This window comes from Martes martes (genome assembly GCF_963455335.1).
Source record: "Martes martes genome assembly, chromosome: 5".
Lineage (NCBI taxonomy): Eukaryota > Metazoa > Chordata > Mammalia > Carnivora > Mustelidae > Martes > Martes martes.
Genome location: NC_137892.1, coordinates 29,591,139 through 29,735,317, shown reverse-complemented (window position 1 = coordinate 29,735,317; position 144,179 = coordinate 29,591,139). Strand labels below are relative to the sequence as shown.

At 45.7% G+C, this 144,179-nt stretch overlaps 1 protein-coding gene across 1 annotated transcript; it reads right to left on the bottom strand.

Moving 5' to 3' along the window:
• Positions 1-31,769: 31,769 nt before the first annotated feature.
• On the bottom strand, positions 31,770-132,233 carry PRDM6 (PR/SET domain 6; the record flags this gene model as incomplete). Its single annotated transcript, XM_080804968.1, has 7 exons — positions 31,770-31,896; positions 38,587-38,763; positions 47,194-47,536; positions 58,796-58,920; positions 62,516-62,643; positions 122,412-122,719; positions 131,633-132,233. 7 exons carry the CDS (start codon positions 132,231-132,233, stop codon positions 31,782-31,784), a joined length of 1,797 nt encoding a protein of 598 aa, XP_080661094.1. The 3' UTR covers positions 31,770-31,781.
• Positions 132,234-144,179: the final 11,946 nt, after the last annotated feature.

The window sequence follows — 144,179 nt, the reverse complement described above, 5'->3', positions numbered from 1 at the left end:
GGGACCTCCCAGACCTCACTCCGTCTGTCTTGCCTTCTGGCTGGTTCTGATTCATCTCCTTTTGCTAAATAAAACCGTAAGCCCGAGTAAAGCACTTTCCTGGGTTCTGTGGGTCATTCCAGCAAATGATCAAACCCAAGAGGGTAGGGAAAACTCTCAAATTTGTAGCCAGTTGGTCAAAAGTACAGGTGGCCTGGGGACCTCGAGTTTGTGGCTAGTGTCTAAAGGGAGAGAGGTTTTGCAAGGGACGGTGTCCTCACACCCCGAAAAGTCTAACTCTGGGTAGTTGGGTCAGGACTCATTGCAGGGGTGGAGGAGATATCCACAGGAGAAGATCTGTGACAGAAAGACACAATTCCTTAATCCAGAGACCTGAGTTCATTATAAAAGAATCAGGACCCAAATAAGAGCTCCATGCTTACATATGCCAGACTCAGGACGGTGTCCTAAACTGCCCTGGGGTTTATTTAACAAGTGCAAAATCATGATGGTATTTGTTGAAAGAACTCAAGATTAATCTCATAACTAATTCTATGACTTTCACCAGTTTTCATGCAAGCCAAGTTTTGTAAAAAATCAAGGAGCGCCTGGGTGGCTCTGTCAGTTAAGCGTCTGCCTTCGGCTCAGGTCATGATCCCAGGGTCCCGTTCCAGCCCCGTGTTGAGCTCCCTGCTCAGCCCGGGAGTCTGCGTCTCCCTCTCTCCCTCTGCTGCTCCCCCTACCTGTGCTCGCTTTGTCAAATAAATAAATCAAATCTTTAAAAAAATTAAAATAAAAGTGCCTTCTATGTCTCAGTTAAGAAGACAGTGGAAGTAAATGCTTCAATTACTAAGAGTAGTTGTTTCTGAGTAGAAGACTCAGAATTTTCCAAGATGACTATCACTTTTTGCTTGCTGGTTTGTTGACATTATGTTCTCCTTTAATAACCAATCCAATAAGGTGAGTTGGTGGGAGGGCAGAGGAGAGAGGCAAGTGTCTGGGAGAAGGGTGTTTTCCAAAGGGTAGGAGAGGCGCTGGGGCTCTTTTTCACACCACACGTGCGTAACTCGCACAGTAACAATCTTCTCCTTGGTGTCATTCTGGCCCTGTGATCTTGAGCAAGTCACTTTACATCAGTTTCACCATATGTGAAATCCAGGCTTAAACAAGATGACTGCTAATATTTCTCTCCACTCTAGAATTCTAAGTGCACATCTGAAGACTGAAGTTCATGTGCCCGTATCTCAAAACATCCACAGATGTTGGAGGTGAGGGAGAGGAGTCCCTGAATGGGTGAGCCCCCTCGCTAGGGGAATATTTGCATAAGCTGATTTAGCAAGTGAAAAATGGGCTGTGACAGATTAATGCTAGGAGGCTTGCTCTGCTCAGTATCTGGCCCACACAGCCCGGTCTGATCAGATCTTCAAAGTCATATGGTCCCTATTTGGTTTTTACAATAAATAACTCAGACTTATGAGTTAGACACCAATTAATGAAATCATCTACCCCAGAGGAGAGCAATCCTCCTGGGCAATCATTTTGGAAGCACAGACCATCCACTAGGGTTGCCAAGTCTGGGGCTTTTGTTCTTGCTGGTGGTAGAAATGGTAGGAGTCCTCTGGATTCCAGAAGATGTTTGCTCTAAAATATACCAGTGGTTGTCGTGGAGGTCAGGGAGGGATTGGCTCCCACGGACCTGACTGATGACAAAAGGCAAGTCAACCTCCTGGTCAGAGGTTGAACTCAGGACTGAGGCATATTCGGGGTCAGTAAGTGAAGGACAGAAGACTTCCAATAAAACTACAATTACTTAATTTGTTGTTTACATGCATCCTGACAGGAAGGACTCCAGGTAGAATAGTTTGGAAAGTCCTTACGGCGGTATCTTGAGGCGTCATGTTTCTGGTTGACAAAGAAACCTACTGACATGTTCATATTCATTGAGAACCAAACCCACCATGGGTCCTCAATAAAATCAAGCAATCAATCAATTCTCCAGCCATAGAGAAGCTTCCTGTTCCAAACATACAGTCATGGAACGGAGCTTGACCCAAGACCTCTCTTTCTTTTCCAAATGATGTGGCTCCGAACTCCAGGAAAAGTTCGGGGTGGGATTTTTTTTTTCTCCTTCACTGCATGGCAACTGATGGCACAATGCTTGGCAGCCTTGAAAACAGTGATTTCTAGATCAAGACACCAACGCCACGAAGTTTTGCCATCCGTTGGTCAAACTTTCACAACTTAATGGAAAGAGAATCTTAAATTATCACCAAGCAGCTGATTGGAAGTGGCTGTACCTGTTTTTTTTTTTTTTTCAGCAATGCTCTGAGTAAAAAATGATGCTATTTTGAAAATGGATATCCATTGTATAGAACTCTTTAGCACGGAGAGCGCTTGCTGAAGATGGCCCTAAACTGTATTTATCCGTATCAATTTTGCATCCATCAGTATGCCTCAAAAATGACATCTTACATTTTTTATTTAGTGATACACAGATCATAAATTTCATCTCTAAGTGTTGGGATATCTCCTCCCCAACATTAAAAATCCACTCTGAGGGTTGACAAGCCACCAACAGTGTTTAAACGCTGCCGTTGCGAAAGTGATTAGCGCCGAAGATTAATAACCATTTGGAGTTACCCCACTTCTCAACTTCCGAGACAGAGGTTTCACCAAATGTGAAATTCACTTCTGAGGGTTCCACTTAGTACACTGCGCTTTGAAATGATGCATGCTTTAATGATTCCTTGGGCACACGCTCCTTGTAAGACTGTTTTGGCTGTAACTTTATCGACCTTTTGATGGCCCATTTGTCTTTGGCTTTTGGAGAAGGGAACCAACGTTATGTGACCATATATGTTTTCTATTTAATAGCCATGTATCAACTCTCTATACACTTCTTAGTGCGGCAGGATCATGATTTGATATATGAAGTAACGTTAAGTTTTTCCTTTGTGTGTGTGTGTATGTGTGCGTTTAGCGCTGTGACCCTGTGAGCATCTCCCGTTAGGACCATTAGCCATATGGTCTCCACTGGAGAGCAATTTCAGAGGGGATGGGGGAACAAAGGGGCAAAAGAAGAGTTTTTAAATTCAAAAGCCGTTTATCCTTGAGTAGGACAGAAGAAGCGATGGGAATCAAACTGAACTAACCTCTCACCCCCAGCCAAAACAGTGATCCTTGGAGCTGGTGAAAGAGAGTGAGAGAGAGAGAGAGAGAGAGAGCGAGCTGAGAAATTCATGAGCGACCATAAGATTGGGGGGGGGGGTGGATACTTTGCCCAGGCTGGGGGATGGGCAACTGAGTGTAGAGAACTGGGCCTGCTTCCCATCGAGAATACTGGGAGGTGGCCACGCCCCACAGAATTCCTTTTGTCTCTGTGCCTCTGGAAAGCAAGCTAGATGCGGGTACAGCAGTCGGTGGGAAGGAGAGAGGGAAGAGAAATAAGCTTTCAGGAGGTTTTGAGGCCAGCGCAAATGAGCCCGTGCAGAAGGACGATGGCCAGGGACCTAGGGAGGCATCACTCATTGGCAGCTTGCAGAGGGGAAACCCAGCCAAGATTCAAGGAAGGTGGCGCATCTTAGCAGAAGCCAGACGATGTAGATACAACTCTTAAACAACTGACTCTCCCCTTAAAATTCCTGATCAAATGTCAGAATTGACTACACTGGTGTTTTGGCTGTCCAATAAAGAGGGAAATGAAATCCAGGGAACGGAGCCATCATTCTTGCAAGTTTGGAGCCTGAGAAAGACACCTTCTCCATGAGTGCAGGTGAAACATATTTCTCCTCATTGTCTGCACACACAAAAAAGAGAGGTCGACTTCCCAAGGTCATAAATGAGAAGTTTGCTTGGTGAGTGGGAAGTCACCTGAGGGCTGCGGTAGCTGTGGAAACGGGGGGTGGGGAGCCATCTGGTCTTTCCGAGACTCTGTTTTCTCATCTGTAAAGTGGGGACAGCAACACTATCAATGATGACTTGCGTGTGGGGAAAGTCAAATAAGAAAAAGCACATGAAAGTGTCTTTCAGACTGTAAAACACTGTATAAATGTACCCTATCTTAACTTTCTTTCTGAGCAATAGAAACATGGAGAAGTCCCTTCCAAAGGCAACAAGAGCACCCCGCAGCACGTGTGCAGGGCGTTCAAAGAGTCTGCCCTTAAGATCCAAGACGCGAAAGCTCACTTGAGATTTCAAACAATCCGGCTCAGTTGGCACACTGGGAGAGTGACTGATAGTCTCTTTCTCAGTACTGTGAGTTTGACCACATCTCCGTCCAGAGCGTGTGGACGTGACCTCTCCCTACTTGCCTTCACCCAAAGTGCTGGACGGAAGCCCTAGAAAGCGGTATCAGCCTGTTTGTATTTGGTCCAAACACGGGCTCACTTTTCTTCCATGAGGCTGATTTCTGACTCTGTCTACCAAATGAGTTCTCCCTATCAGAAGAACGCCTGCAACACCTGATAGCTCATCTTACGCTTCCTCTCAAGGAAAGCAAATCAGATGCCAGGAAGCTATGAGGGGGCGCCTGGGTGGCTCAGTGTGTTAGAACCTCTGCCTTCAGCCCAGGTCATGATCTCAGGGTCCTGGGATCGAGCCCCGTATCAGGCTCTCTGCTCAGCGGGGAGCCTGCTCCCCCCCTTGCCCGCCTGCTTCTCTGCCTCCTTGTGATCTCTGTCTGTCAAATAAATAAAATCTTAAAAAAAAAAAAAAAAGAAGCTACGAGATACTGCAGGACTGTGTGATGGATAAAACAAAGTCTGGGAATGGCAGTGTGAGTACAGAGGAATTATTCAGTCCTGGTCCCGACACCCGTGGGGGTCCCCCCCACAACATGCCTGTGACACCATGTTGCTGAACTTACAGTAGCTCGATGCATATGCCCAGACGGAGTCTGTCTGCTCGTGGAATTAGAAACACCATAACAGTATTTCTTGCATGTGCCATTTTTACCATAGAGTCTTGTGTTTTACTATATAATGGAATTTAATCCATACATATTACTGTCCTTCATACGCACATTACAAGGGGTTGTCAAGGATGACTATGCTACATACATTTCTTGCCTCCAGTGCTGACTTTGGAGTCAGATCTGCACATAAAGTGGAATTTCCTTACATAGTTTAATAGTCAGCTCTCAGGGAACTGAACAAAATCTTAACTCGGAAAGAATTACGGAGTTCTCCATGGCAGGGTCATCTGACCCATATTTACCTACCTTTGGCGAGATAAGTGGATTCCAGTTTTCTTTGGTAGTGAAAATCCACACTTGATTTACAGACCCTTAGGTAAGATTTGTACCTCCTTGGCTAACCTGCTTATTTCACTCCCAGCTAGCCCAGTGCCAGGGCTAAAACTGTATTTTCCAAACCCACAGGAACCTGGCTTCCCGAAGCACTGGCTTCACAAGCAGAACAGAAAGTAAGGTGAGGAAGGTGTCACACGTACAACTGAGGGCTGACACGGGGCAGAGGAATTTGATTTGAAAATCAATACATTTTAAAGATTTTATTTATTCATTTATTTCAGAGAGAGAGAGAATGAGAGAGCAAGAGAGCACAAGCAGGGGGAGCGGTAGGCAGAGAGAGAGGAGGAAGCAGACTTCCTGCTGAGCAGGGAGCCCGATGCGGGGCTCGATCCCAGGACCCTGGGATCATGACCTGAGCTGAAGGCAGATGCTTAAGCGCCCCCCAAATCAATCCATTTTAATCACATTCCAAGTGAGGGAGACAGACATGCCATCCTTGGGAAGGGATCATGCATGCAGGAAATCAGAAAATAATCCTAAACGGCCTCTTTGCTTTGGCTAATGGTCTCCACAGATCTGAGTGAGTTTCTGGTGAGAAGACTTCCACAAGCCCAATGAGATGACCTTATCATTGCCATTTTCAATAGGTAACATTGTGATACAATCTGTTTCTGATACCTTTCAGACTGCTTACCACTAACAGCGGCAAATCCAGGAACTCGAGAGTGACCCTGACAGGTATTCCTGGCTCGGGAGAGACTCAAGAGAATGGATACCGCACCGTTTTCATTGCGATGGCAGACAGAGTAACCCCATAATACAAGGGAGGCAGGTGGGAAATTCCGGTGACTGGTAGTGTTTATTCTGTTCACTCATGATGCCATCATGAATAGCAAAACCAAGACCAGAAGCTTCTTCTCCAGAAATGCTGAGGCTAAAAGCTTTGCTAGCTATGGCCCCTGGGGGACGGATTTCTTGAGGTTATGTGCTCATTGCTTCCATCCTGATGAAGTTGTTGTTGTTGTTGTTGTTTTAAAGATTTTATTTATTTATTTGACAGACAAAGATCACAAATAGGCTGAGAGGTAGGCAGAGAGAGAGGGGGGAAGCAGGCTCCCCGCGGAGAGCCCGATGTAGGGCTCGATCCCAGGACCCTGGAATCATGACCTGAGCCGAAGGCAGAGGCTTTAACCCACTGAGCCACCCAGGTGCTCCATCCTGATGAAGTTTTAAAAGTAATTATCTAAAATGCAAGTTCCTGCATTCCTCTCTATGGAGCCACGGGTATTTTAAGGGACAAAGAGGAGGCCAGTGGGTGCCCCTCCGACCACAGCATTTCCACTTCTAGTTGCTTTATATATGATGATTTTGTTTTAGATGCCATTTTTAAACAGTTCAACTGTTTGTTTTTTTTTTAAGTTTAAAATTATTGACCTAAACTGCAGTCCCAATTATTCATTTTTTTTTCTTCCTCACTTGGACCTAAATAATAACTCCAGGCGATGAGTTTCCTAGGTGGGTGATATGTACACTTAAAGAGGATAACCTTGAATCAACCTTCCACGGAAGCCTTTGACTTCATGGCATACTGTAGGGGTCTTGAGTTACGAGTGAGCAAACCAGAAACACGTGTGTGAGCAGGCATTCCTTCAGTGTCTGTCATTTCTCTGCTGACACGTCTCACTCTGGCCAGATCTTGTGAACCGAAGACCTCCCGTTGGTCTTCTGCATCGCTGTCCTTTCTTTATATTTTGGGGTCCTTCTGAGAAGGTAAATCCTGGTACAATGCAAAGTTCGCTGCCATCTTTTCTTCAACCCAAGAACTGCCCAGCCTTCCCTCTCTTTCTTGCTCGTCAGACTGGCTGGTGGGAAACTCCCTTTGCAGCCCAGTTTGGATGACCAAGGTGAGACGGGAGATCAATCTTCCCAATTTTTCTAGCTAAAAGGATAAAGCTCAAATGTCCCTCCAAAGTCAGAGTCAAGTCTCATGATCGTGTATTTTCTCCAGCGGCAGGGAAGGACAAAGGTCTCCTGGTCGGTTTTCACACTTTTGGCCTCCAGCCCCTAACACGTAGCTCTTTGCACACAAGGACTCAGGTTCAAGGTGGAGACTGACTGTTCTGCCGAGTATCCCCATACGAGAAAATGGGATACGCGTTTGGAGGGCAGTTTCATTTGAAAAAGATCATTTCTCGGGCAGGAAAGGCTTTTTGGCATTCACCTTGGAGCTAAGTCACTTAAAAGGTCTGCCCACTTGTCCTGTGTGAGAATGTTCCATGCCTATTACCATGCACCTGGGAAAACAGGCATATCTAACTCCCACCGCAGGTCACCCTAAAGAGGAAAATGTGGTCAGGCAGAGAAGGAGGGGCGCTTCTTATCACAGAGGTCCCTCTGATAGAAGCAAGCACACTTGACTGGTTGATGAACCCCACGCCTCCCAGGGTCAGCCTCAGTACAAAGCAGCAGTGTTCCTGTTCTTGAGGATTCCGGCATGTGGAGGAGAGGCTCTCCGACGGAGCCTCACAACACTGGAGCATATCATGTCCCAGTGAAGCATTCTTCATGGACTCTTCCAAACATGGCATTGATGAGGGTCCCCGGCTCTACAAAGGCCACAGAAGACAGGCCTCTAGGGTAGCAAACCCCGAAGGGGGGACCAAAAAAAAAAAAAAAAAAAAAAAGACCTCTGAGACCCAGGGTCCTGACCCTTTCAGAGACCAAGCTGTTTCCACCAGTCAGGTCAAAGCCAGAAAAAAAGTTTGGTTGGATGTGGTGTTGAGTTTGACTGTTGGCTTTTCAGATGGACCCGTGGACCAAATAGGATACCCCAGCACGGGTTGGGATCTTGCAAGTTTGTAATCCATATAGAAGAAATGTGGTTATATAAACGTTGCCAAGACTATAGGCCTTTTAAATTCCCAACTAAGAAGCCAGAGAAATTTATGGCAGTGTTGCTAGATGGGGAGGCCAAGTAAACTCACAATGTTGATCTTAGGTCTGTTTAAATTTCTCTCGCCTTCTGGCACTTTAAGCAGTCGTGGAAAGAAATCATTTACTCATAGGTGCATTAAGCCTCTGGAAACACAGGGGTACCGGGGAAGAGCATTAGGAACGTAATTGATGAGGCACATGGGGTCCTGGCCCACGGAGGGCAGGATCTCCTTCCAACACTGTGGCCTTCGCGTCCTGGGGTGAGACAAACCCAACAGCACCTTGGTGCAATAAATAAGGCGAATTCTATGAAGGCTCAGTTTTCCTACCAGGGAAGTCTTGGTAATTCACCAGCCCTCCCCTGAGCCCCCATAAAAGGACACACTGCTTGGAAAGGGAGCTAAGTCATCATATAAGGAAGATCTCCATGGCCTCAAAGCCCAAGGGCGTGAGTTGGTTTTTATTTTTTTTTTAAACACTGGTTTCCTCTGCTCCTCCGTCATGAGTTTGGAGTCTCTCTTCTGTTCTTTGTGTCTGTAATGATTGAAGGATGAGCGACACGAGTCATGAAATTTCAGCTCCTTTTAGAACTGGAGTTGGAGGAGAATGAGCGGAACCCTAAAGAGAAAAATCAGCATTTAGCACAGGATTAGGCCTCGATTTGCCCAGCGCCCGTCTTCGCGGGAGACTCTGGGATACGATCCGCAGTGACTACTTCTCTGCAAAAGGTTGTGATTCTGTGGGCCTCCCGGGAGGGCGCGAGGCAGAATGCCATGGGACTCGCCACCTTGCCTGGGCTGGGAAGTGCAGTGCACAGGCCAGATTACCTTGATTTAATACAAGATGAAATGCAATCTGATATGAGGGCTGGTAATGGACTAACAAATGACTCAAGTAAAAAGTCATTTTAATGTAAAGTCCTAGACATGATGTATAACCTTTCCCAGGAAGCCTGCTAATTGTGCACCCCCCCCAAGGTTCGTGGCTAGAGGAATTTTCTGGATGTGACGCCCACCCCTTATCTACCCTGCTCCCGCCGTCTCCACTTTAGTGCTCGTTTGTGTGTAATCTGAGCATTTCAGACAGGGAAAACGTGCCGGAGTAGAGACTGAAGGAAAATCTGCCTTGAAAGAATTTATAATTTAACAACAAGTCAGGCTAGAATTTATTAGAATAACATATCCTAAGAATCTTCGAGATCCCAACTTCCATAATCAGTGACTTAGATCTTTAGAAGAAAAAGGAAAGAATGCCTTGGAATGTTTTTCAGGCTGAAGAAAGCTAACTTATGTAAAGTATATAGAGTTATTCATAGAGGTAGGGGATCGTGAAAGAAAGGGAGGAAAGAAGGAAGGGACAGACGAAAGGGGGAAGGAAGGAAGGAAGAGAGACAAAGGAAGGAAACAAAACAAGCGTTTTGGTTTCTAATGTCCCTGCAGCAGGAATGACTTTTCTTTTGTTTTCATTCGCTCTTGTCTCTACCCTATACCCATTAAGTTCTTGGATCCGTGTATCTTTAGACGCAGACACTCAAATGCTTTTTTCCCTCAGGAAGTTACTCTCCTCACGCCTTGTGAGGTCTTGGAACAAAAAGTAGTCAAGAAAGAAAAAAACGGCTGCTTCTCTGTCCAGTGTGGGGGAGGGAAGAAAAAATCACATTGCATCATGGAGCTCAAAAAAAGCGTGGTGGCTTTTCCGGGGGTGGGGGGGTTGGGGGTGAAGACAGCCTTGGCGGGGCCAGGGAGAGTCTCATTTCCTACACGTGTTCGTTCTTCTCCTCAGGGGAGCACATGAAGCAACAGCCCCTGTCTGTTTGCAAGGGAACCACACGAACACCAACGGCGTCGGACTGCGTAGAGCCTCCTGAGTCCAAATGTGTAGGGTCTGTGTCTGTGAGGATTCCCGAGTCGCTCTCTCTGGTCGAAATTCTTCACGTCATCCTTGGCGCTCACGACCACCCGCCTCCACTCCCACGCCCAATACGAAGGCCTTTCTCAGTGATAAACAGAAACACTGCCCCCCCGCCAAAAAAAGTTTTACATGCAGACAGTTGATGGCTCACTCCCTCGAGGAAGGGGAACCAGGGTTTGGAAGGGCTCTGTTTATTGATCTATAAATCATGGTCACCATGTCTGCCCCTGCGGTTGGGGTGCCCCAGGGCCCAGGGACCCTTTTGGAGCACAGACACCCCCGGAAGGGTCTCTTTTTGCTGCGTTCTTCATCAGCCCTCAAAAGGCGGAATGCACATCAAACAACTGAGACCCCAGAGAGGGACTGGTGTCTTTGCTTGAGAGAAGGAATTTCTTAGCGACTCTGCTCCATCCTCAGTAATTTTTCTTATTCTTTGGAGGCAGATAAGGGATGGACGGGATTGGGGGGGGGGGCGGAATCCACGTCCTACAAATGACTTGAAACCAAGAGCAAAGCTGGTCCCCGTCAACCCTTCTGAGATTTCTTCTCTTTTTTTTTTTTTTTTTTAAGATTTTATTTATTTACTTGACAGACAGAGATCACAAGTAGGCAGAGAGGCAGGCAGAGAGAGAGAGAGGAGAAAGCAGGCTCTCCATGGAGCAGAGAGCCCGATGTGGGGCTCGATCCCAGGACCCTGGGATCATGACCTGAGCTGAAGGCAGAGGCTTTAACCCACTGAGCCACCCAGGCGCCCCGAGATTTCTTCTCTTTTAAATAAAGGTAGTAATAACCACCTCCTAGCATTGCTGAGAGGACTCAGGGGGAGCAGCCCCGCGTGGTGTGTGATGCCCAGACTCTTTGGGCCTCAGTTTCCCTGGCTGATACAGACTGACCATTCAAGGCCCTACCTTATAGGACTGTTCTGAGAATTCAGTGAGAAAAGGCACGCATGCGTTTGGAAAAGCCAAGGATATACTAAGCATTCGGTAAAAGTTCCCAATGATCACGACCCATGTCAAGCCCCTTGCAAGGCAGCTAGGCTCTCAGTGAAAGCTAGTTTCCTTGCCCACAGTTCTGAGTCACCTGGGCTGGTACCAAATGAAGCCACACGAAATTTTGTTCTAAGAAAAAGACTTGTGATGCCAATCAGATCTGGGTCCAAATCCTGCTTTGTCCACTTTCGACGACGTCATCCTAGACCATGTACTTTCTAGCGCCTTGGTTTTCCTATCTCTAAACCAGGCAACAAGGCTGAACTCACAAGATAGCTCCGAGGAGAAAATCAGAGACTTGACAGAAGTCAGTGTTTCATCTGAGGGTGATACCTGGCTTGCAAGCGGTCAGATTCCAAAGATATAGGCTCAGTATTGACCGATGCATAAGAATGTATTGTCTTCTTGCTCTGGGCAGAATTTCCAGGCTCGGCACTGAAGGTGCAAAGGTGCGTCTCACACAGTCCTGCCTCAGGGAAACTTCATGTCTAGGGAGGGAGACACATTAAGGAAACATCATTTTATTTCTGTGGGGCTCTTGGTATTACCAAAGTATATTCAGGAAGCCAGAGAAGACTCAAGAATGTATTGTTCCCTTCCCTGAAACATTTTCTTCCAGCTCTTCAGACAAGTAATTCTGATTTTTCTTCAGCTTTCAGGCTGGACTTCACCTGGTCTGGGAAATGTCCCCAAACTCCATGCCTTTACCCACCAGGAAGGCATCTGTTGTCTCCACTTTCTAACACTCGCCACAGAGATGAGGGCTTGTCTGTTACACTCTCTCCTACCTCAATCCACTAGCGTTTCCAGGGCTGTGTTCATTCATTTCCTTGGAAAATGCAGTATACATCTTTCATACAGGAGGAAGTGTTATGCCCCCCCCCCCAAAGCTGCCCATGGGTGAAGGGACTGGTCATAACGAATCGAATATTCTAGGACATCCTGGGGGCCTCTGTGTCTGGCCTCTGGTCCAAAGGAGCAAGAGGGGTTTCTGTGATCATTGATACAACTCAAAACTCACAACTCAATGATCATTGCTCACTGACACAACTCACGAGTCGAGAATTACTTCACAATCAGAAATAAACCCTCATATATATGGCCGAGTGATTTTCAGCAAAGGTCCCAAAGCCATTCCATGTGGAAAGGACACTCTTTTCGACAAATGGTGCTGAGGAAACTGGATATCCAAGTGCAAAAGAGTGAACTTGGACCCTGACCCTGTACCATATATAAATGTTAACTCAAAATGGATCAAAGACAAGGGCACTTGGGTGGCGCAGTCAGGTAAGCCTCCGACTCTTGTCTTCGGCTCAGGTCATGATCTCGGGGTTGTGAGATCCAACCCTGCGTTGGGCTCTGCACTAAGCAGAGTCTGCTTGGGATTCTCTCTCCCTCTGGCCCCTGCTCGTGCCCTCTCTCTCTCTCTCTCTTTAAAAATAACCTTTAAAAACATGGATCAAAGATCTAAACATTAAAGCTACCGCTATGAAACGCTTAGAAGAAAACATAGGGAAAAGCTTCAAGACATTACATTTGGCAATGATTTCCTCAATGTGACACCAAAGACACAGGCAACAAAACGAAAGAATAGATACTTCGGGCTTTATAAAAATTTTAAAAATGTATACATCACGGGAAGCAGCAACAGAGTGAAAAGGCAACCCAAACAATGAGAGAAAATATGTGCCAATCATATATCGATAAGGGGTTAATATCCAGAATATCCTAAACCCGAACAACTCCACAAGAAGAAAACTAACCTGGTTTAAAAATGAGCAAATGACTTGCATAGACATGTCTCCAAAGAAGATACCACATGTGCCAATAAGCACACGTGAAGGTTCTTAACAGCACTAACCAGCAGGGGAAAAAATGCACATCAGAATTATCGTGAGATACAATGTCAGACCAGTAAGACGGCTACTATCAAAAAAGCAGAGGACAAGAAGCATTGGAAAAGATGTGACAGTCTGTAACCTTTTCTGCTGGTGGTGGTACAAAGAGGTGCCATCACAATGGAAAACATCATGACAATTCATCAACAATTAGAAACAGAACTGCCGGGGCGCCTGGGTGGCTCAGTCATTAAGCATCTGCCTTCAGCTCAGGTCCTGATCCCAGAGCCCTGGGATGGAGCCCCACATCAGGCTCCCTGCTCGGCGGGATGCCTGCTTCTCCCTCTCCCTCTCCCACTCCCCCTGCTTGTATTCCTTCTCTGCCTGTCTCTGTCAAATAAATAAATAAAATCTTTTAAAAAACAAAACAAAACAAAACAAAAAACCCCAAAACCAGAATTGCCACATGATCTCACGTTCCACTTTTGAGTATGCACCCAGAGGAATTTGAACGGGAATCTTTAGGAGATATCTGCACACCCACCAGCATCACTGACAATGGCCAAAAGGTAGAAACAACCCAAACGTCCATCACTGGATGAATGGGTAAAAAAAGAGAAAGAAAAAAGTAACATGTACGTACAATGGAATCTGATTAGCCTCAAAAAGGAAGGATGTTCTAACACGTGCTATGGCACGAGTCAAACTTGAAGACATGATGCTGAGTGAAATCTGCCAGTCACAGGACAAAACTTTCCATGATTTCACTCATTTGAGGAACGAAGAGGAGTCCAGTTCACAGAAAGGCAGAGTGAACCAGTAGTTGCGGGGGGCTAGGAGGAGGAAGGAGTGGGGAATTTGTGTTTTTGAGCACCGAGTCTCAGTTTGAGCTGTAAAAAGTTCTGGAGATGAGCGGTGGTGATGGTTGTATGATATGTTTCATGCTTCTGAATCGTACACCTGAAATTGACCCAGATGGCTGATCTTCTATATGTTTTACCACAGTTAAAAAAAAAAAAAAAAGAAAAGAAAAGATTTACTTTGAACTAAGTGCATTTGGGTAATGAAAAGAGGCTGAGAATGCCACCCCAGGTTGGACGCCTCCACCTGGGTTAATTCAGGTTACTCTGAAGAGGGGCTGAGGGCGGTGTCAGTTCAAGTAGATAGGTGATGGGAGAGGGCAGAATAAACCCTGGTGATGGGCGCAGTGAGGCTATGATTTGGAAAACCCAACCACACTGGTTGGCCCGAGCTTCACTTCCTGCTTTTCCACATTTTTTCTATCTCTTTCAGGGACATGAACTCCATCTGGTCTGAGACATTAGCACTCTCTGAAATGTTGTCTTGACGTTCTTGTTGATGGGCAAGACGCTCTTCGCCTCTTATCTCCTTTGTTTTTAATGGAAGGAGGCTTTGTGGTTGGCCAGACGACCACAGAGCCAGGAAGACTCGCATTCACATCCCGGGGTCAGGCCTGTGGAGTTCGAGCTCTTTTGAAACATGGCTCGAAGGAAAAGGGCTGTAAGAAAATGCTGTAGAATGAAAGTTGGAGGTTTTATGGGTCCTTGAAACTGGGATGAGCTCTGACTCCTTAAGCCTTCTCCTGCCAAAAGCAGGGGAGGGCAGGAGGCCAGATTCGGGCCTGGCTTCTTGGTTGCCTGGCTCATGTTCACAGAGACATGGCTCATAGAAGAGTAACATGCCTCCCTAGGTTGGTGTCCTGGTGCACATGAAGACGCCATCCGGGGAAGTAATCTTAAATGGAAAACAAGCTAGAAAGGGGGAGGCAGAGTGGGATGCTGGAGGTAAGCTCTTAGCTATGGGAAATGGTCTCCTCAAAGAAAATGAACCAAACCTACCCGTGATTCTTCTAATCTCCCTTTGTGAGACCCAAGGAACCTCTACATAGAATTCAGTTAATTTTTCTCAGTTGAGGGATGAGTAGCCTTTTGTTATTAGTCCCAAAGTAAATTTATCCAAGTTGCTCCCAGTCAACAGCAAAGGGAGATACCAAATATATTTGTTCCATGGACAATGTCAACTTTCAGAGAGCAAACTATTTCTAAACCTGAGAACAGAATTCATCCAGCTGTAGGTTTTGGCCCATTTCCATATGGATTCATCTAAGAATAATTTCTCTTAGGCCAGTTGCTTTCTGGCCTGCTTTATGTGGGTGGTGCCCTCATACTTGGAACTCATTAGGTCAGGTCCCTCTCTGCTCCTAAAAAAGGAAGGCTCAGCCAAGAGGCCCTTTAAGACTCAGAGCCAGGGAAACTTTACATAGGAGTGCCCAGGGAGGGTGGGCAGTACATGAGGCGGAACAAAATGGAACGTGGTGTGAAGAAGGAATTAATTTTCCAGAGTCACGTGCAAAATTCACTTGGGAGAAGCAGAAGGGCCAGGAGACAGCAAATTCATTGCCCAAGTTTAAGGAAAGGTGATGTTTCGACACTGCTGAGTCAATCCTGTGCAGGCCCTACAGGGAGCTACTTCAATGTCCTTTGGTCGTAGAACCAGTGAGGGGTTCTAGCTCCGAGAGAGATGAAACACTATCAATGACTTTAAGAAAGTCTACCAGACTCTCCTCACACTTTCCAAGTTTTAGCTGATTTCCAAGGTCTCTTTGTTTGGCCCTGGGCTATTTCTATTATGAACGGCCCAGAATAATCTCTGTGAATGGCTCAAAGGTTAAACATGAGTCTTTGAAGAAGAATTAAAGAAACTGGGATTGAATAGTCTAGACACACATCTCACAGAGGAATGTTCCTGCAGGTTTCTGTCATTGCTGAAATTCAGTTAAGTGGTATGTGTCACTTTAAAAACATGGCGCCCAAATTCTTGGACATTCCTCCACTGAGAAGTGAGGGTCAGTTTCCCCTCCCTGAATCTGGGCAGGTTTGTAAGAGCTTCAGTCGAAAGAACTCCAACGCTAGTCCTCTTGAGAGGCTCAATCTGGGGGAAGCTGGAGTAACACGTCAAACTCCCAGAAGACTGCCATGCTACGGAGGCCATGTCCAGGCACTCTAGTCCACAGTCCCAGCTGGGCTCCCAACTGACACCCAGCATCAAGTGTCAACCACACCACAGAGCATGGGGGACCAGCACCCCAATGCAGCTTCAGCTAACCCAGCCCCGTGCTTCTACTGGTTACAAGTGCTTGACAGATTCGAAACCAGAACTGCCCAGCAGAGCCCTTCCAGAGTCCTCACCCACAAAATCGTGAGCAAAATTCAAAGATCAATTTAAGTCACTGAGTTTTGGGAGAAGTGATTATCCAGCAAGAGTACCTGGAGTGTGGTCCCTTAGTAGTTTGGTGATTTCTGTGCAAAAGGTATGGAGACACCTTTGTTGAGATTCAGGGCACAAATGGCCAATGTAACATTGATGATGGCTTTTGCAAAAATCCCTTTCTGTCCTTAGTAACCATTATATTCTTAAATGTTACACACCCACCACTAGGATGACAGGTAGCTAAACTGTCATGGGTACCTTTCAGGTAACGGGGCTGGTCTTTCATGATATTTGTACATTCACATTTATAAAATCTAAATCTGTATTTTTCATTTTTGTTATACATACATTTTTATTGGTTAGATGGCAAATATTTACAAAGCACTTAGTATATGCCAGACACTGTTTTGAGTGAATACATTTACTCTGCAGACTGAACCCAGGAGGCAGGTATTGTTACTACCCCATTTTATAGGTGAGAAAACTGAGTCAAGAGAGATTACATATCTAGCTCATGGTCACCTAATTTTTAAGCATTGGATCTGGCATCTGACCTCAGGCAAACTGGCTTGAGACTGTGCACTCTGACCTCTGATGCTTCTCAATTATGCCTCATTTTATTACCAATTCATAGACACACCACACACACACACACACACACACACACACACACACACATACATATACACACACACTAACTCCACAGTGGTAGATATGCTAAAGCGCAAAAGAAGTCACAAAAATACACAATTTAGGATAATGTCATGAATGTAATTGATCACCAGGACTCAAGTAACAATAGCAAATAAGTATCTATATGGGCGAGGATGAATGAATCCCAGTATAGAACATCTGGAAATAAGATTTCGTATGATCGTCTATCCATTTACCCCCTCTCAAGTACCTTATGGTATGAAATTTTATCATACCGGGTTAGGAAGCATCTCAAGCTTTCCCCTTATTCATAAACACAGTGCAAGCATCTTTCCGAAAAACCACCAGCACTTTTCTAGAACAAGTACAGAATAATCTTGACAGTAAAAAATTACCAGTCATGCTGTTGGGGCCTCAGGGAGACCAAAAGTACAGAGACATTATTTAAAGGGCTGTCCTACAGCAAAACAAGTCACACCTTCGCCAGTAAGTTTGGAAAGCCAGCTATGTATTCCCTGACAGCTCATCGTGTTTGGCGAGAAAGCAAAACATGCCAGTGAAAATCTCCCTTTTCAAACGGCACTGTGGGTGTCACATAATAACTGTGACGTGAAGTGTGGAGGAACAATCATCTGCATGGGTCATGATCTAGAACACTGATCCAGAGCCACAATGCCCACCTCCACCTCCCGCTTCTGACCCGTGTGGACAGCATGACCTCGGGCCAGGCTCTCACCCTCTCCTGCCTCAGTTTCTTCATGTGTTCAAAGTGGATCCCAAAAGAACCACTGCAGAGCTGCTAAAAGGATGAAGTTAGGCAATACGGTCAAGCACCGGAGGCAGGGCCTGGTCCAGGATGCTGGCTGTAAAATAAATGTTTGTCAAGTCAGTGCACATGATGTGTGCTAAGATATTTCACCTTACAGTTGGACAAAGATGCTGTTGTACAATGTAACCCGTATACGTACATATACGAGGGAGAAACGTATGAGGACTTTTGTTTGAATTCACACTGAAAGCAAATATGACAGATGAAGAGAAGTTTTTGGTTCATAATTATTTGATGAGTTATGACATCAATAGAAAATGCAGACTCATTGGAGTATTGGTGTGGTGTGAACTGATATGTGTGCCAAGAATAAAACAGTAAAACAATAGGCAATTATTAAATAACCGTCAATCCATACCCAGTTTTATTCCCAAAGAACACTGCCAAAAAATATGCCTCTCTATTGCAATTAAATAAATGTTGAAGGCAATAATGAAAATTGCAAAGATCATCAATTCACAGCCACTGAATGTCTTCTTGACATTCAGTGAGAAAGGGGTGAATTTAAGCCCTTTGATGGCCTGCACTGAGCTGTGTGGACTTAATAGTGATCATCTCTGGCCACGGTTAGTCCACGTCACAGAGAATCACAAAATCTTCGTGGCCTGCCACAATACATGTTTTGCTCAGACAGCTGGAATCATCTGGGGATTAGCTTGGCAGCTCTGTTGAATTTGGCAAACAGACGCACACAACCTCTTGAGAGCGAGGTTCAGAACTGACGCACGCTCCCTCCTACTGCACACTATTGACAACAAGGTACAAGCCAACCCACACTGGAGATGGGAACTACAGTCTACACTTGCCTCGGGACTGGCCACAGCTCCACATTCACAGGGCAAAGGGAATGAATGCAAAGACAGGCAAAGCAAAAGACCATTCTGGTGACCAAACATGCTTTCCCCCAAGATTTATTCTCCAAGGGACGCATTTTTTAAATGCACTTCAGAATTGGTGGGCTGTATTTTTACGAACTGCTCATAACATGCCCTGCAATTTGAGAACACTCTAATTCTACAAGAAGTCCCAAGATACTGTGAGTCTTAAGTCCAAACTATAATTTTTTTTAAAGATTTTATTTGTTTGACAGAGAGAGATCACAAGTAAGCAGAGAGAGAGAGAGAGAGAGGGAAGCAGGCTCCCTGCTGAGCAGAGAGCCAGATGCGGGACTTGATCCCAGAACCCTGAGATCATGACCTGAGCCGAAGGCAGCGGCTTAACCCACTGAGCCACCCAGGTGCCCCCAAACTATAATTTCTTAAGAAGACAAAACTGGAATGCAAACATCTGATGGCTGAGAGCTTTTCTGATATTTGATCATTTTTTATCATTTGTTGGAGAAGAAATACTAATGATGTATTATCAGGCACAGTTCAAGAGCATAAACAGATACTATAACAGAACAGGAAGAAATATTTTCCACAGCTACATGCACAGCCACAGTGGATTATGAAACCATTTGCTTATAACTCGAGATGGAATTTCAAATTTCCAACTTCAAAACAGCGTATTTTCTTTACGTTAGGTTTTGAACACTTCCAAACATAATTTTCAGGGAAATATTCTTAATTCCCAGGTTTGTGCATAACCCAAATGTAGACGACTCTGACAGAGCCATCAAATATCTGCTGTCATTGACAATAACTTAAAATTGGAAGTAAGTGTTTCTAAATGAAAAGGGAGAAAAAGAGACAGAACCAATCAGGGACGGAAGCAGATCTATGCCTCAAGATATCCAGGAGGACAATGTGGAGAAAGACTTTATTTAAATGTTATTATTCCAATAGTTTACATTAAAAAATTATTTCGAGTTTTAAAATTTTATTATTGCAAATGTATAACTTTTGAAACATACCTAAAACCAGTGGGTTACACATATGCTCTTTTCCGTTATATTCCCTGTAAATGACAGAAGTCTGAAAAGCAAAGAATGTTTTTTTTTTTTTTTTAAGATTTTATTTATTTATTTCACAGACAGAGATCACAGGTAGGCAGAGAGGCAGGCAGAGAGAGAGGGGAAGCAGGCTCCCCGCCGAGCAGAGAGCCTGATGCGGGGCTTGATCCCAGGACCCTGAGATCATGACCCGAGCTGAAGGCAGAGGCTTTAACCACTGAGCCACCCAGGCGTCCCATGAAAAGCAAAGAATGTTTAGCCAAAGTCGGAAAAAAAGCTTGCTGATCCCAAGAGTCAGCAGAACACAGTTTCCATAAAAATGCAGGTACTTCATTAACTCAGGAATGGTTATCATGACAGAATGTTGTCATTCTGCATGGCAAAAGTCACAAGACATCTTGGCTGATAAGAATATGAGCAAATTAAATGATCTCGGTGAGAGAATTTCCCAAAGGTAAATCTGACTGCTCACTCACTGTTTGCAAGAAGCTTGGTTAGGAACTACATAGTATATTTGTTTTCTACGTCTGCAGTAACAAATTAACGCAAAAAGAAATTCATCTCCCAGATCTGGGGGCTCCAGGGGTCTGCGATCAAGGTGTAAACACGGCCACGGTCCCTCCCAAGGCTTTAGGGGAGAATCTTTGACTCTTTCAGCATCTGGGGATTCCAGGCATTCCTTGCCTTGTGGATACAAGTCTCCAACCTCTGCCTCTGTCTTCACATGGCCTGTTCTGTGCACCTTCAGCTTCAGGACCTTCCTGGATAACCAGGATGATTTTGATATCCTTAATTACATCTCCGAAGATGCTTTTCCAAAGTAAGGTCACGTTCACAGGTCTGGGTGGACATTTTTTTCCCCTACTTTTTGGTCAGGGGCTGGGGGACAGGTACCATTCAACTCCTTACACATGGGAAAGAGGATGGCAAAAACTCAGAAGAGAATGCATATATGGAAGCTTGAAATTCTTTTAGTAAGGATGTTACAGATAAAATTGTTATCTCATATAATTGTTGTATGTGCATGTATACCCACTGGCTACCTGAAGGCAGGGAAAACTGATAGGAGGTCTTGTAAGATCACTCCACGCTTTAATATATTTATTATATACTTATTATTTATTATATAGTTAGTTTGAAACTGAAAATTCTGGGGGCACCTGGTGGCTCAGTCAGTTAAGTGTCTGCCTTCAGCTCAGGTCATGACCTTGGGACCCTGGAATCAAGCCCCAGGTCAGGATCCCCACTCAATAGGGAGCCTGCTTGTCCCTCTGTCCCTTACCCTACTTGTGCTCTCTGTCAAATAAATAAAATCAATCTTAAAAAAAGAAGGTGCTGGTGGTGGTGGTGGAGGTGGAGGTGGAGGTAGTGGTGGGGGAGGTGGAGGGGGAGGTGGAGAGGGAGGAGGAGGAGAAGAGGAGGAGGGGGAGGCGGGGGAGGAGGAGGAAGAGGAGGAGGAGAAATCTAAAAACAGAATCTAAAAATTCTGTTTTACCTGCTCTGATACTAAATGACTTTGGTTGTGACCACGATTCCAAATAACTAGTATTCCCTTACCATTGTATGCATGTGGTGCATAATTTCTATATATGCAGATTTGGTTTCAATTTAGGAAAGGGAAAAGGGAATAATTTGGGAGAACAGGTGGGAAAACTCCCCACCTGGCTGTGAGATGCCCTTTTAAATGTTAACATAGTGACCCCTTGAACCTGTTGGTTTGGGCTGGCTTTCTTTCTGGGTCTCTATGGGCCTCATGCCAAGTCATAAATAGGGAGAGAAGCTGTTGACCTCAGCGACACACACCAGAGCCCATTGTCGCACCTGCTAGAAGACTGAACCAATCAACCTTGCCTGTTCTTCCTCGTTATCTAGAAACTTCATGTAGAGAATCAAGAAATACATGTCTTCATTATCAACTAGGTGTCTTTTGCTCTCATTTTCACTCAATCTTTTGAAGATACAATTCATGACTGGAAGGCGCCATTCCAAAGGCAAGATCGTAGACTTGGAGGTTCTTAGGCTGGGATCCAGGCGTGCGCCCCACCCCCACCCCACCCCCTGAAATTCAACAGTTTGGTGTGTTTGTGACTTTTTCTGTGAAGCAGTCACATTCTCAAAGAAATCCAGTGACCCAGAGAGGTAAGAAAGATCCACAGATCAGCTCAGCACTATGAACCATTGGTTTGTTGTTGACTGACGATGAGCTCTCTAGTTTCTAGGTCCACAGGGGATGGTAACAATGGTAAAAATTAAATACAAGAAAAAGACTTTGATTCAAATATGACACAAATGTCCCAGCGAAGGGCACACTGCACAGCCATCGATATCGGTGACAGATCTTCCGCACGAGCCCACATCAACAGTTCTGAGGGCAGTTATTTAAATATATACCCACACACTTAATATATATTATTAGTAATAATAATATAATTTATTAATATATTAATATAATAATAACACCTGCCCTAAAGAATCTCTAGAAGGAGACTCCGACGTCCTCTGGCTGCAGGGTACTACTAATTTGAAAGAAAACCCTTCCCTCTGATGTCATCTTTTTCTCCAGAAACATCTGCATGTCATTCCTGAGCCATGGAATATCCACAGGGTGTGACAGAAGCCGTGGGATATTATTCTACCCCCTTGTTTCCAGGTTGGGGCTGGTGCCAAGCCCTGCCACGCACAGAGACTCAGCATCCTCGCTGCACAGCTACCTGTCATGCGTGAACATCTCCACGTTTACTCTACAGGACCGTTCCTGATGCTTGTGGAAAGGATGCGTGACCTCAACGTGACATGTAAGCCCCCGAACTGAAAAACTCCATCTTCGCGTTGCTCAGGCTCAAACACCTTGAAGTCGTCCTTGAGACCTAATATCTCACATCTAATCTATCCACAAGTCCCATCAATCGTCACAGTGTGCCCGGAATTCTCGTACTTCCTGCCGCCTTTACCACAGCTCCCCTTGTGGGCAGACACCACCGTCTCTCACCCGTAGTGAGACTCCCTCCTCGCCAACTCCCATCTTCAACCCATGTTCCCTTACAATCTGTTGTCCACAGGACAGCTGGAATGACCCTTTCCAAAGCGGACCTTGCCTAATCTCTGCGCAAAGCCAGCTTCCCCACCTCACTCTGGGGAAAGAGCCTTCACATTCTCCCAACTGGCCTTCAAGGTTCTCATGGTCCACCTCACTTGGCCTCGCCGGCCCTAACCCCTACCATCTCCCGCTCGCTCTCATTCCACCCCAGCCTCGGTATTTTTCTAGATGTTCCTTGAAGCTCACATACTTTTTCCAAGTGAAGTGGAACTTCATTTCCTAACAGAGCAAGAGGTAAATCAAACAGTGGACTGTGGCTCTCTGACTGACAGCCGCATGGGCCCGGACACTCAGAAGGATCACAGACCCGGGGCCACTCCCAGAGTAAGAGCTCTCTGTTCTTCTCTAAGGGTAAGGAGGCCAGATATCAAAAAGTCAAGTCCACCCTGCCACACAGCTGTGTCTGGGTCTCTACACAGAAATTTCCTTGCTGGTGGACCCAACTCGCTTGGGCAAGTGAGCACATAAGTACAGGAGTGAGGAAAAGAACAGTCTCAGAAATACTCAAATTAAAGCAAAGGGCTGAATTATGACAGTCTCTCTGCTAGCAACTTCCACAAACTACCTCATTCCAATGTCTAGCTAACGCTTTCCCAAGAAGAATCTGTTGATATCTACTACCGAATCAGTTTGTTGACTGACTCTGGAATCGAACAGCTTGCCCTTGGGAAAATGACCAACGTGGGACTGGGAAGACAGAACCCACGGGCAGATCAAGTCAGTGCAGGAGTGTTTTATGAATCAAATATATTTACATTCCTTGGACGATTATCTCTAAGTGTGTGCCTGCTTTTCATTTAAACATAATGTAACCCCAGTAGATTCTATCATAAGAATACAGCTGCAGGGATGATCTCATTGGTCCTTTGTAGTGGTTTTTTTTTTTTAAGATTTTATTTATTTATTTGAGAGAGAGAGAGACCGTGAGAGAGAGGATGAAAGGGGAGAAGGTCAGAGGGAGAAGCAGACTCCCCGTGGAGCTGGGAGCCTGATGCAGGACTCGATCCTGGGACTCTGGGATCATGACCCAAGCGGAAGACCGTCATTTAACCAACTGAGCCACCCAGGCGCCCTGTAGTGTTTTTTTTTTTTTTTTAAGATGTGAATTTAATAAGATTTAAATACATAAACAAATTGTTGACCATTCTAAGGGCAAGCTGTCATATCAGGGGCTCTTACAACAAACTTTCAACACCACAGCAAGCTTCTCCTCATTCTCTCGACTGACTTGTTTAAACTTTCCAAACTCAAAAAGAAGTACCCAAAAGAAGCACTACCCCTACCATTTTATTTGGTGGGAAGTTAGAGAGTCATATTTCTTTTTTTTTTTTTTAATTTATTTATTTGTTAGAGAGAGAGAGAGCAAGCAAGCACAGGCAGACAGAGTGGTAGGCAGAGGCAGAGGGAGAAGCAGGCTCCCCACCGAGCAAGGAGCCCGATGTGGGACTCGATCCCAGGACGCTGGGATCATGACCCGAGCCGAAGGCAGCTGCTCAACCAACTGAGCCACCCAGGCATCCCTAGAGAGTCATATTTCTATTCCAAGAGGGAGCATTCACAATAAATTGATTTTTTCACAAGAAATTTAAAATTAGCATATTGAGGAAGTTGACACAGTGCCCTCGTAACACTTAAATATCTAACACTTCTGTTAGCTTGCTACAAAGCTGGATGCCTTCCCTGAAGAGAACAAAATAAATAAACTTGGAGACATCAGGTTTCCAAAATAAGTCTGTTGATGTGAGCCAAAATTCTTAATGTCAGAGTCACCACCTGGGCCTTCAAGATTATACCAGAGGCAGCGTCTTTCACAGAGTACTTAGAACTTCCCAGGAGAAGAATTCTGCCCCTGGTTTTGCTACTTCATTCTCTCCCAGTCGGGAAAAACTCGAGTAGGTGTACTGGATCATTCAGAGAAAGGGAGTCTACGAGGGTTGGTTTTTTAGACAAGGCTTGACTGAGGGGTCAACAGTGTGAGGAGGCAGACATTCAGTCTAAATGGCTGCTCTCCCTCACATGTGGTGATCACTTGCCGTGACATGATTTAAAAACAAAACAAAAAACACAACAGATGAAAAGAGTTCTGCTGTAGAGACCATCCCTTCAGTTGGCTGAAGTTTCTATCAAGATTGTTTTCAGTCAGGAGTAATATGCCAAGCTTTGAGGTAGAAAGGCACCAAAAGAGATGTTTCAAAAGAAAGGAGATACCAGCTGGAACCCACCACGTCTGACTGATGGGGAAAACATGTACATCCTTTTGACAAACAAATAAGCCTGTTAGAATCTGAATTTACAAAAAAAGTAGCATACGCTGTGGTTTCAATGATGTGGTCAAGAACTGCCTTGTCGGAAAGGCAGTTCGTGAAGAAATTGTGTCAACTTTCTGAACACACCTCACGAATAGGCTCTAGATTGGGCCTAAGAACGTGACCTGGCTCCTGAGTACCTCAACTCGGTTGTTTGTGCCCTTGACAGACCAAACCCGTAAGGACTCCAATCTTTCTACCTCACTGCTCTAAACCAACAGGCTAACCACATAAGCTCATATTCTTAATGGACACGACTACATAATTACTCCACTGATGCCTGAAAAGTAACTCACTTAGCATTTCCTCAGAACAAAAGAAAACTAGATTTCACTTAGCCCTGCTCAGGATGTGTTTTCGCCTGTCAATAGTGCTCTAGCCTAGCTCTCTTTTGGCCAGTGCCCAACATAATCTGCCTTCCTGCCGGTGGCCATTTGTCTCCCGTGTGCATCGCATGCTTGAGAGGATTTTTTTTTCTTTTAACACAGAATTTTAGTTGCATGTTTAGAAAAAACAAAAACAATGGTGGCCAGCAATGGGATATTTGAAATTCTGCCATCCAACAGCAGGGCTTTGGTGATTACAAAATCAGCAACTACCATGTATGTATTTTAAGAGTATCTCAGCATTGCTTTCAGAAACGCATTCTAGAAACACAGGATGGTTGTGTCTTTTCCTTTGACAAAGCTCTCGTTCTCAAAAAGAAGCTCTGAATAAAGAAAGTTTTCCCTGTTAAAAAAAAAAAATTATTGGTGTGTGGTTTTAGAGCAGGAGGGAAGGGGGGCAGACGGCAAGGTAAAGAAGCTGCTAAGATTAAGTATGTATGAGAATGGGATAATGATAGTATCTTGGCTGTAGAGATACTGAGGATTAAATCAGATAATCCAGGTCAAGCAGCTAACAGTGCCTAACAGTGACGGCACGGTGTACATTGCTCTCATTATCCCTGTCAACAACTGGAGAATAAGCTCACTTCATTTTTCTATTACAATTTGCTTAACAGATTTTTTTTTTAAAGGTGGGGGAAGGGCCAAGGGAGAGGGAGAGAGAAAATCCCAAGTAGACTCCACGCTGAGTGCGGAGCCCAATGCGGGGCTGGATCTCACGACCCTGAGATAATGACCTGAGCCAAAATCAAGAGTCGAGCGCTTAACCAACAGAGCCACCCACCCAGGCGCCCCTCAACAGAGTTCTTTTAAGCACAATGGTAGCATCTCGATACAGAGGGAAAATAGTTCAATAGTTTTACGCCTTTGCCCTGTTTTCTGACATATTTTTGTTTCTTGTCGTTTTTTATATCGATATGATGAAACAGCTGACATCCATTAGTTAAAAGGAGAAACTAAATAAATATTTTCAGCGTTAAACACAACCACGAGTTACAGGCTAACCGTCTGTGGCAAGGCTTCCGCAGGTAAAGCAATATCCTTCTCAGTCTGGCTCTCCGCAGCCAGTTGTCCCTGACAGCTGATCGTTGGGTTTGCAGAATTTAATCTTAAGAAGGCCTGAAATGTGGATCTTCCCGGGACTCCATGTTGTTATTCTGTGGTAGTTCAGTTAAGTATTAGTGATGGGGAAACCTCAGACTGTCGGGTGGGTAACTACGCAAACGTCATGTCACTTCGTAAAATGTCTCCAAACCTGTTTGCCTTGAAAGGCTCCTGACAAATGAATGACATTTCTGGAATGTGCCGTTTCTCAGTTAAAGAAGTTTATCTCCCAGGATCTTTCCAGATTTGATGTCAGGAATCGGTAAAGGTTATGAGAAATAAAATTAAAGTCACATCCAGGAAGGAAAAGAGGAACATTTCTGAAAACGTGACTGACTTCTGTGCAGGTGGCCTTCGTAAGAGAATGACAGACTCGCTCTGAGGCCCGAGGCTGCTGGGCCTGCCCAGAGTGACCCACGGACCCTGTGCCATTCCAGAAAGGCCCTGCTTTGTGAGCTGCGCCAGGTTTCCCATTTCCAACAACTCGGCAGATACTTGGGTTTGGGTTTTTAAAACAGTGCAAATACAGTAATGATGCTCCTTCTACCATGAAAACCAATGAAATAGTAGCTTCTTACATGTACAACTCTTACAACCAATAGCTACCAATTCGTTCTGCAATGATGCACCGGAGACCTGGAGCCTTGAAACATGACGCCATTGAAGAGGAAGCTGCATTGAGAGCTAGACGGTGAGGTTCAAGAACAAACTTAACCAAACAACTGCTCTCCATAAACCAGAGGCGAATATCCAGGCTGACTTGCTCTCTGAAATGCCTGAATACAACTGGGGGGCCCCCAACTCGGAGAGTCCCATAGCCACACCCTGGGGACAGGGGCTGCATGGCCAAGGTTCATCACCCATGAGGCCTCTTGGACCCACACCAGGTCTGCATGGTTCTTTCCCTGAGCAACTCCAGCCCTGCCCCTATTTGTCCACAGCCTTTATCACTGTGGAAAAGGGTCATCAAATCCCTAACACTCTGACTCTAGTCCTGGTATCTTGACATGGATGCTAAGAACCACTGGTCCAGTGAGCCAACCAAAGACAAGGTAGTGGCATATCTTCATTTGCCTTGAAATATGCTACCTTTTGGTCTCTAGCTGTGTTTACAGCTCTCTGATTCTTGGATGCAGCGATCTCTGGGACTTCACTAACATAACAGCGTAGAAAACTACAATCCCCGTGCCACTAGCCAGCCACTTACAAGGAGAATCACATTTTCCCGCCAACAGTGTTTACATGATGCCACTTAAAGCGAACACCAAAAATGGGATCTTTATCTCAAAGAAGAGTTCACTAAATATGTGTTGAGGAAAGGAATGAAACGAGGAATGAGGCAACTGATGCAAAGAATTCATGAGCTGGCAAATGTTAGTAAATCTTTGTATATCTGGACTAGAATCAAGCTTTCCCAAGATACAACACAATAAACTATAAAGCCCTTGGAGGAGAGAAGTGGTAACATAATCTTTTTCTGTTATGTTATACCAGAAATCTTTCTTCCCCCCACCAAAAGGCTGCATTTGAATGGATGTTCAATAAATATTTAACTGAATCAAATTATACAAATTCGGCAAGATTTAGGTTTACAACTTGAATTATCCACACAATAACTATGTAAAAGTATATCCCCCCTTTTTAAAAAAAAGTCACTTTTAAAGATAAAGACAATCAAAACAAAGAGCTTATCTTTAAAAAAAAAATCATGCACATTTCCTGGGGAAAATATCTGGCCTTACTTGAGGTCACTCAGATTTTTCTAGAGATGTGATGTTTGCAGCCCCAGCTGGCATGACCCTTTGGCTCAGACTCTCAGCTAGACAAATAAGCATGTGTGAGGATGGTACATCTTATTCTGGGGGAAAATATATTCACCTTGGAGAGAAGAGAGCAAACAGGGAATCCTCCAGGAGTCAAATACTGATTCAGCAGACAGCCTCCCCCCGTCTCAGTAATTCAGAGCCTTTACTTTCTTCAGGCTGTAATGAATTAGGAAGTTGCTAATAAGGGAAACGGGCAAATCTTCATGACTGCAGTTTCTGCCACCCATTTGCAGGTCCCGTGTGAGTATCTGCCAATTTTTAAATAAAAACACTAAAGCAACAGTTGGGAGATTTTAAGGAGAAACCCCTATTTCAGTACATACTTCACTTAAAAGCCTCTGGGACCCAAATGATGTCAGGACCTACTTCAGGACTCTAAGTCAGTTTACAAGTGGAGACCTGTCTTAGGGACAGACAGCTGAAGCTAGTCTGCTAGAAACTGGCAATGGTTCAACAACGTGACCATTAGGAGTGTCCCCGATTTTCTTTTTGGTTTTTTTTTTTTTTTAATTTTTAAAAAATTCGTTTGAGAGAGAGAGAGGTCACAAGTAGGCAGAGAGGCAGGCAGAGAGAGAGGGGGAAGCAGGCTCCCTGCCGAGCAGAGCGCCCAATGCGGGGCTTGATCCCAGGACCCTGAGATCATGACCTGGGCTGAAGGCAGAGGCTTAACCCATTGAGCCACCCAGGCGTCCCCGATTTTCTATTTGTTAAAGAGAAAATATTTCTGGCCAAGTTTGGTGGGAAATACAGGCCAAAAGTCCACCTTACTGAGAAGTGGCGGCGGGGGGGATAAGCTTAAATGGAGGGAGAAAGCTAGAGGAACCTTCTGGTTTAGAAAGGCCACCGCCATACTAAGTGGGACCCTGGGATCAGCTGGCAAGACCACGAAGAGTGACAGAGACCACTGTTATGGAAAGTTCCATGGCAGACATCAAGGGAGGAGTGAAATCTTCTCATTCCTGCACAGGGAGGCCATGGGAAAGGAGAAGAGTGCATTCGTCTCGGAGAGTGAAATGTGGCAAATGGCAGAGCTGATGTTTCTCACTGGAAGAAAGTGTTAGGGACGTACAGGTGAGTCCCTTATTGTCACGTTCCTAAAATGTACAACCAAATCCTTCTGCCTTAATCAACGGAACAGCTTACTCGTCTGTATAGCCAATCAGACACTTTCTTACAGGTTTCAGATTTGTACGGCTCCATTCTTTCCACCCTTCCCAATGGCACACATTTTCAGCAAATGTCTCCATCATTTCAGACAAGGAGCTCTAAACAGAAGACATTCCTATCTACCAGACGGAACACTTCCTATCAGCAACCGTTACATAAGGCACAGAATGCTAGGAGTTCCATGACAAAGAGCCAAAAAGAATGCAGGGAGGGAATGGTCTAGGTTATCTTGGACAATGGCGGTCGGGATTGTTCCAATCCCTCTTTGGAGCCCACAACGTTGGAGCTTATTTTGAGATATAAATATATTGTGAAAAAGAGAGATAACAAGCCCCAAATGGAGTCATCTGGCCCCTACAAGGGCCCACCAAGACTTAATTACAGGTTCAGCCTGTCCCACAAACGTGACCCTTTTAAGAGTCAATCTGGAATGTCTGACTTGCGCTTAGCGAGGTAACCTGCATGAGAAAAATCCTGCAGGTCCCTTTCCCCTCAAAAAGATGATGTCCTGGCCTGGAATAACCTTTCCTTTTCTTTTGCTGGTACCTTCCTTGCCCTACCCTCCTTCCTATAAAAACCTCCTACTTAGTTACTCCCAGCTCCTGGGAACTGGCAAGCTAGGACATGGTCCAATTAATAAATTAATAAAGGACATGGTCCTTTAATAAAGCCAATCAGATCTTCAAATTGCCTCGATTCGGTTTTGTTTTTTGACAACATATATATAAATAAGTTACAAATGTAATTAACGAGGCCCTGTGTTCCTCCACTTTCAATGGGACAGTTGGGTGCTAAGGGATGGGGAAGCAAACTTAGAAGGGAAGGAAGATGTTCTGAGAGCCAAATCCGTGAAGACCAAGTAGAGTGAACCAAGAAGTACCCTTACCTTCCAAAAGCGAGTTCTGGGTCTTATATATTTGTTACGGGAAGACCCTGGGAGGTCTAAAAGATAAGGGAGTTTCTTAAAAGACTGTGTCCTGCTGTCGGGTGATCAGGGCATCTACAAGGTGCAGGCGGTCCCTGCCATGATGCTGGCAAGAGCGGCCGGTTCTTCCCGGGTAACAGATCATTCTGTGGGATGTGCCCTGGAGGGACGGGGCACAGCCGTCCGGCTGCCCAAAGACCAGCTGAAGTTCACTCGCTTTCCTTGCACTCAACCAAACAGTGAAATTATGGACACCATCCCTCCTCTTTCAACAAGGAAGAGCCTTGTCAAGGGCCTGAGGAGAGGACAAGGTAATTCCAATGGATAAAATGAGCGGTTCCCACGTGGTCTGTTCTCATCACAACCCTCTCCGGGATGGCTCCTCTCACTGTTTCCTGGACTGGACTCCTGTCCCTTATTTTTGCAGGAACATTCCCCTGACACTGCAGAGGGAGGAAAGGGGTCTCCCAGGCTTCACCTACGGGAGGAAGGAAGAGGAAAGGGCCTCCACGGGGCGCTGGCAAAGGGGCTGGGCACCCGTCCTGCTCACATATTCAACACCTTCATAGACACAACGAAAAAATTCCTTGAAGCCTCATACCTTCTATGTCAGCTTCAGACCGAAGACCTTTATTTTTTGTGTTTTGTTTTTTTAAGCTAAAACGGTACTGAAAACAAACTCTTCTCAACTAGCTGCTTCGGAACAATATACTGTATTATGAAGCTCTGTACATTTTCAATGTTTTTGAGATCCTGACAGGCCAAAGGCAGGTCCCCACTTCTCCTTGAATTCTGAAACCAAACCATCTTCTGCCTCTTCCAGGCTCTTCTGCATCAAGGCCAGGCCGGCAGAGGGAAGGAGTGGCATAAAAAGTGCGTAGGAAAACACAGAAACGCACCAGCCTCGGGGCCCACGGTGGCATTGACCTAGTGGAGGCTCTGGCGTCTGGTTCCACGGTCCCGGCGGGGCAGCCGCATCGGGCCCCGCCCCAAACTTGAACCCAAGCGGCAGAAAGGAGGGGTTTGGGGGGCTGCCGTACAATGGGTCCCCTTGAATCATGCTACTTAAAAAAGGTGCAATGAGAAAGAAGTCCCTGTGCATTCCCAGTCACAAGTGTGGGCAGAAGAACCCACAGGATTCCTCCCTTTGGTATTAAATAACAGTTTAAAAAAGCTTTTTAGAAACAAAGCAAATACACGGTGGGACCAGACACGGGAGTCGTCCCAGGTCAGTCGTCCACTGAAAGGAGTCTCATCCCTAGTCATAAATAAATAATCTCTGTCCTGGTCGGACTTCCACGCCAGGATCAATATCTCTTAACATCTTACTTATTTTATTACTGCTTTTGGTTTTCTGGGACTGATTGAAAGTTGCTCAGAGGAAATCTTTGGTTTTGCTTAAGTGTCCATGACATTTAATCATGACTTCCCTTGCAGTTTAATTCCAACCAGTCAATCAGTTAATCCACTTCAATTGATTCTGGGCTCTCGGTTATTGGCTTGCACTCATTGGGCATCCGCTGGTGCCGGCTCAGCTGCGTGGCCTGCGTGAAGCTCCTTTCACACCTCTCGCACCTAGTGGAGGCAAGAGAGAAAATTGAGACCGGGGAGCGGGGCCTGCAGGGTGATGGGCTTCCTCTCATCCTGCCTAATGAGAACCGACACTCCAAAGTGGCTTCCGATTTTACCGGCTCGAGAGGTTTAATTGGTGGCTCCTTCCCAGGCCTGGAGGGCCGGGACGGGACAAAGCCCGTCTGGTGCGGAACAGAGGGATCTGTCAATAGGCAGGGGGAAGGTGATTTCTCCAGAGAGCCCTGTCCTGCTGCAGCTCTGATCACTGTCAGTTCAAATAGATAAAGAACAAAAAGAGATTTTTAGGAGTGAGCCATCAAAGCCGCAGCTTGTCTGCAGTTTTCTGCTCCGTAACCCCAAAGAGAAATTGACGACAAATAGAATTTCACCTGCTGCTAATTTAAAATCGGGGAATTGTCCTCCGCTCGGGCACGGCGGCCCAAGGGCCATCCCCTCCGAATGTGGATGGCGGAGGGAGCGCGACGTCGGTCTGCGTGACTATGGGCAGTGGGGGTGGGTGGCTGCTTTGGTGCACAAGTATCACCAAGCAGCCACAATTGGGGGGGGGGAAGTGGCTAAAAGAGTTGTTTGCAGCGTGGGGTGGGAGACAGACGAATTCACCATCAGCCAGTACTCACTTGGCTCAAGAAATCTACCTCCCGAGAAGGTACAGGCAAGAATGGCCCTGGAAGCCATAATTAGGGGTCGGTGTGTCTGATGAGGAGAAAACTAGCATCCTGCTTCTGGAAAAGCTTCTGTCTTCAACTTAAACAACAACAAAAAAATTGTAACCTAGAGACGCTGAGCTCGACCCATCTCCCATGCAACACACTCATTAGCTCGATGGCTGCTCAAGCCACAAAGAAACTAACGCATGTGCATGTGAGCACACGTCCAGTGGTGGCTTCCAGCTTTCCCGTGGTGGCTATGACTCCTGGCTGGTTGTCTCTGGTTATGCACACATGCAAACCAGTGCAGCAAGCTGGCACAAACTGTGCCTTCCTGTCACCGCCTTGCACATCTGGGCTGCCCGGAGCACTGGCCGAGACCCGAGGCGGGGGTGGGGGGGCGCCACAGTGGCCACCACAGCACCCCCTTAATGTCTTCTCCTCAATCCTTTGAAGAAAAGGATATTCAGGAGCCCTGCAGATAACTTGCCCCTCTTGAAAATAACACAACCTTCAGTCTCAGGTCCCTGCACTACGGGGTTGGGGTAGAGCTCTCAAGACCTCTAAAGCCTTCACTGCTCCATCATGTGCCACGTGCCCTGTTATCTGGGGAATAGTCCTCTCTTCCCTACCCGACTTTTTTAGTCCACCCTACAAAGTGCCTTTACCTAAAAGGAAAAAAAAAAAAAGAACATGTCCATCCACTTTGGGGTGTTCTTGTCTATTTTTTAATGTTGGGAGGCTGGGGGCTTGACCGTCACACTGGGATTTTCCAGGGCTCCCGTGCCAGCTGCATGTGTCAGGGTGAAGAAGTTGTGTTTCTTTGATTGTCTTCCCGGGAATATTTTTAGCAGCCTGTTCCCACTGTTAAAAACTGCACTGTGATCTTGACAAATGTATAATGTCAGCTTTAATGTATCAGACCTATCAGCTCAATGAAAATAACTCAGAAGTATTGATCAGCTAATGATTTTTGGTGTATTCATTAACGTCCACGGGCAGCTCATCCTCTCTCCAGAGCCTCCCGAGGTGCTGATGACATGTTAGCGAATTGCTGATTGTTTATTAGAAAACTGATTAGTTACTGGATCAGTGTGTCCAAATATACTACCTTTCAGTGCTGACAAACTTTCAGATTATTATATTACTTTGTAAAAAAAAAAAAAATTCTGAAGCTTTAGAATCCACTTCAAAGAGAACTGCTGGAAACACTTACAAGGAAAGACCACTGACCTGGGTTGCGTTGCTGCACTTCTCATCCTGGGTATTTGAAAAAAAAAGAATCGGACATAGGAAGTTCCGTGCTTCATCTAAGGCCAAGTGTACATCTCTATGTGATAATTAAATACCCAGATTAGACAAAGACTTTCCGAGGTGAGTTAGGTTTTTCTCCAGCAGTTTGCCTAAGTGGCCACACAGATAGTTACACCCCTCGAATCGGAAATCTACAAAGTCCACGCTGTCGGGCTCCCAAGATGCTCACTGAAAAATCACCTCCAGGGTCACCTCCTCCAAGTGCAAATGAAAACACATGCAGATGTGTGTACCTGTGTGGGTTGGTCTCTTACCAACCCGCTATGGAAGTGAAGAGAACTAGATAGAAAAGATATTCTTTTTTTTTTTTTTAAGATTTTATTTATTCATTTGACAGACAGAGAGAGACCACAACCAGGCAGAGAGGCAGGCGGGGGGTGGGGGGGGGAAGCAGGCTCCCCACTGAGCGGAGAGCCCGACGCGGGGCTTGATCCCAGGACCCTGAGATCATGACCTGACCAGAAGGCAGAGGCTTAACCCACTGAGCCACCAGGCACCCTGAAAAAATATTATTTTAAAATAAAGGAAGAGCCTCCATTTTAAATTCATTACCTTTTATTTTAGAAAAGTTCTCTTCCTGAGGTCTTTTTATACCTGAATGAAACTCCTCAGAAAGACATACTTCATGCAAAAGTCTGGGGCTGGCAAGTCAGAGCTAGACTTTGTCTGGGTTGGCATCTAACGAACCCTGAGGTCCAACCAAGACGGGGGCCTGGGTGCCTCTGATCCTGAACTTCATGTGGCATAGCAGAATAAGAAGGAAGGAGAGATGGGAGTAATGAGCCGGGAGCAAAGGAAGGATCCTGCGCACGGGTTTTCCTCTCTGTGCTGATGTCACAGCCTTAAAGGGGATATCGCAGGGCACTGAAGTGGAAAGGGATCTGAATACTTCGGGACAAAGAAAGCCCCCAACTTTCTACAAGTTTGGGTATCTTAGTTAGATTTGGTTTCCTTTTAGATTTGAAGTCATTCTTTGCTTTATGTGATGGTTGGCTGGATTATTGGTACCGGGAGCCTAACAATTACCAGCGGAAATTGACAGATGCCAAAATGACATCAAGTTCCATTACAAAGAAAACCTTCAAGAAGCTTTCCTTTGTGCCTCTGCGGCCTGTCACCAAATATTTCTTAGACTGAACCAGCCTGTGCAGGGCTTGGGCATACAAAGTGCTCAATGCCGACTTACTGATGTGCTCTTTTCATTTGCTCTGTTGCCTACGTCTTGTTAAAATATCAGATGCTCTTTGGAATATCCTTGGATTTTTTTTTTAATTTTATAATGAGCCACTCTTTACTTTAGGCAAAGATGTACTAATGAGTGTTTTCCCCTGCTTTTCACAAACATGCAGAGAAGAGACTATCATATGGGAAGTCCTGGTCTTCCCAGGCTCCAAAGCTGAGCACCGAGGAATTTACGAGGCTCCAGACAGAGCAGAGCAGAGAGCAGCCCCCGTCTGAAATCTTCAGAGGTTATGTTTAGGAACACGGGAGGAGAAAGGAGTCCTCACTAGAAAGAGTAAGTTGGAGATGCCAATTAACATCCTTCCTTCTTTCCTCATTTCAGTAAAGAGCTAGGAATTACTGTTAAATGAAATGATGTCTTGCTTTTGTTCCTTGCTGTCAATGACTTCCAGTCCCACCAAGACAGTCAAGTCGCCTGCCAACAGGCCCACGACCAACCTGCTGCTTTGGGGGTGGAGTGGATTCCGGTGGGATCTCAGCCACTCAGATCATGAGGCAAAGCCTGGACCGAGACTCTGATCTCTTAATGCCAGATCTTCTCCAGCCTTCTTTGGATGGCAATAATCTTGATCTGCTGACACCCACATCCCAGCAGAAGATTTCAGATGTTGGAAAGGACCCTCCCTTGTCGTGGCAGCCTCCTGCGAATTCTGTGAAAGCCTCCGGGGCCCTGGTGGGTGGGATAATCTGGGGGCTGAGCCATTTGGGGCATCTCCGTGGAAGTTGCCCGAGGCATACACTTTAGGGGTCTACATCTTTATGAGGTCCTTCCCCTCCTTTGTAACATTGTTTAAGCCAATACCCATTAGTTGAAATAGTAAAATTAACTGTTGTGGCAAAATCTGTTTTATTGACTAATCAGCAACAAAAGTTTTTTTGAATGTTTCTTTTATGAGCTTGTAAAAGGGTATATTCATAATATTTACAAATGTCCGTGGGATGGATATCCATGAGCTCTGGTGAGAAGCTTCCCAAAACTCCCTTGGGATAGTTCAATCCTGGATGGTCTGATTGTATATACTGAAGGACTGAGCTTTCCATTTCCTCGAAGATGTTTAAAACTTGCACTATTTACATGACCATACACTTGGGTCTCCCCTGGGAATATATATTTGATGAACCAAAAGAAATAAAACCCACCCCACCCTACATACAGCATGTAGCCACCCGAATATGAGTAGAAGCAGAAGGAACTAGAGCATGTACCTAGAATCTAATTAAACCAAACCATATGGTTTTCTTAATTTGTTCTCCGGGTTAAATTAGGTGGTGGTCACAAAAAACATACTTTAAGAAAGGAAAAAGATGCAATTATTAAAGCCCCTCAAATATTAATCTGATGAATTAAAGTTAAAATGGCAACTCTATTGGAAACATGACAAAAACAGGATGTTAGAGGAAAAAAATTGAGTGGAGTCAACGAGGTTACACATAAGTAACACCTTAACATTAATAGAAATCTATTTCCCATTTTGACCCTGAAACCTCTTCAATTAATTACTAAAATCTATTTACAGAGCAACAAGATAAAAATCAATCTGATTCCTGGCACTCTCTCCGTCGGGTTGCCCTCTCTAACGTAAGGGGCCAGAAGGATCGTCAATCCTCCAGCACCTTTGCTTTTGAGAAGCTTTCCTGCTCCAAGGCCTGGCACTTGGGTGACTGCCCTTTTCCCCATCCAGAGCAGTCACAAAGCCAGAATCTGTGGAGCCCTGAGGGGCAGGCCTGAGGGCGATGACAAAGTCCACTGTGCGGGATGAAAACACCTGTGACAGGAACTCTAGCACCTGCACTAACCACTGGCCCCTAGGGTAGATTGCAAAAAAGCAGTCCCTTTGGGCTCTCAGAGCCCCCAGAAGGTCCAACCTGGCTGGTACAGTGCAGGTTTGATTTTAGACCTCTTCCTGTCCCCTTAGTCAAAGGCTTTCGTGCAGTGCACAACCTGCACCCATGTACACAGACAGAAATTAAAACTCATTTGATTATCAATGTCATAAATTAAACCATGATGAAACTAGTTAAGGATAATGAATAAAGGTAACTAAACTGTGGGGAGGTAAGTGAAGATGACAACTTTTATGAGTTCCTCCCTCTGGTGGCAGACACCGAGGCAGGCAAGACCCAAGCCAGCAGATTGCTACCCTGAGACAAGCTGAACCTCAGGCCGAACACCAGGACAACAACGGACCACGCCAACAAGTCCAAAAGGGAGATCATGGGCTATTAGACTCTACAAAGACTCATTGGCTGAGACGGAGCAAGTGGATTTGTCTCCCACTGCCTGAATTATTTGTCTTCTTGCTTGATCTCGTCTTACAGAAAGTAAATAGTCTACATCTCTGTCCTTCAAATCTTCCTTCTCATCCAGGAAAAACCAAGATGGCAAATGAATAAAGAGATACGTGGAGGGGTGAAGAGAAAAGAGTTGATCACACAGACACCAGAAGATGCTTTGACACAACTGACCAAGTCAAACGTATTGGTTCTCACTCCCAAGCCTTTCCACATGTTGTGTGGGCTGCCAGAAATGCCTCTTTCCTTTGTATGCCTGGAAAACTCCTACTCATCCTTCAAAACCCATCTTAAACATCATGTCCACCAGACAGCACTAAGAACTCCATTTCTGGGCTACCCTGAAGCACTGTATGAATATAGCTTACTGTTCTTCACTTTCATACTTTTCATCCTATGTTGTAATACTTTCTTATTAATTGCGCTTCCCCATAAACGATGTGGTCTTCAAAGACTGGGGGAGTGAATCTCATTCACCTTTATATCTTTTGCACCTAGCTGGGTACCCAGCACAAAAGTAGACACTCAATAAATATTTGCTGAATGAAAGGCACATACAAAAACAGATGAATGAGTGAAAGAACAGGCCATCTTGCATGATTCAGACGTCTGCTGTTTTTATGATTAAGCTGTATCTAGAACAATCTCTCTCTGGGGAGCTCTTACCTTGCAAAGTCCTTGGAGTTTAGTCCTACTTTTTTCCACATTCTCTGAATCCTCAAGGATTCGGATGTGCCCCGTGTGTGGTTATGTTTCATTCTGTTTTGTGTCACCAACACAGTAATTCTGAGATCTGAAGCGCACACTCGGAAAGCTACAAGTTGGCTACTATCACAGATTTAAACCACTTGAACAGATAGGAAAGAGGAGGACAGAATCCACCAGAATCCTGAAACATTCAAGTTTCCCAAGGGATGATGACTCTTTAGATGTCCTAAACCAGGGTCACTTCACTTGATGGCCATGGGCTTGCTGGTGGCCCAAAGGTGGCACCCTGTGGGGGCTCCTAGCTTAAATTCTAGAAACATAGATCCTTGGGAACTAGAAAGAATCTTACAATGACTTATTCCTGCTTTCTTATTTTTCTGAGGAGAAAACAGACCCAGAAAGATCATCTTGTGTCCATGGTTGCACAGCTTTGAGACTGAAGGAGGTTCTGCGGGTAGGCTCTACTTACTTGAAGGGCTTTTCTCCAGTGTGAGTTCGGATGTGGTTGTTGAGGGTGGTCGCCCCGGCGAAGGCACGACCACAGTAGCCACACTTGAAAGGCCGGTCACTGGAGTGGGTGACCACGTGGTTCCTCAGCTCGGACGGTTGTGAAAAGGACTGGGAGCAGTGACCACACTGATAAGGTCTGAAATAAATAAAGAGACTGCCTGGTCATTACCGTCTGTGTCCTTCAGGGCAAATCAGCATCATGAGGCAAGGGCCAGAGCTTTCTGGTGACATTTTCTCAGTTTTCCAAACAGCACCCTTGGGCTCTGGCTGCAGGGTCCCCTGAGACCTGCACATGGGGCCACGGGAACAAAATTCACAGAGCTTCTGAAGCACCTTAATTCCCAAACAAGTATTCCTTTCCGGGATTAACCGTATCATTTCAAGAACCCGTACTTTCTTGTTTTTATCCCCACCCGAGGCAAGTATTGGCGCACTTTTGGGAGCACTGGGGCTCGATTAAGCAGAACATTAGAAGAGAAGATATGTAATTGTTGCTCCTAATTCTGTGGTACTTGAAACTCTTCAAAGTGCTACATCAATTACCTACTTTCATCTTCACACTAATCCTCTGTGGCAGGGAGAGCATCTGTTACTATCTCTGTCAGTTCAGAAAATGCAGGATACACTGTCCTCTCAGGAATTAAGTTCTTGAGGCCAAGGTTACTGTAGGGCATGTGGACTTGATCCTGGGGTAAACATGCAGAGAAGGCAGCAAGCTGCCTGCGTGTTTTAATAAATACACAACTGCCTTGGGGTCTGCAAATACAACCTCAACTCGGGGTCATTGGAGAGTTCACGGACGAACCCAGGTGTGTAACCAGATCTGTCTCTTTATAAAAGCAATCCTGACTTGTGCTTAATCTTCACACAAATGCGCACACACTAATATTTATCCACTGGGTCTTCTCTTTAAACTTCAACTCCCCAGTTTAACTCCGTGGCAAGCAATGACTTAGAGTGGCACAGAAATGACGGGGTGTCACTGTGTTTGCAGGAGGGAGGACGGTGATGTGAGGGAAGTGGAAGGAAGTTGTGACAAGTACCTGATAATTAGCAAGATTATCAGAGAGCATTCTTTCCAGCTCAGGAGAAGCACATCAATTTGGGGTTTTCGTAAAATAGATTAAAATTCTGTCTTCTCTACGTAAGTTCTGCTCCTGACTGAAGCAGAATCTGGGGAGGGATGGGAAAACCTGGGGGAGTTTGCCCCTTTAGAAGCTACCTCACATCATTCTTGGACAGTGCTCTCATTTGTTTATTAAAATTCTGGTGAAGAAAATTAAGAATCGGTCACAAGGAATGTGAAAGGCGCTGGCGAAGCCCTGGTTGGTGGCCCAGATATTTCCTGGCTGAGTTTGAGAAAGCCAATGGCAGATGCTGACTTAATTGCTCTACCTTCCGTAAATGCGTAAGCTCCAAAGACCAGGAACCAAAACGAAGGGCCAGGAGACAATGGTGAGCGAGCCTGGACAACGATTCAATTAAGTGCAAAATAAAGTGGACCCGCTCATTTGTCAAGTGAAGTGCTTAATTGTGGCTACTTGCCTCACTGAACACCAACACTATTATTTTACCAGGCTTCAGCGCGCTGAGCACTGATTGTAGAATTTTTTAGCTTGATTAATAGTCCAGGATTGGTCAATAACTCAATACTATACAATTTTAATTACTTACATTTAGAAATCTATTTAACTGCTCTCAAACAAGTTTCAAAAAATATATAGAAGCGTCCTTGGTAAGGAGTTTATCAATCTTGATAATTGCACGTGCATGTTATTAAATAATGCTTTGAACGCCATTAAAATTTCACATACACAGAAAGGTCCTCCTGCCAGATCTGGCCTTTGTAGTAACCATTGACCTTAGAGTGTGCCTCAAGAAAAGAATTCTCTCAGGAGTCCACTTTTTAAAATGTTATGGAAGATTATAAACAAAATAATTTATTAATCTATGCTATATCCCCTGACAATTGATTTTTCTAATAGTGAAGGGACCATTAACAGTGATTAGCCTCTGGTTACTTATTTTTAATAGCTATCACAATAAACAATAAGCCACTAAATAAAACCAATTAATCTTTTCTTTTTTTCTAAGTCCACTGTCAAAAGTTGGGAAGATTTATTTCCTATAGTCAGAAATCAATCCATTCGTTTTATGTTAATGGTCGCCATGGCAAAGATTTGCACACGGAAGAGCAGAAATGACCCCAGGGAGGCTTATCTCGGATTCTCCTATCAAGGGAATCCCAAGGGAAGGCATAGAGGACTCTAACACATCCCCCTTGGCCACTCCTGGCCCAAGAGGCCCTTGCTAGGTATCCAGTGACCTAAGGCACAGCTTTATAAAAACCTTGTAGAATTAAGCTGGATTGAATGGAAAGGTCTAGGAAAAGGGGAGACAGCAAAGTGGAGTCCTGCTTCAGCCGCTAGGATCAGGCAGTTGTGAGACTTGGACAAGTCAACTCAACTTCCAGATGACTGTCTCATCTCTCTGCTAAGAGCAATACGCTGAGCTAGCTGTTCTCCTGCATCTCATCGTGTTCTGTTCCTCCTTCCAGATCATCAACAATCACGTGCTGCCTGGGGATCTGTCCAAGACACGGCCCCACGAGACGCAGTACCAACAATATGACCTCCATCTTCTATTGTGTCTACAAGGCAGCTCCCTGGACATGGAGCCTTCTAAGGTCGTGTGTGTGTGTGTTTGTGTTCATGCTCATTAGAATACAAACCATTTAAACTTACTTAGTAAACAGCTGAGAATTCAAGGCAACAAGAAAATCTAGTACCAAAATGTAGAACTAAACCTTACTTTAACTGATCTCAAGAAACAAAGTGATATACTTTCATCCTTAGGCACCTTGAAGAAAAAGATTTTATACCAAATGGTTACATTCGCCTTAGCAGAAGCTGACTCTAGGTACAATTCAGAACTAAAACGTATACTCTAGCTGGCACTGTAATAACAGCTTGTCTCTCTCTCAGCCTAGAAATCTACAGAAAGTTGGCCTTCAGAAACTACAAAAGCCATCCAGCAAGTAGACAAGATTCCTTCTTTCCCTAGATTTTTGCTATTTCCTAAAAAATGAATAAAAGGAAATAACCCAAATGTAATTTTGACACGGACTGCATTGTTGGGCTTCATGTAAGGACAAAGGCCTACACTCAAGACAAAGTGAATTCAGGGCAGGGCTCAGAAAAAACTATCACCACTATGGAATCTTCTTTGGAAAAAAATGGCCACAGGGGTTAAGACTCACAATTTACACCTGAAGGGCATGGAATTCGTTGCCATTACTCAGCTTTTTATTCTGATGACTAACATTCTCATTAACTTGTCGAGGTCTGGCCAAACGGCAATCCAGCAATCATTACTAAACGGTAGATACAATCCATTTCAACTCCAAAGTTCTTCCTCCCTACCATCAGGAGCTCAGGACGATTGACATCATGGAGGGCTGTGTTTGGCTTTTCTCTTTCCAGGTTCACAGCTCAATGGGATTCTCCTTCCTTAAGCACTCTGATTCTCCCCAAGTCTTCATCCACAGACATTTCATTATTCTCAAAAGAAATGCAACCAGCATTCCTCTCACAGGGATGACATCTCAAAACCAGAAGAAGCTCATGGCTTTTTTATTACTTGAGACATCTAACACTGTTGTCCGATGCTGGAAATGTTCTGTGTCTACGCTATCCAATATGGAAGCCAAGAGCTCCATGGTTCATGGCCACAGTTCGTGGCACGAGAAATTAATTACTTAATTTTGACGATTTTCAATTTACCTAGCCTTGTGTGTGACTAGTGTCAACACAGAAATATCAAGGCTTCATGGAAAACGAGAAGGTGTCCCATACTTAATAATAAAAAAATAATAATAACTACAAAACCGACAAAGCCTGGGTTGACCTAGCGAACATTTATCACTGTGGGTCCATTTTTAAGCAGACAGAAAGTGGCGAGACAATTTTGTACATCCCCGGGCACTCTCTGTGACTGGCACTAACCCTCCCCAAGATTCCCCTCCAGGACAATGTGCAATTCATTTGCTTTGAGTCTGTAATTGGTTTGGTGTACACAGAGCAGAAAGGATGAAACATTTAACAAAATTAAGTGTGGTTTGGTTTAAAATATTAATCTTTTGATTTTTCGTTTATGGCAACAGAAGCCTCCAGGACAAAAGTTGTTCGTCTGGGCCCACATTCTGTCTCTGCCCCAAGTCAAGTCCGCCCTCGTGCAAATCTCACAGGACTTCAAAGGGAGCACTTCTTAGGTCACTGCTGGCTGTGAGGAGGGAGAAAAGAATGCGGCTCTACCGAAGGAGGAAAGATTTCAGGGAAGTGACAAAACTACAGAGCCAAAGGACCTGGAGAACATGGAACCCTAGAAAGAAGAGAAGCTCCCCACTTGGGGTTGGTGGGGGAGGGGTATAGAAGCATGGGGGAGCACAGTGGAACACAGGAACACGGACGCATTGCTAAGAAATGATTATGGTGATGGTGATGGATTATCTCAAGGCTCCTCCTACCAAAGAGCACCTTTGAGGGTCGTCTTGCCGTCTGGTACCACCAAACCAATCACAGATGATGATACTCAACACAGCACAAATGTGAGGAGCTGATGGGGCACCCAGGAGGCTAAAAGGCAAACATGGGCCACACGAAAATCAAAAAGGAGACAGGAAAAGGATGCAACATAAAGATAAGCATTATAAAGACACTTTCTGCCGAAAATAAAAAGAAGACATGGTCATCCAAAAATAATCCACTGAGATTGAAGGCGTTGCTTACCCCTTTCTGGAGCCCCCCCAGTGGGACTGTTGAAAGTTTCTGCAGCAGAAAAACAGAAGAGAAAAGGGATTTCTAACCTCCTGGTTCAAGCAAAAGGGATTTAAGCCATCCTAGGCTAGGTCATAAGCTAATGCAAAAACCCCAAGTGTTTATGAAGTCCATATATAAAATTTTGGTGGATCTACAACCTAACAGCTTCCTCCCTTTGAATTCACTCGGGAAAAGACAAAGTCAGTAACTTGGGAAAAAGGAAGAAGAAAATTGGGGGTCTGTTTAATACTAACAGAAAGAAAATCAAGAAATAACATCTCTGTGGTTCCTGGACCCTCCTAGACGTGTTTTTATCTTTAGTGCTAATTCCTACCTGGCCAGGTCAACTGGAATTTCTCTTTGCATTTAGTGTAAATAATGTAGTAATGAAAAATGGTAATGCTGGCAACCCTAGGTGTCCCCAGATCTTTTTCTTTTATATCAAGGCAGAGACTTTTTGATGGTCTCTCACATGGAAAAATTCACAAATACAGTCTCTTTGATGAAGGTTCAAATGTCTTGGGTTTCGTGGCCAAATATTCCGTCTGTTGAGTGAGAAATCTTTTGGACCTCAGATTCAGGGGCCTGTTTCAAATTTGGACCTGTTTGAAATTCTAACCTGTTTACCCTCTGACTTTGTCTTCGATGTCTCTCTTTTTCGCCTCTGGTGCTAGCAAGATTTTCTTATCAAAATAAAAGCATTTGAGTTTTTCAAACAGAGGGGAAACAGTCTCTGACTGGTATGTCCTAAGCTTTGTCACTGCTGAATGGGCACAAACTGCCAAAGATGAAAAGCCAGCTCATTTAGGAAGTCAATACCTAAAGAAAATACGTACATTCAGCAGTTGCAATTCTCCCCATGGATAATAAGAGAAAAGTCTCCAAATTTCAGGACCATCATATAGAAATCTGATGCCTCAATTTAGTTCTGGATATTTCTCCTATTTAGCAATTCACTCATGCGGTTAAGTATTATGGAGAATGTCTTTTGCTTCCAGACTTGGTAGTTCCGAGACAGCATTCTAGGGTCTAGAACAGAAAAGAGCTCTTCCAGTCCTACACGCTAAAAGCAAATTGGATACCTAGAGAGAAACAAGTGCCTCCAAGGGAGTGGGTATCTTCCACAATTTGCCCCTCACCTCCAATAACCAATTTGAATATGATGGGAGTAATTCAAGCGTCTCCCCAACACGACTAAGAAGCAATGTACCTTACTACTTTGCTTATAAAGGGCCTAATTTTCTTGAAGTCATAAATCTTGAATTCAACCGATCCATCAATGACGGTGACCACCTTTCAAGTGTTGAGCAACAAAGCACAGGGAAGGGAGAAGTATGAACCCACCTCTTGAGTAATTAGATCCCACTCTGCCCTTCTACCTGGGCACCAAGCGCCCACCACTGTACCTTATCTGGGAAGGCTGGCCACACCACACTTGGGGATCTGAGTCAAATAAGCCCATGATGATCTCGCACCAGATGGAAATCTCACGCTGTTCAGACTTTTGCCAATAATTCTAAATTAGCTTAGAATCCGCACTGACCAGTGTATTGAGATACAAAATGCATTTTGCATATGTAAGTTTTCTCCATCTGTCAGGTGTTTTTCTGGCAGTTTACACAGATGCTTTGCAAATGATGATACTATTATTTGATGGGACAGACTTCCTAGGGACTTGATCCATAATACACTTACGGTTTTCTAAGTGTAATTGGGGTTGGATAAAATAGTCTGTTTCAGTATCTATTTACTGTGACCTATTCTCATTGTTTTATGTGATATTCAGCATGAGATCATATCACACTCAAAGCTAAGCTTTGGATTCCAGTATCCAGAAACTTCCAACCATCATTTCATTTCACTTTGCATGTTCAGTTTTTATGACAACAATGCACCCGTGCAAATAGCAGATCCAAACACATCTGAATGCACTCGATTTAAAATGTTGACAATCACACAAATTAATGCATCTTTTAATATTTAAAAAACTACGAAAATGCATGGCAAACTTTAGATAGATAGAGCTTAAAGCTCTATGTACACCTGCAAGAGAGAGGAACTTTCAAAGAAAACACTTTCTGAGTGAGGAAAACATTTTCAAAACTTTCCTAACTCCTGTAAAGCCAAAAAGTACTAAGATGTTCGGATCTGGTGATATTTTTACTAGGGCCTCTCCTGTCAGAAGTAAAAGATTATAAAGACCCAGATGCCTGGGGCACCTGGATGGCTCAGTCGATTAAGCGTCTGCCCTCAGCTCAGGTCACAATCTCAGGGTCTGGGGATTGAGTCCCAGATCTGGCTCTCTGCTCAGTGGGGAGCCTGCTTCTCCCTCTCCCTCTGCCTGCTGCTCCCCCTGCTTGTGCATTCTCTCTCTTTCAGTCAAATAAATAAAAATCCTAAAAAAAACAAAAAGACCCAGCTGCCTTAACACCCATCATGCAACCATTTCAACATTAATTACAGCAATGCTCTAATGCTTAAGCAAGTGGTTTCTAGAATGGCACAAATTAAATCATGCACACATAGAAATGTATGTGCATATGTACACTAAAAGGGATTCTTTTTATTATTTTAGAAGAGATCCAACCCCTCTCTGAAACCCCTCCATTCTTCTGTGTCCCTGCTGAGTTTTCTATGATGCTGTTATACTCTGCATGGCTGGGAGGCGACAGCTGGGTGTAGAAAATAAAGCAAAGAGAGTATGAGTGACTTAAATGACTCAGTGGCCAAATTAAGAAAATAATTCAGAAGACCTACCTCCGAGTCTCCCATCCTCCTTCCAAAAAATCCTTTCCGGCGTTTCTATTCTAAGTGCGTTTTCAAGGCTATTCTTGGATATTTGGGGTTTAATCAAATTTTTCACAGGACATGAAGGAGAGAGAGAGAAAACACACTCCTTTCTTATTGAATTATTTTGATTTTTGTCTTTTGCGCTCCCAGCTATCCAGACTGTCGAATAAACCAGTTCTGATTCATAAATAATAGTTCCATTATATCTACTGTGCCACTCGTCAGAGCACCTGAAATTTTAATTCACTTGTTCAGCTAAATTTCATCCTCAGTTCATGGCCATAAAATTCTTTATTGACAAACTTTCAAACCAACTTTGACTCTGAGGTATCTAGTCAACATTTTTCTTCTGTGTGGATATTAGTTTATTGAATAAGTGGCATCTGTTTTCCTCCACATCACTGGCCGAGTAGGTATTTCCTTTTGACAGCTTTGCAGGATTTATGGCTTTGCATGCTCTGAAGAAAAATAGTACTAAGCAAAAAATTCCAATTCATTACCTCTTAGTACTTAATTAAGTTCATACCCACGGCACACTGGAGGTGAACCCTGAAATGCCCGTGACAGCAAGCAGAGCAGCCAGCTATATTATCTTAGGAAGACAGAGAGGATTCTGATGAGCTTGACCTCATTTTTCCAGCTATGATATTCAGACGTGTGCCGTCTACTTTGCTCCCCGTTGGACGTGGGCAGAACAGCGTGGAAACCAAGAGCAGAGTTCTCCCCATAACCACGGCCGTTCCCACAGCCCGTCTCAGCAATAAAGTCCAGCAGGGGCCCCACCATTCATCTCCGCCCTTCCAGAACGCACACACCTCCCATCACAGGGTTCTCCCCCACCCCGCCCCTCCACAGCTCCACGCAGGCACAGTGTAGCCGGTGGAGGTGCCCGGAGCCTGGCAGACAGAAGACAAGCCATGGGGTCGCCCTGCATGGGGAGCAGCGAGAGTCGGGGTTACCTGTCGGGGTTCTGCGTGCACACGTGCATCTGTAGGAGGATCCGCTGCGTGAAAGTCTTAAAGCACTGGCCGCATTTCCAGAGATGCCAGTCGCTGAACTCCGAGTGGAGCTGGCTGGTGGAAGTTGGGCTCGCGAGCACTCGCTGGTTTTTCACGTTGATCTGGTTAAATCCCGATTCCATGGGCCCGGACTTGTCCAGGAGAGAGAAGTTCCTGGTGCAGGGAGTCTGCGGGAAGACCACGGAGCGCTGCTGGGTGGCGGGGGGCAGCTTGCCACTCTTGCTGAAGGGCTGCAGGACATCCTGCCTGCACATGGCCTCCATGACCGTCGAGGGCACGTTTACTGGGAGAAGAGCAAGAGGGTGACAAGATCAGTTTTGCTGGCCTTGAAAATAAACACAGTAACACACACTTTTAAAAAAAAACATTCCTACAGATCAAGATTTTAAAATTTTTTCTGGACTCCAAAGTAATACAGGAACAGACTCTTTGCCTCGGGGGCAGAGGGGAAGCAGGCTTGCTGCAAATTCCTAGCTCCTTCAATGCCTACTTATTTAGCAAATACTATACGTTCAGGATTGTTGGCACGCTGTCTTTGCCTCACGGAGTTCACTTACGGGTTGAGGCGTAAAGACTTCAGAATGAGATTCCACACTGCCTCTGAGGTTTAGAGGGCGTTCAGAAGGAAAAAAACAGCAAAGGAGGGGGAGAGAAAGGGTGGCTGCCCACAGAGGATAAACGTGAGCAATGCTGAGAAGGTAGAGATCCAGGCCCTCGGGATTTCAGGCCTTCCACTGGACCTTGCCAGCACAGAACATTCCAGAAGCACAGGCTGCCAGATGAAGGCAGCAATGTGAAAGACACCTGGAGACAGAAGTCTGGCACCTTGGTGGGACGGTGATGGAGACGGGCTGACCAAGCAGGAATGGGTTCTCAACACCGTGGGAAGAAGGGGTATAAGAGGGGGTAGATCTCAGAGGCTCCTTAAAGTCCAAATAAATAAAAGACGTCAGACCTAGGAAACAGATACAGAGTGTTTCTGTATAGAATGTGCAAGAAAAAAAAAAAAGGCAAGAAAAGTGTTCAGGGTGGGTTTGAGTCAGGTGTGATTTACAGACAGGGTGCAGCGACTAAGGTAAGAGTGGGGGTGGGGCAACAGAGTAGGGTGCCAGCAACTCGGGTTTTGGAATCAGAAAGACCAGGGTTCAAATCTCAACTCTGCCTTCTGTTAGCTTGGTGATCTTAGGTAAGTTATCAAAAAAAAAAACCCACAAAACTCCCTGTGCCTCAGTTTCCCCATCTGTAAAAGGAGGCCAGTGGGAGTAAGAATCCTAGAAGTAACAGGAGCATGGTGAAGTGGTTGAGATGTCCTCTATCTTAACTCCACTACCTATATTAGCCTTGGGACGGCTGGCAAGTCTGAAAGTCGAAATCCCCAATTTTGTCCTTGGCGAAACGTAAAATGGGTCACCCTGAGGATTAAGTCAATGCATAGACAGTATTTAGAAAATGCCACGGTTGCCACTCCACAGATGTGGCGCCCTAGGAGCGCTGGGTTCATCTTGAAACCTCCTGTTAGGACATGTAAATGAGACAATGAAAGCGTCCTTCATAAGGCCTCCCATCAACGGTAGCCACCATTCCCACCACTGCAGAGAAGAGACTGGAAGGAGGGAAGATGGATGTGGACGACAATGGTGGGGAAAGAACTAGAAGTAAGAAACACTTCTGAGAAAGGGAGACTAAGAGAGGTGAAATCGTTTCCTGTTTTTAAGTTGTTATGACGCTAATAATCTGTCTCATGTACTTGCTGGTCAACTCACACGGGCAGAGGGGATCAGAACCTAATACACTTTGAAACTACTGTTCTGGTTTTCAGTAACTACTGCATCGATGACATGCACTTATTGGTTATTTCAGGGGTCAAAGTGATGAAAGGTTACAGGGTGGGCAAGAGAAGAAAATCAGACCAAAAAATTGGAAGAGGTTGAAGGGCAAAAAGACAGGGGGTGGGAAGGAAACCATGGCTCTGGACCACTGGTTCAAGGTCACATGGAAGAACACAGATGACCTGGGGGCCTCTGTCCTTCCCTGCCACAGACCATCACAGTGATGCCTACGTAGCATGCAAACTCAAGCGAGTTCAACAGCAAAGAGCGAATGGTGGTGGACAGTGACCACCAGGAGGCTCCGTGTTCGGGTGGACAGGGAGGTGCCATTCTCAGAGCGAGTGGATACTGTGTTGCCATTAAGGACTCTCCAACCCAGAGAATGTTCTGTAGAATCACGGCTATGATACAAATCCACCAAAAGGAACAGCTCTGTTTATGGGGCCCTGGCAGCATGGCCCATCCTGTCTTGGGAAGGGAAAAGAAAGCAAGAGACTGGCAGACCTGGGGAGACCCTAGGGTCTGTGCCGCTGAATGCACATTTATACTCGCAGGAGAGGCTCTTAAAAAATTAAATCAGGGGTGCCTGGGTGGCTCAGTTGTCAGACGTCTGCCTTTGGCTCAGGTCATGATCCCAGAGTGCTGGGATGGAGCCCTGCATCAGGCTCCCTGCTCAGCAAGGAGTCTGCTTCTCCCTCTCCCATTCCCCCTTCTTGTATTCCCTCTCTCGCTGTCTCTCTCCTTCTGTTGAAAATCAATCAATCAATCAATCAATCAGACTCTCTTGATCGGACCTGGACATCTGAACTTTTAGAAACTCCACCAAGTGCTTCTCATGGACCATCAGGTTTGAGAATCAGGGATCTAAACCAATCCTCTCTTCTTATGAATCAAAAAAGCTGGAGCCCCAGAAGGTCCAACACTGGCCCCTGCCCAGGGTCACACAAGCAGTTAAAGACAGCTGAGCTGGGAGCTTTAGCCTTCTAACTTACAAGGCATTTTTTTTTTTCTGGCCACACTTGTATCTTGTCACTGCTCACCAGCTGTGTTTTAAAAAATAAAAGGAACATTTTATGGCTAGTACACTGTTTTCTCTGTGTGTGTGTGTGTAACTATATCCTATAAACATGTATGTCATATACACATACATGCTTTATATACACCTTTACACACGAACGTACACGTTCGTGTGTGTCTATCTTTATCTTATAGGTAAATATTTACATGTAATTTTGACCTCTGAGGCAAAAGTGTATAATCAATATGAAATCTGTCCACACATTTTAGGCTTCCAAAAATAAAAAATCATTGCACACAGACTACTACTCTCGAAATCGGCATTGAAAGGTAAGAAGGGATCTTTGACACAGGGGCTTAGTCCTTTTCTAGCAAAAAGTAACAGCAGCATCGTCAGAGATCAGGGCAGAACCCATTTTGTGTCGCCTGTTTATAACTAATCCAGAAGCGACAAATTACAGGGGAACCCATGCATTTTCAGGCAACACGAAGCTCTTGCAGGGTGGTAAGCGCCAGACCAATAGGAAGGCACGGTGGAAAGATCGTGGAATGAGGATACTGCCAGCACGCACGAGAGCAGGGTCACCAGCCAGAAGCTTCGCCGTGGGAAGAGGAATATAATGCCTTTGGGGGAAATTAACGCAAAGGCGACTTTACGTATAGATTGTAAATTCTGACTTCTCACCTCTCTTGAAAAATAACCTAATAAATTAATTTTCAAAAACGGTTAAGGTCACATCCCCTTTACACGAAGCATGAGCATTGGTGGGCAAATGAATTTAACTTTAATGATCAATGTCAACATGGTAATAAAGAAGAATTTACACCAGTTTGTATAATAATCTGGGATATATGGGATCCGAGGTAGTAACAGTATCAGGCAATAACGGTGCAGATGGCTGGAATTAAATTATGCTCTGTCTCGTTATTGCCTTCTCTGCGATGCCTGAGAGCAGAGGTAATACACTTTTAAACTATAAGTAACAACAATGAGACACTACTCCTCTTTTGGTATACGCTCCTTTACTCTAAGTATGACTCAATTCAATCCTGCTGAATGAAACGAGCATGTAATGCAGAGAGAAGAAAAAGTAAGGACGGGAACAATAGCAATGAATCTGAGCTCTAAACAGTCCTGCAGAGCTTCTACACATTTCCCTAAGACCCTAGAAATCAAGGGAGGACAGCTTTTCATTTGTTATTTATTTTTAAAAAGATTTTATTTATTTATTTGACAGAGAGAGAGAGAACACAAGCAGGGGAAGCAGTAGGCAGAGAGGGAGAAGCAGGCTCCCCACTGAGCAGTGAGCCCGATTCGGGACTCCACCCCAGGACCCTAGCATCATGACCTGAGCCGAAGGCAGATGCTTAACTAATTGATCCATCCAGGTGCCCCAGGTGCCCCAAAGTATAGCTTTTTAAAGCAGGACTTAAAGGACACTGAAAGCTGTTCTTCCTGAAAGGCAGTCTCGCTACTTTTCAAAGTATTCAAAGTATTAACAAGACATAGGACCTTATCAGAGAGGGGACAGCCCATTCAGACAAATGCAAGACGCCCAGAGATGACTAACCAAATTGACCTGACAATGAAGTGCTTTCTACACAAAGACACACCCGGCTAGTACAGTCTCTCCCGCCTACCAGACAAAGATGAAAAAGTAGAGAGCAAACTCTCAAAGTCCTAAAGGATCTAGTGTCAAGGAACAACATGAACTTCTCCAACCCAGGCAAATGAAAAGACTGGGAACGGCAAATGCAGAATCCCTAAAACAACCCTTCGTCCATTCATTCAGCTCACAAATACCTAGTGAGCGTCTGTTTGGTGCCTGACACCCCGGTGCTGCCGGTTCCAGAGATAAGGAAGCCCCAGCCCCTGGACTCATGCCACTTATACTTCAGTTAGAGAGACAGATATCAAACAAAGTCTTTACAAATAAGTACTTACTCTGTTTCATCAAATCTAAAATGCCATTAATCGCAGGTTGCTCCATGAACTATCACCATTCATTGCAAGGCATCTCCCAGGTTCAGAAAGAACAAAATGGGAACAACGTATATGTGTTGTCACAAGCATGATACATGTTATGAGAGATACAAAGAGGGGCCTAGAAAGCGTATCACTTCCATGGCTACAGTTGTGGTGTGAGGGGGAGCTTCCCTAAGGCAGTGACCTTGAATGTGAGTCCTATAGGGCGTGCAGGTATCAGGTGGGAAGGAGAAAAAAAGACAATGCAAGAAGATGAAATGTGGGCAGCTCGGCCATAGTGCCTGTGTGGATGCTGAGCGGGGAAGGAGCTCAAGAGAGGACGTAGGGTCTGTAACAAACGGAATGGGGCATGGCCAGTCCAACAACACTCAAATTCTCATTCTGTCAAGCATGATGGGAGCCACACAAAATACTTTCTGGAGACTCTATACGGCCCATGGGCTACTGTACTGAAGAACTAGGGATTCATTAAAAGAGTATTGGCAAGCCAAGAAAGGGTTTTAAATTAGGGTATGAGGTGATGAGATTTATGCTCTAAATGCATCACCACTCTTCACTGTTACATGAAAAAGTGAGGTGCAGAACAATGCATATAGTATGTTACTATCTCCAGGAAAGGGCAAGCAGAAGAGTGAGAGCCAGAGAAAGTGAGGGAGAATATGATCTAATAGAGCAGGGACACACACACACACACACACACACACACACAAATGTCTGGAAGAAGATCTGGTTATCTATCAAGTGACTTCTAAGGGGATTTATAGGTCCATAGCACTTTCTGGATTTTGATCTATGGGACCAAATTCCCTAGCAACAAAGCATACGAATGAGCTGAAACAATAAAATAAGCAAATCAATGAGACTTCACTTGGGCCGTTGTGATGCCGCCGAGGAAAATGTGACGTGCTGGAGACTACTGCATTAGTCCGTGCCAAAGCTGATGCTCACGTTGACCGAGGGGTAGCAGAAGAGGTGAAAAGAAGTGCACTTAAGAATACCCAATCAACAGGGCTTTGTAACTGACTGGAGAGAAGGGTGAGTGAGAGTGAGGTGTTGGGGTTTCTAGAAAGAACTGGATGAATGCGGGTGAGCTACTGAACTGGGGGAGAAACAGAATGGTTTCGGTTGTACACGCTGAGCTGGACACTCTGGCGAGACACCAAAGGCAGAGGTGGAGTAGATAAGTGGACAAGTTTATGGGGCTCCATAGAGAGATCTGGATTGGAAATGCAAATCTGGGAATACCTAAGTCGGGTCCCCAGGGAAAAGACTCTGAAATGGAGATTTGCAGTTCTGAGGGCAGGAGGACCATGTCCATGGAGGAGATGGACAGCTCCGGAGCTAAGGAGGTACTTCCCAGTTCTCCTGCTCTGAGACAGGTGAAGCAGTCCTTAGTAGCCCCCACATCGACCGGCCACTGGACATGGGCCACATGGAAGGGGAACACGGCTGAGGGCAGAGATGCTCTCTTAGGTGGAAGGTAATTCCTGGAGACAAACTCATCTGCAAGCTGACAGCCCCTTATTCTCCCACAAACTGGGGGAATGAGTGCCTCGAGCTAGTAACAAGGTTGCAGTGTAGGTAGCACACCTCAGCATTCCCAGGCACCCAGAGAGATCAAATCCTTCACGACAGTGGATTTGCCTGTGTTTTTTGGTCGTTTCTTGCTGTGGGTGCTTTTCCAGTGGTACCGTCTTCTGCTGGGAGTCCCTGCAGATACAGAGGCATCCCTATGGGGTGGCTTCTCTCCGCTTCTTCTAGCACCCTACAGGTTTCCGCAGCTCTGGACCAATCTTTGTTTGTTGGCCCAAGGTTTTGATAGCCAGCAGGTAGTACAAAATCCAGCCCCATAACACCCCAAGATCCAGGGCTGGTTTTTAGAGAGCAGTACTCTGTTTTTCCCAGTGGCCCGAGATGACAGCTCCTTGGCTTCCTGGATGGTGGGGAGTCTTTTTCTGGTCCTCAGTCAGGGATGGAACAGTAACTTCCAGTCTTTGGACTTACTGAAGAAAGGCAATCCCAACTTCGCATGGTACACAAGGGGCCTAGAACCTGGACGCCTCCCGACTCTACTAGCACTCGGCTCAATCCCCCTCAGCTCGGCCTCATGCCCACGGCCGCGTCACCAGGTTCCTGCCCTGTTCTCTAGACTTGAGAACAGGGCCTGAGCCGGTCATCCCAGTGCTCCTCATCCCAGGGCTCCACCCAACAATACTGCAAGCTTCTCCAGCTTCCCAGACATAAGACCTGAGCCTGGGCCTAGCTCCTCCCGGTTGGCCAGACAGCAGGGGTGAGGGGCCCTATGCAGAGGAACCCCTTTTTGTTTCCTGCTCTGTACAATCGAGAGAAAGAGGCAGCGCTGATGTCAGTGTGGGAACCGCCGCAGGGACGAAGCGGTCCACATTCCGTTACCCCGGCGCCGCAGGCCAAGGCAGAAAGAGCAGCAGGGAGACTTGTCGAACATTTATTCCGTTTTTTTTTTTTTTTTTTAATTTCCTCTGAAATGAATATGAACACACTATGGTCTTTACACTCGGTGGGAGCTAATCCCCCACCGGAAGCTCTGGGGAGCCTCGCTCCTCCTCACGGAGGCAATCTGTCGACACGGGCTTTCCTTCGGGCTCTTCTGAAAGGCCCACGGTGGATGGAGCAGCTCTCTCCTGGGAGCTCTATTACATCTACAACCCCGGTTTTTTAAAAAAGAAAATAACAGAGGAATTGCTTCCAGAGCCCCCAAGGTCTGTGTGAAACGCTGCCTTCTATTTGAGGCCCCACAGCTTTCAGGGGCTCGTCTGGGCCCTTGAGGGCGCCCACCGTTTCACGGGCGCCCCCGGAGGGGACGGTCACTCAAGCCTCAGCCCCCCGCACCCACTGAGGAGGAAACGTGCACTTGCATCGTTGAAAGGACCACAGGAGGAAAATGATCTTTTAAGACGTGGAAACGCTCAGGAAGTATTATTTGCTCAGTAAAATCACATTTCCCTTGAGTGTCTTGGGCCACGTAACCATTTTGCTAACAAAGGAAACTACGGGGCGGAGATGTTTCATCCCTTCAAATAATGGCAACAAAAGTCTCCAGACTGTTCCAGGAGGCGCTTATTAATTGGTGTGTGTCTGTGGCCCGACAAGGAGGCTCTGCGGAGGCATTCTGTCACCTAAGTCTCTGGTATCCAGAAGCCTCTTTTTTTAAGGTACCTGATTTATTTTGTGGCTAGCTCAGTGGGATAAAAATTGTCTTAGAATTGCTAATCCAGTTGAGATGATTTAAATTACTCAGGGCTGTGGAAGGCTATCTGTTAAATTATCTGTCCATGCCCTTTCACACATTTGTGCTTTTAAATCACACCGAGTATTTTCTGTGTGCAGAAGAAGGAACCCACGTTATAAAGCATTCCCGGCTCTCTCCGTGAATCCTGCGGAATGAGAATCCATCTTAGAGTTAAAGTCATATATCTCCCCTACGCTATCTGATGAAGCTTTCCGCCGGTTTCTTGGGTGGCCAATCACTTGACAGATATATGACTTGGAGACAGGAACTGAAATAAAATTCCTGTAATACCCTCAGGGGGAAGGGGGGATTGTCACCATGGAGCATTTTCATCAATGACTTCATTTTCTTTAAACTTCCCTCCACCCTGACTGTGAGCTCGGAACTCCACGCAAAAGAGCCGCTTGGTCTACCTCCTGAATCCACAGTACTTTGAGCCGCTGTGGTTTTTCAGTTTTACTTCCAAGGATTTCAGGTGCTAAATGATACAACAGAAACCCTGGGAGAGTTAGTGGAATTCAATAATCAGCAACCTCAAGAGTGCTTTAAGCAGTCGGAGACTAGGAGAGAAGGAATAAAAGGCAAAGCATCTGGTGTTTCCAGAAAATACCCTTTTGTCGGCACTTCGGCACTGAATCCAAGGACCAGATGGTACGCTCTTGAAAACCTACTGTCAGGTGGCTGTGAATGGCACACAAGACCCCCCAATTCCTCCAGCCCGATCCTATGTAACAGCATCACGAGGTGGAAGCAAGGTTGCAAATGTATGACTTCCACCTCGGAGATCACATCAAGGGTAAGAAATGCATTCCTCAAGAAGTCATTTCCATGGTGGTTTCCATTTCTCCCTCATAACTCAGTAAGTGGCCATTCCATCCTTCCAGTTCCTCAGACCAAAGCCCTAGAGTGATCCTTGACTCCTTTCTCTCTCATTCAGCACCTAAGGTGTCAGCAAACGCTGTTGGCTTTACTTTCAAAATGCATCCAGAATCCAACCACTTCTTACCACCTCCACCAAGTCTACACTGGCCCAAACCACCACCATCATCTCTCCCCCTGGATTCCTGCAAGAGCCTGGAACTGGATTCCTTGCTCCACCCCCAGGCCTTACTGTCTGGTCTCCAATCAGTGGCCAGAGTCATCCTCTTAACAATGGCAGCCAGAACACAGCACTCTTCTGCTCAAAACTTAAACTCTGCTGTAAGCACCCTTCGCATGGCCCATACTGAGGAAAAGCCAGGTTTCTGCCAGGGGGTCCTTGCTCATGCCCCACCTGATAACTAAGTGACCTTCTCACCTCACTTGCTCCAAAATACCCTTGCTGACCCTGGGAACACTGTTCCAACAGGCCGGGGACATCCCCATCGTGGGGCCTCTACCCTTTCACCTCACCACCGGGAACACTCTTCTTCCAAACAACACGTGGTTGACCCTTCCCCTCCTCAGATCTCAACCCCAAGGCCACATTCCCAGTGGGGCCTACCCTGATCACTCTGAAAAGCCACAACTCCTGACTCCTGGCATGCCTCCTCCCTTCTCTGCTTTCATCTCTCTACAAAGCGTTACCACCCAACAAACAACGTATGTACCCACTTCTTTAGTCATGTATTAATCTGTCTCCCATCACTAGAACGTAAGCTGCATGAGGGCAGGAATTCTTGGCTGCTGTATCTGCAGGACCTATAAAGACACACGGGCCCACTACAGGTGTCCGATAAACACCTGAGCACTGAACGAACACATCCTTGGGCTCCATGCAATGTCCATCTGAGCTCGAGGCTTTGACAGGCTTATTCTCAGACACTTATGGACACGCACACCATAATAAGTAAGACTTATTACACAACTCATAAGACTGTAATAATATAGTCTTCAGATCTGTAGTGAGTTTTGTTAGAGGAAACAGAAGACCTTACAGGATTTTGGACATGCCTACAGATCAATTCCGTACTCCAGAAGGTGAGGGTACGTCAAGGTTCAGGAGATAGGCCCATGTCAGCAGGTCAGGGGGCCGGATACTGGGGTCTTTCCATACAAGGACCGTGGTCTAGTGTGAGGACAGCAAGGGCCCAGAGACGTGGGGAGATGGCATGTACTGGTCACGTGTGCATAGTTGCACCTAACACCCGCCACACACGCATGTCCAACACTGAGATCTGCCTCCATGGAAACAGGCACTCCCTCAGACACTCCCTCAGAGCGTGACTGCAGAAAAGAACTTTCTGGTAGAAACTTGAGAAGCAAGAGGAAGGTACTGAATGTCCGAAGATTCCTTTCTTTGATTTGAGATTGGTTTGGGGTTAGGGTAAAGGAGAAAGGGAAAGCTGACAGGAACACGCTTTTTGAGGGTTCTATTTTTCCGCAAAGAACATAAGGACAATGTGGGAAAGAAATGTCTCTAATTGTTGCATTTTCCTCAGGAATAACATGAACACTTTTTTAGTTTTTAGATTGTGTGTGTGTGTGTGTGTGTGTCTGTGGAAAAAGGAAAAAGTCAGTGGAAAAGGAAAAATAACACTTCTTTTTCAAAATGAAGTTTGTTCAAGAGAGCTGTTCTTTCTCCATCTTTTTCTGTTACATAATCCCAAATTATTAGCTTATCACAATTATCCCTTGGCAGTTTGGGGCCAAGGGGAAAAAAAATGGTATCACCGAAACCAGTGTTTCTCACTGGAAACCCCTCAGAATGACCTCATTCTCTTCCAAATCCTGGAAATCACCTTCACATATTTCCCCCAAAATTGATAAAACATAAATACAAATTTGAGTAGAAATGGCTTCAAGTTTTGAATTTGCCTGGATGGTAGAAATTATTTTTTTTTAGAGATAACGATGGCCATGGTCATAAAGATAGAAGAACATTATGTGGTTTGTTTTAGACTAAGACATTTAGGGAGACAAATTCCTCAGGGATAGGTCTACAATTTTTGCTACCGTTTCTCACTCCAAGGACTACTTAGGAGGAGGCACACCCCATTAACCAGAGGGCTTTTTCTCCTCGTTACATAGCACTGTTTTCTCATTATTTCATTTTTGCCTATAGCGTGCTTCTGGCCGGATGGTGCATCGCTTGAGAGCAGGAGCTGTACCTCGTGCTGCTCTGGTCACCCCACTAGGAGGCAAGCAGGGAACCAGACACATAGTAGGTACTCAATAAACACCAGCGGCCTTCACCTCGCTGCCAGAGATCATTTAAAACTCTGACAATGGTTGTGGAATCGTCAACAGGTGAAGCAAGGATGGGCCTGTGGGATCGAGACGCCCTGTGAGAAAGCAAAGGACAACAGAGGGAAAGAGAAATCGAGGAAACAGACTCGTGCACATTTGCAACACGCATCAAAGTGAACCGTATGACAGGAGTCTCAAGCAACGCTCTTAAGACATTAGCTTTCAAAAAGACGTATTGTGAGAGGTGAATTCAGAGCTAAAATAAATTCTTACAGTTTTCATCCTGCGCAATGCATTGTAAGGGGATCCCAAAGAAAGACGTATAGCTGTCATTGTACCACACCAGAAGCTCGGTGCCCCTGGGGATATCTATACAGGCTCGGTAGAATATATTCGACCTATTCAAAACAAAAGAAAACCCAGCTTAGTCAGAGGTACATTGTTATTGGCCCCGAAAAAGTTCTGCCCAGCTCCATCTAAACAGTTTGTTTGTAATAAAATCTGCACACCCCACCTTATCATTCCCAGCAACCAAGTAGAGCCTGCACCCCAGAGCAATAAACACCTTACAGTTTATTTCCACAATGTCCCTCCACAGAACACTGGGGCTGAAGAGACAGATACGGGGGCCCAGGAGATAACAGAAAGCTAGGGCTCATTAAAAAACAAAACAAAACAAAACAAAAACCCCAACTCACACTAATGAGAAAATTCTGTCTCTTGGCAAATCGCAGACACTGGTGCCTCACCCTCTTATATAAATTATTACTACTGATTTCTGATTTGAAGGAAAATCATGACGCATGTTCCCGCCACTCGGCATTGGGAGTCCCCAAATTTGCAGTAAAATGAAGCAGCTTTGGGATCGAAAGACTGAGGGAGGTTAAAAAAAAAAAAATCTTCCCCGTTGCCTGTCTCCTAAAGTTTGATACAAGAGAAAAGAGAACCCCTCTTACGGGGAATGAATGGAAATTCAATAAATACAAGGGGAGCACCTGACTCCAGCTGAAAGATTATCTTCCCAAATGATAGAGTGAATGCACCGAGAAATAAACATTTTTCATAACAGCTTCGGTACTGTAAAGAAAAACTCACAGATTAAAAAAAAAAAAAAAGAAAGAAAGAAAGAAAGAAAAAATGAGGAGACCGTGACCAGTTTCCTCCATGAAGAATGGCTACACATACGAGCCTCAAGTTCAAGATAAAAGTGTTTAAGGTTGGTGGGCCTTAAATTTAGCCTATCTGTAAGGAATTGGCTGTAGCACGGCAATTTGTTCCTTGTATAACATTGCAGACATCAGGCGAATCCTTCACCACATTTTTCACGGCAGTGAGATATGCACTTGTCAACATATTTCGTCACCGCAAAGTGGCTCTTGGCAATAGAATCATAAAGATCAATAAAAAAGTGCAGATTCTCAATATTTTACTCGCAGCTGCAAAAATTTCATTTATCTTGTTATTTTCCTTCCTTGCTGCCATTCTGTCTCACGAGGGCACTGCTAGCTAAGCAGAATGTTTTTCCCAACATTCTATGAATATCTGACAAAAACTCCAGCCAGTCGTCCGGACCTCACTACACCCTTCCTCCCTCCCGCAACTCCGAGAGCTGTGCATTTTATTAATTCTTTCCACTGCTACATAAAAAAATCAAAATTGGAGCCGAGCTATAAATCACTGGCATCTCCTAACTTGAGAAAAATTGAGTCGACTTTGTACTTCACCCTTGTAACATTTCATCTCTCGGTTTGGCTTCCCTTAATATAAACACAGCGCCCGGCAAATGAATGTGCTAAAACCAAATGACACACTTTGCCACTGAAAGAGCAGAACTGTTTTCGAGCGATGGGTGGTCTTCTGAGGCACGGAGTAGGCCGAGAGGGGAAAAAAAAAAGAAGAAGAAGGAAAAAAAAAGTGTAAGCGTACACCGTTCCTTACAAGCGGGCAGAGCTTCCAAAGCTCGCAGAAATCTCTGCATGTTGAAGCACATCAAAGGGATTTTTCCCTTTTCAGATAATATTTCCTTTGCTGACATGTATTTAGTATTGCGGTTGGATGACTCATAAAGATAGCTCCGTGGCGTCCCAACGCAGTCGAAGCAGAACACATGCCAACAAACATTACTGTCAGCCTCAAAATAAAAACAAAACGTTCAGCGAAGGGTCAATCAATCAAGGGCGCTTTGAAGAAAATTCCATTTAGATATTACAAATCATAACAGAATGAATCTAAACCAGCTGACTCTTCGTGAAGAGGACATTCATGTGCAATAAAAACGAAGCTGGCTCTTCGGAGTCCAACTTTTCTATTTTCTTACTCTTGGACGTGGTCACTGGTGATGGATGCCAGTTTTTTTTTTTTTTTTTAATTGTGTTTTTGTAGTTCGTTTTAGAGCGATCCGAAGTAATCGAAAACAGATCAGCAGAGAGATCTAGACGTTTAAGCGCCGTCCTGGGAGGGGGAGCTGTAAAATCCACTCAAGACTGACAGATAGGTGACTGACTTACTGACTCGCCCACCTTCCTCTTGGGGGCTTCTTGCTTCCCCCGATTCAGAGCTTGCCTCGAGGGCTCCCCGGGTGCTCATGACAGAGCCAGCCCACGATCTCTCCCCGAATGGGTACAAGCACAGCGTTTGCTCATTTTCTAGCTCCGAGTTTCAGCAAAGCTTCCTGACAGAAACGGGGCTGCTCTAGAGCCTGCGCACGGCCGTGTCACCCAACACCGTCATGCACTCTTGCACCCAAACCATTATTTAATGAACTTTAACTGCACGAGAAACCAAGGCGGTGAGTCACACGCTGCCCAAATGGGTTCCTTTTGAACTGGAGACCTTCGGAGAGGCGGCCAGATCTGCGCAGCCTTTAACCTATAAGGGGGGAGAAAGCCCCCCGCTTCCCTCTTTTTTTTTTTTTTTTTCTTTTCCTTTATAAGGGCTTCATGTTTAAAAACTAAAAAAGAAAAAAGAAAGCAAGGAAATAAATAGCCACAGGCAGGACTCCAAGTTGCCGAGTACAGGGCCTTCTGCTTTGATGTGTCTGTGGTGCCTAATAAAGCTCAACGGTTGCTTCTGATTCTAAAGGGAACATGGCTGTTTATAACTGAGGTCATAGATTTATCCGGCACATGTTTTCGAGGGATTTTGAGGAAAGGGCTTTGCTTCCCCCTCTGTGATCTGTTTTCGGGTTCCCGTCTGGACGCCAGCACCAAGCGGGAACGCCAGGCCGACAGGTGCGCCGAGGGGCGGCGGGAATCCACCGGGCTCCTCCCCCGCGCACGGGATTCTGGGAAACGAGCGAGGCCGACCCCGCCTCCGCTCGCGGCACTCTGGGCTCTGCGCACGCTCGGCAGGATAACCCGGGCCTCTCTAGGCTCTGCAACTGCCTCATCCCCTGAAACATAGTCTGAGCAGTCGAAGGGCCAAACCCAAACGCTCTGACACCCTCCCAGGGAGCAGGAGAGGGGATGGCGGCTCAGCCCCTGCCGCGCAGCCCCAGAGTTTGCGAAGAGCAGCCTCGCTGGAACCCTCGGGCAGGGTGGGCGCTCGCGCTGGGTTTCCCACGCCTCTGTGCGAAGGAGAGTTTCCGGAGGCAGCCAGCCTGCAGAGCACGCGCTGCGGGCTGCAAGGGCTCTGGGGCTCAAGCTCCGCGCTCCTATTTCTGTGCATGTCCATGACTGCTTAGGGGATGGGGGGAGGGGGGGGCGATCACCCCACACCCGCTGGGTTTCCAGGCTCACTGAGGCAGTGGTGGATGTCTGGGTTGGTGATACGGAAGGAGCCTGACCACGTGCACCCAGGGGAAAGAGGCCTTCCACGAACACCTTTATTCCTGAATTTTCACGACATGACTGTTGCAAGAACTTAGGAAGCCACCAGAAACCTGGGGAAAAGAAATCCCTGCCCGTTCCCGCAGGGTTCTGCGGGGTTCTTCACAACCAGCGGCAAGCCGAAGGGCCGCAGCTCCGTTAAGGGGTGAAACAAGATATACTTTACCTGTACTGAACTACTGTTAGATTCTGCTCTCCGCAGTGCCTCGCACATCGGATATACCTCATCCAGCTCGACTTACTAGGCTCCCCACCATCAATAAAGTGCTGTAGTGTCCCATCTTGGTCATATATCTAGAGAAGAGGTCAGAAGGTCAAGTAGTTAGAACGGATCATCAGCAATCATTTTCCCCGCTTCCCTCGGTGTCTTTAGGTGTCGGCTGCAGAAAGGGAGGGGCTGTAGGTTTGTGGGGGGCTCATCAGAGCCTGTGGAAACTCAACCAGAATAATGGGGAAAATATTCTTGGGTGATGCAAGTCGACCATGTTTTTCTTATCAAGCCCATCTTCCCTGTATTCAACATATTTCTGGTATCTCAAGGATGTGAGGGACCATGTTTCCCAAAGGATATTTAAACCTATTTTGACAGGCTACTCTTAAGTAATGAGCTGCTGGATAAACAAAGCAAGCTGAAGGGAGAGGCCACGCGGACGTGGCTGGAACATCCACATGGGAGGCCCCGGGGCTCAAACACGGAACTGTTCGACGGTCTTCGGGAGGCAGCGACCGGCGGTTGGACAAGCTCGGTGACACCCAGCAGAAAGCAGGTGAAGCATTATGGAAATGCACAGAACTGGTAAAAACAAAACAGAAACAAAAAAACCCCCCACAAAACCAAAAAACAAAAATAAAACAACCCCTCCCACCCCAATTCAGATGAAATAAATGGACTATCAACATCGCAGAGGATGTGGGACTTCAGCTGACAGGTCCTGAAACTATAAGGAGGACCGTCAAAAAGAAAGAGAGACCCTCAAAAAGAGAAAAAAAAATTTAACTGCTCTGTTTGGATTTCAATGTCTTTACTGAGGTTGCTTTAAGGCACCTTATGCGAATTTGCTTTTAAGATCATTTTTAAGGAAATCAAATCTGCTTCAAACCAGGCAAAGAGCATGGGACAAAAAGTCTCGTGCATAACATCAGTCCCATGCCCCCAGCACTGACCACCAAGGTAACTGGCTTCCACCTCTCGAAACCAGGTCAGCCTTGGGCACTTTGGCAGATATGGTCTCAATGAGTGGGAGATGAGGGGTTTCCATAAATACAGCAACTCCAGAAGGGACTCCCAGTCCTAGGGGCATCTGGGAAGTAAGGGGTACAGTTCTCAGAAAGACCACAGTATGGCTGGTCCTTTCCAAATAAAGTCAGCGAGGGGATCCTGGTAACTGCTGGGGTATTCCCCAAAGCATCCTGACAAATCATGTCTCTTACTCTCTCATCAGCCTTCCAGTCTCTTCCAAACAGACAAGGAAAGTACGTCTTACAGACAGACTTGTTGGTTACAGTAGACCTTAAAATTATTATCGTCATTCATATTAATTTAGCTCAGTATTTCTGTTCTGGGGGCCAGAGGGCTTAGTGATGACAGTTTCTTTTATTATCTCCAGTCATTTTAAACAGCTGACTTTTTTTTTTTTTTTTTTTTGCTTTTCTTCAACTCATTTGTCTCCACTCCCAACCTTTCCACTAACCCCCTCCCCCCAAATAAAAGACATCAATCTAATGAAGGCAATTGTTGGAGAAACTTTAACTGGGTAGTGTGCGAGCGTGATCATAGCTGATAATTAAGGCTGCCTAAGACAAATAAAGAGATTCCTAGATTATATTATACTTAAGATTAATGACCTCTTTAAATTCCTGGTCTGAGGATCATGGCAGAGAATAGAATCATTTCACATGGTGGATAATCTGCTACCTGAGGAAACGAATGACAGGCTTTGCATTTCGGTTCAGTCCCATGGTAGTTATTCTGTTGTGCTTACTGTTGTTGTGTCCTTTTTAGGAAGCTAAAAGATTCAAAGCCTCAACCCCGAGTTTGCTGTTGACAGCCCGTGAGACACTGAACAAAAGCCATCAGTTCCTCAGACACCAATGTTTATCTAAAATGGAGCCAAAAATGTTGATGACCCAGCCCTCTGCCCTATCCTTCCCTGATGAACAAACTTTCCTTGAGAGCTGCTGGTGAAAATAATTAAAAATCATTCTGAGAAGTACAATTCTCCTTTGTGCTTCCAGCTAATGTCATCAACAGCACGTAAAACTTTAACATTTGGGGCCCCTGGGTGCCTCAGTCGGTTAAGCCTCTGCCTTCGGCTCAGGTCATGATCCCAAGGTCCTGGGATCGAGCCCCGCTTCGGGCTCCCTGCTCAGCGGGAAGCCTGCTTCTCCCTCTCCCTGCACTTACATGGGTGCTCACTCTCTCTTGCTCTCTTTCCCTCCCTCTCAAATAAATGTTTTTTTTTTTAAATTTTTTATTTCTTTTCACCGTAACAGTATTCATTGTTTTTTCACCACACCCAGTGCTCCATGCAATCTGTGCCCTCCCTAATACCCACCACCTGGTGTTTTAAAAAACCAACAACATCCCTAACCTTACCTATAGCAGCTGCTACCATGAATGATGGCTCGTCTGAACAAATGACACTAGCCAGTGGGCCTTGAAAATGAATATAAAGGGGTTTCTTCCTACATTCCCCCAACTATGTAACTACAGGAATCCAACCATTTTTGCCTGCCTCCTACCTGCCTGGAGGGAAAGTAGATGGCTATTTGTCAGGGTTTTCCAAGCATCGCACAACACAGCACAGGGCATGAGGCTTCACTGACTTTACACCATTTCACACAGAACCGGGATGAAAATCTCAGGTGCTGGGTTAGATCCCATAGCTGTGCACCCAATCGGAGTTGAGGCAACTCATTCGACCTCGATGTGGTTTTCTCCCCTGGCCCCCAGCACCTGGCCATCACCAAATCCAGGTGAATCTGCCTCCTAAGTGTTTTCCAAGTGTATCCCTCTTGCACCCTCCAAGTCTCTACACCGCAGCCAGACGGATCTTTCAAAACACAAATCTGATCACATCCGCCTCACCTAAGCTCCCCTGCCAAAATAAAAGCTTCATAAACGTATAAAATATCAAGTCCCAACAACGTATATTCATAGCACGTGGCATTTCTTCAACAGGGCTCATCGTGCTAACAAGACCAGCACCTTCTATCAACGTTATTTAGAGAGACCAAAAATGTATGTCTGCCCACTTGGCTCAGGACAATCCTGGACCCTTTCTGGTCCGTGCTGTTAAGAGTTAACATTTAAACTCAGTGTTTTTTGGGAGAGAAACAATGGGCCAGAAGGTACTGATGATATTTCTTGTTTACTTCTCCAGTAGAAGGAGAATTAAAGTGGGAAAATCAGGATACCGAAATGTAAGCCTAAACAGGAACTAAGGATGATCTCCTCAGAAAAGCTCTAGGGACTCACTTGGGCCTTATCATTACTCTCTATCATCAGTTCAACTTTGTTTCCATTTAAGAGTTCACTGTGTTTAAAAAGGGGGTTTGTGGGGGTGCCTGGGTGGCTCAGTCAGTTAGGCGTCCGACTCTTGATTTCAGCTCAGGTCACTGTCTCAGGGTTGTGAGAGCAAGTGTTACATCAGGCTCCGTGCTGACCATAGAGCCTGCTTAAGATTCTCTCTCTTCCTCTCCCTCAGCTCCTCCCCACCATGAAATTCCTCAAGCAACTGAACCATACAAGGACACGGTACCTCTATGCATCTATTCTACTGGACGTGGGCTGACTTTCTTCCTCCAAGACGGAAGGAACTTCAAGTGAAGAAATGCTTCAGCAAGTTGCAGGCTAGAGCAACAATTTCAAGTTCAGGAAGGTGTTTTTGGAGGTTGTGTTAACATCTACATCTGTGTGACACTAAAATGAAATTTTAAATTAGATACCTAGTAGGTCTTAAAACACTCAAGGAATTTAAGGAGATGAATTAATGCTGACACCAACATTCATTTTCCTTTCAAAAGATTTAAAATAAGCAGAAAAATACCAAAACCCACACACAAAGTGCTGAGACAGTCCTCTCAGGATCTACGAAAATGTCAAAAAGGTCAGAAATTTGATCATTCAAGCAGTGACAATGAAGGCAAGAGAGTGAAATTTATATGAAGAGAAAGATTCATTCTGGAAGAACACTCAAATAAAGCATAGTTTTGCTTTAGACTTTGTGTTCTGTTCTGAATGAACATGAAACAACCAAAGTTTTAGTATTTGCTCTATTCTTTCTGAAGCAGCCAAAAAAATGACCTGGTGAAATTGTGGGAAATTCACGAAATGAAGGTAAAATTTTGTAGTAAAATACTCTTAAAACTATAGCAAGTATATCTGGCATATTCGTTTTAGAAAGGTAGCTCCAAAAAAAGAAGAAAAAAAAAAAAGGAAGAAGGAAAGAAAGCAAGCAAGCTAGCTCCAGCTTTGCTGAAAAGGAGTGTAAGAAGGCACAGTCACATTGGAAAACACTTTGGCAACATCAAAATACAGCTGATGATGCATAAATCCTAGGACTCAGCAATATCACTTCTAGGAAACTTTTCCACTGAAACCCCCATATGTGTGCCCAAGGAGACAAGTCCAAGGGCATTCACATAGCATTGTTTGTAATAGGAAATAATGAGAAATACTGAACTATCCATCATCATAAGAAAAAGAAATTGTGCTTTAATTATCCAATACAACAGTATAAGACACTTAAAGAAACTGAACGAGATCTGTTTGTATTCAGGTAGGGTTGATATGGATAAACATCAAGAACAGAGAGTAGCCGATTAAGAAGAACAGGGTGCAGACTGATACATGAGATACCATTTGTTAACATTTCAAAATATAAAAAATAACAATAGCATATTTTATACTAGCATATTGCAATATACATGTAAATAATTACATCTAGAGTAAAATTCTGAAAAGACACTGGAAAGGTTCCTGATAACTTTATCAGAGCACTGGCCTTGGGAAAAAAAGGAATGGAAACAAAATAAAGGGAATTTATCTGAAGTTTTATCTGAAAAGCTTCATTTTTCTTTAAAAAAAACTCTGAAGCAAATACGGCAAAATCTTAACACTTACTTTTTTGCTGATCTGTATATGACATTTACACATTATACTTTGTGCTTTTGGGATTATTTTTCCAAAAAAATCAAAGAGAAAAATATATGAAAACCTAGGCATTTATTTCTTTGTAGTTTGGTTTTTGCATGTGTTGTTAAAAGAGAGAAGCGGGCTATCTTACCCAAGGTTAAAAATGCTATCTGACTTATCCTCCTAGGAAAATATTTGTAATACGTATCACTACATTATCAGGCACTGATTTCTTTGGTGGTGATGCCGTTGCTGTTTTAAAAACCATTGTTTTCGGTCTGCACTTTCTCTTTTTTATCAATGGAACTGGAGAGATAAGGGGAAAAGCTAATTCTTACCTTTTTAAGGGGATTTTTGCAGTTTTCAATCCAATAATGTCTACTGGGACACCACACATGTGGTTCAAATAATGATCACACATTCTCGCTTATTACGAATCGTACATGGCATTAGCTGAAAACTACCATGGGAAAGCCGTGCATTTATCACAATCCTGGATATCGGGGAGCACCGCTCTCTCCTATGACCTTACCTTCCTAGAACATGAATCTACTTTAAATGAGAACAGGAGAAATAAAGAATACACCCGTTTTGTGTTATAAACACTAATCCTGAGTGGCTGCTCCGTGGCTTTGTCATTTATAAGCACTGCCAACTCACATTAGTGATAATAATCATAGGAACTATGTAAGCCAACAACTAATGGGGCTCATTTCCACATATAGCAAGAAAACTATCTTCTGAATGATACTAACTGGCATACACTGGCAACTCTGAGCACTCTCTTTCTCCGAAGCTAGATCTGCAAACTGGGGGCTCTCAGGCTGAACTTTAAAAAAAAAAAAAAGGTGAGTCCCCAATCTCTGACAATACAGTGGAGCAGAGAAAAGAAGGTCACCCCCTTTAGATCAGTCATGTGCTTTTCCAATTCTCCACAGTCTCTACCCCTCCCTATTGTCTTCCAGTCTCCCTATTTCCCTAATTTACTTATCTGCTCAGCCTCATTAAGCATTTAAGTTTGCAATCCCAGCCATAAAGGAATTATTGCTACCACTAAAACAGTCTGTGATAGCTGGGGGCGCTTTCAAGGAAAACCATTTGAACTGCTAATGTGGAAACAACTGCAAACATTCACTCCTGTGCTGCCCAGAAGCCACCATCTGGTTGAGATCCAGGCTTTCTGTGCTGCAGTTTTCCAAGGAATCAGAGAGCAGAGTTCATTTCTTTTTTTTTTTTTTTTTAAATCAGCAGAGGCTTTCCATGACCTTTTAAAACAAAGGATCCCCTTTAATGCAAAGAAGTTGTCAAATTCCACATAAAAATGGAGAAAAAGAAAATCCCCCAGAAAGTACCTACCAGTCGCCTCACCTCACCCTTCTTTTTGGAGGCAGCTGCTGGGATATCACCAAGGGCCCGCAGTGAACTGGGGGACCCTGTTTGGAAAACCACAGGCCTCTGGGAAGATTTCAGTCGCCCATTCTTCTGGTGGAATGCTGGGTCCCTTGGCTACAAGTAGAGCCCAGGAAAATCAGATTTGGAAGGAACCTTAAAGGCCATCTGTCCCAACCAGATTAGTTTGTCCACAAGGAAATGAGGGCTCCAAAGTCGGTGAGTTAGACAAAGCGAGACTACGAGTCAGCGGCAGACTGAGGTCTCATTGCCAGGCCCCTGTCCACCCACCATCCCTCTGCCTTCCCACTAGGAGTGTGCTGAGGCCTCCCTCACCCCCTCTACTCCTGCCAGGACCCTGAAAAGAGCCAATGACTACACACAATAGGAACTTGACTTAGAGCTTGGACACTTCCTTCCACAATCTGGGTCCTTAAATTTCGGCATGTAAAGAAAAAAAATCATCCTATGGTTTTATACGAAAAGGATTCGCTGATTTGCAGTGAGTAGAGAAACAGTGCTGGCTCCCTCTCCTTCCTTTCCACACCTTGGACTGTCCCTGTGCTGAGGCTCCAGACGCCAGCATTCGGTCGCACGGTAAACGGCCAGCCACCTAATGTGAGGCCGGCTAATGTGAGAGAGGCTGTTTCAGGCCCAAACATCTAAACAGGGCCTGGCACATAGGAGGACCCCAAAACACACGGAAGTGAACTGAAATGAATCCTCACAATAATTAAAACTCCATTCTAAGCACTATCTAATAAGGCTTTTATTTTTTATTTATGTATTTATTTTTTAATGCGAAAGTGGTGTGTTTTTTTTTTTTAAAGACTGTCTTTATTTATTTATTTGAGTGAAAGAGAGTGTATGTTCAAGAGAGAAAGAGCATGAACAGGGGAGAGGGAGAAGCAGACTCCCCACTGAGCGGTGAGCCTGACTCAGGGCTTGATCCCAGGACCCTGAGATCATGACCTAAGCCGAAAGCAGACGCTTAGCCTACTGAGCCACCCAGGTGCCTCTCCACCTGGGCTTGTAAAAGAAAATATGACATCCTTCTTGAATCTTACTTCTTTCAGTTGTATGAAATGCAAAGATGAATGTCACACGACGATTAAAATGTAATAAACAATTCCCACAGAAAAGGGCCAAGAAATGGTCTTTGGGAGTTTTCTGGTTTAGACCTAAAAACCCAGCACTGTTTTAAGCCCTTCTGCAGCACCTCAAGGAGCCAAGAGGCAGGGAACACCAGATACCAAAATGGCGTCTCCTATGTCCTCTACCTCTTCTCCACAGCACCTCTCTATGGTGCCCATCTTTCTGGAACATTCAAAAAAGCAGGGTCTCGGTAATCAAGTGTATTAGGAATTTGAGAACCTCAGTTGAAAAAACACCCTGTTTGCCAAGACGGATAAAGAATTGTGTTTCACTGTGGGATTCCTTGAGGTCAGGAGGGAGAGGGTGCAAATATTTTGTGGCCCGTGGACAGCTACACAGCTATTGCCACAGAAGATTAATTCTTGAGTGTTTTGACTGGGTACAGTTAAAAACCAGAACACCCTCAGTTGCTAAAGAAAAGCTTTTACTTTTAACAGTATGGTTGTCCGGGCAACTTTCTTAAGCAGTATCAGCGAGAAAACACCACGGAAGTTCCTCCAGTCAGGAGTGCCCAGAAAGGGTATATGAGTGTCAGCTCCAAAGCATGGTTCCACCTTGGGTGGCCATGAGGCTCTGGACAGTCACTGAACTCTGGAAGAAGTTGAGATCTTCCTTGAAAAAGGGATGCGAACAGAAGTCCCTACATCAAAGGGCTAATAGAAAGATCAAATGGGCTGGTATATGTGAAATTCTGAAATCAGAGCTGGGCACACAGTAAAAGCCCAAAGAATGTTAGTCACCCTGAGGCCGTCACAATAATTAGATGGGAAACATCCACCCAAACATAACCAACCAACCTGCTAGGGGACGCTCGCCACCAGGTTCTAGGTGTAATCAGAGCAAACCCATTATTGCTAGGGTTACCGGACCACGGGCTCACTGAGAGCAGGATGACACTGTAACTACTTTGTAAATTTACCCACAGGCACCTTACAAAAGCGTTTGTACAGACCAGGAAATCAACTTCTGTTCAAAGAGAGAAAGAGAGAGAGAAGAAAAGGATTTGAAGTGACACAAGTGAGATGTACGAGTAAAACAGTCATTCTAGTTGGTGTTTTTATCCTCACAGACAAGCCTATTACAGGAGAAAACTAAATATTTCAAAATGCTGCATGGATGTGAACACCGTATAGAAAACAGCAGGGAAGTACCTCTTCGATCCTACATTTCCGACTTTGGAAACTTACTCAGTCTTCAGTTTCATGCAGTGTGATAAAAATGCCATCCCAGGGGTGTCTGGGTGGCTCGGCTGGTTAAACATCTATCTTTGGCTCAGGTCATGATCTCAGGGTCCTGGGATTGAGCCCCACGTTCGGGCTCCCTGCTCAGCAGGGACTTTGCCTCTCCCTCTCCCTCTCCCACTGACACTCCCCCCTGCTCCTGTGCAAGCAGGCTCTCTCTCTCTCTCTCTCTCTCTAACTAATAAATGTTTTTTAAAAATGTCATCCAAAAGACACAGGTACCCACCACACCTTTAAGAACATACCTGGGGCATATTTTTAACAAACAGGCGTTTACCACATGAGTTTTAAATTAACTGTGGCTTCAGGATCCCCAAAGCCCCTCAACAAACATCACTACCATGGAGCACTGCTTGACTTGTGAAGTCAGTGGCATTATTTGGCCAGAGGAAACCTTGACTTAGAGGGCCTCTATGAACACTGAACATGTCCAGGGTAGGTGAGCTGTTGGAGCACTCAAGACAAACAGGCCGAGGAGGAGGGGACATCTGCGCCTGGCAGACTGGAGTGTCCCATCGCCTGGGAGCACCATCAGGCAGGGAGCACCTGACTTCCCAGTCCAGAGAGGGAGACAGCAAGAACCACACCACTACCAGTGGTGGGCTCCTAACGTCCTCACTCGTGAACTTCCATATCAAGCAAAATGAGGCCACAGTTTATAGCATATTTGCACAATCCCATTGGAGCTTATAAGGTAGGCTAGAAGCTACTCTGTGTACAGATAAAAACCTTGGGCTAACAAGGGTTAAATGACTTGCCCACAGTCATCTGTGAGTTTGACAAGGACAACCCCCCCTCCATCACAGGCCACCTCGTTATTGCTTTTTTCATCATATCCCATTTGTCCTACCAGGGAGACATGTAGAGCTTTTTCTTTAAAAGCATCTGAAATTCTCCAAGCGAGAGTCATAAAAATGCTCATAATGATTAATAACGTCATGCATGACACAAACTCCTATTTTCAGAGCACACGCCCATTGAGTGAGAATTACTTAATCTGTTAGTAACATTGACCCAAAGCAAGCACGCCGCTGAAGAAAGGTACAACCCCCCAACTCGGGGAAAAATCACTCTGCTTCTCCCGGCAATGACAACCCAGAATGTCAAAAACCTGGGGAGACATTAAGTCTACAGAGGAAGAAGCATATGTTACAACGAAAGCTTCTTCATTATAACACCTACTAGCTGAGTGTGCCCATATTTACTTGTGTTCAGTTTTTCAACTTTTATCTCAGATAGAGAACCACAGGCTGTCTTATTTCAATAATTTCTCCTTCCTCCCGCCACCAGAATTAACTGACTTTGTTGTTATTTCTAACAGGCAAACTCTTCCCTCTCCCTTCGGGTTGGCATATTTTGGAATGTCTGGAATGCCGAGATTTCCAAGATGAGGCTTCAAAGGTCAAGCCATAAATGCCCCATAAAATAAATGAGTAATGGTTATATAGTCCATCGCTGTATTTTCAGTAATGCTGATATAAAGCTATATACTGTACTCTGTCAATTCACATTCATCAAGTTCCAGAAATATTAGAAAATCATTACAGGTTTATGTTGAGCTTGCAGATAATACTAACATATAAGTCAAGACTGAAATATGGTAATCAGAAAAACAGTTGAAAAGTGTCAATAAACTGTAAAACACCCGAGGTGGGGTCTGGGAAGCCTGCCTCAGGGTGCTGGCCATGTGGAGAAACAGAAACGGATATTTTGGTCCCACCGGGGGTCAGCTGCTGCTAAGTGTCAGGCTAGCAGAGGACAATGGGGGGCTGGGAGGATTCCCGCCCAGAGCCCCCAGCCCCCAGGAACTCCCGGGAGCCAGGAGGACGTTTGGTGCATCCTACTTATCTCCGGGGACAGCGGCGGCCGTCGAGAGGAAGCCTGCCGTCCATCAATCTGGAATCTTCTTCAGACGTCCTCTGTCTGTTGATCAGAGGAAGACTTCGGGGTGGGGGGTAGAGTGGGGGGGGGGGCGGGAATCGGGCTTCCATTATCAGGACTTTGTCTGTGATCTGAACAAGCCACTGAACCTTTAACTTTTCACTTGGCAGAAGCCGAAATGCTGGAAAAGTCCTGACAGTTCATTCATTTTGCTCCGTCCTGGAGCCAGCTGATGTCTCACTGGTGAGACCCGCCCTCTTTGATGTTGTACTCTTTTGAGAGTGCCCTGCTGTGAAAAAAATTTTATCCGTCCAAATTAAAGAGAAATATTTCTGCATCCAGCTGTTAGCCGTGACATGTCTGCCATTTTTCAGGGCACTGGCCGGGTGCCATCCCCGGGCTCCGCTGCAATCCTATCTTTTCCCCTCTCCTCCGTCACAGCAATAATATCCAGAGTGCACAGCCGTCTCCAGTGCCCGGACGACACCGACACGAAACAGGAAAACACTGCTAATCCTCCCGGACTCAGAACAGCCCTGGAAATATTTGCAGGCGGCGATGTCTGTTCTTCCTTTTTCTTTTCTTTTTTTTTTTTTCCTGAAGCATCAGCACAAATGTCTTTCATAAACTGTAAACCTACCCACTTAAAAACGGCTTCAGCTCGATTTTTTAAAAAATCCAGTTTGAATCAAGGCCACTGACAAGAAGTCCTGACCTCCACGAAACAGATCTACACATGAAGAGACTTTGGGTTCCCTGAAAACCTGTTTCATCGGGACAGAGCCCACATTTTCAAATGGGTATTCGTTCAGCGGAGAGGGCTCTGTGTAAATGCAGAAAAACTCCCATGAAAGCTTGAATAAACATTTAGATGGAAGTAATCAAGAAGACCTGTATCTTCTCAGAGTTATTAAGTGCCAGTGGGGGTTTACAAAGGCAGCTGCCACAGACTGTACGTGCTATAAACAAAGGGCTACACACATCACGACCACGTTTTTCTCCGTGTACTCAATCGAATGAGTAAAACACCACGGTTTCCAGCTTCCCTCCCTTTCCCTGCCCTTCTGTCTCCTTTGCACTTCTGTGGAGGCAGAAAGGGATCCGCAGAACTGGACCCCGTTCTGCCCAGCATCGGAGAATCCCACCGAGGGACTGATTGATCTCAGACCCTGGCTGGCAAACAGGCTTAGCTACTCACCATCCTTTCCCCCACCACCACGGAAAGGGGAGTTTAGAAAAAAGTATAAACAGCCACGACCCATCATGTGTTTTATGCAAGAAAGTCTCAGTTTAAAAAAATAATAATAATAAACTACAGGGAAATATGAATTAACATGCTCCCCCACGTGGAAAAACAGAGCCTTCGTTTTCCCACCAAACAGGAAAGAGGACCGTTATACTGTCAAAATAATCCCCGAGATAATACCAGGGTCGACTGAAGGATCTGCACACAATCTTTTTTTTTTTTTTTTAAAGATTTTAACTTATTTATTTGACAGACAGAGATCACAAGCAGGCGGAGAGGCAGGCAGAGAGAGAGGGGGATCAGGCTCCCCGCTGAGCAGAGAGCCTGACACGGGACTTGATCCCAGGACCCCGGGATCATGACCTGGGCCAAAGGCAGAGGCTTTAACTCACTGAGCCACCCAGGCGCCCCTGCACACAATCTTATAATAGTATACTGAAGAGTTCAACACTTAGAACCGTAAAATAACACATTAAAGTTATTATACTGTGGTATACACGTCAATTCTCCATATGGTTCATGCACTATATCTTACAGAGGACTACTTAACCCTTACTGTAGTAGAAATTTCTGGTTTATAAATTCTAGTGGGTCTGACACCATATAGGCCTTGCTGAAAACGATTACTAATTTTACAGCTCAGCAGGGTAGCTACCGAAGAATATGATTTCCAAGAAGCAGCTTGGACCCGAGCCTAGGTGCAAACAGCGATGTTAGCAATCATATTAAATACTCACAAGGTACTAAGGAGGGAATGTTTGTAAAGGGAATGTCCCTGATTGAGCGCCTACTTCCATGTATGTGTAGTCAAACACACACCATGCCCTAGAGCTCACCTGCTTTTTTTAGTAAGAACTTTCTGAAGACACTGAACATTTCTCCCAATGAAGTAATGGGTTTCCTACCGTCTACAGCTTTATTTCTTCGCTGAAATGTGTCACTCCTTAAATTATTATGTTTTCCCAAGTCTACGACATTCTTTTTCTAACCACACCAATAAAGTGTGATTGTCAGGCACACTTTATTAAGGGGAAAAAGACCATCTGTCCAGAGGGGGGGAAAAAAAACACCCTATTTTCAGATCTTAGATAATTTAGGAGACATTCCTTACGTCGAGTCGAGACAGTTCTGAGCAAGCACTCAATCTGGACCATTTTGCCCTGGATTACGGGACCACGGCAGAGACAAAGTGAACCCTGCAATTCAGGCCACTGGAGAGTGTGAGGTGTGGGAGTGGGAAGACCACAACTGGCCTAATCCAAGCATGGTCCCCAGGTTGGGATGCTTAGACAGCTATCTTCCAAAGACAACTACTCACAGGGAAAAAAAAAAACTTACGAAATCCAAATCTGTTCTGCAGCAAGAGACATGGGAAAGGGATGGGTTTTGGCCTCTTAGAAACATTTTTCTTTTTCTTTTTTTTTTTTTTTTTAAAGATTTTATTTATTTACTTGAAAGAGAGAGAGCAAGAGGGAGGGGGCAGAGGCAGAGGGAGAAGCAGACTTCCCGTTGAGTGGAGAGCCCGATGTGGGACTCGATCCCAGGACCCTGCGATCGTGACCTGAGCTGAAGGCAGATGTTTAACCCACTGAGAAACCCAGGCGCCCCTCAAGAAACATGTAGTAAGCAGCTTCTATGTGCCAGCTGCTGTACATGGTGCAGGGCATTAAAAACTTAAGACCTAGTCCCCACCCTCAAAGACCATATTTATAGTTCAACAGGAGACATACACACAGAAGCAAATCAGAAAACATTTACTCTGGCACCACAATCTGGATTTTCCCACACAATGTGGGGACATTTTGTGTCCATAACGGCATTCCTAGATGTAGGAAAGGTAATCCATTATTATTTTGCAAAAAAAGACAATAGGACTTGGAGAGTTAAAACAAATTCTTTAAAGAAATGCTGAACAGTGAAGGCAGCGTCAAACAAACATTGGATTAAAATCTGCCAGGCTGCAACCTGGAGAAAGACAAAGATAAAGTCTGTCATATTTGTCACTATTCCTAGTGGTCAACACAGAGCTTAGCATACGGTAGTGCCTGGTGTTCAAGACATGCCCGTTGGTTGGTTATCTGGCTAGCTGGTTGGTTGGATGGATGCAGATATAGATGGAAGTAGGGATACGTGTGTGGATGGAGGTATGGAGGGAGGTGTGGAGGGAGGTGTAGATGGAAGTGTAAATGGAGGTGTGGATGGAAGTGTGGATGCATATGTGGTGGGAGGTGTAGATACAGGTGTGCATGGAAGTGTGGATGGAGGTGTGGATGGAGGTGTGGATGGATGTGTGGAGATGTGGATGCATGTGTGGATGGAGGTGTAGATGGCAGTGTGGATGGAGGTGTGGATGGACGTGTGGGTGGACGTGTGGAAATGTGTGGATGCATGTGTGGATGAGGTATGGACAGAAGTGTGGATGCATATGTGGCTGGAAGTGTGGATGGAGATGTAGATGAAGGTGTGAATAGAGGTATGGATGGAGGTGTGGAGACGTGGATGCATGTGTGGATGGAGGTGTAGATGGCAGTGTGGATAGATGGAGGTATGTATGCATTTGTGGATGCATGGGTGGATAGAGGTGTGGATGGAGGTGTGGATGCGTATGTGGTTGGAGGTACAGATAGAAGTGTGGGCAGAAGTGTGGATGGAGGTATAGATGGAAGTGTGGATGGAGGTGTGGATGGACGTGTGGGTGGACGTGTGGAAATGTGTGGATGCATGTGTGGATGAGGTATGGACAGAAGTGTGGATGGAAGTGTAGATGGAAGTGTGGATGAGGGGTGGGTGCAGGTGTGATGGAGGTATAGATGGAAGTGTGGCTGAAGGTATGGATGCCTATGTGGATAGAGGTGTGGTTGGAGATGTGGATGCATGTGTGGATGGAGATGTGGATGCAGGTGTGGACAGAAGCGTGGACAGAGGTGTGGATGGAGGTGTAGATGGAGGTGTAGATAGAGGTGTGGATGGAAGTGTAAATGGAGGTGTGGATACATGTGTGGATGGAGGTGTGGATGCATATGTGGTTGGAGGTGTAGACAGAGGTGTGGATGGAAGTGTGGGTAGAGGTGTGGATGGTACTGTGGATGCATGTGTGGATGGTAGTGTGGACAGAAGTGTGGATGGAGGTATAGAAGGAAGTGTGGATGGAGGTGTGGCTGGAGGTGTGGATGGACGTGTGGAGATGTGGATGCATGTGTGGATGAAGTATGGACAGAAGTGTGGATGGAGGTATAGATGGAGGTGTAGATGGAAGTGTGGATGCATGTGTGGATAGATGGAGATATGTATGCATTTGTGGATACATGGCTGGACAGAGGTGGAGATGTGGATGCAGGTGTGGACAGAAGCATGGACGGAGGTGAGGATGCAGGTGTGAATAGAGGTGTGGATGCGTATGTGGGTGGAGGTGCAGACAGAGGTGCGGATGGCAGATAAGATGAATGGATAGACAGAAGGCTACAGATGAAACAACAGGACGCCTTCTAGGTAGCTAAGCAGTAAGTGCTGCACCACGTCCAGCCGTTCATTGGGTCTGTTCTTTGGGAAGACCCGCCCAGCAAAAGCAGCGCTGTACCCAACTGTAAGTATTTTAAAAGATGCAATGTTGCCTGAAAAAGTGCTTTGCCTCACTAACTAAAATTACTCTTTCCTTTAAAAATACCTAAGAGCTTCTGCAGAGAGGAGGGAGCGGCAGAGACTTCAGCCAATGGCAAGGCCAGAGGCTGGAACACCCAGCTTTCTGCAAGTATTTGTTCCTCCGGCCAAGCCAACCCTGAAACCTGCCCCCTGCTGGCGGCTGTCCCTCTCCCCAGTTTTCCCTTCAGGTAACTCTTGTTTTCTCCCCATCCTTCCCCCCATCCTTCTCTTCCAGGCCCAGCACTCCCCTCTTCAGGCTCCTGGGGGCTGTAAACCTAGGTCAAGGTGTTATTCCGGGAAGAACAGCTCTATGTGAGCTCTATCTCCAAGCGAGCCTTGAAAGTAGGTGCACCCTGTTAAAGAATTTCAAATATCAGAGCAAGGGCTGAAGTCACCCTGGGGAGAACAGATGACCATGCCCAACACCCTTCCTACTGCACTGAGGGGTCCGTCACGGGTCCTCCCAGAGATGCAGGGGGAGGCCGCTGACTGCATGGCCACAGTTCCAGGACAGGAGCACAGGTGAGCAGACGGTAAGGGACTCTGGTGACAGGGGCCACCCAGCGCCTCCAACACAACAGGCTGCTGGGGATCCTCTCCAGGGGGTGCCAGACAGGGCCACTGGGCCTCACGTTTCTAAAGAGCCTCCCACTTAGACCTCTGAAGTCCTTTCCAAATGAGGTTATGCACACAACTGCAGAGACACACCAACGGACTGAGGACCTTCCCTGCACACTTTCAACCGCGTCCTCTGACAGGACCACACGGCCTGCAGCCAGCCCTAAATTAACATTTTTATAAATCCTGTAATTAACCTATGAATAGCGCAATTCTATGTTTCTGGTATTAAAAGCATTAAGCTGTTAAAGGGAAACATGTAAAGTTTGTGTAACCCTGTTTTGGCATTTTTTTTTCATCTTTCCATACATCAAGGGCCTCCAGAAATGGAAGTGGCCCAGCCTCAACAGAGCCCCAGTGTGGGCTTGTGAGGAAGGCCCCTTTCACACCGTCGGTCCAGAGGGCCGGACAGCGTGCAGCTGGAGACAGGACGCGGGGTTCTCCCACAGACAGACGGCCCTGTGCTCCTGGATAGGCAGTTAAGTCCACAAGGCATGCTCCCCCGGAAATCCAGCCCAGAGATCCAGTGAACCTCAATGTCTGGGCCACAAGGTTCGCAAATCCTCTGGTGAGCAGAGGTATGACTAATGTCAACACCCAAAGAAAGCAACCACCTAATTACCACCTTGTGATGACCTGTACGCTTCCTCACTTTTAGACAAGACTTAGGATTCCCTTCTTCACAGGAAGCATCTGTAGGCCAAAAGGGAAGAACACTGGGAGAGCTCTCACAGTGGGATCTGTGGAGGGGCCTCAGTGGGGCTGGGAAAGCCCGGAGCCTCAAGACGATGGCGTATGTGTATACGGACCATCTCTGGGAAGAAGGCTCAGAGCTGTCAGGGGACTCTCAAAGGGGTGTGCTTACACCACATACGCACGCACCACACACACCACACACTCTATAACCACACACCACATGTACATCCACACAACCACACATGCACACCACACACTGTATAACCACTTATCCACACACACCACACACACGCCGCACACTAACCACACACCACACAACCATATATCCACACACACACACACGTACACACACACCACACACACACGTACAACCACACATTCACACACACACACCACACACATACCGCACACTAACCACACACCACACACTTTATAACCACACACTACACGTACAACCACACACACACACCCCACACACACAATCACACGTACACACTATATAACCACATACCACGTGTACAACCACACATCCACACACGCACACCACACACTATATAACCACACATCTACACACACCACACACTAACCACACACCACACATACAACACACATAATATAATCACACACCACACATACAACACACATCCACACATGCACACAACTATACAAACACCACACACCACATACTATACAACCACACACACACACACACCATGCACATACCATACAAACACACACACCCCAAACATAGACACACTATACACATCACACACATACCCACCCCACCCCCCAACAAAACTACATGCCAAAAACTACTGAATGGAGAAATGAGAGAGAATACCAGTAAATGAGCTACAATTCTTAGCATGTGTTATATACTTTTGAGGAGGTTCTCTTCAGAGTCTGACAGACTTCTTGGTCTCCAAAGCACCAGATCTAGCTCTCATTTCTTTCTCTCCAGATCTACAGACTCTGGGCTTCCTTTGTTCCTTTTATGGCACCTTCATTTTATATTAGACAGCGTATATGTTTCGATGTATTGGTTTCGCCTAAGTCTTGCACCACATTTTCAGGAGCACTAGAAAAGTAAACTGGAATCGAGTCCTTAGGTTGGTTTAGTTCCTAAGACAGATATTTTTAGGGTAGAAATCATGTGAGAGGACCAGAAGACATCAGGCAGCTCACTGTTTCAGCCTTCTGAACGTTAAGCAGTGCCTGTTGCTGGATTTAGTGAGTTAATGGTTATTAATACTCCAAAGCATTCCCTTTCAACTTGGATCAAACCCTTTGATGCCGCCATTTTTTCCTACTAAAAAGAAAGTATATACTCATATTGAATCAGTCCACCCAGTAGAACCACTTCCTTTGTAAACTGTAAAATTTTTATAAATGAAAGCATTGTTGATCTTCCTTTGACTCATGCCTTTCTATATCCTAGTAGATTCATTAGTAGATGACCCACAGATTAGGAATCCTGGGCTGTACTTCTAACCCGGGGAAGTACTAACTTCGCGACCTAGGTAAATCACATAAGCTGACTCTCTCCACGTTCCCCAGTGAGAGCCATGGACATTAAATTAGATAATCTTCAGGGTGCTCCCGCCCAACTTCTACTATCCTGTGAAATGGTAACTATGCAAAAATGTGTCTTAAATAGAAATACTTGGCAGCTGGAATCCAGAAGGATAAAAGCCATACCACCACCATTTTAAGCATACACAAAAATATTTTGATGCCCAATGGGGGGAGGGGGCAGAAGAACATAAACATAAGTCACATGCTTTTTTATCACCTGTGCAAATTTAGTTACAATTTATACTTTCCAAAGTGGTAAAATATAAGCTAGTTAAGAATAAGCTTTGTAACAGTTATATTAAGTTATGTTAAGTTCCAAGTAATTGAAAGTGAATTCATTTATGCAAACGTGTAATGGAGACACTTAGATTTTAGGGAAAAGGAGACACGGCAAGAGTGGAATCAGCCAGTCTGGGTATGAGTCTTGGATTCCGCAATTATGACCTATGTCATCCTGAGCAAAACATTTATGTCATCTGTGAGATGGGGAAGATGTTCGGGCAACTTCCAAGGCTTTCCATGAGGATGAAATGAGAAAATCCATATACACGTCTGAAATGTAGTAAGTGCTCAATAAACCACACTAGTTTCATTGCTTTTGACTGGTGGGTTTGGGTTTTCCTTTCCAAAACAAACGTCCACCCACTTCAAGAATTCTGAAAAACTAAGTACAGAAGAAAAGGACAGAATTTTCAACCCTCAGGTGTTGTGTGTTACATGGAATTGGGCAAAGCAGGCATCAGGAACCTCAGCTGGGTGACTTTGGACACATTACTTAATTTCTGTTTTCTCAGGTGTAAAAAGAAACTAACCACCCCATAGAGTCTGTGAGAATTAAGAAAAATAAGGCGACGAGGGGCTTAGGACAGTGCTTATTTAATATTTAAGGTAATGGGGTCACTGAGCTACAGAGAAAAAAATCACTTTTATTTTTCTAGTAATTTTCTTTGTAGCTGATTTTTTTCTCTGTAGCTCAGTGACCCCATTACCTTAAATATTAAAAGTGCCAGATCACAACAAATTTTGAAAAACTTCTACAACTGTTTAACTTTAAAAGTTATTAATTAAAAACATAAACGTCAAGGCATTCAATGATGTTTACAAAATTAAAGGAGGCACATTCCAACTTGAACCTGAATTTCCATATCATCTCATTTTAGCTCAGGGGATCATACCATATTTCCTTTTAAGTTAAAATAATAGTTTAAAGGGGGAAAATAACATTACTTTGATATCTTCAAAACAATCAGGATTGAATATATTTATTTTACAGAAAAATTCTGCTCTTGGGGTATCATCACTCAAAACTGGGTTATAAAACCAAGGAACTAAAATAAAGAGAAGCCTCCAAAAAAGTATACTTTTCTCTATTTCAGTAATAGTTTTCTGTCATCACCCTTAATTCTGACTATCAGAATTAACCCTAAAAATTACAAGACTCCATTTTTTTAAAGTGTTTTAAACTCAGAATCTGAAATTCAGTGTAAAAGGGAGAATTGTCTGTTGAAAAAGAGCTACACAAACAACTTTAGAAACAATAATACTTATAATTAGAATCTATTTAAGAATGAACTATTGCGGGGCCCCTGCTGGCTCAGTGGGTTAAAGCCTCTGCCTTTGGCTCAGGTCGTGATCCCAGGGTCCTGGGATGGAGCCCCACATTGGGCTCTCTGCTCAGCAGGGAGCCTGCTTCCCTACCCCCCCCCCCCGCCCCCCGCCTGCCTCTCTGCCTGCTTGTGATCTCTGTCAAATAAATAAAATAAAATCTTTAAAAAAAAAAAAAAGAATGAACTATTTAGCCTCTCTTGATCAGTAAGCTCTCTACAAACCAAAGCTCCAGCAGGAGTAAACACGTATAACAATTCCACTCACAAGAGCAAAGAATGAATACAAGGATGGTCTCATTCATGAAGCCCATTTCTCAGACCCCTGCTTTCATTACAAAGCAAAATTATAGAGCTTTCCTAAGATATTTTTTTTATTAGGTAAGCATTTTTTTCTAGAAACCATCTTTGCATTTCTTTCGCCATAAATTAAATACATGTCATCTTCTAAATGGTATAATTAAAACCCAATGAATACATTTTCCCCCCCCTTAAAATGGAATAATTGTCTCCTACTAAGAAGCTGCATAAATCTTGGCTAGTTTGTACATTTTGCTTTCAAGGATGTAATGTAACCATCAGAGCTGTGACATCATGTAAATAAATTTCAAAGATGGTATTAATATAAAAACTATATCACATAACCCTAAAAATTTAATATAGCTGCCATGGTAATAACCAGATCATTTTTCCAAACAAATATATATTCCATCATGTCATTTTGAACTTTTTCTGACCTTTTTTTAAATAAAAAAAAAAAGAAAGAAAGAAAACTACAATTGAGACCAAATGTTTTGGGAAAGAAAATACAGGCAAGCCAATTTGGCCAGCACAGATAATTTCAGATTAAAGATATTACAGTATCTTAGGAGTCAGTACCCCTTTTTTTCATCAATCACAGTAATTATGATTTAATTATGATGTGACACTATGATGTCACTTAGAAAGTCTTAGAAGCTTGCAACAGTGCTTAGAATATTTTTTAATGGCTTAAGAAAAACTGTGACGACCAATGCCACAGTTCCTTTTTTAAAAAAAATAAAAAAAGCAAATGCAGAGCTGACCGCAGTTTGCAAGAAGGGCTCCATGTGCATCACCATCTTTTCACTAACAAATTATAAAAGCATTGATGTCAAATGGAGGCCATTCCTGAAGCATCCCTGTGGCCTCCGGTCCTTCCCCCTCCTCTGTCACCCAGCCCCTCCTGCAAATGCCTCTATTTAGTTCAACTCACGTGGATTCCAGGATCCCTGCCTTCTTTCAATCCAACTCTGTACCCCTAAGTCCAAATCTGCATCTTTTAAGCACTGCTTGGACGAGTCAATGGAATCAAAATACTAGATGTGGTAGATTTCTTTTTTTTTTTTCCCCCTAAGATCTGATTCATTCATTTGAGAGAAAGAGGGAGAGAGAAAGCACTAGCAGGAGGCAGAGGGAGAAGCAGGCTTCTGGCAGAGCAGGGAGCCTGGAGTGGGACTCGATCCCAGGACCCTGAGATCATGACCTGGCCCAAAGGCAGACACTTAACTGACTGAGCCACCCAGGGACCCTGATGTGGTGGATTTCTATAGGATAAGTCCCTAGGGTCTCGCACAGCCTGCCCGCACTGAGTGAAGCCTGTGAGCCAAGGACGGAGTCGGCACATGCCGGGGAGGAAAACATTCTCCAAAGAATTTTTCAAGGACAGCAAAGGATCCTTCCTACACCCTATGGCCCCACTGTCCACATTCTCCTCTCTCTCAAGCTCAGCACGCCGAGCCCGCACACACACAACGGGTGCTAACTTAGTAACACGATAGGGAGACCAAACCTTCACTGTAATGAGGAGCTCTGCTCCTTCTGAACTGTCCACGTGAGAGCGGCACACAGACTCCTTAGGAGGAACAGTGCTCAGCATCCACCAAGAGATTGTATGGCATCCTTTAAAGTTCATTTCAGGGGCGCCTGGGTGGCTCAGTGGGTTAAAGCCGCTGCCTTCGGCTCAGGTCATGATCCCAGCGTCCTGGGATCGAGCCCCGCATCGGGCTCTCTGCTCAGCAGGGAGCCTGCTTCCTCCCTTCTCTCTCTACCTGCCTCTCTGCCTACTTGTGATCTGTCTGTCAAATAAATAAATAAAATCTAAAGTTCATTTCAGCACGGCTATATCTCTAGCTTGAGACATAAGAAACCTCTTCTCCCAGTGCCTGGGTGGGTCAGTCTGTTAAGCATCCACCTTCAGCTCAGGTCAGCATCCCAGGGTCCTGGAATCGAGTCCCGTAGAGTGCTCCTTGCTCAATGGGGAGACTGCTTTTCCTTCTATCCCTCCCCCTGCTCGTGATTGTTCTCTCTCAAATAAATAAAATCTTTTAAAAAAGAAAAAAGAAACCTCTTCTCCTTTTTCTTTGTCAAAGAACTGCAATTTAATATTAGAAGTTTCATTCATTTTAAAAAATGACCTTGAACAGTGCCCTTGGAAGGTGGCCCCGAGGGCGGGAGGGAGCACCGTTCTTCAGAAGAGTCGGGAAGAGCCACGCCTCTCCTCTGTCGGAGACCCACTGACCTTCCCGACGCCTTCCCTCCAGGCCTCCGAAAAGAAACAACAAACAGCACAAACAACTAGAACAACACCAGACACTTGTTATCTCACATGCCCCAAACTTCGAACATTCTGATGATGCCTGCTCTGCCTGCAGAAAATGCCGTACATCAAAAATCCGCAAGTACTAGAGATAAGGGGGCGACTCCGCCTGACAGAAGGCTTCACTAAGAATATCCACCCTCCCAAAGGCCCTCAACGAGGACTCAGTGGAAGCAACTCAACGTGCTTACAACATTTAAAAAAATACAGCTACTGCGTGAGACGTGAGACGGGGTCTACCTGTGTGTGTGTCCACAGATAAGGCGACGAGCCCGCAGAGGCACTGGACAAGCTTTGCTGAAAGTGAACGGGTAAAGGTTCGTAGGCGGGTGATAAGATAACCCACTATCAGAACCGTGCCTGACATTTTGGTTTTTGTATCTGCCTTTTCCTTCTTAAGTGTGTTTCACACTTGCCTCAGCTCCGGGCAATTGCCAAAAGCTACTGCTTCTCTTTGCACTTAGGATTCCAGAACATGTGTCGCACAGTTCACCAAGCCGAGGATCTTCTTTAAAGCAAAACAAAACCAGAAGTTAGGAGAATAGGAAAAACTCCTCACAGAGCCTAAAAGGTTTTTATCTCTGGACATAGAAGCATGACGGAAAACAAAAGTCTTCTATCACAGAAAATCCTCTGTCCCAGAGTTCTGGCCTCTATCAGTAAGTGAAAGGAGCAGGGCTCCCCCGGGAGCAGGAAAGCTTTCCCCATGTTCAGCATCAGCATTAAGGAGTTTGGCTTTATCGTTGCAGAACCTGGACCATTACATACTTAATATTCTCCTTTAAATGACTAAATCGATCTGTTCACGTGGACGTCCTCAAACGCAAGAACAGTTATAAAATTGTGGGCTTGAGATACTAGATGTTTTAAAACCACTTTTCTGCAGACGACCTACAATTGACTACAACAACATGCCCCACTTTGGGAGAAGCTGGTTTAAGAGTTAAGAATACCGTGTCAGTGGGATGCCTGGGTGGCTCAGTTGGTTAGACGATGGCCTTCGGCTCAGGTCATGGTCCCGGGGTCCCGGGATCTAGTCCTGCATCCGGCTCCCAGCTCCACGGGGAGTCTGCTTTTCCCTCTGACCTTCTTCTCGGTCATGCTCTCTCTCACTGTCTCTCTCTCAAATAAATCTTAAAAAAAAAAAAAAAAAAAAAAAAAGAATACCGTGTCGGTGTCCACCACCAGCCTCGCTCTAGGTGTGGGTGACACGTGGTGAGCCATTCCAAGTTCCCCTGATCTCCTGCTCAGTGCATTCGTGAGGCGTATGTCAGGGTAACCTGAGAAGTCTCTTCCCAAATTCGAAAATGTGACACAGTCCCAGAATGTCTAGGGACAGTCACCTTGCACAGTAAATCAGAGCAGAACCAGATCCAACCCTCAGGTTTCTGGACTCCCGATTCAGTGCTCTTTTGTTCTGATCCTGCTGCGCGCACCAATGTGCATGTGGTTTGGAGAGAGACAGCAAACACGTATCTAGCCTGTGCCCTGAGCCGGGGTGTTTGCAAAGACAAATCATTTATCAGCTCGCTGAATCTTCACAACCATCTCTTAACCTGTGGCACAGATAGGAAACTGAGGCATGAAGAGAAGCAACTTGCACAAGATGATGGGGTTGTCTGGAAGCAACGCAGCTGGGAATCGGGGCCCCGGGGAGGCCTGGCCGTGGTGTATGGACTTTGGTCCTCACCTCACAGTATGAATTTGAGGCACCCCTCAGCTGCTGGGGTACCCATGCCCACTTTGCTGGCAGAACTCTGAGGATGTGAGTAGAACAGTGGGAGGCAGAGGGAGAGAACACCAAAAAATAATATGGGAGGTGAACAACAGCTGGAAAATGAGAAGGAAACTAGTAGGAAAAACTCCAGCACAAGGCATCTTCCTTTGCATAAATCTGCATATGTAACATCAGCCCTATCCAACCTTTCAAGAGCACTACAAACAATCAAAACTAAAACCAAAACAGGGGCACCTGGGTGGCTCAGTGGGTTAAGCCTCTGCCTTCGGCTCAGGTCATGATCTCAGGGTCCTGGGATCTAGCCCCGAATCGGGCTCTCTGCTCAGGGAGCCCTGCTTCCCCCTCTCTCTCTGCCTGCCTCTCTGCCTACTTGTGCTCTCTCTCTGTCAAATAAATAAATAAAATATTTAAAAAAAAAAAACACCTAAAACCAAAACAATCCAGGTCACATCACATGCCCAGCTTCTTCCCCCACAAAAAGAAGATAACGTTTTTAAAAAACTGTGGCCAAAATGTTCCCAAATAAGAGACGAAGTTACCAGAATTTATTTGTAATCTTTTAGATGTAGTGGCTACTTAAGTAGTTCCTCATCAGGTTATTTTTTTCTTTTCACACTTATATTCTTCCTACGAAAGAAAAGCACATAAGAACAATCGGAAACACTTGGGCCTCCTGGGTATCCGCTTTGTAAAACAGTCTGCTGGGTTGGGTGCAACGCCATCAGTATCTCATGCTGTTCTCGGCCAACATGAGCCCCATAAACACAGTAACATGGTCAGAGCAGAAATAAAATAGCAGTGGTGTGGTTCACGTTACACCACGCAACAGGCCAAGCAAGGAACACATTCAAAGCCCGAGCCGAAGGATCATAGTCTTGAAATGTACAAGAGGAATGATTTCCGAAAGGAGATAGAGGCCTGACTTCCGAGTGGGACCGGGCTTTTCAAAAAGACAGTCTTTTCATTTACATGGCCCTTGAAACCCCCCGGGAAAAAATCTGGTCGCTTCCGCATCACAGAGACCTCGGCCAAGCCCACGCACACCCAGCACGACGACGAGGAGGCCTGGCCTAACAAGAAGCTTGCCTTTCTTTTTTTTGGTCAGAACTAAGATGCTCTGGAAACATAATTTGAATACTTTAATTTCCTTTACTTAGAGTGAAAACGTATTAAAAACATTTTTTTTTAACTATGCGAAAGCAATGGGACGGTTAACAAAACAAACTAATGAAACTCTACAATAATTGTTGAACTGTGCCGTCCAAATGGACTGGTTATTTTAGTATTTGTGGAACATGGATGTGTGTGTGTGTGTGTGTGTGTGTGTGTGTGAGTCTGTGTTTTGGAGAGAGAGAGAGTGTGTGTGTGTGTCTCTGGGAGAGAGAGTGTGTGTATGCACGTGTCTGGAACAGAGACTGTGTGTGTGTGTGTGTGTGTGTGTGTCTGTGTGTGTGTGTGTGTGTGTTTGAGAGAGAGAGAGAGAGAGTGTGTGTGTCTGGAAGAGAGATAGAGTGTGTGTGTGTGTGTGTGTGTCTGGGAGAGAGAGAGAGAGTGTGATTGTGTGTGTGTGTGTGTCTGGGGGAGAGAGAGATAGAGTGTGTGTGTGTGTGTCTGGGAGAGAGAGAGAGTGTGTGTCTGTGTCTGGGGGAGAGAGAGATAGAGAGTGTGTGTGTGTGTCTGGGAGAGAGAGTGTGTGTGTGTGTGTGTGTGTGTGTGTCTGTGTTTTGGAGAGAGAGTGTGTGTGTGTGTGTGTCTCTGGGAAAGAGAGTGTGTGTATGCACGTGTCTGGAACAGAGACTGTGTGTGTGTGTGTGTGTGTGTGTGTGTGTGTCTGTGTGTGTGTGTGTGTGTTTGAGAGAGAGAGAGAGAGTGTGTGTGTCTGGAAGAGAGACAGAGTGTGTGTGTGTGTGTGTCTGGGAGAGAGAGAGAGAGAGAGAGTGTGTGTGTGTGTGTGTGTCTGGGGGAGAGAGAGATAGAGTGTGTGTGCGTGTGTCTGGGAGAGAGAGAGAGAGAGAGTGTGTGTGTGTGTGTGTTTAGGGGGTGATGAATGTACATGAATATATTCTCAGGAATTTAGAAATTCATCCAAAATTCAGCAGTTGGAGATGACTTAATGAGTTTGATAATGGGATACAGAAACTTTAATTCTTAAATCATTTGTTTTATTTTGAAGCAGTCAGGGGTGATTAATCAGCTTTAGTAATAGTTTAGTGGCTTAGATACAGTTCCTGGGGCTCTGGGCTACGGAACTGAGGGGAGTTTGGGGGTAATGTCGCATCACCAACATTCCATCTATAACAACCACTGATGGACGCAGCATACAGTTTTATTAAATCCACAGGTCTTTAATACCATCGGGAGCCACCAGGAGGTAGGGAGTGGGGGGCAAGGGACTCCCACATTCACTCTCGCCGCCCGTGATGTCTTTCTGCTCTCTTTTGTTTTTCTTCTGAGGAAGGACCTTATCTTTTTCAGCATGTGACTTTCACAATCCTACAATGCCTTAAAGATTTTTCCACTGACACTTTCATCTGAGTTCCTGATTTCTAAAACTTCATCTGATAGGATGAGTAACGTGTTCTGAATGCGCACAAAGGTAGCTTCGTTTGTGCTCAAATGATAACACTGGTGTAGGACTTTGTGACTTTGAAAATAACTGCATGGAATTGACCTCACTGTGGCTTGGTGCCTGTATAAACCATCTAACCATCGCTAATTCTGGGTTGACCATGCTCTTTTAAATCAAGACAACCAGAGAGATTTGTTTTCGGCACAAGTTTTTAATTAACTTTAGGGGAACACAGATCAGTATTTCCTAAAGCCGATTTTTGCTCTTTTTTTTTTTTTTTACATTTATTTGGCTGAGATCTGTCTGTCCTTACTGCCCAGAGCACTGCAGTACGATTAGCTCCTTAAAACACTGATGCCTTATATAACATCTTATTACACGTCTCCGCATGCTGAGAGCCGTAACTCGAGATGAACCAGCTTATTGAAAAGTACTCAAAGAATTAATTCTCGGGGGCAAAACCACATACTGTTTAGCAGAAATCTTATAGTGAAAATGGCGGAGATATGAGGTTAATAATTTTTACGTCTGTTTACAGTTACTCTGGCTTCATTTCATTGAATTAATCCATTTTATGGCAGACACATGGAGAAGTTCAGCTCCTTTCAAAAACAAATTCAAATGTGCCCATTAAATAGCTTTCCGTGTGTGCTACCATAACCCAAAATACATAAAAATTAAAAATGCTTTCTAAATAGAAAGAACGGGATCTAACATCTCAATCTTCCTCCTTTTACCAGTTCGTATTTTGTTAAAAGCCTGTTAACCCGCCTCATTAAGCTTAGTCTATTCCCTTGAAGTTAACATGAACAATTTTTACTCCATTTCTTACCGTCTGAAGTACTAAAGTAAAGATCTCTGCTGAAAAACTTAACCGACTTTGAACGCATTTACGTTCCTTCTGGTGTGGCATTTTAGAATGAACACTCCAATAATTCAGGCTGTTACAACTGTTAAGGAAAAGAGAACCAAGGAACCCAAACACAGTGGTAAAATCATGCTAGGAAAAATATTATGTAAACCTCGAGTTTATTTCTCAGATGCACTTTGAGTTTTTACAAGGAAAAAAGAACTACAACTTGGCTGACAATTAGAGCAAGATATTTATATTTAGTTAAAAAAAAAAAAAAGACAAAGTGACTCTCAGTTTGGGAACTATTTATACAGAAGTAGCCCAAAAATGTGTAAAGCGATCCTTCACTGGTTTGATTAAAAGATGGTAATTAATAAATGACAAGACAGAATGAAAAGTTCGTTGTGGCATTTTGATAAACCACCCAAGAAGTTAAATCAATGCTTTTCTGTTTAATTTTACTGTTTGTTTTTCCATTTGAGCTGCCAATTTTTCAACATGCTACAGAAGGAAGAGAAACTTTCTTTTTTTTTTTTTTTTTGATTGATATACATCACAGATTTTGTTTCCAATCAGTAGAACTTTTTCACGAGGATCCTTATATTTGCTGTCACACTCGTGGTGAAGCCACTGTTCCATCGAAACTCTTTAAACAGCCCCCCCTTTTTTAGCTACTTTGACAAGAACACCGTAACAGTTCACACCACCCTTGACCTTCTGGGTGTATATCATCTTGTCAACATATAAACAAACACACGATTGGTTGTATTTTAATAGATTCTGTAAATATCAAGATACAATTTATCAAAAGGTTCACCCTAAGTGACAGCTCTGAGGTTCTGGATTGTATTTGCAATGCTAATCCTGACTTTTAATGAAAAAGAATAGTTGGGTTGTGTTTGGTTTTTTAGCTTTTTTTTCTTTCTCTTTTTCTTTTTTTTTTTTTTTCTCCAAAGAAAGCACAATAAGATACCGGAACTATTTTTTTCCCCTTTGCTAGGATGGAAATTCTCAGTCTGATTCCATTTCAAAAGGAGAATAATACTAGTGTTAGCAACAAAGGTTATTTCTCTCACTTACAGGCAAAACACATATTTCTACAGGAAGAACTGATGAGATTCCTACTACTCTCTCTTTAGTTTGGTAAAAACACATAACCCATGATAATAAGAATCCTTTGTCTTAAAAGGATAAAGAGATTATGACAGGCCATTCACATGATTTCTGCTACCATATCCTATTTTCTTTTTACTTCCATGCTGACAGTCTTCCCATACTCTGTGTTACTGACTTTCTTCTTTCCAGAACATAAATTGTATTATCGGTATCAGTGTGTCCTTCTCCCGGCGAGGCCCCTTAGTGGGGAGATAATTATAGGACTAGTTTACACTTCATGGGCTAGGAGAAGTGAAAAGACAAAATGCCCTGTTTGCCAGAAAGCGGTCTTCTAGGTAATACCGGCTCAAGACAACACAGAAGACTCCTTCAATCTTCAACAAACAAAGTTATAAAACTCACATCCAAAAAAACTCACAAACAGAACAGCATTAACAAAAAGCTAATATATCTAGGAGAGAATATTTTTAACAATTAAGTATTTTTATTAAATTAAATATTGTTAATAATTTAAACATTTTTAATAATTATACTTCTACGATAATGGTGTTAAGAAAAAGGACTGTGGTCAGGGGTCGGGGTAGGGGTGTTCTGTAAGAGCTATCCTCCCGGTATGTGAACACACGGGCCCACACCCACAACTGCATTGTGTTGAAGACCAAACTTGGGACCGATCACGTGCAGACGCATTTCTCAGACTCTGGGCCAACCTCTCAGCCCCAAACGCTGATGCATTTAGAAACATTCAAAGCTTCCTAAATGTCAACACACTTTAAGAGTGCTCCACTGAAGATACGGCCAGGATATACCTGCTCTTGTGCAAAACTAAACAAGGAAACCCATTATAAAGTACTTAGAGAGCATCCAGGATCTGGAAACATCTCTTTGATAATTCAGGACGGGGAAACAAACAAGAAAAGCCACACAACTCGCTGTTACTTGGACAGGGGACTGTGTTTATTCTACTTAGGCGAGGGCCGCACCAGCAAGAACTCTAATTTCGAAAGTCCTGAGGTGTTTCTTCACACTTCTGCACCCCATGTGTCAAGGGATGGGATTCTTAGTGATAAAAAGACCACAATGTAGGAATTCAGCTTGAAGAATAAGACAAAGGAAGTTGAGATCTCTCTGTATCAACATTTTAATTTTATTTTTAAATTTTTTTTAAAGATTTTATTTATTTATTTGACAGAGAGAGAGATCACAAGTAGGCAGAGAGGCAGGCAGAGACAGGGTGGAGAAGCAGTCTCCCTGCTGAGCAGAAAGCCTGATGCGGTGCCCGATCCCAGGACTCTGGGATCATGACCTGAGCTGAAGGCAGAGGCTTTAACCCACTGAGCCACGCAGGCTCCCCTGTATCAACATTTTTAATGAGGACATCAAGAAAGGGAATGAACAGGCATGGTGAGTATACATACTCAAGATACTGTACTGAACAGTGGAAACACGCTGAGAGCAGACTTTGAGCGGGCTTGTTCTAGGTACAACATCAAAGTGTGATGAGGTGGTGAGCTGCTGGGTGGCCTGTCAGCCTCATTCCACTCTCTCTGTGCAAACCCAATCACCACGCTGCCCACCTTACACAGTCCATATACTTTTAAAAAGAAAAGTGTTCTTCTAGAAGGAGCACAGACTTTGGAATGAGACATGCCCAAGATGGAAATAACCATGACAAGAGGGATCTGTAGCCTGAGTGCTCCGTGCCGGGGCCTGTTTGAAATACTTTAGGTGTTACCTTGTCTAATCCCCACACTGCCCTATGGGAAAGATACTATTAGGATGCCCATTTTTGCTTTTGAGGGACCTGAGACACAAGAAGCCTGAGCAAGTCACCCCAGAACACACTCCTACCAGGGAACAAAGCTGAGCCCCCAACCTCCGTCATTCTGAATGCAAATCATCCGCCGCCGTCCCAGGCACGTAATAAACACGTGATGTCTGGAAATCACGGTCATCGTCACCGTTCATTGAGCAAGTATTTATCTCAACGTGAGGATATGCATTTGAGCCGGATCTAACCTCTGACCTCAAGTTGCTTGGCTCTGGTCTCCTGAGAAAGACAGATATTCCGATTTATCACTAAAATGCATCATGGCGTCCTGACAGGTACAGACTCTCCAGGACTCAGTGTTGGACGTAGAAAATGGGAATAATCAAACCACCGTCAGAGGCAGGATTCCAGGATTAAGATGGGTAAGGTGTGCAAAGCTCACAGAACAATGCCCAGCACACGGCGAACGTTGTTAACATTACTAAGGATCATTTTTAACACAATGAACTACTAGAGTAGCAGGAAATACTGCGTGCTAGCAAGAATAAATAAATACGGAGGGACTACAGCTGCATCAACCTCTCAGACCATTTCTTGAGAGAATTAATAACTGCTTATTGACTGTCATCTGGCTCAAGTGTAATTTTTATTTTTTATTTTTTAAAATTTTTTATTCATTTATTTATTTATATGACAGACAAAGAGAGAGAGGAGGAAGCAGGCTCCCTGCCAAGCAGAGAGCCTGATGCGGGACTCGATCCCAGGACCCTGAGATCATGACCTGAGCCGAAGGCAGAGGCTTTAACCCACTGAGCCACCCAGGCGCCCTCAAGTGTAATTTTTAATCTCTTAATGCTATAGACACATGAATGGAATACATGGATTTTATTGTTTAAAAAATATCCCCAAATAAATGAAAGAACTGAAATAAAGCCATTACAAAAAGAGATCCTGTGGGTCTGATTCTGATCCAAAAACATACAAGCACCACGCCGTGTATGAGGAAATTATTCCCCAGGCTTGAGGATTTCCTGATACCTCGAAACACATGCCAGGGCTAACTGGTATTGAGAAACAACTAAAGAGAGAAGAGAGGAGGAGGGAGGGAAGGAACGAGGGAAGGAAGGAAGGAAGAAGAGAGAAAGGGAGAGGAAAGGAAGGAGGGAAGGAAGACACACAGGTAGGCAGGCAGTTGGAATATTCAGGTGCTGTTTGATAAATAGGAACTGCTTAGCTGGAAACACTGGATTTTCTGATTCTCTCTGGCTTACATCCTACACAGAACAGAACTTCATACTCTAGATTTTTTTAAAGCCATAAAGAAAAGGAAACATTTACAGAGAACCTACTATGTAACAAACAACATGCTGTGAAATTCCTGCAACTTTAGTTTCATTAAATCCTCATCAGAGAGAGGATTGGCGTACCTCATGTTACAAATGAAAAAAGTGAAACTAAGTTAATAGTGACTTGTCTCAAGTCACACGACGTAAGGTCAGGGTTTGCGTCAAGCTGTATGACTGCTAAGGCCTTGTTCGTTGTACCAGCCCACGGAGCTCCCCTCACAGGAAGGCTCACTCTTTGTGTAACCAGATGCATGGATGACCCAGGACAGCCTTTTTTAACGTCCTCAGTTGGTGTCCTGCTTGTTTACAATGCAAGGTGTCCTCTAGAATCTCAATCCTGAGACGCTGTTTTGTTAATACTAATCCATACGCCAAGTCCTGGCTTCCAAGTGATGCTAAATGGCTTCATCCTCACATGTTACCGGAGAAATCCCTTAGAAAATCATTTCTTTACAAGTTCTGTTTTTGGAACAAAATCCTGGCCCTTATTTTCATTTGCAGATTTTTTTTTCCAGGCATAGATTTAGAAGTTAACACAGCTTAAAAAGGGTCAAGCCTCATAACTAACAACGTTTCAATTTTTTCAATTCCAAAAAGTCACTTCTCCATTTTCTTCTCTAAGTGAGGCCTCACACACTATCTTTTTATGAGGATCGAGAGAGACACAGATCTCTTCCCCTCAAATTTACAGTTTCAAGGCTTAGAAATGGTAACTTTGCCCAACCTCCTGATTTTTCTTCTTCCACCTCAACTGTCAGATTTTCTCCAGGATTTCAGTGACTAGGAGCAAGAGACAGCAAGTGTTGAGAGTGGGGTGGGGTCTTTCCCTAAATTTGAGGGGTCTGGCTTTTCACCTAAAGTGGCCACTTACTCATCTGTCCCAAAACAACAAAAAAGATCAACATTCATTGACTTTCCTTATGACACTTTGTGCCACATTATAAAACACGACTGGCTCATTAGCGATGATGATTGTGATGAATCTTTGAAAGCTAGAATCAGGGGAGTGGCAGGAAAATTTCTTTCTTGGAACCCAAGGTACGGACAGGTATAAAACCTCTGGAAATTCTTATTATTGGCAAGGAATATTCTCCTAACATTACTCTTATGTCTTACATTCTACCGACATGTAAGAACATATATCATCTGTCGTCTGGGGAATATATCCTGCCCAAGCAGCCAAAACTCAGTTAAAATGGAGTCCGAGACCCTGGCAGTGGCTGACATTTGGGGAGTCTAGCTTTTTGGTAAAATTCACTGCTAAATTCTGGAGGCTGACATGAGGCCATTTCCATCACTAATAAGCTAAACCTCGAAATAATGCTCATCCCAAAGAACGATGGTTCTCCCCCCCTCCGCTACTAGAGAGATACTACATTTGAACATTCGCCAGAAAATTCACAGGGTCAGCAACTCTCTGCTTTCAGACTTTGAAGCCGTCACCCACATCCCCGACATTCCATACCAAGCAAGAAATGAGGTAATTACTACCAATGTGATGTAACATGGAATCATGGTCCTTCTTTCCACCGACAGCCTCGCAGACCGAGGAAGATGAGCCCTAGTTACCATGAACAAGAGGGAGACTCTGACATGCGCTGGCTGGCTTCCTACGCCCAGGACACGTCTGCTGGGCCAACTCTGTCCCCACTTGCTGGCTAGTAAAGTGTAAGTAACTAGGAACATAAAGGAGTATCTACCCAGCCCCGAATGTGTTCCTGCTTCTCCTATCCCTCCTCACCCACACAGAAGCACAGCAGAATAAAGGAACAGTCATGAGGCTGAGAGGACCCCTTAGGACCTTGACAGAGACCTGAAAATGAGCACACGCGTGCTATTCGAGATCTCTGAGAACGTGCCTCCCGCAGTTTCTTTCTAGAACCTGTGGGGTGCAGCTCTGTGTCCTCCAGAGCCCGACACTCCCCTTCTCTTCCATGAGACCACTCTTGGAAAATGCCTCTCTTTTTAGACACCTGACACCAAAAAGATTTTTTTCCCAACTTTCGAGTCCCTCCCACTGGAAGTCACCAAAAAAAGCCAAAGATAGGGAGGAAGAAGTGTTCCGTTGTGTGAAGACCAGGTGATTTCTCTCCTGAGCCAAAGTACAGTTTCTCCCAACCAAGAGTATTCATCTAGTTACTATTTTGCTCGAGACCCATGAAGCGCATGGGAGAAGGAAGACCGCAGGAGGGACCATATCAAGTAGGCTTTGATTTTCTGGCAAATGGCTCACTGTATATTTCATTTCAAAGACCTAATTATGTCTGCATAAATAAACCGTGCTACGCGGCGTGATGCACGGCCATTTGTCACATTAAAACAATGGCATCCAAAGTAAATCCCCATTAACATTGTTTAACTTTAATGCTTTGGGGTGTTCGCTGCTCAGATGATTAAAAAATGGAGTGATTTATGATACCACAATGTAAATGAGGCATCAAAACAAACAGAGAGTGAGTCACCCAGATCTAAAATGTACGGCAACCCCAGCTTCGTGAGCCACGCAAAAGGCACCCAGGGATGAAGGCTTTCTGGGTGCACGTGCGTGTGTGTGTGTGTGTGTGTGTGTGTGTGTGTAGTTACGTGGACTGGGCAGGGGACTGGAAGAGTATTCAGGAAAATGAAACATAAGGTTTAAAAAAATGTTTTACAAGTCACCCATCACTCTGTCTGCAGGAAAATATTTGTAATGTTGGGGTTCTGTCATCAAACCTTTGGGGTACACAAACTGTGGATATGGAGGAAAAGTACATTTTTTCCCACAGATCTGGATGCAAAAGCACAACTCTCTTTCTCCTTTACCTTCCTGTTTTAGAAAACTATATGCAGAATATCCTTATTTTATAAGAAGAAAAAAAAAAACCTGAGCTTGAAGACATATCCTTTCAGAGGTCATAGATCGTCTTCTAAAGTAAAACATGTTGCACGGGCCGATAAATTAATAAATGACAGAGTTGTCTAACTTTCCAGACATCTCTGGTCCTAACCATAAATTTTCTGGATGCAGCAACGTCTTGGCTTTCATTGCTGTCAAACTCGTCTCCTTTCCTCCTGGGTAGAGCCATTTTAATCCCTGATCCCTGTCCCACCTAAATCAAGGCAGTGTGATTGCCAAAAACAGCAAAGTTTCTGAAATAGGCGCTGTATCTGTGGAAGACCTGAGCCATTCCCCTTAATGCCAAAGTCAAAGTCAGGCTATTGTCTTAAAAAGCAGATGTGGATAAATACATTTACCAATGAGGTAATGATATTTTTGCCTGAGCCCTTGAGAACCAAACTTCCTGTAAATACTTCCATAAAAATACTTTGAGGTCTTTTAAACAAAGCAGCATATGAAGTGTGTCTAAACAGCACAAAAGTAAACTGCAGCTTGGCAATGTTCGTTCTACCAATGTGAGTGCCTCAAGTGGACCATTGAAGATAATAATCATTTCCATTGGCGTCTGAATTATCCTGCTGGCCATCTACCCTGAAATAATTATTTAGAAAACCACCAGATTGGCTTTTCCTGTTGTATTGCATAAACAGTCACAAATGTGGAGCATTCTGGTGCGGCTGCTCGGACGATAGCAGCACAAAGCGGAGACATACACCCTAGACTTGCCCTCCACCCAGAAGGAGCAGCTGCCCAGCGAGGCAGGGCGGTCTCCACAGCTGGCTCACCGTGGGCCAGGTTGAAACATGCCAGGCATCCTGTCTTCCCTGACTTTGCCCTTTCCACTCTGGCGAGCTTTGTGTAGGGGCTATCATCCACAAATAACCATGGATTTCTTCCATTTTTCAAAATATTCAAATATTCGAATTTCCCCACCCAAACTTTGGCTGTCTGTCCCTTTCTACTCTACATTACTCTTTTTTTTTTTTTCAGTCCCCCTGTAATGAGAGCCCGCAGAGCTCCCATCTCGGACAAGACACTGAACTGGAGGCAGCCAGGAAAATGAGACAAGAAATCAGGAGGCACATCTAAGGGTCTGTATTAAACGGGGCTAAAGGTGCAAACTTTATCAGAGGGGTATCAGAGTTTGCACGGCAGGAGGGAGAGATCAGCTACTCACTACAGCAGCAGTGTGACTGTAGGAAAACAACAAAGGGCAGCAAAAATGAAAATAATGCAACAAATTGTAAAATATTTTTTGCTAAAATCTTGGCCCCCAAGGATCCTGAAGGTAATGGACAGAATTGTTGATTTTGGACCCACGAAATGCAGCCACCTGTAGAACCTGCACGTTTCATTTCTCTGCCAATAATGCAGTATCTAAAATACTCAAAGTCGATGGGGAAAAAAAAAAAAAACTTACTAGCCAGCTGCATGGAGTGGTTCTGATCATCTTTTATTCTCTGTAATGAGAGCTGAGGTCGTTTGAACTGACCACGGGTGGTTTACCAGACCTCCAAAGTGTGTTTTCCTAACACTCAAATGGTCAAAAGGGTCCAAAAAGCATCATCAGAAAGACGTGCCTCAGAAAACAGCACCGAAGGCCTATATTAAAAACCACTAATATGAAAGCGGGAAGGACACACAAAGATTGCACACTGAGAAGGAGCAGAGTGTGGACAAGAAATCAGGGAAATAAACACCCCCTCACCCACTCAGATGAACGTAAACTGAACCTGTTCGAAGGCGAATTGCACCAAATTAAAAGTTGTTAAAATGCATCAACATTTTAACTTAGACAAATAGAAATGTAAATCAGGAATACAATCACAGATGTGCCAAAAGGAAAACAAAACAAAAAACCAAAAAAAACCCCACACCATATGGATTCTAAAAGAGTGTTAAACATACAAGAGAAAAAATTTAAGCAAGACAAATTTCCCAAAATTTGACCACATCCATATGCTGGAATACTAGGCAGCCATTAAACATACAGGAAAGAATATTCAGCCAGTGAAAAAACATTTGCAATGTATTATGTGTGAAAGTTACAAAAATTTTCAAAGTAAGACTTCAGGCTTTTTAAAAAAAAAGTTTTAATTTTTAAAATTTTTTGTAGCGGGAGGGGCAGATGGAAAAGGAAAGAGAGAATCTCAAGCAGGCTCCATGCCCAGCACAGAGCCTGACACGGGGTTCGATCTCATGACCCTGAGATCATGACCTGAGTTGAAATCAAGAGTGAGATGCTTAACTGGCTGAGCCACCCAGGCGCTGCATGTTTTTTATTGTCATAGGAAAAAATTAGAAGGAAACACAATGGAAATACTGATAGTAGCAGAGCACAAAGACTGTAGGTAATTTTTCTTTCTTTCTACTTCCCTACATATTTTCAGTTCTAAGATTTCTTGCCAAGGGAAAAGAGGTAACCACAGATATGATGCAAACAGACTAAGTAATTTATCATGGACTTCCCCACAGAAAGCAGTGGAAACACCCACTGCAAGGAATCTCACCAGGAGAAAAAGAAGCAAATGTAGAAAAAAAGCCACAAGGCACCTCAACCATCATCTATACAGGTGAGTCCCATTTGGGGGAAATCCAACAAAGAAAGGGTTCACGTTTATAAAATAAACAAACTAAGAAATAGGGAGGGTGATTACTTACCTCTGCAAACGTTTACTTCTCTACTAAAATATTCATTCCTAAGGTGTCTTAAAGTATGTTCCCTTGTGCAGAGGTTCTCAAAGCTCTTTGTCCGTCAGAATCACCACTAGAGCTTTTACAAAATGCAGACCATCAGACCACATTCCTGATGATTCTGATTCCTTTTTTTTTTAAATACTTTTTAAATTTTTTAATAAACATATAATGTATTATTAGCCCCAGGGGTACAGGTCTGTGAATCGCCAGGTTTACACACTTCACAGCTGATTCTGATTTCTTAGCTAAGAAGTGAGACTCAAGAATTCTCATTCAGGAGGGAAAAAAAAAAAAGCTCCCCAACTACTGAACTGTTAGAAATGAAAAGAGACTTAAGACATACTTCAACAAAATGCAATGGGACGATCTTGTTTTGCTTGTTATTCAAACAAACCAACTGTAAGACAGATGTGGTTGGGGGGGTGGGAAATGACGAAATATGGAAATTAGATGATATTAACAAATATGTTAACACTGCTGAGTATGATAATATTGTGGTTATATGGTATTTTTTAAATCCATATCTTTTAGAGATAGATGATTAATCGTTATAATATCTGGGATTGACTTTAAAATATTTTAACAACAAAAAAATTGACAAAATTCTTTTCAAAGAAATGTGAGAGAACAGAAGAAACAAAAATGTTAAGAAAATTATTTGAAATGCATCCTGGATACAAGAAAAAGTAGTATACTATTTCTCTGTACTTACTTTTCTCTACTGCTTACATTTAAAATTCTATAAAAATTTAGGGGAAAAAAGCAGTCCAGTGACCTGGACATCACACCTTCATGGATTAAGGACATTCGTTTGCAACATGGGACCTAAAACCATTTTTCAGGACCCTGCTCTTGCGTAAAGTAAGAAATTTCACATTTTTGGAATTACCATTTGCGAAACATCACAGAGTTAATGTTTATAAACATTAGCTTCACATACTAAAGATAGCCCTACTAAGTTAAAAATGGGACCCATATTTGATAAGCATTTATCTGTCATATATTACCTTATTCATTATTATTACAACTCCTAAAAGAGAAAAATAATTCCCAAGAGACAGAAGTCCAAATCATGGCTCCAACAGATAAAGGGCCATTTCTAAATATGTTCACTAAAAGAGTGAAAAACGGTAAGCAACATAAACGCTAAGTGTCTGATGATAAGGAAACAGTTAAGCAAATGTTCATTTAATGGACAATATGTCAAAGAGGACGATTACAGAAACTATTAATTATAGTAGGGAATGTTAAGCTAATAATTTTAATTAAAAAAAAGGTTTTGGCAGAATACACACCTATGAATGGATATCTACTTTTCTAGAAAAAAATACATGTAAAATTTTAGTTTGTCTCTAGGGAGTGGATTATGAGAATTTAAAATGTCTGTATTTTCTCCATTTGTTTCTTTTTTTTTTTTAATATTATTTATTTATTTATTTATTTGAGAGGTAGAGAGAGACAATGAAAGAGAGAGAGCATGAGAGGAGAGAGGTCAGTGGGAGAAGCAGACTTCCTGCTGAGCAGGGAGACCTATGTGGGACTCGATCCCAGGACTCCAGGATCATGACCTGAGCCGAAGGCAGTCGCTTAACCCACTGAGCCACCCAGGCGCCCCCTCGCCATTTCTTATAATAAGCACCAATTACTTGTTAAATAAGACCAAAAAGAGAAAAAAAAAAAAACAATGAAGAAAGAAATCCAGCATTGCACAATTGCACAATTTGTCAGCTAGAGCTCACAGAACGAAATCTCAGACTGAGACTACACATCTCTCTCTACGGCTGTGTCACACGGGCTCCAGATGATGGAGCAAAACATCACATCATGGCAACAACGTATCCATCCTACACACAAACCAACAACAGAACTCCTAGAGGTTTTAATCAAGTAACCAGGCCAAGACAATACAGTATGCACAGAACACATCCTAGCATCAAAATGTTTCTAGAGTATTTTTAAATCATGCACATTTGTTTCTATTTAGAATTTCCCCGTTTCTTCTGAAACACGTATCCATCTTGTTCTGGAACAAGGTGAACTGAGAAGAAACGAAGTCCTCTAATAAAATGGAAGATACTTAAAACTAACCGAAAACTCTTTACAAGACACCGAATGGGTATCGACATGGTAAGGGAAGGACCTTTAAAAATAATTTTTGACTCAACTTAAGCTTTTCAAATTAAAAAAAAAAGGAAATGGAAACAGCTATTAAAATATAATCTTTTAACCTTGCATAAACTCTGGAATAAAACCACTCTGACTTAACTTGGTAGTATAACCACAGATATATTTTCATTTAAAATGTCCTTATTTAGCTTGCCCCCTTGAATTCCTTTCTGTTGCTTAATTTCCAAACAAGAGAGATTACTGCTAGTCTTAAATGGATGAATCATCTGAGAAGGGTCTCTCTGACACCGCTGACAGTGTAGTTCTAAAAACAGAATATTATAGATTATCAGAGAAGGAAGTTTTGAAGTATCGGCTTGGGATCTGAAGCCTGTCTTAGGAGGCCACCCAAAAAGACAGCTTTCCTTGTAACCCCCCAGCCCGAAACTCTAATCTCCAGCCCCAAAACAGATGCATTCCTCTAATTCCAAAGGAGGGGAGGGGGAAGGGCTAGGCATCCCCAGGGAAGCTTCTGGTCCCTGGTTGCAGCTGAAGTTGCAGCTGAGGAAACAGCCCGGTGGCCCAGAAGGTGGCTGGATGGCGGACCCCACGAGTACTGGGCACCTATACCCCTACTTCCCTCCCTGGATCACTGGGTCCTCCCCACCCCCGCAGCCCTTTCTCCATCTTCTCCGGGATGATCATCCCCTTGTCCCGGTCCTAGCCTTCTTAACGCCTAACTTTTATCACCCATTTTGTTCTCATTCCTTCAGTTGTTTAAACCTCATCGTGGGTCTTCCCTCCTAGGATCGTGACTCACTCAAAAATGTGATTTAGATGCAGTTTCATACCAAAGGTAAGCGGGTGCTGCGGGCCATGACTGGCAGCTCATGTGTAAGGTCACCCGTGTCTCTGTCACGGAAACCCTCTGCCATCCAGGGGTGGCCCTCGAGTTACTGCAGTTTTGCTCAGTCTGAATGGAGGGGAGATCTCAGACGTCCGTGAGATTTCCATGACCTATAGCAGGGCCCGTCGAGACATGACCTGTCCGGGCAAACCCACGTCCCATTCACCTGCCACCCGCCTGCCTCAAGTCCCCCTCCCAGAGAGCGCGTGGTGGTTTCCTCCACACGACCCCCTCCCCACCAACCTCAACTCTCTAACCAGGTTTCAGGAAGCCTGCTGATGGGCCTTCCTCCGTCCACAGCCTGACTGCACCACCTCTCAGAGAGAGACCCACGGACCAAGTTGGCCTTTGAGACAAAAACAGTTTTTTAAAATTTTATTTTAATGTATTTTTTTATTTGTTCACTTAGCCAGCATATAGTACATCATTAGTTTCTGATGTCGCATTCAATGATTCCTTAGTTGCGTTTAACACCCAGTGCTCATCACCACATGTGCCCTCCCCAATACCCATCACCCACTCACCCCATCCCCCTTCTGTAACCCTCAGCTCGTTTCCTGGAGCCCAGAGTCTCTCGTGGCTTGTCTCCCTCTCGGATTTCTTCCCAATCGGTTTTTCCTCCCTTCCCCTGTGGTCCTCAGTGCTATTCCTTAGGTTCCACATATGAGTGAAACCATATGATAATCGTCTTCCTCTGCCTGACGTATTTCACTTAACGGCTTCTTCCCTCCTCCTCTGGGCTTCTGCACTTGCTCTTCTTCCCATCTTACCTTTGGTCTCTCTTCTTGGTTAGTCTTCCCCACACACCCATCCCTGAAAAACCGTCCAGCAAAAGCGCCTGCAGAGACATCAGAGGCCTCTGCCCTCCAACGAGCCCTCGGTTCTCCCTCCGGATGGACTCGATCATGTGCCCACTTACACTCACTCTGACTTGTATATTTCACTTCAGTACCTTTCTCTGGTATTTGATGTCTCCCTCATAGGCTGTAAGCTCCTTCCAGGCACAAACGATGTTCTTGGTTCTTTTTTTAAAGTAGTCTCCAACAGGGACCCAGCAGGGAGCCCAACATGGGGCCTGAACTCACGACCCTGAGATTCAAGACCTGAGCTGAGACCAAGAATCAGGCACTCCACAGACTGAGCCACCCAAGCGCCCCATGAATTACGGCTTTCAAACACCATCCTCCATCGACCCTGTGCAGTGCCTACCACATAGGGAAAGCTTATCAAATACATGACTCGATGAATGGCTCTCCTTAGCCTTCCGGAATTGCAACGGCCTTGTTAACATGGAACATGTCTCCACAATTTCCAGTGCAGTTCTCAATGCAAAGCAACACTTGGGCTTCACACTAAACACCATGCAACATGCTCTCCTGGCTCTAGCAACTTCAGCAAGATTTAAAACAGAACGTCCATCACTAGCCATCTTACAGCAGCAGAAAAATCCATCAGCAACTCCGGCCCAACAACAAAGGGGATGGGACGGCAAAACATAACCCACCTCATCTTCTCCTGGTGATCTCGTCCTTTCTCATGTGTCCCTAAACTGCCCATTTTAAATTTCCCAGACACCAACGTGCTATAATCCAAAGTCAAGAGCATGAAAATTTCCATCATGCCGGGCCACCAAACAGTGTTTTCAGAAGCAGAAGTCAGTCACCGCTGCTCCTCTCCCTTGGCCAGGAAAAAAACCAAAATGCCAAAACCCAAAGGTACCTTGAATGACCCACTGCCTTCCAGGCCAGTCCAACCTTGGCAATGACCAGCTGTTCCATAAGCCCCTAGCAGCGACTGCCTAGGCATACTCACTGCCCTCTCCCAGTCCTCACTGCCCTCACCAGGAGCCCTAAGTTGCATAATTCGGGAGTTATTCTGGAGCTGGGTCGAAAATTCAATGAAATGTTGGAGCCAGGGGGCAGAGAGTCATCAGAAAGCCCAGAGCTCCTCCAGGGCTCTCCAACTGGTGCATCAAAGCAGGGGGCAAGGAGGCAAGAGTCTCGCAACAGAGCTCAGTAGCTGGAAAGCTGGTTTATTTGAGGTACAGAACGCAGGAATTTGCCAGCTACAGAGAAGTGAAGTAAATTAGGGAGAACAAGGAAATTACGGGCTGGGAGACAGAGCTATTATGAAAAGCTGATTTCACTGTCCAAAAATGTTAGCCTGCATTTATTCTCAAAATTATCCAAATATTTCAGCAATCATCTATTTATATGGTTGTTTTCTGGACATTTTCTTACTATTTCTCTCCCGTCTTTTTCTACAGCGTGGAAGTGATTTGCTTTTGAAATCATTTCCTCCCTTCTGTCACAGTCTGCAAGGCCTTGTCTATCTCCCCCTCTAGGTCCCCAAAGGTTTGGACTTGGGAAAGGTGTTTCAGCTGATGCGAAGCAAAATGCCCTGGAACAGAAGACAAAACAAAACAAAACCAAAAAAAAAAAAAAAAAAAAACCCCACTGTTTTTCACTTCACTACCTAAGGAAGTTTGGCTCACATATTTATCCTTTCCAACTGCCATGGTGGACAGGGGTTCAAATATGCCCTTAAAAGAGATTTCCAAGGGGTGCCTAGGTGGCTCAGCGGGTTAAAGACCCTGCCTTCGGCCCAGGTCATAATCCCAGGGTCCTGGGATAGAGCCCCGCATAGGGCTCTCCGCTCAGCGGGGAGCCTGCTTCCTCCTCTCTCTCTCTGCCTGCCTCTCCGCCTACTTGTGATCTCTGTCTGCCAAATAAACTAATAAAATCTTTTAAAAAGAGAGAGAGAGAGAGAGAGAATTTCTGCTTTCTTGTGTGACTCCGGACCCAGAATGCACAATGCCTAAAGATACAAAACCACGTCTCCCAGCTGGAAACCGGTGGCTATTTATTATCGTAGCCATGCATGGTTTGCAAACCGAAGACGTCTTCTCCCCGTCTTCGGTACTCTCGAAAACAAAGCTCCTAATCATAAGTGCGTGAGTCATTCGCATAGAGGTGACTTATCATTCAAATCGAATTAACTGTAAATGCAAGCAATTTGAAAAAAATTAAGGCCTTATGTTCAGTGTTGTCACTACATTTGTTAGGGATTTCATCACTGTGTGGAGGCGTTTAGTTCCAGCCTAACATTTGGACAGATGGAAACCTCCCCTGGAGCGTACAGGTCAGAAGAGCCAGCTCGGCCTGGCCTCGTGGATCGAGCCTCCCCAGCTCACCAGCACCAGGAGGGACAGAGGGCTCCCTGCGCTCGCTCAGAGGCCGCAGCTAGACAATCAGCAAGCCTGTTATGAAATCTCTTTGAAATTAGCAAAGTGATGGAGAAGTATTCGCTGTCGTTCTGAGAATTCTTCTGGTTTATATGTAGTGTGCGTGTGTGTGTGTGTGTGTGTGTGTGTGTGTGTTTTCCTGCAGGTACTTTGGCAAGCTCGATCTGAGGCAGTCGGGAGAGCAAATGATTCATAATATCTTCAAAGTCAGGAGAGAGGGAGGAAGGACAGAAAAGAGGGATGGAGGCAGAGAGGAAGGAAGGATCAATAGCAAATTCCCACCTACCAGATTTGACCATCATCAGGGGAGACGGCCCCTAAAACTCACTGCCTGGAGACTCAGTGAATTTTCAATCACGATTTTATGCTAAGAGCAAAGAGCGTGTTGTTCTCTATATATTACAAGAAAACCCTAACTGCAGTAAGGAGGACACCAATGTGATGGCACAGCTCATGTTTCCCTTATTTTCAAAAACACGTTTCTGAATTTTCCAGATCCCCACCCATTTACCCACTATAATCAGACAAATAAAGCCTTCACAAGAAGTGCTGTGGGGGGGGGGGGGGAGTACAAGAGGGCGAGGGCAAGAGTGAGCTTGAGGATATATGTCCGTGTGGACCCGTGCATGGGGACAACTGCTTCCCTGTGAGCAGAGGAGATAAATGAGAGTCTGGGCAGGAGGCTGAGGTCAATCAGAGGAGGCATCCTCTGTGTGGGAGAGGAATCCTGGCTACACCTCAACCAGAGAACGGCCTCGTGGCTGGCAGAACCCAGTGTGTTTAGGAGAGGCGCCATCTTTACGACCTCACCGTACTAGGGCCTCATTGCCATGCCAACCGGAGAGGCATGGGTCCCACTGCTGGCAGAGGAGGGACAGGAAGTGAGGCATCTGTGACTGTACCCACACCTGTCCCAATGTCAGTCACGTGTGATGAACAGATCCAAGTCACAGAGGTGTACAGAACCAGGAACGTCGTAGCCTTCCTCTAGTCAAAGCCATCTTCCCACACGTCCCAGGGGAGCTCAAGGACGCCTTCAGACTGAAATGACGGTATGTTCTTGTAACTCCCAGTCTACCCTATCCTGTGAGTTCCTGCTACGAGCAACCAGCCCTGCCCCTTCACGGACTTTTCCATGTAGCACCCAGAGTGACCCTTTTATAATTTAAGTTGGGTCAGGAGACTTCTGGCTCAAGATCTACTTCACCCACAATAAAATGCACAGTCTTTCCCAGAGTCCCTCTGATGTTATCTCCCACCATGCCTCTCTGAATCCCCTTGGTTTCCAGCACACTGGCCTTCCTGACGGTCTCAGGGGTCATCCCTTTTTCTGTGCAGTCCCTTCTCCATTAGCCTCTTAATAGGATTGCCAAATTAAGCAAATAAAAATACAGGACACCCGGTCAGAGTTGAATTACAGGTAAATAACCAGTTATGTTTTAGTAGAAGTATGTCCCAAATATGAGCTTACCAATGGAGGCTACCCCTGTAACATCAGGGAATAAAGCACAACTTCAACAAGCATCAGGGGGATAGCTGAGGACAAAAGAACAAGGACAGGGTGGTGGAAGCCCAAGATGAGCCTAAAATGAATTCTTGCAAGTTGTGGCTCTTAATAAGGTCAAAAGTGTAGCCTGACCAGAGTGAAAAGGGTGAACCATCTGGGTACAAAAGCTGCTCAGGCAACATCACAGTTGGAAACTAGCAAGACTTTGATGGACCAAAGAACAGGAAGCTTTTCACTGAAAGGACAGACAGAGGTGGGACTAGGAAGACTGTGGATCCACTGATGGGGGCTGATCCTCCCCCAGGAGCACCTCCCTCCCAATCCCCAACTCCCTAAGCTTTCATCATTTATGTCCCTGTGTCAAATACCTCCTCCTTCCCCCGACCTTTCCAGCAGGAAGTCACCTTTGTGCACTGATATAGCACTTTCTGCACCTGTTCCAAGTGGAATTACTCATGGCCCTACCATTCTATGATCCTTGAAGGCAGAGTTGGTCGTGCCCATCTCTGTGACCTGCACAACACCTCATGTACGTAGCTCTTGATAAATGGATTTCTCTGGCAAGTGGATTCTCTGTGGATTTCTACTAGCAAGTCTGAATTCTCTAGCATAATAAATATGGCGCCCATGGTCTTAGAACACAAGGTGGGCTAGTCATGTAAAGGGACAAGGTACCAGGTCTCTATGAAGCTATGGTTGGGCTGTACCTGAGATACCCAAGCAGTGCCTACCGAGGAGGGAAAGCTCACATTCAGGACCAGAAGCTAGGGCCAGCCGCATGGAGAACTTGGAGGCAGACACTCAAGCCCCAGGGGTGAGAGTGGAAAGGGGTAAGCAGTACAGCAATGGACTGGTTTAGAGCAAGGACTCTACGGCCCACACTCTGTGGAAATCCTACCTTCACTACATACAAGCTCGGGCAAGTGATTTAACTTCTTTTGCCTTCATCTGCAAAGTTTCTTCATCGGTTGACGAAGTTGAGCAAGTGCCTTTTGTGTGTTGAGATACTCTATTAGTTTCCAGGAATCCAAATATTTTAAAAAACCATTAGAGTAACTCTAAAATGCTGGGCTCACAGGCCAAAAAGGACTCTGAGAGCCCCGTAAGTTAAGGATAAAGAGCCACCTACAGGAAGGGAGGGGGAGATGTGGGGCGGGGGGAGGTAGTGAATTTGCTTTGCAACATCTCTACCCAGAGATGACTTGAAGACAACTGAAAATCCACGACTTCAGAAAGATCGGTGTGGATGCTGGAATATGGGAGCCATCTGTCCAAGAAAGCAACTAAAGCAGTAAGAACAGGTGAGCTGGATGTGAGAAGGGGAGCCCCGGAACCAGGCTGCACACCCACAGACTACCTCCGTCAATAGCCAGAAACTGGGAACTCGAGGATAAAGACCGGAAAAGATCAAATGTGCAGATCGAGTTGGCATATGGAAAGTTTACCAACTGCTCACAGCAAATGGCAGGCAAGGCGCCTATGGCCTCTCTCCACCGCAGCAGGCTGCACAGAAGGGGCTCGGAGGTGACACGGAGAGGGGAGTCGTGCTTGGTAAGAGATGAAGAACTTAAGGGGTCTGCTGGCAGCCACACAGCTCAGACCCAGACAGAGCTGGAGGCTCAGGCCCTGTGAACTTCACCAAATGTTGTCCAGAAGGCCACCCCCTTCTGAACATACCTTGATGACCTTGATTACCTAGGGGCTGAGGACATGCTGCAGGTTACACATAGCCTAAAGCTTTCTTGCCTTTCTGGCCGCTTCCTGACACCTGGCCAGGTAGACCTCCAAAATATATCAAAGATGAAAGTCATCGGAGGATATCCTGCTATCTGTTAGCCCTACCAATATTTCTATGTATCTCTGTCTGTCTATCCATCCATCCGTCTGGAGGGGGTGGTCAGGGAGGAGATGGGAAATACTTGAACATTAGCCAAGGTGCAGCAGGAATGAGAGGAAGGCTAGGGTGAACACAGGAACAGAAGAGACTAAATCAGGGGCAGAACCGAAGCAGGGGAGAGGCCGGGTGTCTCCAGAGGGAGTCTGGAATTCTCCGTTTTCTTTTTTTCTTTTTTAAGATTTTATTTATTTATTTGATAGAGATCACAAGTAGGCAGAGAGGCAGGCAGAGAGAGAAGAGGGGAAGCAGGCTCCCCGCTGAGCAGAGAGCCCGATGCAGGGCTCGATCCCAGGATGTGGGATCATGACCTGAGCCGAAGGCAGAGGCTTTAACCCACTGAGCCACCCAGGTGTCCCGGAATTCCCCGTTTTCTTAAAGTGCAGTTTGAGGCCCGCATGAGACACATGTTAAGAAAACAGACTGGCGTGTCCCAGTGCTGGATGATCAAACCAGAATCTTAAAGTGGCAGGAGCCCAGGTTGAATTTCACTTGGCTCCGCGCACCGGGAAATTCTTCTGCACGCCAGAGTTTGAGAATTAGAGGAAAAGTTGGTGAAAATGTAGATTATTTTTTAATTGGGGTAAAATACACACAATTTACCATTTTAACTATTTTTAAGTGTACCGTTCAGTCATGTAAGGTATGTTCACGCGGTTGTGCAACCAACCAGCAGAACGTCTTACCTAATAAAACCAAACCCCTGTATCTATTATAGATTTATTTTTCTTCCTGATTGCTTATTGAATTGTTAGCCTAATGCTCAACTAACTCTCCTAGATTCAGAGCTGAAAAGCAACCCCATGGGACACAGATCCAGTGGTAGGCATCCTGGTTCACCCGGCAAAGTCTGAGCTGAACCAGTTATCAAATATTTCGAGTATCACCCTTGCTTAGAATGCCATCTAACTAGTAACTCTGAATACCATGTTAGACATGATTAATATGAAATAAACATTTTTAAAAATATTAATTTCAGGGGCTCCTGGGTGGCTAAGTCTGTTAAGTGCCTGCCTTTGGCTCAGGTCATGATCCCGAACTATCGGGATCGAGCCCCGCATCGGGCTCCCTGCTCAGCACAGAGCCTGCTTCTCCCTCTGCCACTCCCCCTGCTTCTGCTCTCTCTCTCTCTCTCTCTCTCTCTGTAAACAAATAAAATCTTTAAAAGATATATTAAGTTCAACCTAAATTTTTGTTCTTTGGGACATGTTTCGGTTCTATGTTGATTTTTTCATCTAAAATGTTCTAATTACCGGGACACCTGGGTGGCTCGGTGGGTTAAAGCCTCTGCCTTCAGCTCGGGTCATGGTCCCAGGGTCCTGGGATCGAGCCCCACATCGGGCTCTCTGCTCAGCAGGGAGCCTGCTTCCCCTCTCTCTCTGCCTGCCTCTCTGCCTACTTGTGATCTCACTCTCTCTCTGTCAAATAAATAAATAAAATCTTAAAAAAATTATTAAGGGGCGCGTGGGTGGCTCAGTGGGTTAAGCCTCTGCCTTCAGCTCAGGTCATGGTCTCAGGGTCCTGGGATCGAGCCCTGCATCAGGCTCTCTGCTCAGTGGGGAGCCTGCTTCCCCTCTCTCTCTGCCTGCTTCTCTGCCTACTTGTGATCTCTCTCTGTCAAATAAATAAATAAAATCTTTTTAAAAATAACATTAAAAATTATTAAAAAAAATAATACCCAACGTTAGTTAGCATGGTTGCTTTTCAGACGGTCGAAACTGATACATTCAAAATCTGATGGTGTACCATTATGTCATTATCTGCTAGCACACACAGAGCAGCACACACGTTTCCATGGACAGTGGTAAATGCACAATGTTGATTTGTTGTCATTTAAAATATATGGACAAGCCACAAAACGCTAGGCATTGAGAGGCTGTTCTATTCAGAATTCAATATCCAGTGACACACTTAATGAAAGGCTCCTGGTTTGAGGTCCACGGTCAAAGGACCTTCAGGTTTGGGGCCTTCCTTGTGATTTTTCTAGATGTTTCTCAGCCATTCCCCTTACATCTTGTATTGCAAGTCCGTTCTCTGTGATGAGGATGAAGAGCCATCACTTCACTTACTAAAATCATACACCTAGAAACTCTTATTTATGGGTCCAATAGTTACAGTTATCCTTGTTGCCCTCCATTAGAAATGTAGTTTTAAAAATTAAAGCCGCCCAGGCGCCCCTGGCTGGCTCACTTGGAAGAGCAGGCGACTCTTGATCTCAGGGTCCATGAGTTCAAGACCCACGTTAGGTGTAGAGATTACTAAAAAATATTAATAATAATAATAATAATAAACTTAAAAAATTAAAGCCATCCAATGATTATTTTATACCCATGTTATATGGGATCTCTTCTTTTTAAAAATTTTTATTTATTTATTTCTCAGAGAGAGAGAGAGCACAAGCCGGGGGAGCTATAGAAGGAGAGGGAGAAGCAGACTCCCTACTGAGCAGAGAGCCGGATGGGGGTGCTCGATCCCAGCACCTTGGGACCATGACCTGAGGTGAAGGCAGATGCTTAACTGACTGAGCCACCCAGGGGTCCCTGGGATCTCTTTAATATATAGTCCTTTCTTATGTGTAAGCAGCGCTAAATAACTTTGCATTTAAATATTATTTAAACCTATTTTTATAGTAAGTAATCGAATCCATTCAAACCATGCATCATGGTCTACTCTGCACAGCCTTTTGTTTTATCAGACAAATAACAACATTCTTATAACTACGTTCAGAGTACTCGTAGAGACCTAAAAATTACTATTAAAACCCCAGTTGAAAAAGGGAAATCTCTCTTGTTATACAAAAGTCATAAATACTGCGTAACTTGTACAACAGTACAGTGGCCTCTCTTTTACACAAGGAGAAATAATGGCACAAAGAAATTTAGCAGTTTTCCTGAAGTCTAACATGTAAAGTACGTAAATTAATGAGTCTTCCTGCTTAGAAAAGCCTTTCAAACAGATCTGATCCTTTTTTGTTAACACCTTCATGCATAAAAAGAAAAACAGAAATTTTTTCCTCTCTGAGGACCACTAAAACCTCCCTACAGACCCCAGAAAGCCTCTGGTCATATTAAAGACACACACTAAAAACATACAAAAGTATCAGAAGTGTTTCTGTACTACAGCAGGGCCTGCAGAACGCTAATGAAATTTCCCACCAGGAGAAATACAGAGAGGAAGGATGGAACTAGACCCCAAATCAACATCTATTCACGGCTGAGCCAAATTTAACCATTTGCAGAAAATCCCATGAAAATGGTGCCACTGGTTGCTGCCTTCCCAAAATCTGTTTTGTAGCATAAAAGACATTGCGCAAGTCTATGTAACCAAAACTGTGATTTCAATGAAAGAAATACGTAGTATATGACATAGTCATCTCTCACAAGGCCATTACAAAAGTCATCAATGGGAGGCGGAGGCAGGAGTTCGTGCCTGGATGGCTCAGTTGGTGGAATGTGTGACTTCTGGTCTCAGGGTCGTGGGTTCGAGCCCTGTGCTGGGTGTAGAGATTGCTTTAAAAAAACAAAATCTTTAAAACAAACAAACAAACCATCCACAACAGTTACTGCCAGTGTATACTTCTATACATTGCGGATTTCTTGGGATGAGCATTAACTAGGTTTCATAGAAAATCTCATTTCCCTCATTTAAAGCTTAATTATTTTCCATGTTGTAGATTATCCAGGTCCAATTGTAAGGTGCAATTAAATTGCAACAAACTGAAATTAAGTGCTTTTCTCACTAGTCCAACATTTTTCAGAATTCTCTCCGCCCGGAATGATACATGTTTTTCATATACACATACATCTATGAATATATATACATTACACACACACACACACACACATCACACATCACTAACGAATCTCAACATTAGTTTGGGGACAAATGAAACAGATTCTGAAAGCATTGTCCTCTAACCAAAAATTTATTTATGCATTCATTATCTACCATTTTGAAGTGTGCATGGACATCCGAGAATTTAGCACCATTGTACTAAATTTGTGATCAACATTAATATTCCCAAGCGTGCTAAGAACACTTAGGTCTCGGTGCTTTACAAGACCCTGAAAACACGACTTGATTACATTTAATTTGATTCCAATTAAAAAGCACTTAAGAAGTTTCTGCTGAATTAGATTATACTGAATGTTTCTATAGAAGACACTTCATTATCTGAGGCAGCTTTAATTTAAAATGATCACAGAGAGTGAAAAACACCCTTCATTTTAATAAAATGGGCTTAGCCCCATGTCGTTATTTCATCGCGGCAGCCTGTAGATTTCGGTTTATTAAATAAATGTACAAGGGCCCTGGTAGAAAGCATCTGTAATAGTGAGTGCCTGCTTCACAGTTCACCCCGGATAGATCTGGTCCTATGGCTTTTAAGTCTTAACAGAAACCAGAAATACCTGTGGAAAGGAACATTTAAATAAAAACGAGGAGACAGTATCTAGGCACCGATATGAAAATACTGCCCTTCTACTGACTCTGTAAGCCAAGATTGCAACTCATTAAAAATGAACAGGCACTTCTGGCTTCTGAAGCAACAAGACCCACACTCCAAGCCATAGGACTTCCTAAAACCCAACGTTTACCCTTTTAAACAAAGGGCTACCCTGAGATCCCATCTTTACGGATTCAAAGGAGGAAGGGCTAAAAAATGTCTTTGTCTTCCAAGCAGCATTAACTGATTTTCTCAAGTGTTATTATTTTACAAGCCCCATTTTGTTTCGGAGTTCCAAAAGGGAAAAATTGTGATTAAAAACAAAATGATGATTAAAAACAAATGTCTCAAGTCAGTTATTGTGTACTAAGCACAAACCGCAGGGCTAGCTTTCATGGGACAGAGCTCTGCAGACACCCTTGGCATGCCCCGCTCTGATATTTCAGGAATAAAGGCAACTCTGTGGTTTGTGGTTAGTGATTAAGCACCAAGTGGACTTGCGGTGCGTGTTCTCCTACAGGAAAATCTGCAGCATTCTGAGCACCTCACACTTGTAACAATGTCTTTATTATACCTTCCAGAATTAATTGACGTAGAATCCAGGGACTCTGCAATATATCTGTTGGATGATTAGAACTCAAAGGACCAACAAATAAAACAAATTATTGACTTTCAGATCTTCAATCAAACAGATATTTACGGCTGCGATTTGCCAAAATGATCTCCTTTTCAGTTGGCATCGTTTCAAAATCTGTGCTGATCTGAAACACATCGGAATCATCAGCACCTTCTTCCACAACAAGAACTCAACCTGTGCCAACAAGGCCACAAACCTTTCAAAGAACCCGCGTCTCCTCAGAAGGCAACCGAAACTTCCTAATTTTCAAGGTTCTCTGAAAGTCTGCCTGACCTTGAGACCAAACACGACAGGGGAGGCGTGGGGAGGTACGGTGACCTGGTTTAGTGACCAGTAGCTATAGATACCAGCGAATGTGCTTGTTGTCAATGAGAGTTGCTGAAATCTGTCTATACCACACTGGAACAATCAATTTTGTAAATGATTGCAATAATCAAGGAAATTGCCTAATTTATAAATCCTTGCATACAGCCTTTTAATGGATTCCTCCATTTTAATGCTGATGCCTTCAGAGCTAAATGAATTGTTGTCCAGGCTGTCATTGCACAAAATGATAAAAACATTCCGTGGAGGGGAACCACACCTCATGGATATTCAGGCCCTCAACCCATAATCACTCATTAGCGACTTCCACGAAAGTCTGGCATTGCTTATGGCCCCGAGAAGAGCGGGGGGCGGGGGGGGTGGAGAAGGATGTTCCTTTGCGTCTGCGCCTCTGTGCACATCCCCATTAGGGTTCTGGAGTTTGAACGGCAATAATTACCTTTTGGCTGAACGGGGAGGCGCTGCCTGCGTCCCCTTGGTATTGGAAGCCCCACGCCGTTCACAGTTCGGCTCCCTCTCCTTCCTGTCTAATGCTGGACCCTTCTCTGCCACCAAGCTTCAGAGGGGGGCCCAGGGGATGCAGAGACCCTCGGGGGGTCCCCTAACCCTCCCCCCACCCAACAGGTAGGTCTCCGCGCTCCCACCTGGAAACCCAGGCTGCACACTTAGCGCCCTCCCCGGCCCGCCACCCCTACACTGCTCTTCTCAGTTAAACCTTGGCCAATTGATTCCAGCCAATAGCGTGCTGTCACTACTTTACTTACTGCTCAATCTCACTAACCTGACATTTATGGTGCGCTGATTGGCCTCTGTCAGTGGTGCTGGTTGTAAATTCACTTTGAAAAGCTTTGTGTTAACAGCCTTCAACCAGGCTCCAAGAAGAGGACGGCCTGACAATTGCTTGACCTCCTGCCCTTATTACAGTGAGTAAATCAGGGTTTGAGCCATTAGGCTGGAGCCTGGGGCCTACACAAAAAGGATTGACATGACAAAAGGTCAACCTCTGTCACACATGTGTAACAATTTGGATAATGGAATTCTGTAACTTATCTGAGCGAGGTGGCAAAGGCTTAGAAGGAAAAGAATATTCTGCTCGGGCTTCTCTGGCTTTTATGCTAAGTAGCTATCCCGGAGCCTGTATTTCTTGTGTAAATACACAAGGAATGTCTGAACTCATGAAAGCTTGGAGCCTGGAAGATTCGGGGGGGGGGGGGGGAAAGCAAGCGAGGAAGAGAGCGAGGCAGTCCCACAGCGGGTCTACGCACGGCATTCTTCCGCTCAGCAGCACGAGGGGATGTGGGTATTGTGGACCTGACTCCTGAGGTAAGGAACAGGCCCTTTCTTGTATTCTATCAAATTGGGAAAAACCCGTCATATTATACGAGCGCGGGTAACAAAAGACAGTTCCTCGGATAATTCAAAGTGCTTGAAACGACACAGTAAAATAATAAAAAAAAGAGGCTCCCCTGCAGGTTCTTTGGGCCCAACGTGACCATAAACACATTTTCATCGGGCTCGCCCGCTACCGGGGGTGGGGGCGGGGGGGGGGGTGGCAGGCTGAGCTTCTGACTTGAATTTCTTGACCCTATGGTTAAAGTCAGTGTGGAAAAAAGGGGGGACAAAAAGCATAGGAGGTCAGGAAATATGCAGTTGTGACACGACATACTTATGAGTTATTTCCTTTGCATGGACAAAATGCTATCAATAAGAAAAGCAATCTGTAAACAACAGATAAAATGAACTGACTAATGAGAAAAAGAGTCCTGAGATACAGAACACATCACTCTTCATAAAGTATTTGCAACTGAGGCCCTGTCACATCACATGCATATTTGGATTAAACCTCACTCGTGTGAGAATTTCCAAATGGCTGCTATCGACGTCGTCGTTTTGGTTTTTTGGGTTTTGTTTTTTTTTTTTTAAGCAGTATCAGTTTTGGACTTAGAAAACCATGGGCGGCACCGGGCAGGGCGAGACATAAACCCTTTAAAAGAAGGACTTTCACGGGCCTCTGCAAAGCTGACTTGGAGCGCGAAGTTTTGATTTTTAACACAATGCTGGAAACCATTCCAAGAGGCGGCAGATGGTTGTACAGTTTATGTAAAACTACAAAATGCTCGCACTCTATCAAATGGGCACCGCTATCACAGACATCTTCAAATCAAATGAGGCAAAGCTGAAGAGATAGACCAGCTGTTCCTCTGCAAATTGAAGACATCATAGGAACAGGACTCCGGTTTATTCTTAAGGAGAAATTATTTAGAGTTCATGAAATGGACATATTCAAAACCACGCTGACAAGCAGTCCATTATATGAAATGATAAATTACTAAGAAGCACAATTTCTAGTTCAATATGACTGGGAATGGCCACATGATCCTATCCCTTGGTGCTTTGGTGAATCAGGCCCAATGAGCCAAAGTCTGTAAAGCAAAACCGTGGACTATGTAATTATAATACTATCACAGGAACAATTTTAAAATGATTTCAATCAAATTTTTAAGTGATTTTAATTTCATTTTAAATGATTAATTTTAAATTGTTTTTTCAACATCTAAATATATATACAAGTGAGTACAGTACTCTACATGGAATTGGGTGACGATAAAAAGAATGTAAGTAATGCATTTAAAATATGAAGCCAATTCATTTCCTTCAAGCACCAATTGCCAGTGATGGTTCTGAAATATAAACATTTAGCAATGTGTAATATATTTTTAATATTGGTTTCATCAATGTCTTTTGACCTAAGCTAAATGGTAATGATGAAAAATCGACCATTTGCTTAGAAGCAAATCTCTTATTAAATCTAAAATATTATGGCATAAAATCAAACCACAAAAAAAAAAATGCCCCACATTATGTTATCCCCCCTTGGTTTTCTGAAGAAAAATAATGAAGGTTTTCACATAGTGTAAATGAACGAGACACTGAAATTTACTGAGGCAAAGACAGATTCTATAAAATTAAAGCCCTCTCTAGTACCTTGACTGTAATCTTAACAAGTCACAACATTATTTCAATTAGCAGCGTAATTTTTCGCGGGTGAAAACAAGTGCGATTTATTTTGTCATTGTCCCTAAAATTCCCTGTCAAATCAGACTCTGATTTAAAGGCCTGGGTAATTCTGGCCCATCTTAATTAAACTGTAACTTTATTTTAAATTTCTGTATTTTATATCCAATAGAATTTTAGGTTTACACGACATACATTCCTCAGGTCCAGTCACATTAAATTCTGATGTTAAGCAGAAAGGGGAAACCATGTGCAACTAGATTAATTTATCTCAAGGGAAAAAGGGCACATTAATAATTGAGATAATGTTTTCATAAATGTTGAAATCAAATGTGCTTTTCACTTCTTTATTAGAAAACACATTAGAACAAAATTATCTCACTCTCATCAATAAGACCTAATTGCTGAGAAAGACTATGTTTTCTTTGCAAAATGTTCAGAAAGACTTTTCTCATTTTGGCCAAAGAGCTAGAAATACACCATGCATCCAAGTCTTGCTGGAATAAATGTATGTAAGCAAGAGCGAGTGATTGTTTAATCCATCCTGTAATGTTTTTGTTTTAAACTCAGTGAATTTATTATTTTTTGTAAAACACATTAAAATCTGATTCTAAAAGAAACTGGCAAAAAAAAAAAAAAAGGCTAGTAATTTGGCTTTTAGTTTGTTAATCTCCTTAAACTAACCGCTCCCCCCCCCCCCAAAAAAAAATCACCTGGGCTCCTGGCTTTAAAAAAAGAGAAGAAAAAAAAAACTCCTAGAATTTCCCTCGGATACCCCCAAAGAGCCAAAATATATTGAAGGTAATGGAATGATATTGAACTTTCTTTAAATTGCTATATTTTTAAGAACCAGGATTAGCACAAAGAAAATATTAACTAAAAGATGACAGCATACTGACAAAACAATCAAATAAGCTCCCCATGGCTGATGTATGTTAAATATTAAAAAGTCATTTTCTACAAAGAAAATAGAGCTTTTAATGATTAAACAAAAGCAGTAACTAAGGTGAATCTGATTGTTTCTGTAATAAGCCTTCATGTGTATAATAAAGTACAGCCATACTAAAAACAATGGGCTGTAAACTGAAACAAAAATCCATCATCTACTTGGAAACAGTGACGGGAAAAGATTAGCAATCCATTTATTGTACTGAAATAAAGATAAGTAACCCCAGTAAGATCCGCCAGGCCCCAAGTATTGAACTCTAAATATAAAGACATTTCTTCATCAGCAAGTGACTTGAAAAAAATGTGAGCAAGAGAGACGATTCCAGCTGACTTTTAAAATGAAATGGTAACAATTCAACTGCTTTTAAGTTTTTAAAGATCTGCTTTATGTCGACCTGATAATCTGGAAGATGTCTAAAAGAATGTGTTTTTTTTTAATGGATAATTAATACATGAGTCATTAAATAATTAGTGCCAAAAGTTTCCTATAGATCTACCGTGTATTCCGATGACGGAATCTTTCTCAATAGGAAGAATATGATGATGATGACAACTTTTTCCACAAGAGACTTTAGGTTTGAAAGCAAAGACTAACATTTCAGGAACAATCTAACACTTAGAATCTCCCGTCGTAAATTTGACTAAATTCAAAGTGTTACGTTTCGTTAAAAAAAAAAACAAAAAACCATAAAGCTTGAAATTAAAAATAAACTCAGACTTCATAGCATAAAAATAATCATACTAATAAAAACCTGAAACCTATTAGAGTAAGTGTTTTATCTTACAAATGGACATTGGCCCTAAGTTACCTGGCCCCGCTCTGTCACATTTTATAGGATCTCCCAGGAGACGGATACATTTTGCATGGCTGCAGTTTTGATCACTTTTAATATCCCTTCCATCCCTGCAATGTTTGCTTATTCTAACTGTTCTAACAGATGATAAAAATAAATAGATCATGTTCTGAATCTACAAGGAGGGATCTGGAGATGATTCAAGCATGCACACACCCAGCAAGTCGTCTTCCTAACACAGAACCAACTCACGTACCTAAAACAACAGGGAAGATGCAATTCCTCTCCACTGAGGCATCAACAACATCGCTCAATTCCCACTCTCCTTATTTCGACAGAATTTTAACTTAATCGAGTACAAGGAAAAGCACAAAAAGAAGGCTCTATACTTTTCAGTATTAATACGTATCGTTATATTCTGTATGTGTAATGATCTCCAGCCAACATCCCATTCATATCCAGATCCTTTAAAACAAAACAAAACAATGAACTGTTGGGTTGTTGGGTGTTCTGTTTTTTTTTTTTTTTTTTCATGTTTATGACTCCGTCCCCTGACACTCTAAAAATAGATGAACTCCAAACCCGGGGCATCAGAGTGCCCTGTGACAGTGTTCAATTTTACCATTTGCAGATGGAACAAATCTGTACCCTTGAACAACTGCTTCACCGTCTCCTCGGAAAAGTATTGGCAGACCTTTAACTGTAGGGTATTAGAGCTCCTAATAACACTACTGGAACATGAAAAGTGCCTGGAAGTGTTTTATAAACTTTAAACCGCATTGGAGGTTACAACTAATTAGTCAGAAACAAAAACCAACTGGGAAATATTTCAAAACCAGATGCTTTGATTATTCCCCACTTGTCAGTTTTTCCAATCCAAAAAGCTCTAACTTCTAACCTGGCTCTACGCACCACGCCATTTTCTCCTGCTGTTTTCCTATAAAAAAAAATTTGTTAAAAAAAAAAAAAGAAAGAAAGAAAGGCACTCTTTGGTGACATAAAGACGCCCAACATTTTCTTCCTCACTCAAGAAATCCTATCTTGAAAGATTAAAAACGTGTCACTGTTTTTTCCAGTTTAGGAGCGAAATGGAACCTGGAAGCCTGGATAAGTGTGGGGTGTGCGGCCCATGGCCGGCGCCACGTTACCATCTTGGGCTCCTGGGCTGTGAGTTTAACCACTTAGCTCCCCGCCCCCCCTATCAAAGGGGGTTTTACCAGCTCAGGCCCCAGTGCCCCATACCAACCTTCATGGAATGCCTGTGGAGACCAGATTTGTTTTTCACAACACTGTGTCTCCAGGGCCTACGACAGTGCTGGCTGGAGGGCTCAGCGAAAATCTGAGTGGGTTACTGAGTCCCCCCGAGTTAGTTTAGTCAGTGACAGGAAGGGAGCATGCCCACCTTGGCAGGCTAGCAACCAAGTGCGTGACACAATGAGTGTACGCAGAAATGACCCATTAATGGAGCCTTAAGGTCCTGGCCAAGCTGGCCTCTGGCACTTGACAGACTTTCTTTTCTGGCTACTCCCATTATATTGCCCGGCCTCTGTGAGATTTACATACGGCCCCAGGGGTAAGATTTCCACCATCTTGTATGTCAGAAATCACTCCATGAATGAGAGGTGGCTAAAGCTAGTTGGGCGGACTACCTATGGCTAAGAATCTGCCTCTTCAGCGCTGGATCTCAGAGATCAATGGTAAAGCTCTGGGAGAAATCTCAGATTAACATTTTTCAAATACACTGATGATTTTTCATTAACAGCATGAGGTGAGATTGTGCCACTGAAATAATATTAATTGGGCGATATCAAAGTGCTCCGAGTTTCCCTCTGTTTTGATTTTCTCTCTTGTGGAAGACTGCATGATTGTACTTTGCCTGAGAAGAAGCAGAATTTGTGATTTTTCTGATTCACGAGGTAATTTTGCTTCCTTGGGACACTCTGAAAGTTATGAAACATGCCCCAGGCTCTCACATTCAGCATTAAGAAAAATGGTTTTATCTGAGAAAAGAAGCCTGACTCTCTTCCTCCTGTTTATGGTTATGTTCCTTCTTGCCCAGTGCCAGAAACCATCCTGGAAGAGCTCGGAATGGGACACAAAATTCACCTAGCTTACACCCCAATGCCCCAGCTTCCCCTGCTCTGTCACTTCTGGGGCTTTTCTTTCTCTCAAGACCCAAGGAGACCAACAGTGAAATCCAACCCAGCTGGAACAGAGGCTTGTTACACACAGAAACCTGGAGGCCTCGTCTTCCTGCTGGGCTCCTGCTGGGCGAGGCCAAAGCAGGCACCCTTTCTGCAGGTGCTGCGGACACCTGGCATTTGCATGACCAGAGAAACCTATCTTCCACTGCCACCCGGACAACGAGGGAGGCTCTCCCCAAAGCTGCTCCCCACCCCCACCACCACCAAGGGCAGGCTCTTCGCCCGCCAAAGCTCCAAAGGGCTGGCAAGGTGCTGGGTCGCCAGGGGCTTACCTCCCAGAGATGCTGTGTGTTCCTCACTGCGCCGGCCTGCACCTTCTCCGGGGGCAGAAGGACGCCCTGGAAGGGCCCAATCCAGGTGCCCTGCTGGATCCTCTGCGCTGCGCAGATGCCGTAGGCCAGGCCGGGCACGGTGCTGGTGCACAGGCACACCTCCCGTGGCAGGTCCCGGAGCCACTCGGGGAGCTCCGGCGGGGGCGCGGCGGCCGCAGCGCTGCTGGTGCCCACAAGCCGGCGCAGCGAGTGCAGCGGCCCGTGCATGGGACACTCGCCGTTGCGGTTGTCCGCACACATGTCGCAACCTGCCGGAGACGGGCGGGAGGGAGGGAAGGAAGAAGGTTAACCCGCCGCTCTGGGCGGCCAGTCCTTGGGGAGAGAGCCCCAAGACCACCCCATCCCCTCCTGGGAAGCCACCTGCCGAGTGAGCCCTGCAGGCCGCCGAGGCCACTGGGAAGATGGGGAGAGGGAAATCGCCGCACCCAAATTGGCCTGGTAGGGGGCGAGCCCCCGGTGCCCCAAAAGGCTGGCAAGCTGGGAGTGGATGGTGTGGCTCTCCGTGAGGATCCCCCACGGCCTGCTTTCTACTCCTCGAGGTTTGTCTCTCTCTCCTTCTTCCCTTCTTTCTCTAGTTCCCTCTGCTCCTCTCCCCTGCTCCCAGGAGTCCTCTCTTGACCAGGGGTTTGCAGGTGTGTTTCTCACTGTGCCGGGAGCAGACCCCATCTCTTGCTCAACCTTCTGTCTCAGAGAGATTCTACTTTGGTCGCCTGAGTATAATTGGTTTTCTTCTTTCTACAATTCTAGAAGATCCTTCTAAAACCACTGGACCAGCCCAGCGTGCCCTGCTTACTCCATAGGGACCCACCCACCCCCTGGTGCCTGCACCAGAGCGCAGAGTCACTGTGGCCCGCCAGTGGCCTCCAGCACATCAGACACCGGCCACTGAGGGCGCACTGGCGCTGGGGTCCGTGATGGAGCCCGCTCTGGCCACGGGTGGAAAAAGGGGGACTGTTCTGGGGGGTCTGGAGTGCCTATGCTGGAGTGCAAGCTCTTCCCAGAAGCCAAAAAAGAATAAATTGCAAATTTAAGGATCAGGGTAATGGTTCACTGGCGAGGGCCCCAACTCTTGCCCAGAGAGTTGATCCCCAAGGCTGCATGCAATTCTCGGGACTTGTAATCGAAGAACTGTTGTGAACAAGGCTCTCTCTCCGACGCTCCCCAGAGCAGCCAGCAGCGCATGGGGACCCTCGCCCTCCCGCTGGGTCGGGTGGCTGTGGACGCCCAGGGTCCCTGCACTTGAACTGGATGGGAAAAGGCCAGGCGGCCGCGGGAAGCAGGGCCTGTGGCGACCGCGCTGTCGGATCGCAGCGCCCTCCGGGTTATTAATGGGCCTGGCGGAGCCGCGGTGTCTGCGCCCCAGCCCTGCAGACCTGCCTCAGCGCGGCAGCCTCGGCGCCTGCCAGCATGACCCGGCCTCCCCAGCCCAGCCTCCCAGGGGAGCCGCGGTGCCTCACCCCCCACGCAAGGGAGCCCCGTGGCTAGTGACAGACGGACAGACGGATGGATGGCGGGAGCTGGGGCACATGCAGAGCCTCCTAGCTCTTGCACCTGGCTTTAGTCGCTGCCAGGCCTGGGGGATTGCTCTAAGTATGTCCCATCCGTGCTAAGACAGAGGAAAGTCCAGGTAACCTTTGACAAAGAGAATCACTGAGGAATCTTCAAGGAAGGAACCCCTAAGGGTAACCCCGCTGCGGGGAGCGAACCCTGGTTTCACCATTTGTTTCATCCCATCTCAGTAGAGAAGGGCTCCAGCTGGCCATGCCTTCTCCTCAGCCCCCTATCCCGCACTCCTCCCAAGAAAGCCCAGGAAATGACGGGACCCTCCGACTGCAGGTTCCTGGAGGGGTCCAGTCCCCCCAAGTGAAAAGCAGCAACCTGTTTCTACAGGTGGGGAAGTGCCCATGCCTCTGGGCGTCCATCACACAAAGGCCCCCTCTCCCAATAACACCAACTAATCCAAGTAGTGCGGCAGGCTCTGCTTCTGACTTTAGAGCCTAGATGGAAAGTATTCCTAACCTTACCATATGTCAGCCCTTCCAGAAACGCTTCACACATCCTCTCAAACTTCTGACTGTGAAAACGACAACTTCATGACAAGGGGGGAATGGAAAGAAAGATGATAAAAATTCAAAGTCACCCAGTGCCTATGGCATTCCAGACGCCTATCTTGAACCAATTATCGTATCATGATCCCCATTTTGCAGATGAGGCAATTTGAGGCTTCACAAGCAATTTTAACTAGACCAAGGATCAGAAACTAGAAAGTGGTAGAAAGATTCACAGTCAGGTTTGGATGACTTCAAAGCCGCCAGATCCAAAGATCTACGGAGACCAGTGAAAGCTGGGAGAGTTTTATACCCAAATCTAATCAATAGAACTGAAGTATTTCACTGAAAGCACTATTGGGGGGGGGCCCAAAAATTGCTCTAGCATCAGTGAATTGCAGAGATTTCTGCATCTTTCTCCCACACTTGGGTTTGGGGAGGTTAAACATACCAGAAAGTGAATAGACGATACCCTGGATTCTGAATTTTAGTGTCTGACCTCAGAGACGACCATTCAGCATCATAGCAAAAACAGCTTAAAACAAACGGCAATAAGCAAAGGCAACATGCCCCGGAAAAAATAAAAATCAAATCACTCCAGGGAGCTGCTTAACTCCCTTTCCCTTTCTGGCTGGTATTCACTCCCCACCCATCCACACCAGAGATCCTGTCAACTTCCCACATCTCTGCAACTTGTACTATCAGACCAAATACATCAGTAATAAAATAAGGAGGAAAAATAAAAACTCCGGCCACCACCCCCACAGACAGCAAACACACTCCCCATATTTGTTACACAGGATAAAACTATGGCTAGCCCTTCCTCCAAGCAGTCCTCCGAAACTCTCTTCTACCTAAGACGGTCTCCAGTGGTGTTGAAAAACTTAATAGTGGCATTTTGCTTTAGAAAAAGAGTTTCTCCCAATATGTAGAAGACCACTGGTGCGTGAAGTCCACAGCAGCGAAAGGGAGGCCAATTCACTTTAATTAACGTGAGTCTTCACTGATACACCACCTCGTGCTTCCATCAAAATATTCTGCTGGAGAAGCTGACCAATGCCATCCAATTACATCTTATATCTTACTGTTTTTTAATACACAAAACCTCTGCCATTGAAAACACCTGGCCTCTAACTCTCTCACAAAGCCCAGGGTCCCAGAGGACCGTGAAGATGCTTCAGACAAGTTGTTATTACTCAGGGGTTGAGAAAAGCGGCACATCGAGACAAACATTCTAGCAGAGTGTTTTCTAGAGAAAAACCATAAACACCTCTAAGAGGAGGTCTGAGGGACAAGCTGACTAGATGCCCCAACTGCACCCCTCCAAAATGTGTATCACACATACATTACACACGACATTCCACGCCAGGAAGTCCACAATACAAGTCTCTTTGTATTCATAAAGAGTAAGCAAATAAACGTTCTTGGGTTATCCTAAAATAAAAGGATAAGTTTCCGTAAGTTCCTAATTATTATCTGTAAAGCGTTTTCTATATCTGTAGGAAATATAAGCAGAAATCTCCAAGCAAGATGCTGTGCAATGCTATTTCTAGGATTGGGCAACAGGAGGGATCATGATCCCTCCCTCCTCTATCTCTAGTAGGTCTGTCAGTGCTCCTGTCTCTGCTTCCCTGAATGAGAGGAGGGAACACCAGGTTACAGATTGAATTCACTGCCGGACTTGAGAAGGCCAGGCCAAGTGTAACAAAAAGCAGACTTTCACTCTTCATTTCATACCCTTGTGTACTGTTGGAGTATTTTTCCCACTACACACACAACTTTGGCAACTGAAAACGGACCTATTTGAAGGTAAAGGGGGGCAAAGCAGGCCATGGTTTTCCTTCCTGGTGTTTCACTTCGCGTTCTAGGAAAGGTGAAATTTAAAACGCTTCGGGCCTTCTTTGCTGTCTGGGGAGGCTGACGGACGCGTGTGGGCCCCCGCAGAGCCAGGACCCGTGGGGAAAACCCCCACCACACCAAACCTCGGCTCCACGACGCCTCTAGGCCTCCGCCTGCCCTCACTCATCCTCTGGAAAGGACACCGAAATGCAGCTGAGAAGCCTGCCTCTCCGCCTGGGCGGCAGTAACAGCCAAGCTATAAATCGTCCCCGACCGCTGGGGAGGTCGTGGCCCCCAGACCCGCAGGCCGAGCCCGGCGGGGCCGGCGCCCATCGATCCTGGCCGGCGCAGCACCCGGGGAGTGCCGCCTGCTGGTAGCGGCGTGCGCGCTCCGGGCGCGGGCGCGGGCTGCCGGGGTCCGGAGACTGGGGGCAAGCAGGGCGCCGCGGCCGCAGGCTCCCACACCGGGGTGCACGCCCCCGGCCTCCAGCCTGCGCTCTGCCGCCAGCCCTCGAGCGCCAGCGGCTAGACGGGACGCGGTGGATGTCCAGGCCCAGGCCGGCTGGAGGCCCGGCACCCAAGTCCAAACCTTGAAGGCCTCGGCCCCTCCCCGCCAGCCGGGGGCTCCCCGACGAGACCTAAGTGGCCGCGACACCGCCCCCCTCCCCGCGGCTGCTCGGCCTCCACCCCGCTGGGGCCTTTCGGGCTCCCGGGAGAGGCCCCGGAGGCGCGTCCAGAAGGCGAGGCAGGCTAGCCCCGGCCGCCGGTGAGGGGAGCCGACTGCAGGCGCGCGGAACCTTCTGGAGCGCTCTCTCTAGGTGAGTTTAAAGCTCCCGGCGAAATCGCACAGGCACGGGGCTTCCCCCGCTCCGCCTGGCTGACAGCTTGGCCCAGGGACCAAGAGCGAGAGACAAAAGGGGGAGAAACAGAAAAGGGGGGGGGGACGCAATGTGGATTTTACTTGTCTTCCGATGACTGTATTAATAAATTAAATGGGAGCGCCGGGGTGTGCGGGCGGGAGAATAGTGCGCCGAGATAAACCTGGCTGGCCCCTGCCCCTGCGAGGCGGCCATACACAACACAGAGATGATGAATAGGAGGGAGAGGAGATCGAAGCGGGCCTGGGCTGGCTCCACTCTCCCCTACAAAACCATAGGGCAATTAATTGTGGCTTGTCCCCTCATCCTTCATCTCCTGGTGGCACATATCGATGGAGATTACTGCTGATGGACCATTTTATCACCTTAAATAAACAGTCGCCACCTCTTCTAACCTCAATCTAATATATGGCTCTATGTTCAGTTTCAGGGCGCTAGATAACGAATGATGTAAAATAGCTAAATCATGTGTGTTACGGGATGGGGCTGGGCCTGCACACAAAAAGAGAGAAAAGAGAAAAAGAAAAATAGAACACGAAAGCCCACACGCTGGCTCCCAGCCTCCCTCCCACCAGGGACTAGGTCTGAAATCTAAGTCGCTGGCGGCTGACAGAGGGGACGCTGGGCAGGAGCAGCGGAGCCTGGGCCTTAGTGGCAGGAAGACCCCACTGCGGGGTTACTGGGCTCGGGAGCTCCCCCAAATAGGACCTGCATTTCCCAGCTGGATGGGAAGAGACTGGGGCAGGTCAGATAGTACCCTCCTTTTAGCGCACTCTCCCCCTCTCTCTCTCCAACGGCTACTGGACAAATCCCAGATTCCCTTCTCTTACAAAGCCCCTCTCCCCCAGCCCTTGGAAAGGGTGGTGCTACCAAGGGAAAAGCCTCGAGCCCTACTCTGACACCTGAGCACCTGCCAGTGCTGTTCCCTCCACTGTTCCCTGCGTAGCAAGGCTCCCCCCACGTGCAAGGAGGCAGAGACCTCCAGCTGGGGAAGTTGCAAAGCGTCCCCATCCCACGCAGAGAGACCCCCCGGGGAGGACTTAGCTGCCAACTCCCTCCCAGATGGAAAAAAGGAACACCTTCCCTGAAAGGTCTGCAAAGGCAATCGGCCAGGCCCGAGACACTGCCCGGGATCATTCGTACAAACACCAGGGGCGCCCTGTGGCCGCCTTTCCCTACCTTCCAAGAAGAGTGACGGGGTCTCAAGCAAGGCACCAGCTCCCCAAGCCAAGAAGAGGCAACAGCGGAGGAGCCTGACCTAATCAGTGGCTTCAGGCAACCAGGCACTAAATGCCGGCGGATGGTAATACAAGACACGGAAGAAAGGCCCCATCCTCCATTTCTGTTACGCCACCGCCCACCGGGATTAGGGAGGTGAAAAAAGGAGGCAAATAGGCATTCAGAGAGTCAGGGGAAAGTGTACTTCCATGGTGGAATAAACCCACAGGGATAAGAGAAATATATTGGAGGAGTTCACCCTGGCCAGCATATAGAGTGTCTGTTGTTTTTAAGTCCTTTCGTGTGAAAGCAAACTACAGGACCCTCCGCTATGCCTTAACTGTGGTCTTGGCCAAAGATGCCAATAAAGTTTCAAGGTGAAGCGAGTGTTAATGATTCACACGTGTTACTGGGTTGTTGCTCCCAGGCAAAGAGGGACTCTTGTAAAGGGAAGAGAATTGAGAGGGTCCCTTTCTTAGCCTTGTAAGAGAAATAAATCCTTTTAAATACAAAATAATAAAATGAAGCAATGCGGAGTGGTCATTTCACAGATTGCTTCTACAAGCAGATGGCAAGAACCTAAAAGGAAACTAGGAAAGTGTGTGCAGGGGAGAAAAATTAATAGATGCTTTCCTTCTCGGCAGCCCCTCACCCCACCCCATGTCACCCCCACCCTCATACAACCTGGGAATAAGCAGCAGCTCTGGTTTTCACCACCTTTCAAGTAACAGACCAACTTCCCCCGCCAAGGCGGGGGGGGGGGGGTGGGGGGGGTGGGGGGGGTGGGGGGGGGCAAAATTTCCCACCCTTTGCATTTCGATTTTGTTTTGACCCCCTCTCCGCGCCCCCCGCATTAAACCCAAGCACTTCTCACTCTATCTTTGGAAAACACATCCCAAGGTTTCCAATGAGTGTGTACTCTGGCCCAGAGAAGTTTCTGGAAGGATGGCAGGCCCGCTCGGCCAGCATTACACAAAGCTACCTCAGCTTTCCATTTTCTTTCTCAAAGGCCCTTTAATTAGGAAACAACGAGAAGTGCAACCTCTAATAGGACAAACAGCCTTTCTTTGCCTTCTGTTGTCTCCTCCGCACTTTGCACAGGGAAGCAGTCCAGTCGACTTAAAAGGGGATACCAGAAGATTAACACAATGGGAATAATTTAAATAAATCATAATCCATTTCCTCCCTCCAGAGGAAAATGTTACCTGGATGCTAAGATAGCTCAATAGCCACATATTAATTAGCAATCTCTCCCAATTCTTTCTCAGATTAATCTAGGTTTTCTTCTGAAAATGCACTGAACCTTAAGACTGCACTGTGAACAATACAGGAGCCCAGGGCACAGCCAGAGGTCTAGGGTGCTGCTGCTGCCATCTTTTCCGACACTCATTTAATTCAGCAGAGAAACTGCAAGTTTGATGAGGCACGCTCAGGCCACAATGACTATATTTCAGAACTGTCTTTTCCAAAGCGTTTCTTGCCTTTTTAATTCACATTTTTTAAAAAAAAGAAGAACTGTTTATGAAAACAACATATTCAAGAAATTCAGGAGGAAGATAAGTGTTTTTTTTAATCCATTAGGACAATATAATTTTATCAAATCTTCTAAAGTTCCAAAATACACACCTCTTCTTAACAGCAGGGCAAATTCGAGGAGAAACCCTCATTTTAAACCAGTACTTTACCCTCAAGCTCTGGAGAGGGAAAAAGTAAATATAACTGCTCTTTTTGGTTAGTAATAATTATCTCCATCAGAAAAAACGACCCCCATCCCTTATGAAAAGACTGAAATACCGCCATCACTAGGCTCGTGTCTAGTGTTTCCTCATCAAAGTAATGACTTTGGGAGTCCTTTAGCTAAAACCTGTAGTTATTTTGCTTTTACAACGAATTATGAAGTTCAGGGAATTAAGAAGTTCAGGGAGCGGTAGACATTCTGCAGGAAGGGGCTTATTCAAAATAGAATGATTATACGTGTTTATCATCAACTTTCCTCCTGCAGGAACTAAAGGAAGAAATTAGATGAAAAGGGCCAAGTGAGCGCTGAGCTTTCAAATCCTCTACTGCTTTCAACCTGACTCTCTTCTCCTTTAATATTCTCTCCAGAGATCTCTGGAACTATATGGAGCACCTACACCAATGCCTTAGGTGTTCACATCGTAACTTCTGACACTACCAAAAAGAACTGGGTGTACAGCAATGCCCATTCTTGGCCTTCACTTAGCCTTTTGTTGCAAGACCTCAAAACGGAGCTTGTACTTGTGAGCAGCGTTTGAAACTCTGAATATAGGAATCGAAGCTAGAAGAGACTCTGAAGCTCTAATTAGGCTTTTGCCTAATTTTTGAATTAGGCATTTACTTACTGGGCAACAAGGAGAGTACACTGCTAATACTAAACCACTGTCACAACCATTAAAACAAAACAAAATAAGTAAACCATCAAGCGTGCCTACGAATTGCGAATGTTTAAACGATCGATCGCGGGTGCAGGGAGAACGCGGGATCCGCAGGGAACGACCCCACCCTGCACTCAGAAATGTTTTCTCATTAAGCAGCTGGCAATTTTTCTTTTTCTCCTTTCTAAATAAATAGAAGACCTAATAATAATGCCTGCCTGCAGGAAGAAACTGACCCAGTGTCATCCAAAATTCCTACTCCAGCGGCTTTCAGCGGGTCCCCTGACAACCCGGCGGCCCGAAAATAAGCAGATGAAGTTAACTCCAGAAACAAGGTATGGAGAAGGAGACACAAGCCCTGGAATTCACGGTCCCCAGAAAAACTGAGCGTCCCTCCCGTGTCCCACTGAGGCCAAGCTAAGCGCCCGCGTGCGCTGCTCGTACCCGCCCGGCCCCGGGCACAATCCCACGGGAGGCCAGAGATCTGTGTGCCCGGTCCTCGAGCAGCTCGGGTTTAAATACGCGGGGCTGCGAAGCAGGGAATGAGGGGGGAAGGAAAAGGGAACCCCGAGGTGCCACCCGGCTTCCCATACGTTCTCTCGCTTTGTCTAACGGAAAAATTTTGCCACAATGGTCTGAGAGGTGCAGAGCCACGGTCTGGACCAGCCCACCCTCCGGAGTCCCAGCTCGGCTCATCCGCCCCGCTTCTCCGCTTCCCCGCTGGGCGCCCGCGCTCGACGGCGCCCGCGCCCCTGGAGAGCGCGCGGGCTGCAGCTACGTACGGTTGTTGGGGTCGCTGGTGTGCTGGTTGAGCGGGATGATCTCCATGCGCTGCTGGCCGTACAGGTAATAGTCCAGCTCCTCCGCGCTGCAGCGGAAGCGCGGGCCGCCCCGCAGGTCCCCGCCGCTGCCGCCGCACTTGGAAGGGCCCGGGCCCGGGCCCGGGCCCGAGGCGGTGCCGAGGCACAGGTCCTTGGAGGGTAGCGGCTCCGCGGCGACGGCGGCGGCGGCCAGAGGCGCGAACACCGGCAGCTGCGCCACGGGCAGGGCCGAGAGACCCGCCAGCGCGGCGGCGGCCGCCGCGGCGGCCGCGGCGGCGCAGGAGGAGGCAGAAGAGGCCGAGGTGGAGGAGGACGCCGGAGTGGAGGAGGCGGAGGAGAGCGAGGCGGGCCGCGGACGCAAGCTGTCCGGCGGAGGCTCTGCGCGCTCCGGGGGCGGCGGCGGCGGCTGGAGAGGCTGCGGCGCGCCCAGGGGACCCGCGGCGCCGCCGCCCTTGAGCGGGCCGCCGCTGCCGCCGTGCGGGAAGAGTTGCTGCCAGTGCTGCAGATAGGCTGGGTCCACTTTGAGAAAGGCCGAGCCGCCGGGGTCTCCCGGCTTCAGCATGTCCGACCTCTCAAGCTGGGGGCAGAGGGTAGAGAGGAGGGTGCGCGTGAGCCGGGCCCCAGGGCTGGGGAGGATGACCGCCCAGACACCGGAGCGAGAGCTGAGCTCCGGGCTCCGCCTGCTGCCGCCCGGCGCCGCGGCTCCCTCTTTCCAACTCCGCTAGGGCGCAAAGTTTACTCTGAAGCCGCGGCGCCGCTCGAAGGGAGCTCCGTGCACCCCGCCTTGCTTCCAGCCCGGGGCGCCCAGCTCCCGGCCCGCAAGTTGAAGCCCGGCGCGAGGGCACTCGCCCGCACAACTCGGCAGCAGGAGGTAACCCCCGCTGTCGCCCGGCGCCCGGAGCCGACCCGAGCCGGAGTGGCGCAGCGCCGGAGCCTCGTTGGCCTCCGGCGCCAGGAGGCGGGACAGTCTCGCCCCCCGCCCCTAGCCCAGGATCTCCAGCCTCCTACCCAGGGGGCCCAAGACCCCCAGCCCTAGACAAGCCTCGCCTTACCTGGAAACTCGGCACTGCCGGCGGGTGCGTGGGTGCGTGGGTGCGTGCGTGCGTGTGTGTCCGTGAGCGCGCGGGAGAGTGTGCGTCCCGGCTGCGCTACATGCCCCTGCGCGGCGGGGAAGGAAAGCCCTTGATGTGGTCCGGCGGCCCCAAACCCTCCCTGGCCTCTAGGGACGGGCGCGGAGGCCGGCGGAGCGCGCTGGAGCAGTTCAACCGAGCGCGCGGAAGCGCGGGCCGGCCCGGGCGCGGATCCGAGCCCCGGTGGGCTGCTGCGCTCGGCCGCCGCCGCGTCCCGGTCCCTCAGCTCCACGCTCTGGCAGCCTCCCGGCTGGACACGTGGGTTTTACGACAGCACAAAATACAAATGTGTGTGCGTGCGTGTGTGTGTGTGTGTGTGTGTGTGTGTGAGAGAGAGAGAGGGAGAGAGAGAGAGAAGGAGGGAGGAGGAGGGCGGGAGAGAGAGAAAAAGAGAGAGAGAAAGAGGGAGAGAGACAGAGGTAGGGAGTCGGGGGAGGAGGGAGGCAGGCCAGAATCACGAAGGGGAGGGGAGAGGGTAAGAAGGAAGTTCTAACGGCTGGATCCACACGCGGCTGGCGCGCCACTCCCGCACAGCTACCTCCTCGGCCCTCCCACCCAGCCACCCCGGCCCCCGCCCGTTTTTGGCGTGACGTCTCGCTCTCGCTTGTTGTCTCTTTCTGCCCGTGATAAGTCTTTCCGAGGTGCCAGCTCACGGCCCTGATCTTGCAAGCAGTGGAAACGCGGAAACCGGAATGCATCTCCGCACGCACTCGGGTGTCCGCATTGGAGCAGGCGCGCCCAGACCGCGCGGGGACCAAGTCCCACTACCGGGTTTGCGCTTTTACCCCGCTCAGTGTTTGCAGGAGTACTGTTGGGTTCCAGAATCTACTAGCCTGCCACGCAACTTCCCACAGAAATCCTGGCGTGGAGAGGCGGGGGCAGGGCGGGTTGCGCGCTGGTATGAAAGCCTCAGGCTACGGACGAGGAGACAGGCTTTGGTGAGCTGGGAGGCGTGAGACCGAGGGTCTCTAATGGGCGCCTAGTGCTGGCGGGACTCAAGTCTGAACGCGGAGCGGGGGAGGCGGCCGCAGCGGAGTCTCACCGGGCTTAGCGCTAAGCCCACCCACTCTCCAGTTGTCTCCCCGGGGGACTCTTCGTGTGGGCATCGGAGGCAAGTATCCCCAGCTCTCTTACACGGTGTTAAACTGCTCTCGAACGCTCGAAACTGCTTGTTTGCCCTTGACTGCTAGGGGCTGCCCCCGGCGGCGGGGCGGGGGGGGGGGGGTCTTGTAGGAGGTTCGTGCCCCAAACTTGGTATACGGGGTGCAGGCTGGGAGAGCAGCCCCACCTCCACCCTGACCGCTCTGGGTGCCTTGGGCCGCGAGGCTGCCCTTCCCTGCGCGGTCTCACATCCACGAATTGGGCACAGGCCCCCAGCTCCTCCAGGAACCCGCAGAGCTCCGTGGGGGTAGGGCACGGACGGGGGCGGTGGGGGGAGGTTGTGAAATTGACCCGCTCAGGCGCTTTCCCCACGCCGGAGTTCTGTCCACACTCAAAGAGAAGAAATGACATTTGTCTTTCCCCAAACAAGCCAACTTACTTAGCACCCGCCACTCTGAACAATTGATAGCCACTCTTTCCTGATTTCTGCTTGTTTCTTTTTGTCTTCCCACCACTCATTTCGTCTGAGCCTGGGAACCGCGCTGTTTAGACTTTGTCCCGGTCTCACGCAGGATTGCTTCGACGCTGGTTGGAACAGAGTTGGACCGACAATGTTTTGACTGGCGTCGTTGTGACAAGGTCATCAGTCATTCTTGGATAGATTGATAGTACCCAAGTTTAAGGCCAACACCACGAGGGAAAACCCACGTGCTGTGGGCCCCCGAGGCTAACTCGAGCAGTCTGCGCGGGCTTTGAACAACTCCATCGGGAAGGGAGTAGGAAGTTCCAGGCCCGTTTCAATCCATTTGCTGGAAGAACTGCCGGAGACAAGCGGTAGGGCCTCGGGAAAAGGGGCAAGCAAGCTCTCTTTCTCACACTCTGCTGGCTCCTTGCTGGATCTCTGGGAGAGACTGGGAGCATAGGGGAAGGGAGCACGGACACCGAGGGCAGCGGCCCCGCCGCCTTCTTGTTTAGAGCCAAGCCGGCTGCGCACGAGCGTTTGGTACCCGGGACTGGCCTTCTCAGAGAACTCCTCCCCATACCGCCACCCCCAAACACACTGGAAATTCTCGAGATTTTCAGACGCTAGTTGCAGGAACTGCTCCCAAGGCCTCCTGGCGCCCATACCCTGGGAAGCCAGGGGGTTGCCTTTCTAGGAAGATTAGGGGATCCGTCCACGAAAGCCTCGGATTGGCCAGGCGCGGGTAGGAGCTTCCACTATGTTTATTCCGCCCAGCAGCCCCACGGAGAGAGCGTTACCATTAACCCCATGTTACAGATGGGGACACTGAGGCTCAGAAACTAGGTTGCCTCAGGTCACACCATTGTTGAGTGCTGGAAACAGGGGCAATGAGGCACCACGTGTACTCTGCTGCCCACCCTAGTCCAACCTCTCCCCTCACCTTCCAGACTGACGCCAGAGGGGTGTCTGGTACCTCGAGGGAGATCTGGCTCCCCTTGCCTTGTGGGGGGTCAAGGGGAGAAGCGGAGACTGCAGCGGAGCCTCGGTCCGTCCCTATGCCAGAATGTGGTGTCCCTGACTCATCTGGTTCGACGGGGCCCTAGGGTGCAAAGGCCTTAGATAACATGCGTGAAGGAGGCGGTTAAAAGTCAGAGTGGGCGCTCAGAAGGCCGGGGAGTCCAGGGGCGCAAGATCAGGTTTGGAGTGGAGTGCTGCGGGAGTCCGAGCATTCCCCACCGCCTCCCCAGGGGGCCCACGACGCTGGGTCAGGGCGCTGTCGGCACCCAGATGAGGCCGGAGGGGCTGGGCTGGGGCCGAGGTCAGCGTGGTTCCACCACCCGCGGGCGCAAAGCTGCGTCGGCCGGCCCGCCCGCGGTTCCGGGGCGCTCAGTGCCCGCGGAGGCCGCCGCCCACCTACCCAGCTGAGCCCGGGCCCCTCGGGCTCCCCGCCTCCCTAGCACATCTCCTCCCGGGGTCTTAGAAAGCGAGCCCAGGGGCCGCAAGGACAGGCGCCCCTCAAATCTGCTCCCCTTCTCTTCATTATTTAGAAGACGACCGTAGAAACAAATCACTTGCACCACTTAGGAAGCGATCAAACCTTTATAAAAATCCATAGCTCCCAAATCGATGGACGAATATTTGCTGGGAATTTGTTCCAGAGGAATAAATAAGGAGCGTGAGTGTATTAAATGCAAACGGGGGGACACGGTGGTGTTTTTCTTCATTGATTAATGACCTCTAAAATAAAACAAGTGGGAAGAGGAGTCAGGATCGATAAATTAACTACCCAAATTCATCATTTTCTCGAGCAATTTTTTTTTTTCCCTGAAAATTATCCTTGGGAAGCCCATTGCACCCTGAGCTGGGAGGGGAAGACGGGAGCTGGAGGCGGAAGCAAGCGGGAGTGGCAGGAAAGGGCAGGAAAACAAGAAGAGGATTCGGTCAGGGAGACCCTCTATCTGATTTCGTTTGACATACAATTTTAAAGTTTGCCTTTCATATTAATTATTTTTTTTCCTGATGGGGGAGGGGAAAAAATGGTCCGCTGCCTTTGACAGGACTCCAATAAAGGATTCAGCAGCTCTCCTGTCTGCCCTCGGCGCTCCCGCTTCTAGGTTTAAGGTCATGGATGGCTGAGTTAATAATTCATTAATATAGACATTTATTCAGAAGGGTTCTCTGAGACCCGCTCTCCCGCCTCCTCCCGGAGATTTATTTTCCTGGGAAATGGAGGGGCTGCTGGGCTGCAGGTGAAAGGAGGGAGAAGGAGAAAAAGGGAAGTGAAGGGAGAGCTGGACCCAGCTAGGAGGAATCTTTATTTAGCCAGATTCATGGACAGGTCCCTCCAGCCTACTGACAAAAACTTGGTAGAAAATGTGGCATCCAAACAGCCCAGGGACTCTGGCCTCCAGCAGTCCTCCTGCCTCTGTAGACATTGCCTTATTCACAAAGCCCCCTTCCTCCAGCTCTAAGATCTGGAAAGGCCCCTGGAATGCAGGCAAAAGGGGGAAATCTCTGGAAAGAGATGATCCTACCCCCTTACCCCCCACCCCCGCTGGCTCCTACGAAGTTCCCAAAGGAGGAGCTTTGCAACTTGCCCCCATGTCAAAGGGCACAGACAGTGTCCCCTCAGAGAGGCACTATGGGGGCATGCAAACCAAACCAAACCACCAAGCCCAGATCCACAAGAAGTCTATCCTGGGCAGGGCGGTGGGGGGGGGGGTAGGAAAAAAAGAAACAATGAACAAGTAGTCAGATACTCATAAGTGCTCTGGGGAGCAATTGAGGAAGGGCGAGGGGGAACACATGCAGTGGGCCAGCGGGTGGAGGATGTTAGTAACTGAAATACGGTGGTCAGGGAAGGCTCCTCTTCTAACTGGAATAGAGACTCAAAGTAAGAGGAGGACTGTCCTGTGCCTGGCATGCGGCATTCGCTATGCCACCCTCCTGGCCCTGGGGCTCCCTTAATAAAAGGGGCCTCCTCTCAAGGAGCCCGAGGACCCTGGGGAGGAGTCTGCCTTGTCAGCTTCCGGACACTGGGCTCCCTCTGCTCCCTCCGGTTCCCCCCAGCTCCGGAAAGATGCTGTGAGCTCCCCCATGTCCTTGTAAAGGCAATGTTGACATCAGCGGAAGTCCACTCTGTTGCTGGTGACTTAGAGCCTTCCCGCCCCCAACTTAAGGCCTCTGTTTCTTCAACGTTCAGACGAAGGATGGGACTAATGCCGCTTTCCATCCTCAGGTTTTTATGAAGGAGCTACCAAATTCTGACCTCCATCTCTACCATCGATTTTATACCCAACCTCAGAGAGTCTAAGATGTGTGGTGTGCAAAATGTACTGAGAAACCCAAACCAAGGAAACCCATACCACTTAAGCTAATCACTGCCATTTTCCCACTGACCCTTGGCATCTTTCCCGCTTCGTCCTCACTCAGTGACAAAAAGCAGAGTGCAGGAAAGAAAGGCCACCAGTGAGGGGTAAGACGCAGGGCTGGGGTGGGGGGAACGGAAGTTGCTGGAAAGCTCTTTTGTCAGAGGCTGCAGCAGGAGGCTCTCCATTCTGAGGCCTTGGCAGTTCAGACCCCGCATCTCCTCTGCCTGCCTCCTGTCACGACTGGATTGGGAAGGCAAGTGCCACACGTTGCCAGGTCAGAGGTGGCCTCTGAGGCCAGGAGCCCAAGCTTGGCCTAATTCTGACTGCCCTCTTTTATCCTCTGCCAACATCACTGTACACAGCACCTGTTCACTTCACTTGAAATGCAGCCGAACCCACCAGCACCTTTCACGCGGTCCCCCAACAGCTGTCACTCAAACAATACCTCTCCGCCACGCCACCCGGAGCCTGCTTTGGATTTGGATTTGACCTGCTGACCTCGAGGCGAAAGGCTCTCCAGTCCATTACCGATCCCTGGGGCCGGTTCATTCCCCCAGGAAAGCTTTTAAATATATCCCTTCCGAAGCTCAGGGAAATCAGCTATTATGATTCGAAGCTCAGGGAAATCAGCTATTATGATTCGGAAAGACTTCATGACTTTAAAACATATCAAGGAAGTTCAGTCCCATAAAGATTTCACGAACAGCCGTGGAGCGAAAGCCAGCTGCTCTTTTTTCATCTTGACAAGTCAAAGAAAAGAGAAATAATTAAATGTGGAGAACTGTCCCTTCAGAAACTCAGGTAGTTCCTTCACAATCTCTTTCTTAGCTACTCCCCCTGCCATTTCCCCTAAATCACTCCTCCATTTTCCCCAGATTCTGTAAGAACAGAGGAGACCAAGAGGAGTCAGTTGCAAATTAACAGCTATACGTAACAGCTCAGGGACATCTACTGTGTGCAAGAGACTACAGGGGCGGGGGGCATCTCTGGGACAATGTTCTTTGACATTCTTCTAGCAAATGCCACCTGGTTGTAACACAGTCTGCTTTTGGTCACCAGAGTGTTGCCTGAATTAGGCGAAGCCTGTAGGCCTTACATTCTGATCAGGGTAAGGCAAGCATATTGCAGGGCATCTGTTTGAAATTAGGAACATATGCTACAGTTGATTCGCATTCGGAGGGGTGGTGGTTCCTACTGCCTGGTGGGTTCCCCCGAGTGCCTGGCAATGGTCTAAGAGCTGGCATGGCTTCCAGGGAGCCCCACGAATGAGGGGGCCCTGAGGGCTTTGCCCCAGGGCAGCTGGCAGAAATAGGCCCCCCAACTCCCACAGGGGCTCTTCAGACATACTTGTGGGAGCCCTGAGAAACCCATCTGCCCCATCATCATATGCTCTGATGGCTGGACTTCTCTGACTTCTGACTTCGGGGGTCAAAGGACGACCCTGAAACGTGTTTTTATTCTTTGATTTTTTAATTTTTAAAAGAATTACTTATTTGAGAGAGAGAAAGAGCATGAGTGCAGGGGCAGAGGGGGAGGGGGAAGCAGTCTCCCCGCTGAGCAGGGAGCCTGAGGCAGCGAGACTTGATCCCAAGACCCTGGGATCATGACCTGAACCGAAAGCAGAGTCTTACCCGACTGAGCCACCCAGGCGCCCCTATTGTATGATTTTTGGTGGGTCTCTGTTCTCTGTGTAAGAGCCTCCCAGGAAACAAACAAACATATAGAACCTACCCTTGGTTTCCTTTTTGGAACCAGGAACCTTGTCTTTAGAGCCAAATGAAGACCCTGTGCAGAATGCTGGGGGCAGAAGAAGATAAATCATAGTGCCCCTGACTTCCGTGGTCTGGGGAAATCTGATGGATTCCCAGCCTTCTCTGCCTAGTTCCCAGGATCTGGAGCCAGTCAGTGACATAAGAGTTCTGGAGAGGAGACCACCGTCACTGTAGGCAAGGAGATGATGAGGCAAAGCTTCACAAAGGAGATGGGCTTCAAGGGTCGCCCACATTCAGGCAGGTGGTGAGGAAGCAAGGAAAGGCATTACAGGACAGGAGGCACTGCCTGAGCAGAGACCTGAGAGAACACCCGAACCAGATAAACCGGGAGGCTCAGGGGACTTCTCTAAGTCCGTTCATGGGAATACCAGCGGGATGGCTGTTAGTGCTCTCTCAAGGCAGAGCGAGTGCCACTCCCCACTCCCGCACCGGGGGCCTGAATTCTATTCCATAGACTCAGAACAGTTGTTTTATGAGAATGTCCTGAACAGATACGCTCAAGTTTAAGTCTGAAAGCTCCAGTATAAAGGCAGCAGCCCAGCAGAAATATACTCGATTAGATTTGGCAAGCTCAGCAACGCCACTTCCTGGCTCGGGATGGTACAAGCTAGAACTCTCTGACCTGCTTTTTTAAACAATAAAGAACTATGTTTAACATATATATGTATTATTATTATTATTTGTTATGTATATAAATTTTTTTAAAGATTTGTTTTAAAGAGAGAGAGCATGAGCAGGGAGAGGCAGAGGGAGAGAGAGAGAGAGAATCTCAAGCAGACCCCCTGCTGAGCATGAAGCCTACGCCAGGCTCCATCTCGTGACCGCAAGATCACGACCTGAGCCAAAACCAACTGTCAGATGCTTAACCCACTGAGCCGCCCAGGTACTCCTATTTAATATAAATATATTTTATCCATATTATTATATTATATATATATTATATATATTACATCCATATTATTAATTTAATATAAACACACTTTTAAATTAAATATATATATGCATATATAGATATGAAGAAGAAGTTTCGAAGAGAAGTTTCAAAGATCCTTCTGAAGTAAAAACCATTCAGGAAAATGTTTCAGAATTGGCAGACAGATTTCCCAAGGATCCTTACAGACTAGTAAGTGTTAATCCCCACCTCAAAAGAAAAAAAAAGAAAGAAGTTACAGAACAATGATAAGATTCTTGAGACTCAAAGAAAAATGATCATTTTTTACATTGGCAAGACTGCCAGATTCTTAAATAAAACTTTAAAAAAGCTAACCATACTCATGTAATACATCCTTAGTCCATCTTTATAATGTAGTAATTGACAAGGGACACGGGGACATTGATTGGAAAACGAACATTTTGAAAATTCAGTGATTAACAGCCTGACTTTTGAATATATTGTTAAGTGTGACCGAGTTTTGGGCATTTCCTTCTTGTCTGTCTACATTGGCAAGAATTTTTCCATTGAAACATATGTTTGGGTGGACAAGTATTTTATTTGGCAGCAACCTAATAGTTTAAGTATAGATTTCAACATCAAATGTTTGCTCCATAAGCAAATGTTTTTCAAACAGAAGCATTTCTCACAATTGTTTCCTCATACAAATGTTTATCTTGGAGCCAGCAGAGAAGGCCAAGCATTCCAGTAAATCTCTTCAAGACGTTCATCATGATGATTTCGTCACCTTTGAGAGTTTTCTACTGGTCACATTCTCTCACAGATTTTCATGGGTCGCTTTGCAAGGCTAGTCCCCAAAATACTTTGTAAGACAAGTGCAAGCATTTTCAAGATGATTTTTTTTTCTTGGTAGAAAAGGAGTGGAAATACACACACGCTTAACAATGCTTCATCTGCATAGATGCCATTTTACTTGTGATAGGATTATTGGTACTATTTGTCTTCTCATTTCCAGATACAGAGTTGTGAATGCGTATGGCATGGGTCCCTCTGCTCCCTTCTCTCTGACAAAAAGGAGAGGCTCAAGCCCATGCGAGTCTCTGAGTAATTGTGTATTATGTGTGTGAAGACAGAGGACCACTGGGATTTGAAGAATCAGCGATGAGGTAATCTGGCCATACTCTTTCAAGTGCAGATAATAGAAATTAAATTCAACTAACAATAGTTATTTTATTTTTATTTTTTAAGGATTTTATGGCTTACATATGAAAAAACCAGGTTATGGGGTCTCACATTTAGATGGATTCAGAAATTCAAACAAAAACATGAAGTCTCAGCATTTCTCTTGCTCTCTTGGTACTGTGTTCCTCTGTTCTATTTTATTTTATTTTGAGAAAGAGAGAGAGAGAAAGAGAGAGAAATGTGTGCACAAGGCAGGGACAGGCAGAGAGGGGGAGAGAGAGAATCTTAAGCAGGTTCCACACTCAGCCCACAGCCAACGTGGGGCTCCATCTAATGACCCTGAGATCATGACCTGAGCCATCCACACACCTCCCTCTGACTTTAATTTCATGCAGCATCTGCCATGTGGTTGCTCCCAGCAGCTCCAAGCTCACTTTATTTCTTCTCAATAGCAATCTGAGGGGAAGATTTCATTCATTCCAATTGTTTCAATGAAAGTTCCGTGTTGAGGGACACCTGGGTGGCTCAGTTGGCTAAGCATCTGCCTTCGGCTGAGGTCATGATCCTGGAGTCCCAGGATTAGCAGGGAGTCGGATTCTCCCTCTGCCCTTCCCCCACCTCTCTGTGCTTTCTCCCTCTCACTTCCTCTCTCTCTCTCTCTCAAATAAATAAATAAAATCTTAAAAAAAAAAAAAAAGTTCTGCTGTTGAGTCCTAATGAGCTAATTTGAGTCACCTGGCTATTCCTGAACTAACAATCTTTCCAACAAAGGAAATGGAGTATACTGACTGGCCAAGGCTGGATATTAGCCCTAACCAAATCCAGAGACTGAGGTTTGGGACACCACAGAAAACCTGGGTGCATTACCAGATGATCTGGGAATGAATGATGAACATTAAAAGTAAAAGTCTATGAACATTAAACAGTAAAAGTCTATGGCCCCTTCTCTAGGACGGTTTTGCCTGCTAATAGCTACAGGTCCCTTTTTATAGGGAACATTGCCATCGACAAGCCCACACAGGCGGTAGCAAATCTGTATTCATTCCTTGGATAACAGGCAGAAGTACTTGGCCTTCTGTCCTAGAACCACCAAAAACGTCTCCTAGGAGCAGAGCTATAACTATCAAGTTTGGCTCTGAGAGCAAGTCATCCTGTGACCCACACCAGTCCTCGACCAAACCACGTCCCTTTTGCACCCCGTTTCCCTATTCACTTTCGAAGATTGACTGAGAAGCAGCCAAAGGCATGTAAGCAGCAATCCTGGGGTGCAACTTCTAAGAAAGCTTTTAAGAAGAGAGTTTTAGTTGCCATGCCTGTTAGACTTCTGGCTTTGCCTCATGCTCTTCCCCATTTCTTCCATCCTGGAACACACACATCACGAGCGGAGGTATAGAAGTCATTTTGCACTGCTGAGGAAGAAAGCTACAAGCGACTCAGGGATGAGCAAGAATGGAGAAGGAGCCCAGGTCCCGTGTGGAATCACTGAGCTATAACGCGAGCCTTGGACGGTCTGCCCCTAACCTTCCTGATAAGCAAGACAAATAAATCACCTGATGACGGCCAAATGCAACCTTAACTGATACACAAACCTCTGAACCATCTGTGTAGTTCATGATGTGGTTTACAGAAGGGTTTTATTAATGAGGCATAGCTGGTGACTTGATTTTTATCAATTATTCTTGCTCTCTAGGCACTGAGCTCATGATTTTCATGTTTTATGAAGACATCCACTGTCTGCACAGGCAGGATAGCTGGACAGTACAGTTAGTGGCTCAAAGTCTAAGTCAGAGCATTTGGATTCAAAACTGGCTCCAACACTGTGACTGTTAATTACATGACCTCTGATAAGTTCTTCGAAGTTGTCTTTGCCTCAAGGACCTCATCTGTAATTTTATAGTGTCATGAGCATCCAATGTGCTAGTCCTGGAAAAATATTTACAGCACATAAAGTGCTCTCCATAGGTTATAGCTTATTGTGTATATTGCCTTTTAAAAATGTGCTTAAAATTCTATGACTCCTATGTTGTTGGTATTCTAGAGATAATTCCAGGCAACATGTACGGCTCAGCAACAAGCACATGGAATGAAGACATTGGTGGTTAATTGTTCCAGCTCCTTGCCCTCTTGTTTTCCCTTTCTGTCTCCATAGAGCACTTCCAAAATTATGCCACCAATATGTCCTCATTCAACTGTAGCTGAAAACCAAGGCTGATGATGTTTTTACCTCTAATTGTATATGAGTCACACCCCTATCCATACACAGTGTTTTTAAGACAGTCTGTGTCATCACCAAGTTCCCCTTGACCACAGACCTCATCTTTTCTCTTCTGACTCGATTCCAGTCACTTTCGAGAAAATGTATTCCAATGTGTGAGCCAATCTCTTAAATGTACATTTACTTGCCTTGGCTGAATATCTTTTCTCATTGACTGTAAGAAAAGGCTAGATATGAAATCAATAATTATGATTGAGAACATGTATATTTCACACAAAAAGAAATGCCTCAGGACACATACATGCCATTTTAGAGTCTCTAATAAGTAGGCTAAGTGGTAGGTCACTGGCCTGATCATTAGGACACTCATCTTGGAATAAAT